General features: G+C 39.1%; 16 protein-coding genes and 1 pseudogene across 25 annotated transcripts in view; 9 read left to right on the forward strand and 8 right to left on the reverse strand.

Annotated features, from left to right (window-relative positions):
* The window catches only part of LOC135646129 (tubulin-folding cofactor E-like), a 16,849-nt gene extending 9,936 nt beyond the window's left edge, over positions 1-6,913 (forward strand). For 2 of the 3 annotated variants that reach the window (XM_065165314.1, XM_065165315.1), the window contains exons 11-16: positions 3,738-3,806; positions 4,832-4,923; positions 5,003-5,079; positions 5,835-5,912; positions 6,444-6,550; positions 6,656-6,913. In XM_065165314.1, the coding sequence (XP_065021386.1) occupies positions 3,738-3,806; positions 4,832-4,923; positions 5,003-5,079; positions 5,835-5,912; positions 6,444-6,542 (415 nt within the window). In that variant the 3' untranslated portion in view covers positions 6,543-6,550; positions 6,656-6,913. The remainder of the gene's footprint in view (positions 1-3,737; positions 3,807-4,831; positions 4,924-5,002; positions 5,080-5,834; positions 5,913-6,443; positions 6,551-6,655) is intronic. The other variant, XR_010498962.1, reaches the window with a different exon arrangement.
* A 5,475-nt stretch (positions 6,914-12,388) lies between these two features.
* On the forward strand, positions 12,389-15,423 carry LOC103993191 (probable protein phosphatase 2C 74). 2 transcript variants are annotated; one of them, XM_009413160.3, is made up of 5 exons: positions 12,389-13,167; positions 13,658-13,831; positions 14,203-14,373; positions 14,629-14,808; positions 14,912-15,423. In XM_009413160.3, exons 1-5 carry the CDS (start codon positions 12,607-12,609, stop codon positions 15,068-15,070), a joined length of 1,245 nt encoding a protein of 414 aa, XP_009411435.3. In that variant the 5' UTR covers positions 12,389-12,606; the 3' UTR covers positions 15,071-15,423. The 2 variants fall into 2 exon arrangements, with proteins under 2 accessions (XP_009411435.3, XP_065017981.1); XM_065161909.1 differs by having other exon boundaries at positions 12,393-13,167; positions 14,629-14,767; positions 14,912-15,084.
* A 2,749-nt stretch (positions 15,424-18,172) lies between these two features.
* LOC103994236 (endoglucanase 3-like) lies at positions 18,173-20,441 on the forward strand. Its single transcript, XM_009414570.3, has 6 exons — positions 18,173-18,347; positions 18,478-18,687; positions 18,768-19,061; positions 19,125-19,274; positions 19,748-20,023; positions 20,096-20,441. Exons 2-6 carry the CDS (start codon positions 18,535-18,537, stop codon positions 20,423-20,425), a joined length of 1,203 nt encoding a protein of 400 aa, XP_009412845.2. The 5' UTR covers positions 18,173-18,347; positions 18,478-18,534; the 3' UTR covers positions 20,426-20,441.
* Positions 20,442-22,229: 1,788 nt separating this feature from the next.
* LOC135644337 (heavy metal-associated isoprenylated plant protein 39-like) lies at positions 22,230-23,417 on the reverse strand. 4 transcript variants are annotated; one of them, XM_065161819.1, is made up of 3 exons: positions 23,285-23,417; positions 22,901-22,976; positions 22,230-22,796 (listed from the first exon to the last, which is right to left on the reverse strand). In XM_065161819.1, the coding sequence occupies exons 1-3, from the start codon at positions 23,288-23,290 to the stop codon at positions 22,429-22,431; spliced, it is 450 nt and encodes a 149-aa protein (XP_065017891.1). In that variant the 5' UTR covers positions 23,291-23,417; the 3' UTR covers positions 22,230-22,428. The 4 variants fall into 4 exon arrangements, with proteins under 4 accessions (XP_065017891.1, XP_065017890.1, XP_065017892.1 ...); XM_065161818.1 differs by having other exon boundaries at positions 22,901-23,029; positions 23,285-23,406; XM_065161820.1 differs by lacking the exon at positions 23,285-23,417 and adding an exon at positions 23,040-23,278.
* Positions 23,418-32,016: 8,599 nt separating this feature from the next.
* LOC135645099 (transcription repressor OFP7-like) lies at positions 32,017-33,325 on the forward strand. The gene is made up of 2 exons (XM_065163175.1): positions 32,017-32,371; positions 32,455-33,325. The coding sequence occupies exon 2, from the start codon at positions 32,491-32,493 to the stop codon at positions 33,226-33,228; it is 738 nt and encodes a 245-aa protein (XP_065019247.1). The 5' UTR covers positions 32,017-32,371; positions 32,455-32,490; the 3' UTR covers positions 33,229-33,325.
* A 663-nt stretch (positions 33,326-33,988) lies between these two features.
* LOC135645100 (uncharacterized) lies at positions 33,989-35,465 on the reverse strand. The gene is made up of 2 exons (XM_065163176.1): positions 34,470-35,465; positions 33,989-34,354 (listed from the first exon to the last, which is right to left on the reverse strand). The coding sequence occupies exons 1-2, from the start codon at positions 34,916-34,918 to the stop codon at positions 34,264-34,266; spliced, it is 540 nt and encodes a 179-aa protein (XP_065019248.1). The 5' UTR covers positions 34,919-35,465; the 3' UTR covers positions 33,989-34,263.
* A 983-nt stretch (positions 35,466-36,448) lies between these two features.
* On the forward strand, positions 36,449-40,436 carry LOC135645201 (probable serine/threonine-protein kinase At1g01540). The gene is made up of 7 exons (XM_065163360.1): positions 36,449-37,325; positions 37,674-37,778; positions 37,895-38,017; positions 38,953-39,123; positions 39,208-39,337; positions 39,458-39,667; positions 39,762-40,436. Exons 1-7 carry the CDS (start codon positions 36,706-36,708, stop codon positions 39,867-39,869), a joined length of 1,467 nt encoding a protein of 488 aa, XP_065019432.1. The 5' UTR covers positions 36,449-36,705; the 3' UTR covers positions 39,870-40,436.
* Positions 40,437-43,562: 3,126 nt separating this feature from the next.
* Positions 43,563-45,473, forward strand: LOC103993184 (beta-carotene 3-hydroxylase 2, chloroplastic). Of its 2 annotated transcripts, none has more exons than XM_009413153.3 (6): positions 43,563-44,179; positions 44,275-44,334; positions 44,482-44,688; positions 44,776-44,901; positions 45,033-45,089; positions 45,168-45,473. In XM_009413153.3, exons 1-6 carry the CDS (start codon positions 43,748-43,750, stop codon positions 45,252-45,254), a joined length of 969 nt encoding a protein of 322 aa, XP_009411428.2. In that variant the 5' UTR covers positions 43,563-43,747; the 3' UTR covers positions 45,255-45,473. The 2 variants fall into 2 exon arrangements, with proteins under 2 accessions (XP_009411428.2, XP_018685365.2); XM_018829820.2 differs by having other exon boundaries at positions 43,596-44,179; positions 44,254-44,334.
* An 8,502-nt stretch (positions 45,474-53,975) lies between these two features.
* Positions 53,976-58,226, forward strand: LOC135645705 (uncharacterized). Its single transcript, XM_065164344.1, has 4 exons — positions 53,976-54,236; positions 56,399-56,660; positions 57,294-57,361; positions 57,768-58,226. The coding sequence occupies exons 1-4, from the start codon at positions 54,102-54,104 to the stop codon at positions 58,041-58,043; spliced, it is 741 nt and encodes a 246-aa protein (XP_065020416.1). The 5' UTR covers positions 53,976-54,101; the 3' UTR covers positions 58,044-58,226.
* Positions 58,227-58,695: 469 nt separating this feature from the next.
* LOC135645702 (probable receptor-like protein kinase At5g24010) lies at positions 58,696-61,366 on the reverse strand. The gene has a single exon (XM_065164342.1). It carries the CDS (start codon positions 61,309-61,311, stop codon positions 58,888-58,890), a length of 2,424 nt encoding a protein of 807 aa, XP_065020414.1. The 5' UTR covers positions 61,312-61,366; the 3' UTR covers positions 58,696-58,887.
* Positions 61,367-61,949: 583 nt separating this feature from the next.
* On the reverse strand, positions 61,950-65,252 carry LOC135645703 (ferric reduction oxidase 2-like). The gene is made up of 8 exons (XM_065164343.1): positions 65,024-65,252; positions 64,811-64,907; positions 64,536-64,715; positions 64,029-64,263; positions 63,458-63,785; positions 63,130-63,373; positions 62,341-63,047; positions 61,950-62,258 (listed from the first exon to the last, which is right to left on the reverse strand). The coding sequence occupies exons 1-8, from the start codon at positions 65,220-65,222 to the stop codon at positions 62,119-62,121; spliced, it is 2,130 nt and encodes a 709-aa protein (XP_065020415.1). The 5' UTR covers positions 65,223-65,252; the 3' UTR covers positions 61,950-62,118.
* An 8,039-nt stretch (positions 65,253-73,291) lies between these two features.
* On the reverse strand, positions 73,292-76,707 carry LOC103993181 (ferric reduction oxidase 2-like). Its single transcript, XM_009413150.3, has 8 exons — positions 76,496-76,707; positions 76,297-76,393; positions 76,015-76,215; positions 75,682-75,916; positions 74,770-75,097; positions 74,445-74,688; positions 73,656-74,362; positions 73,292-73,577 (listed from the first exon to the last, which is right to left on the reverse strand). Exons 1-8 carry the CDS (start codon positions 76,689-76,691, stop codon positions 73,438-73,440), a joined length of 2,148 nt encoding a protein of 715 aa, XP_009411425.3. The 5' UTR covers positions 76,692-76,707; the 3' UTR covers positions 73,292-73,437.
* A 1,522-nt stretch (positions 76,708-78,229) lies between these two features.
* Positions 78,230-81,012, reverse strand: LOC135645223 (ferric reduction oxidase 2-like). The gene is made up of 8 exons (XM_065163397.1): positions 80,880-81,012; positions 80,698-80,794; positions 80,371-80,559; positions 80,031-80,265; positions 79,533-79,860; positions 79,205-79,445; positions 78,461-79,119; positions 78,230-78,369 (listed from the first exon to the last, which is right to left on the reverse strand). Exons 1-8 carry the CDS (start codon positions 81,010-81,012, stop codon positions 78,230-78,232), a joined length of 2,022 nt encoding a protein of 673 aa, XP_065019469.1.
* A 6,220-nt stretch (positions 81,013-87,232) lies between these two features.
* Positions 87,233-94,379, forward strand: LOC103993178 (MADS-box transcription factor 50). Of its 3 annotated transcripts, none has more exons than XM_009413144.2 (8): positions 87,233-87,457; positions 87,540-87,750; positions 92,940-93,018; positions 93,329-93,390; positions 93,476-93,575; positions 93,671-93,712; positions 93,790-93,831; positions 94,042-94,379. In XM_009413144.2, the coding sequence occupies exons 2-8, from the start codon at positions 87,569-87,571 to the stop codon at positions 94,165-94,167; spliced, it is 633 nt and encodes a 210-aa protein (XP_009411419.2). In that variant the 5' UTR covers positions 87,233-87,457; positions 87,540-87,568; the 3' UTR covers positions 94,168-94,379. The 3 variants fall into 3 exon arrangements, with proteins under 3 accessions (XP_009411419.2, XP_009411422.2, XP_065019049.1); XM_009413147.2 differs by having other exon boundaries at positions 93,332-93,390; XM_065162977.1 differs by having other exon boundaries at positions 87,320-87,457; positions 87,548-87,750.
* Positions 94,380-95,527: 1,148 nt separating this feature from the next.
* Positions 95,528-95,965, reverse strand: LOC103994235 (brassinosteroid-responsive RING protein 1-like). The gene has a single exon (XM_009414569.3). The coding sequence runs from the start codon at positions 95,963-95,965 to the stop codon at positions 95,528-95,530; it is 438 nt and encodes a 145-aa protein (XP_009412844.2).
* A 21-nt stretch (positions 95,966-95,986) lies between these two features.
* Positions 95,987-98,241, forward strand: LOC103994234 (ferric reduction oxidase 2-like; annotated as a pseudogene).
* Positions 98,242-110,147: 11,906 nt separating this feature from the next.
* On the reverse strand, positions 110,148-110,576 carry LOC135645742 (brassinosteroid-responsive RING protein 1-like). The gene has a single exon (XM_065164402.1). It carries the CDS (start codon positions 110,574-110,576, stop codon positions 110,148-110,150), a length of 429 nt encoding a protein of 142 aa, XP_065020474.1.
* Between the last annotated feature and the right edge of the window lie 31,114 nt (positions 110,577-141,690).

Below are 141,690 nucleotides of genomic sequence, written 5' to 3' on the forward strand. Positions count from 1 at the left end.
GATGTCTTGTATGAGTGCTCCACTCTTTGATACCAAACTTATAGGTTTGGTTGTCCCAGATCTAGTACAGCTGGTTATTGGGAATGGTAGTCGACTTTACGAGGGCTATTGAGTGTCGATAGAGGATCATCCACTCTCGGCGTCATGAGAGGAATATCCCATGTGTTCTTGCTCAGACAAATCCTTGGCCAGGGTCATTCGGGTTGAGAGAAAAAGAGTTCTCCGGGAGAATCCGATTAGAGCGAGACTGAGTAGAAACCGTATGGGTTTGACAGCACCATACTCGATATACGGTCTTTGGGATATTAGATGAATGAGGGACTATAGGTACACGGTAACTGAGGACAGACAGGTCCAATGGATTGGATTCTCCTGTATCGTCTGGAGACTACGGCGTAGTGGCCTAGTACGTTCGTAGTCGATAAGTCGAGTGAATTATTACAGAGATAATAATTCACTGAGTTAGAAGGAGTTCTGATAGGTATGACTCACGGCCAGCTCAATATTGGGCCTAGAGGGTCACACACATATGGTAGGCATTGCGATGAGTAGAGGTTTGGATATGAGATATCCGACGGAGCCCTTGTCTTATTGGATATCCAATAAGCCCCTGAATTATTGGATCCTATGGACGAGATCCAATAAGAGCCCATGAGAGATTATTTGATAAAGATCCACTAATTTAAAAGGCTTGGGTTATTGGATGCAGATCCAATACCTACTATGGGAGGATCCATTAGGGTTTGATAGGGGACCTCTATAAATAGGAGGGATTCAGAGCCTCATAGGCTAGAGCCTTTGCTTGCCTCTCTTATTCTCCTTCCCCTCTCCACCTCAGAGCAGGCTTTGAGTTTTGAGGAGCGTCGTCGCAACCCTGCTGTGTGGATCACCGCTAGAGAGGAGGACGCTTGGCCTCCTTCACCCTCTCCTAAAGATCTGCAAGGAAACAGGGATATACGATCTCCCTAGGTAACACAATCTACTCTATACGTAGTTTTTCAGTTTCGCGGATTTTGCGCACCAATCTTCGCATGACGACGAACATCTCTTTAGGAATCGGGGATTTTGTTTTCTTGTTCTTCCGTTGCGCATTTGATGTCGCCCTCAAGATTCCCAACACTGCTGCCACTGTTGTCGCTGTCGCTGCCGCTACTCGCTTTTACCACTGCCACTGTCGCCGCTTTCGTTGCTCGCTGCTGTCGCTGCCACTGTCGCCGCTCCCGCTCCCGCTGCTCATTGCTACCGCTGCCATTGTCGTTGCTCGTTGTTGCCGCTACCACTACCGCTCCCGCTTTTCTCAGTCAGCACCCTCGATCTTCCCCGACACTCTTCTCTTCTCTTTTGCTTCTCTTATCTTTCGATTCTCTTCTCTTTCGAAAGTATACTGTTAACTGTATATTAGTAACAGTATTTGTATTTATTAGATTAATAATATATTATTTTAATTTTAATACTGTTAATTTTTATTTATTTGAAATTATTGTTAGGTTTCAGGATAAATGACAAGTGTACAGAGCAACTCAATAGAGTCTCCAATGCCATCAAGAAGACGCAAAAGAATGAATCTTACGGGAATTTACTAGAAGACAATGTTGAACATCTCAGGGATGAAGAAGAAGATTATTCTATGAGTATTAACCCAAGTGGGAAAAAAGTATTCGACAAAAAAGGAAAAGAAGTTATGAGTACTAAGAAGGGTAAAAAAGGACCGATGGATCTATATATGATTCAATGATCACAGAAGCAATAAGGGCAAGCAGGAGGCTCAAAATTTAGACAAACAAATATAAGTGATGCTTATAATAAAGAAACAAGAGGAAAAACAATTCAGTACATTGCTCGCTTATTCTATCAGGTTGGTCTTCCCCTTAGTACAACTCGTTTAGACAGTTTTAAGGAAATGATTGAAGCTATTGGAAGATATGGTGTGGGATTAAAACCTCCAAGTTATTATGAGATGCGAGTTCCATTGTTGCAAAAAGAGTTGAATTATACAAATAACTTACTAAAGGGTCATAAAAAATCATGGGCAACACATAGTTGCTCCATTATGTCAGATGTTTGGACTGACAGGAGGCGTAGGAATATAATAAATTTTATGATTAACTATTCTTTAGGACTATGTTTGTGAAGTCAATAGATGCTTCATCTTTTGTAAAAATCTAAAGATAAAATATATGATTTACTTGACAACTTCGTGGAAGAAATTGGAGAACAAAATATCGTTCAAATCATAACCGACAATGGAAGCAACTATGTATTAGCTAGTAATATTCATCTTTTGAATTTTTTAATTATTTTATCTTCAATTAAATGTGTTAAAACTCTTAAGTCTTATCATTTTTGTTATTTTTTGTCTCAGGTAAATTGCTTGAAACAAAAAGACAACACTTATATTGGACTCCATGTACGACATATTAATTAATTTTTATTTTAATTAATTAATTTATTTAGATAGATGTATTAATATATTTTTAAATTATATGACATGACAGATTCACTTAAAGAGAAGAAATCGGTTGGAACATCAACGATTACACGATCTTGTTTACATAAAGTATAATCAAGCTTTGAAGGCTCGTCATGATTTACAAAATAGAATTGATACAATCTCATTGCAAGATATTGATGATTCAAATGAGTGGTTGGTGGGAGAAATGAGTGCTAACTTGCAAGATGCCGAAGACGAGTTTGTATTTGAAGATGATAGATTGACATGGGGAGATATGGCAAGAGCTTCAGGTGCTGGGGAATTACAAACATATACAAGACAAATGACAAATAGAAAAATGAATACAAAAGCATCAAGCTCGGCTCCTACTATTATTGAAGACAGAGAATGAAACATATTTTGATAAAGAGGAAGGACAAGAGGAAGAGGACGAATTCAATAAAGATGATTTGTGTGAAAATGACGATAATATTGATTATGATGAATGACTTTGATGTAAAATTTTATTGTTTTGAATTTTGAAACTTTTTGTTAATGTGACATTGTGATTTTGTACCTTAGATTTTCTTAATTTAATGGCATATTTTTATTTAAAATTTTAAATAATTATATTTATTAATTATATTTTATATTTTTATATTTTAACGCCTCACTTCGCTCGAGTGAGCGCCTAGCGTTTTGGGCGTTTTTGGACCTTGGCGCCTTTTGGCGTCTAGTGTTTTTTAAATCACTGACATCACATAGGAGTTCAAAGTTAGGGGAGGAGAGGAGGCAGAGGAAAATGAGTGAGAATAGAAAGAGGAAAAAAAGGACTCTACCATTACTGTCTGTACAGCTTGGTGCCCCGTGATTTGGTATGGTGATCTTACAAGAGGTAAGCTCAGTTTCAAACTGGATCAGGAAAAATTGCCTGGTCCAGATACTGATTGACTGTCAGATTTGTAAATACCAGTTTCTACTGATAGGTATGGCTGAAACTTAAGTCCATGCAGGGTATACACCTTTGCAAAAGATCCAAATACTGCAAGCACAAAGCTTGGAATCCAAAATGCAGGCAAAAAGTTTGCTTCATATATTTCTCGTAGTTTATAAGATTCTAAAGGTTAAAATTTTATTTGTTATCGGAATCTGAATGTAACTTTTAAAATCATTTTCTGGACAAACTTTCACTCCTATAACCATCGTAATTGTTGTAAAACTTGAGGATATCAGCATGTTTGAATTAATTTTGTGGTGAAGATGGATGTTTCAGATTTCTTGGTGCTTATTCTAGTGACCCATGCAGGTATGTCCGCCTTGTCATGGCCAAGATGCAATCAGATGATTTGGAAGACTTGAGACATTTGCATCCAAGGTAATCCGTTATATTCTTGTCCAATTTTGTCAATTCAGATATTTTTTGCTGTGTATATGTGTGTGTGTGATAGAGAGAGATGCCAATTTTAGAAATTCTGATACTGTATTTTGATAGATTAACTGTTCATGGCAGAATCACCTAATGAAACCAAATTAAGTTGTGAACACATATTATATTAAGATGGATTTTTTGTATGGATACAAATTAGATTAGTTCATGTGAAGTTGTGAACCAAATATTATTTTGGAGAAATATACTAATGGAATTTGCTGCGATTGTGTTGTTCCCTTCCATTAAGGTTGCATGTTTATTCCAATTAATTCTATATCATGATAGATATAGCATGATTTATCAAAAAGTATCTCAACCCTTAACTACCAAAGCGTTATAAATATTAGGCATCTTGCCCAGAGGAAAAGCAATGTCCAGTATTGGGCCAATAATTTGAGTGATGCATCCTAGGTTTTATTCTTAAGTGTGGAAACCGTAGGACTAGAAGGGGTAGGATTGATTCTCATAATTATAATTTAAGTGAAATATGTTGAAAGTTTTTTTTAATAGTGCCATGCAAAGTCGAAAGTAAATGTCCAATAGCAAGTTGATCGGTTAATTCAATAAGAAATAAAGGGGAGTTAGCACTTGATTTAGTTGGTATCAGCCAACTGAATACGATTCAATCGTTTAGTCATACAATGAGTCAATTTTCAAGTTTGGCCAATCTTTTTTTTTCCAAACGAAATATTAAGTACATGAAATCACGAGTAAGTACATAAATGGCAAATGTGCAAATGTCGTGTCAGGAGCGGGGTAAAAAAAAAAAGAATTCTGCTTCAAGATATCAGCACTTTACCATGTGATAGGTTTTACGGCAATAGCAAAAAGCTTGATGCACAAACTTTTGGCATTATAGAGATGCACATTTCTTAGATCATAGATTAAATAAATACCTCATGGTCTTACCAAATGAATCTAGGAGATAGAAAATTACAATTCAACATTTTTTCTAAGTGGTCATAATACAGGTTTGCGGAGCTGAAGGCACTGCATGGTATCGAATATGAGAGGCCATCATCTGGAATTGCAGGACCCCAAAAAATGTCTTCTGGACTTATTAGTACGAATATAAATGAATACTTGGAAGTATATAATCAGTGGCTGTAGTATTATGCTAAAGTTTCCCTTTGGCTGTGCAGGTGTTACATTGAAGTGTATTGGAGCTTCCATGGGGGAGAAGCAGCCTTTGACCAAAAAGCTGCCGCCTACTACTACTGTAAATATACCTCTTGATCCTCAATACAGTCAATAGCATTCAAAATTTATAGCACTCATTTTTGTTGAGCAAGTGTTCACGAGTTAGAGAATCATCACTCTACATAAGGTAACAAGAGCTTAGAATCTTAACCTGAATATGTTAAAACAAGATAGGTAGTATGTTTATGCTTACACATGGGTCAGTTAAAATTTAGGGTCAATTGCATATATATCATTGTTAATTTTGGAAATTCATACTTGTCTCTATAAATTTAAAGTTACACATATATCCAGAAAATATTAGGTTCTTCCATATATAAATAAATAAACCAGTCATGGTGATAAATAAATAAATAAAAAATAAACCAAGCTAACCAGTCATGGTGATAAATAAATAAAAAATGATAAGTAAAAGACCAAAATGTTCTTATCTGTTTTGGAGATATCTGACACCCACCCTACAGGGCTGCCCCTGTACATTTTGTTTCTATATAAATTTATGATTGATTATATCTTGATACATTTGATTTTTGGACATTTTTTATTCCTCTTCTATCAGTACTGGATATGTGTCTGTCATCATCAAATGCTAATAAAAAAGCATAATTTTGCTGATCTAACCTGCCTTTCACTTTTTATTGTTGGAAAACATCGCGTAAAGAATCATTTTATTTTCTCTTATAGTATAATGATATGTCTACTTAGTGACATCATCAACAATCTCTCTTCTGTTTTGAGTGGGTTTGCAACTCAATTTCATTTGTCTACCTGCAGGTTGGCAAGTTAAAGGTCCTCTGTGAAAGCTTCTTTAAACTGAAAGATATCAGGTTGAGATTGCATATTCAGGAAGAGGTACTTTTCCTTTTTTAGCTTCTTTCGAATATTCTTTTCTACCATGTGGCATGTCGGTGCAACATGGCAACTATGCTTACAGCCTAGAATTATTGGTGCATGTGTATTGGTGGTAACTTTTTCATGATTGATGATTATGCTTCATCAAAATATGCAGTCTTTTCTTTTTATGGGTGTCAATTGATGTGCAAAATGTCCCAATTTGTAAGGACTGGATGATTTTGAGATGAATTGGGGTCTTGATTGATCTGAGTTGAATTGCGGCTCAGCTGATAGTTATAAAGAAACTGAAAGATGTATTTACTTTTTTTTTTAAATTTTCCTGATAATGTTTCATTAGGTGAATAGCACAAACCCATGTTTCATACTTAGGTAATTTGTGGGCCTTCGACCATAATCCAGGAATTGATGTTTGAGGTTGGAGGATAACTGCATATTAGAGTTCTTTTTGACTGCATATATCTAATAAAATGAGGGTAACTCTTCTAAGTTTTAGATACATGATTGACCTAATTTTTTGCTTTGCAATAGGGATTGCCACTGCCTCTATTGCTCGAGGATGATATGACTGCCATTGTGGATCTTGGAGTAGGTACCGGGACAACTGTTTTAGTGGATGAAGAAGGTTAGAACCTAAGGTACGGCGATTTTGCTCATTCTTGTGTAAAAACTAACAGAACTATGATTGCTCTTATGAAGCTTGAAAGACTGATCTGTTATGTTGTTCATGGGTTCTTGTATAGACCGGTATCAAGATACCCCGCCGTCGGTTTTGGATAACACGCATTGGACATTGGTTTTGGAACTCCTGCATTGGATCGATCTTAGTTCAGCTTCATGCATGGCCAGGTTAAAGAATATTAAATCTCTTTGAATTGGATAAGGCACCTCTTACTGATGTTGACTATTGCCAGTATCAACAATTAAATCTGTTTTGTTAAGGAATTGGGCTTAATAAGAATACAAGCGATGCACCATCCCAGGAGGATGATGTTTCTTGGCGTCTGGTGTGAATACCTTTATTTCTAGCCATCTTCGGCGGATGAGTTGGGGCAAGACTTGACTACCTCTATGTAATTTGGCCCCGTCATGAATTATCACATTTCTTTATCATTGGTGATTACGAAAAATCTTTAAACATTTTTGATAGGAAATATTTCAGCACTAATCATGGATTGACAATTGGACGCCATCAAGGAGCCGATGTGGAACGACCTGACACATGTTTGTGCGAAGATTAGCCAACCCGGTGAATGGTGCATCACCACGTTTGCATCGCTTGGGATTGTATGGGCAATGTCGCATAGTGAGGATTCAATTGAGTTGACTCGTGTCATCGGGAACTTACAGGTCGGTTGCTCGTACAAGCACGTCGAATAAGGCATCGATAACCATTAATTACTTACTAATTGACCTCGGGAGGAAGATTGAATTTTTTACACCACAAAAATTACTTACTAATTGAAACATTAAAGAGGTCGAGTGAGTTCCCCCTTCCGACGTTGAGTTGTCATGTAGGAATGTGATGTAGGTGAGACGATTCAAGTCCTGCCTTAGATTGGCTCGAGAGTTAACCCCTTAACCTGACCTCGCCTGTCTAGCCTCCTCACGTTAAGAAGCCACATTGATGACCTTGTGCTTGTAGAATAGGATCAAGTTGTATCGATCCCGAGGCCACGACATAAAGGTACATAACATTTTTTACGCTAGAAGGAGGGTTGAATATCACAAGAGCATCCACTAGTGAACTCTCTCAATGAGCACTTCAGCAATGAGGCTCCCTCACCCTTTCACAATGCTTTTGGCCAAGGGGGGCAATTGCCCATCCTCCCACAAGTGGATGCATCCACCTCGGCCCAGACTCTGGGGCACTACTAACACCTATTAAACAATCATGGGTTCTCCCCTCCTGGAACCAACACAGGGCAATTGGTGGTCCCTGTCGAGGCTTTCGTCAATCTCACCCACTAGATGCAGGCACTTGCCGGGACGATGCAAGCCATCACCCTCGTCCTCCCCTAATTGGCCCAACAAGTGTCACCCATTCCACAGCCACAACTAGCAAACCAACTTACACTCCCACACCCCTCAAGGCTACCCTAATCGAACTACCCTCGATGCGCCGAGACCATCCTCAACTAGCTAAGGGATAGCTCGAGGGCCCATGCTCCTCGACGGTGTAGTACAATGCTTTTCCTCATTATCTCTCCCCCTCAACGTTCACCGAGTTGAACACTCAGACGACAAGCTCGATGAACGACTCACTCAGAGCGCAATTGCGGCTGGTCAACCAACACCTTGATAAGGTACAATAGGAGTTTTAACAGTTGAAGGAAGGGGCTGGCGACCACATCTCAGGTAGCTCCCCTTTGCTAAAGATATTCAGGACGAGTCGCTCCCGACTAACTTCCGCCTCCCAACACTAGAAGCTTTTGATGGCAGCTCTAACCTAAGGGAGCACACTATCGCCTTTCGAGCCCATATGGCGTTGTACAACACGTTGGACTCTCTGATGTATCAGGTATTCCACACCACCCTTAGGGGCTCAGCTCAAGAGTGATACAATCGATTGAAGCCATGTTCGACCTCATCCTTCGCCTAGCTCACGAAGGAGCTTGAGTTGCACTTCCTAGCCAACATACGACTGAGGCCCTCCACGACAATGCTCATTGGGTTGAGGCAAAGGGAGGACGAGTCCCTTTCCCTCTTCGTTGCACGCTTTGTCGTCAAAATCCAAGGGGTTCCCGATGCCCACCCCTCACTGGCCATATATACTAGTTATAGGTGCCCTGCAAACCAATCACGTGAATGATGATACGTGTGACATGATACACATTCTTTTTGCTTATTATTATTATGATATTTTCTCACTTTATATTGTTTGATGCATAAATATATTGTGATATTCATGGATATTTGCAATGGGAATCAGATCATGATGAGATCACGATAATGAGATCGATTTACCTTTAAACACAGACCCTAAATAATCTCGGTCATAGGTTACTCGAGAGAGACATCGAGATAACCAGGCAGACTAGTGTGTTGTATACCCGTCCATATAATAGAGACGACTAGTCTTATAACGCTCGTGTGGGGACACTAGGGTTACAGTTCATGTACTCATTGGAGAATTAGTTAATTGATTGATCCGCTCATAAAATACTAAAAGATTGATGATACATCAGTGCCAGATAGTAATTTTGTCATCCTAGTGGTGTATCTGATCCTTAAACTTGAGATACTAAGGATGTCCTGTATGAGTACTTCACTCTTTAATATTGGACTTATAAGTTTGGAAGTTTCAAATCTAGCACAATCAATTAATCGGGAGTGGCAGCCAACCTTACGACGGCTACTGAGTGTCGATAAAGGATCATTCGCTCTCGGTATCATGAGAGGAATATCTCATATGTTCTTGCTTAGACAAATCCCTAGCTAGGGTCATTCAGATTGAGAGAGAAAGAGTTTTCTTGAAGAATCTGATTAGAACGAGACTCGAGTAGAAATCATTTAATTCTGACAACACCATGCCCGATATATATCTCTGGGGTATTAGATGAATGAGAGACTATATGTACATGGTAACTGAGGATAGATAGGTCCGATGGATTAGATTCCCTTGTATCGTTTGTGGACTGTAGTGTAGTGGCCTAGTACGTTCGTAATCGATAAGTCGAGTGAATTATTATGGAGATAATAATTCACTGAGCTAGAAGGAGTTCTGACATGTATGACTCATGGTTAGCTCGATATTGGGCATAGAGGGTCATACACATATGGTAAGTGTTGCGACGAGTAGAGGTTCGGATATAAGCCATTGAATTATTGGATATCCAATAAACCCTTGAATTATTGGATCTTATGGATGTGATCCAATAAGAGCCAATGAGAGATTATTGGATAGAGATCTTCTAATTTAAGAGGCTTGGATAGTTGGATGAAGATCCAATATCAAATATGGTATGATCCAGTATGGTTAAGTTGATATGGACTTTTATAAATAGGAGAGAACCAAAGGGCCATAGGCTAGACCTTTTTTATTGCCACCTCCTATTCTCCTCTCCCCTTCTCCTCCTTAGCCAGCAAGTGTGGAGATTTGGATAGCGATTCGAGGAGCATCTTCGCAGCCCTTGTTGTGTGGTTCACCACCAGAGAGGAGGACACTTGACCTCCTTTATCCTCTTACATAAATATGTAGGATCACAAGGATATACGATCTCCCTAGATAACATAATTATCTCACAAGTGGTTTTCAGTTTTACGGATTTTTGTGCACGAATCTTCGTACGACAACGAACACCTTTTTGAAAAATCTGAGATTTTTGTTTTCCATTCTTCTATTGTGCATGTGATGTCACCCATAGATTTTTCTACAATAATATTAGAGCTAGGTTGTTCGTGTAAAAGATTAGTTTTGAACTATATGTGTTATGTTTTAGAAAACCCTAACCCTCCCCTTTGCTGCGTTGCACACGCAACCACCCTACTAGCGATTGAAGAGGGGGGGAGCACGATTAATTGGGATAGAGATTTAGTACCCAAGGCAAGATCAATTAATGTTAAGTTGATATGAGACCTCTATAAATAGGAGATAACCAAAATGTCATAGGTTGTGCCTTCTTGGTTGTCACCTCTTATTCTCCTCTCCTCTTCTCCTCCTCAGCCAACAAGTATGGAGATTTGAATAGTGATTCGAGGACCGTCTTCGCAGTCCCTATCGTGTGGATCATCGCTAGAGAGGAGGACACTTGACCTCTTTTATCCTCTCCCACAAATTTGTAGGATCACATGGATATACGATCTCCTTAGGTAATATAATTATCTCACATGTGATTTTCAGTTTTGTGGGTTTTTACACATCAATCTTCGCACGATGATGAATATTTTTTTTGAAAATATGAGATTTTTATTTTCTATTCTTCTGCTGCGCATGTGATGTCGCCCTTAGATTTCCCTATAACATAGGCTTTCATGATGGGTTTGAGAACCACAGGGTTCTTCTAGTCGCTAGTTGAGAGGCCACCAACGATTATTCTTGACATGCTCCAATGGGCCAACCAATACACTGCGGCCGATATACTAATTGAGGGGCGATATGAGGAATCACATAAAAGACCCTGCCAAGAGCAATCCCGAGGCCAAACCTCAAGATTACTTAGAAGAAAGCATGGTCGACCCAAGCTGTCGCTCCTTGTCCTCCCCCACCTCCCATAAACATAACAAGAATGGAGATCTTCCTCTAAATAAGGAAGAAGGGTTCCTGAAGGAACCCATACCATGGAGAGGCTCACCTGAGCTGAGAGATCAGTTGAAATACTATCAGTTCCATCGAGACCATGGCTACGACAGTGAAGAGTACCAGGATCTAAAATATTATATCGAAGAGCTCATCCGCTACGGGCACCGCTAGCAGTATCTCCATAAACCTCGGGAGCCCTCCCCGCGCCGTCATGACCTCATCAAGAAACATAAAGTTGTAATCGTTAGTGGGCCAACTTCGGAGGGAGACAACACATCTAACACAAAACCTACACCCACTCTGCAATGGAGTCAACCCCCTGAGTCGACTTCATCCCTTCAGCCTCCTCGTCCCAAGAATCCATGTGGATGATCTTACTCTTTCGAAATATGACTAAGTCGTATCGATCCTTAAGCCACAATATAAAGATATATAATATTTTTGACGTTAGAAAGAGAGCTCAAATCCCTTAGCTCCCCTACAGGAGGGAGCAATGATAAAAATATTTAGTTCCACATTAGTTAAGGGGTAAAAGAACCAAGGAGTCGTAAGTCTATCCAGTTATTTTTACCCTCAAAAGTTTTTTTTTTTTTTTAGTTTATAAGCTCTGAAAAGAGAAATTATGCGGGTACGCAAAAAAACGTGGCGTCGACCGAGTCGCCGAAGCGGGCTCCACAGACACGCCGGCTCGGGGCAACGGTCATACCGCTCCTCCTCCATGTCGGCATGCACCGCGTCGGCAGGCGATCAGCCAATTCCTCGGCGTATTCCTCGGTTTCTCTCACGCGGTGGAAACGTTCCGCCGCCGCAATCTGGCTTGACACAGGACTGCCGTAGTTGAAGTAGGTCATGTCCGCGGTGGGAAATGTAAGTGGCCGCATAACGCAACCTGTTCGAATTGATTATAGTTGAGCCTAATAAATTTATGGAATGTTTATGTTTCACATGTTGGATCCATATTCATGTTTAATATGATAATTCTCATCCATTAAAAAAGACTTCTTTTGTGTTTTTTCTCGAGTGCAGCAGATATAGTCACAGTCACCAAAACTGGACTTCAAAGAATCGCCGATCCTGTGAATTCCCTAGTGCGACCGGTTCCCTTGCCTTGTTGCCTACCACTTCCTTAGCCTCGAAGCGTTCCTCCTCATCAATTACAAGCAAATTGTTCACAGCAGTACCAAATCCTCGGCTTTAACGATACCGCCCCGTTGACGGGTCAAACATCATCACCCAATCATATCAACAAGAAGACTACTCCTCCCCCACCACACCACACACATTTATAATTAGATGCGTTCCTTCTCCCTCCATGCCTCCCTCCAAGCCTAGAGCGCAGTATGCTTAAGAATAGAAAGCCTTTGACCTCATACCTTGGAATAGAAAGTATGATACCCCAATCCAAAAGCAAAATCCCATATCGAGGAGCAGAGGGAGAGGAAGCAAGCAACAATGGTTGATCCGCCTGAGTTCTTATGCTCCTTGTTGTGTTTCCTTGCGCACCTGCAGAAGGTGGTTAGGAAGTACTTTCTCGCCATGGCTCTCTGCTCCAAGTCTCCCGGCCGTGCCTCCCCTGCCCCCGCTTTGTCGTGGAATCGGCTCGCCGAGCTGCCCGCCGTGGCCAGCAAGAGGTCCAAGGACTCTTCCGACCGCAGGGTGCGCCCCGTTGTCGACGTGGTTCCCGGAGGAAGCAAACCGGCAGGGACTTTCGTCGAAAAGGTTTCGTCCCTTCCGAAGCAAGAGAATGTGGAGTGTGAGGAAAACTCCGGTCACCCGATGGTAAAAGTTACGGCGAATAAGATACCAAGGACGAGAAGAAGACCGGCGAGGATAGCCATACCAAAGCCTTCAGCTGATGCAACTTTTGGTGTTGCGGATAGGGAGGAGGATGGGGTTGAAAGGGACTTGGAAGTCGAGGGTGGTGAGTATTGTGTTGTCAGCAGGAAAGGACACAGGCATATGATGGAAGATGGCTATGCGGTCATATCCACCGTCCATGGAGACTCCAAACAGGTAATATATAATATATGAATGCATATATGTGTATATCTTTTGAGAACATTTTGAAGCTCGTTGATTGTCATATGAACCACGAGATCCTTTGTCATCTATAACACCTTATGTCCTATGAAAGAAAAGCTTCAAGCTACTTGATTCTATTTTCTCATAAGAATTTACTGTCTTTATCTACAAGTTTAATGACATTATTACTCCCAGTTGCTAGAGGAACAATTGCCTTTTTGTGTTTTTATGATGGAGGAAGCATATACAGATAGAATTTCTCATGATGTCTTAGTCTTGCTGATCTGATAGTGTTGATGCAAATTAAATGGCTTGGACTGATTCAAACATAACTTTACAAGTTGCAGAAGGACCAAGACATGGCCTTTTTATCTTGTGAAACAGAAGATCCAAATTGTCCATTTCCTTCTCTTGCACTATTATTTGTTGCACAAGTTTGACATGTTCTCCATGTTAAGCTGCTGGTGTTACTCATCTGCAGGCCTTTTTTGGAGTGTTTGATGGGCATGGGGGGCGTGCAGCTGTGGATTTCGTCTCTGAGACGCTTGGGAAGAACATTGTGGCAGCTCTAGATGAGCCGGAGAAGGAAGACAATCAAGCAGACACGGCAATAAAAGCAGGCTATCTGACCACGGACAGAGACTTCCTAAGTCAGGTGTGTGGCTCCCAACTGGGAGATACAAAGCACTTTGAAGCATTCGAACTTGCATCAAATGGATAACCTCATTTGCGTTGACAATCTCTTTTAGTTTGAATTCCAACAAGACCTCCTTTATTGCGTTGACCATAAATCAAATGATCAGGATCAAATCAATTTAACATCATAGAAATTAGATCCTTTCATGATGTTAAATTTTCATGGTATTATTTTATTCTTACAATACTATAAAAACACAATTCAACATTTATCCACTGTCCTTAAATCTACAACAAACATTTTACTTGCATGAGATCTGTGTCATTGCTGTGAAGACAACCATTACCAAACTATCATAGTTGACGATGGATGTTTCCTTTCATTTGCAGGGTGTTAGTAGTGGAGTTTGTGCAGCCACTGTGTTGCTAAAAGATGGAGAACTACATGTGGCTAATGTGGGCGACTGCAGGGTGGTTATGAGCAGGAAGGGAGTAGCAGATGCTCTTACTGATGACCACCGAGCTGGTAGAGAAGATGAGCGCATTCGCATTGAGAACTCTGTAAGTTCTTCTTCTTCCTCTCTCTCTCTCTCTCTCTCTCTCTCTCTCTCTCTCTCTCTCTCTCTGATCTCGTAGCTCAGTGAGCTTACAATATTCTGAACTCTTTCTGTCTCTCCCTGAAAATTAGGGTCTTGATCTTGTAGCTTACTAAGCTTACAATATTCTGAACTTAACATGGGGTTCTCTCTTTCTCATCAATTTAGGGGTCTTCATCTTGTAGCTTAGTGAGCTGACAATATTCTGAACTCCACACAGGGGGGCTATGTGACATGTCACAATGGAATATGGAGGGTGCAGGACTCTCTAGCTGTGTCAAGAGCAATCGGCGACCTGAACATGAAGGAATGGATCGTTTCTGAGCCCGAAACAAAGAGTCTTCAGCTAACTCCAGAGTGTGAGTTCTTAATACTGGCCTCGGATGGGTTGTGGGATAAGGTATATATATGACCACGACTGATCTGCTGCACTCATAATTCACATTTACCACCTAAACCTTCAGTGGTGCAACTCTTAACACATTGTGGTACCATTCCATTAGGTCGAAAACCAGGAGGCAGTTGATGTCGTCTCAAGGCAAAGCAACGCCATGAAGTCATGCAGAGACCTCATAGAAATCTCCTGCAGGAGGGGCAACCGAGATGACATTACAGTCATGGTGATAGACCTTCAGAAATTTATACAGCTACCTGGCTCGTGAAACTTCTTCTCGGTACTCCCCGTGAATAAACAACACTTTCGTGGATTCGATCTTGAGGTCGCAGATGACGTGCAGATGATGATCAGCGATACGCTCACTCCAAAGAATGCATCGCATCTTCGTAAATACTGAGATCAAGATGCCATGCTCGATGGAGGCCAATTAATCTTTAGGTTTAGGAGGATGAGGGAATGAGGAGAAGAAAAAGTGGAGATAAAAATGCAGAAGATATGGAGAAAGGGAATACCTGTAAATACACACACTTTGGTTCATTAAATTTGTCTCGATTTCTAGCCATGTCAAGTTCTTGTGAGCATAGTGACCGGTGGATGAATGATTAAGTACCTCAACAAATGTTCTGGTATGGTTTAATTAAGTTATTGATATGGGTTAATTACATATTATCCCTGATAGTTAGACTATCTCAGTCTCTAGACTTGAAAATTTTATAATAAACTCTCTATAATTATGAAAGTGAAACATCTAACTTCATTTATCGGTTTTATCGATCGAAGTATAAAAACGATAAGTAAAAAGATAATTTTAATATCCTAGTTATATTTTCAGTGGTGGCAAATGACGATGTCATAGGAGCCCATGAGTGCCTATTGTAGATGAGGGAGAGCGACAACAATAGATGAGGCAAAGAGAAAGAAGGAAGAGAACGATATAGTTGCCGAATGGCCCTTTTGTCGACGCCACTCCCTAACCCCATCTTCTGGCTCTAGCCTAGCATAACAGTCTTCGCCCTCTCCTCAACCACCTCGTGTCGGCGCTTCATGGCCATCCATTGAGGATCTGTGGGCTTCTTCGCTTAACGCGTTGTTGTTGACTCAAAAATGGAGAGGCAAGAGATAAAGGACGAGGCTACGGAGTGCGAAGGAGAGGTAGTAGGATCAAAATCACAGGAAGTGCAAAGTGAGCAGACCCACAATGGACCTGCATCGAAGATGCAATAGCAAGTATCAAGGGAGTGGTAAGCAACACAAGTGACCTAGCGAACATGGCAAGCCATAAAGAATTGGCACCGTGGACAAATGCATCATAGACCCAACAAAGGAAGGCCGGGTCTAGCTCGTAGAAGATTGTTGCCCTTTCTTCGCTCTGCATCTGTGTTAGTGTTGCTCGGTAATTGTGTCGACGCAAATGCAGAGCGGCAAAAGTGCAACTTGACATTTGTGTTGTTCTCTTCCTCCTCTCGTTTTACCTCATTTCTCATCATCATTCTCTCTTCTCATGCACAACAACATCTCGCAGCTCCTAGTAGCGGTTGTCTACCATTACTGAAACGTAACTGGGATGTTGAAATCATCTTTTTGCCCATTATTTTTGTGCTTTCATCGATGAAACTAACGACGCTAAGGTGAATGGAAATAGATATTATAATTTTATAATTATAGGGATTCCAATATAAATTTTTTAAATCTAGATATTGTAATATTAAAAAGGTCTAACTATAGGGGGGTAATATGTAAATAGTCATATTTAGTTAATTTATTATTAATAAATTTAAATAATTTAGAAATATTTTAGATATGTAATAAGTTGTCATGTACCAAAATCAATAGGAGATAAAAAAAACAAATTAAAAAATCAAATTTGATCTTAATTAAAGATTTTAAAATATTAACTATTCATTTCTATGAAATATCTTGATTAGGAATATCATCAAGAAGGAAAATATTTTCTTCAAGTAAGCCAATAATATTATTTTTAGAGGATAGAACCGATCATTTATTTAATTTGATATAATTATATTTTTTATTTCTATGTTTTACTTTTTTTTTCTTGTGCTTATGCTTATAAAAAGACTCTAACATCCAAGAATGAATTAGTTAATTAAGTTTTTTCTTCATATAACATATAAAAAAGACAAAAACATTATAATGCATCTTCAAAGAATAATTTAATAAATTAAATTCGTTCCCATCAAGTGATAGGAGGCTAAATTCTTCTCCTATTAGGAGTTGGAAGGACTTGGAGCGACTCCAAGGTCTATCCCCTATCTTTCATTCCCCTTGTTGATGGAAACAATTTTTGAGCCGTGGCCTTGGGGCCGACGCGGCTCGATTCAAGTCCGGATGACGGGGGATCTTCCCGAGACGGCCTTTGAATCCGCCGAGGTGGTTTGATGCGGTGGTCGGGACGGGATCGTTGTTTCCTCCGGGTAGGAACTCCTCACCTTCACATCTGGCGGGGCGGTTTCTGCTTCGCACCTGCACAAAGGTCGGGTCGGGGTGCTCGGCCCGACCCCTCCGACGATCAAGTCAGATGATAGTGATTCCCGAATGCCCCTCTCCCCGATGAACGAGAGGGTATTTATAGGGAAGCTTACTACTTCCTGAGCTGCCCGCTTGCAGGGGGCAGGCTGGTAGCGTCTGACACTGGTGTTGACGTGGCGTGAAGGATTGAGCTTGAGCAGGGTGTTAATGTGCCTCGATCGGCGTTCCGGTCAGCATTGACCAGGTGCTGTGAGGCGTTATTTGAGACAGCTGACGTCAAGCGAGTCTTATCGCAGTTATTATCCTCATCATTACCCCTCATCTTCTCTTCCAAATTCATCATCAATAACCCTGTTGAAGCTCAATCAATCTCAAGCTAACTTGTAAGAAGACTCGCAGTTCGATTTGTCAACAACGTGACCCACAAGAATGATCACTTGAGTGAGCTTTGACTCCATACTTTAATATTTTTATCGCTTAAGTCAAGATGTATACGACTCAGATTTTTCTCATCTCCAATTTTTGATTTGGCATTTTATAATAATAATAATAATAATAATAATAATAATATTGGTGTGTAGGTAGTTCAAAGTATAACAAAATTTTCTCCTTGTTTATGGTCATTGATCCATTGGCTTCAAAACTTCGAACTGCTCTCCACATTTGGTCACTCCATAAATAACCCATCAATTGGGACCTCTTCTACTTCTTCTCCTTTCTCTAGTTTTTTTTTAGCTTTTCCTTCCCTCAAATAGCTGACCTTCACACACAAGTAACTGCCTCTAACATCTCCTCCCATGTCTAACTCCTAAAAGGCACAGTACCATCCCCAATCTCACCACCATAGCAGAGCAAAGATGGAGGTGGAGAAGATCGTGGCTCTTGCCATTCTCATCGCGTTAGCTTCCGGCGGAGTCTCCGGCGATCCCGACTACCACGACGCGCTGTCCAAGTCGCTTCTCTTCTTCCAGGGCCAGCGGTCCGGTAAGCTCCCACCGGACCAGTCCTTGACTTGGCGAGCAAACTCCGGCCTCACCGACGGCTCTGCAGAAAACGTAGGATTTGGCCTTCACCAGTCACCACGGCACTGCACGGATGTCGTCATACTTATCACCTCCTCGTTTCAGTGAATTAACCTCTCTCTCTCTCTATATATATATATATATTTTTTTTTTTTTTTCTCAGGTGGACTTGACAGGGGGCTACTATGACGCCGGAGACAACGTCAAGTTTGGCCTCCCCATGGCCTTCACCACCACCATGCTTGCATGGAGCGTGCTGGAATTTGGGAGGTGGATGCCCAAGGAACTAAATCGTGCTCGAGAAGCAGTCCGCTGGGGCACCGACTACCTCCTCAAGGCCTCCGCCCCCCTTCCTTCCGCTCTCTACGTTCAAGTCTGCACCTCCAACCTGTCACGCATCTTAAACTCGTTCTGTACCACCAGACTCAATCCGGCGCAATGAATCCATGGCAGGTCGGTGACCCAAAAGCCGACCATGACTGCTGGGAGCGGCCGGAGGACATGAGCACCCCGCGGTCGGTGTTCAAGGTGACTCCTTCCACCCCTGGCTCCGAAGTTGCAGCCGAGACAGCAGCGGCGCTAGCGGCCGCCTCCCTCGTCTTCAAGCACGTCGACGTGGGGTACTCGAAGAAGCTGCTACAGACTGCGAAGAAGGCCTTCGCGTTCGCTGATCAGTACCGAGGAAACTACAGCGACTCCCTCTCGTCCGTCGTCTGCCCCTTCTACTGCTCCTACTCTGGGTTTCAAGTAAGCTTTTACTTCTCATCAGATTTAGGTGGAAGAGACACTGATGGAATAGTAAATGTTTAGGATGAGCTTCTCTGGGGAGCTGCATGGCTGTACAAGGCCACCCGCAACTCTTCCTACCTGAGATTCGCTCAGTCTCTCGGCATCAACTACAATTCAGAGACGTTCAGCTGGGACAGCAAGATTCCTGGTGCAGCAGTGCTTCTTGCTCGAGTACATCACTCATCTGCTAAACCTTTTGAGCTTTGTCAAGATAGGAAAACAATAGTAGCAGAGATTTCTTTGTTGATAATAAAGAAATAGAAAGAGAATAAAATATATATTATCATTATCCATTACAATTTATTGATTCATTAGCTCTCAGGAATAAAGAACTCAATTTATTAATTCATTATCTATTACAATCTTTTTTTAGTAAACCCAAATATAAGAATTAAAAAAATTATAAAAATAAATAAACATGATCGTATCAAATAAAAAATATGATAAATCATTTCGAAAAAGATAATAATTCTGAAAAAATAATATTAATATTTTTGATAAATTATCATATTTATAGAGATGAATATTCAATCATGATTTTCAATCTGCTTTTTTTATTATAAAATGACAACTTATTACATATGAAAAATATATCTGAACTAATCAGATTTTTTTTAAAATAAAATATAAATTAAACTCTGCAGGAATCCGTGGTGGACGAGAACGAAGCAGCGTCGGGGTTCCGCGAGCAAGCAGAGAGGTTCGTGTGCAATGTGCTACCGAAATCCCCGTCGGTGATTGTCAACTACACACCGGGCGGGCTTCTGTACATGTTGAACGGAAGCAACATGCAGTACGTGACATCCACCACCTTCTTGCTTTCCACCTACGCCAAGTACCTCAAGACCTCCAGCCAAACCATGAAGTGCGGTGATGCGGTCGTCACCTCTTTGAGACTAAGGAAACTGGTGAAGAGACAGGTATCGAGTGCACGCCTTGAGCTGATGAACGTACTCCACGCCTGAGGAGCTGAGTTCTGCTGCTTGCATCAGGTGGATTACATCTTGGGAGATAACCCGAGCAGGATGTCGTACATGGTCGGGTACGGCGACGAGTTCCCGCAGCGGATCCACCACCGCGGCTCATCGATCCCCAGTTTCCGGTTGAACGCAGAAGCCATCGGCTGCGACGAGGGCTTCCAGTTCTACTACGATGATAAACCTAACCCTAACGAATTGACGGGCGCCGTGGTCGGAGGGCCAGACGAGAACGACAAGTTCGCCGACGACCGGGAAGACTATTCGCAGTCGGAGCCGACGACCTACATCAATGCTCCGCTGGTGGGAACCTTGTCCTACTTGGCTGCGAGCTTTCGACCCTGAGAGGGGTGCTTACCTTTGGTCCATCACGTAGGAGACAGATCACATCACATATAAAACTTGTTGAGCAAGGAAGCGATAGAGCTATCACACATAGGACAAGATAAATTTTTTTATATTTTACTCAAAAAAATTTTATAACTTTAAAAATTTTATATGTCATTACTCAGGTTTACGTACTTTTTTTTTCATAAGATTTTTTCAAGAATCAATAATTAATTTAATTTATTCTTTTATAGACATTTTAGGATGATTCTTTTATATATATATATATATATATATATATATATATATATATATATATATATATATATATATATATATATATATATATATATATATATATATTTATATTTATATTTATATATATATATATATATTAATTAATTTAATAAGTAAGGGACTCCCATTTGCTTTCAGGAGAACTCTCTAACATTTTTATTGTCCTGTCGAATCATCTGAATCCAATAGCGACTTTACCATCGGATGAGTCTACATTGAAAGTGGACCTCGATAGATTCTAAATTTATCCCACATATGTACCATGATAGAAGATAAGATTTTCCTAACTATATAAGTAAATATCTCTATTCTGTTAAGAAAAATCCTCTATATTCTGTTGAGGGAAATCCTTCCTCCTATATAAATAGGAGAGGGACATGTTAATGTATTTAAGCTTTTTCACTTCTTCAGAGTAGTGAGAAAAGTGAAAAGTGAAACTTCGTTCTTGCCTTTATTATTTTCATGGTATCAGAGTAGTGAGAAAAGTGAAACTTCGTTCTTGCCTTCGGTCAGCGACCAACGCCGTTAAGAAAAGCAACAACTTGATGTATCCTTCGATTGAATTGGCTACAGAGCGATCATGAGCCAACCAGGGATCGATTTCACGACTCCTTATGGCAGGGGGGAAATAGCTTAGTTCCATGGCGCGCCTGCAAAGCTACAACTCCATCTTGCAGTAATGTGTCATCGTTACAGTCATTAGCGTAGACCAGAAGGTCAAGCTTGTTGGAATGATCCATGGAGTTACGCCAAGTTCGAGAAACTAGCTAGCTTTGCACCTTCGGAATCCAAGTCGGGGTCCTGACGATGAGGCTGCTTGATGAAGACAGTGTGGCTGGGCACCACGTGATACCGCTCAGTGGAGCTGTCCAACTGGTCCGATGATCTTGAGATTCACGTTAGATCCAACACTGCGTACGTGACTTTTCAGTGCTGGGTTTATGGTTTCCATGATTTCTAGCTAGCAGAATTCCTCTGATCCAACGATCCAAACTTATGCTACGCTTACACGACAAAATCTGAAGGTTTTCAGTGCCCGAGACGAGGTTGGAGTTCCTTGTCGTTGTCTCCGAGCTGCGCACATGAGATGGCTCAGTCGAGGTACAGCTTCCGAGTCATCTCCCCAAATAGGAGATGACAGCGACCTGTTGCTGCGGGGAGCTCATTTACCAGTGCCCAAGTGAATCATTTTTTACCACCACCTCAGGACAACAGACAGTAAGAAGGAAGAGACCACATGCGTGCCTGTAGGTCTTCGGCAAAACAGAGGAAACCTTTGCAAGCCCAACGTATGACATGTCGAGGTGTTACTGTCAGATGATGATGATGATGATGATGATGATAATGCTTAGTGTTATTAATGCTTACGATGATGATTGCTATCAGCCTGGGCTTCAATCCAAGATCTGATTCATGTTCATCTCTCGAAGTCAATCCCCACCCTGCCATGCGCTAAGATATGAAACGAAGGCATGCCATTGAGATCAGTAAATGAAGTCTTAGAACCTCTTCAGACACATAAATAGGAGAAACAATGTCAAAATTTTATGAGAGATCCGAACACGAAATGCCAAGGAGCTCAAAACCGATCACTTGTCTGCACATCATCGCCACATAGCTCCACATGTACAGGGCCAAATCTTTAATTATCTTACACCCTTGCTGTAAGCCAGCTGCTTACCAGACTCAACCAACGATTCCACGGACTCGTCGAGGGAAATCCATCACAGGATGCTGCAAGAATTTGGATTCTCTTCTGCGCTCTGCGAGTAATAATAGTGTGTGGTCGTGTGAGGATTGTAGTTCTTGTATGCATTGACTTGGTCCGCTATCATTTGCTCATGGGGCTCCTTCTTCTCCTCCTTCTTGGCCTCCTCTTTCTTCTCCTCCTTCTTGGCTTCTTCCTTCTTGGGCTCCTCCTTCTTCGCTTGCTCCTTCTTGGGCTCTTCCTTCTTCTCCTCCTTTGCAGGCCCGACCGAGACGATACCGGTATGCCAGAATTTTCTCAGTTTGCTCACCACATCCACGGGATCGACGGATCCGACCACCGTCATTTTCCTCTCTTTCATATCCATGGCTATGGAATCGATCCCTGCTCAGCACAGTATAGAGGAAAGCAGTCAATCTAAGCATCAATGCACCCTGACCTGATGGGGATCGAGCTACAAAAACCAAAAGAAGAGGAAGATAGCATACCTTGAAGGGAAGAGACGGTCTTCATGGCCTTCCGTTTCTCTTTGTCATCATGTAAATCCAATTTCAAAACAATTTTCTGCAAGCGATACACGAATGATAAAAAACCAGAGAGTGACAGAGACATAAATCCTGCACTTACGAGAGAAATAACCAATCAGGCTACGGTGGTCAGATTAAAGATCTCTAGCGACAAAGAAAAAGAACAAGATCTTTTCGATCAGAATCTTTCTACAAGAATAGAAGGGATGATTCTTGCGCACAACTCCAGAGAATCTACAAGAGGCCAACGGGAATAGCATGGCAGAATGCAACGAAACCAGAGAGCCGTTTAGGAGGAAGGAACGAAGAATGCACTGAAAACGGAAAAGAAAAAAAAGAAAACACCTTCATCTCTTCGAGCAGCCACAGCCCAAACGAACGACGAAGAGAAGGAGAGGCTGCGAGGGGTGGAAGTATTCGGCGATGCGGATCCAAGAAGTCTGGTCTTCTACGGAAAAGAGAGCAGCAACATGACCGAGGGAACTACAAAGGGGAAAGCGGCTGCACGCTGTCACCTTATTTGTCATCTTATTCTTCAACGATGGTGACAATTTTTCTTTCTTTTCGTATCTTTTATTTTAAGAGTCGAAGAAGAAGAAGAATCCCACTTGGAAAAATCTTGTTTATTCTATAAATCTATTTGTTTTTGTTGTTTTGTTCTTCGTCATGCACCCAATTAGCTTCGACGACCACTCGTTCACCCTTGTGTATTGCAGGCGATCTTTATATTGGAGGTAATGAATAGGTATAATTAATTGTACATTGGGTATCACTAGAAGGCTTTAATGGCTTACAAAAACACCCATAAATGCTCGGTAATATGCTCGATTGTGGTAATATTAAGATTTCCCCTTTGTCCAAAGTGAGATGGTCTCGCACGTCTCACTCGATATCGTTGAACATTGTGTGAATGGAGTTGGTTGTATAGGTCAGAGAGAGAGAGAGAGAGAGAGAGAGAGACGACTTCATATTCTCTATAAAAAAAAGAACGAGAAACATTTCTTCTATAACGTGTTCAAAAAAATAAAAATTTTAATAAATTTGTAGAGTTATACGTGAGAAAAGATTGAAAAGGAAACAGAATAAAATAGGAATTGAAATAGAGAATCGGATGACATATATTAGATTGATCCATAATTGAACAAAATTAAATTTCTTTTATAGAATCTATGTATATATGTTAATCTTGATCGATTTATTGATTTTTAATAAATATAATATTATTTATATTTATACATATATTATACCTCAAAGATTATATAATTTATAAGATTTCTTTCAAAATCTCACCTGATTGTAATGAGCTAAGCATAAAATATTATCACTAGTAACCATGGATCCAGCAACGAATTGATATAAGAAGTATTAATTATCATACTCCTTTAAATTTGTCATAACTCCTTCGATTAAAAGTTGAGATTAAGATTGTACCTGGATAGAGACTATCAATGTCGTTGAGTCTTGCTCTTTCCTCATAATATTCAAATTAAAATTTTTTTTCCAATAACTTTCATTGTTCTACCATCATTAGATCAGGCTCATCGTTAAAATTGGGAGAACTAAGCTCGTTAAATTATCTCGTTTCTAGTACATTCTAATTTGATGTCACCGATCAATACTTTCATATCACTCAATTACTCAAAAGAAGATAAAGCAAGAGGATCAGACGTCATCGACATCATATATTCCTAAAAAATCTCAAAGTAATTTTTCACCGATCACTATAGTTTACTAGACCTTAATATATTTTACTCATCAAACATATCAAATATCTCAGAGATCCTCAAATACCACTCAGATACATCGATATATATTGTATTGATGATCAATCGATATATCGATAAAGATCGATAAAACAAATCATGCAAATAACAACTCTCTCTCTCTCTCTCTCTCGAGAAAATTAAATGAGTTGAAGTCAATATAGGGGTGTTATATTTAAACTTACACCACCACAACATTGGTAACCTTTTCAGGTGGTCTCTGCCAATCTTGACCGCTAAAAAGGCACAAGCCGTTTTGGACATCAAAAAGTATTCCGAGGTGGAATCCAACTTCGTAACGAGTGTTTGATGACCACTAGTATCATACTTTTTTGCTTGGGGAACACGTAATTGATTCGGAACGAAGAGTTCCTTCCACACTGATAAAAATGGATATACACTAATCCATTATCACATGCGAACGAGCACTGTTATCAAGATTTGGTGTGGGGTATCCCAAGAAACAACAAGTTCGATAGGTAGTACGGTAGGATTGGCCAAATGGAGACCCTTCATTCAATTCCATCCGTCCGTGTGGTATGGTAGGAAGAGGCTTGTAGTGTTCATCAAGGAGTATACATACACCTCTTATTACTTGATTCCACGATGAGCATAGGCGTTTGGGTGCTATTATATTATTGAGTGAATTAATTCGACCATACTAGATTTGTTAGAATAATACTGTGGATTTAAATAAAAATAACAAAATAATATAATAAATTGAAAGATAAAATTGATAAGAGAATCTAAAAGTGCATTACACACTCTCCTAAGATTGTTTTTCATACTTGAAGTCGAGAAATCAACCTCAAGATATGATCTGGTAAGAATACTCCTACACAAATGTGGAATATCGTCGAAGGCGTTTCACACTAGTAAAATCAAGTAAGAATAAAAAAAATAGCTAATAGAAAAAAATAGTAAGTATAAGATAAAGAAGCATCATGCACCAAAACATCTTAGGAAATTTGATTTTTTTAACTTATTTCGATGAATAACCAACGAAATATTATCATGTTACCTCTCGAATTAGTCCATGTTCATGTTACCTCAACGATGAAAGGTAATTCTCCGCTATATACAAAAGTATAATACTGTTATACATAAACTCTTAACAAATAAAAATAGAATAATGAATTCTAAAAAATTAAATAAAAATCAAGAAAAAAAAAATTAAAATTCTGTTTTCCTTAAATATTCCATATCGAGTTTTATGACAAAAGGTCGTCTCCTGCGATGGCTACTTTAGTTTAGCGGATGTCCATATCGGGAGCTGTGGCCTCTGCGATCTCACCATCGCGTAGTTCCCCTCCCACACGCAACAGCGCACTGTAACGAGAGGCCGAGAGGAGAGAGAGGGAGTGGCCTATTCCATGGCTAAGAGGTACGCACGGTTTGAAGGACTCGATCTTTTGTTTAGTTGAGTAAACCGAGCCACACGAGGATTGGAAACCTTTGGAGTTTCTCTCTCGTCAAGACAGCAATCGATGTAGACTCCACATTTAAATTATCATTGTCAAAGTTCACCGATTCTGTCAGATTGCATTTAATAATTCGAGACAAAATTCAACAAATTTTTCCTTCAATTTGCTCTTTTCAATACAAAAGCTGCCATCAAAGAAAATAATTAATTGAAGTGACAACTATAAAGATTAGTGGAAAGAATGTTGAGTACTAATTAAACATCGATGCATGTCCACTTCGATTTGCTAACTTCGATATCATTATCTTGGTAATATAACTCTTATGGATACAAGCAAATTGATAATTAAATTAAGATTAATTATATTTTTTTTAATAATTAATTATCTTTAGTATTTCGATCGTAAAATATATAGATTAATTTATCCTAACATCATTGATTTTACTAATAGAAATATAAAAATAAATATTAAAAAGATAATTTTAAAATTTTAGTTGATAATGACGAATGACGTCGATGGTGACAAACAACGAAGCTGCTGAAAGCCACGAGTAACTATTATGGATGAGAAAAATGACGACAAGATACGAAGATCATTCTGTATCTGCATCGATGTCGATGCAGTTATCGAGCGACCAAAGGATTGCTCAGCATATTATCGATGTCGACAAATGCAGAACGATCATCATCTTTTATCATCACATTTCTTATCTACAATAACCTCCCGCGGCCTCCAATATCATTATCGTTCGCTACCATCAAATTAGGAGTAATTCTCAGAGGAGATAAAATGAGAAAAATATTTTATAATTATTTTACTAAGAATCTTTCTTCATTTTTCCTTTTATCCCGAGCTCATAAAGCTCGAACAACCATATGAATCAATACCTTTCGATTAAAACATTAGAGGGGATTGTTGATTAATATACGAGGATTCGAGTACGAAAACAAGACGACGGAACATGATTAACTAATCTTTCGAACGTTGCTAATAGATCGATGGAATCATAGACTATCGAGACAAGTCTAGTCGAATCTATCCTCGACATATATACCAAGTAAACTCTAGCATCCCTCGAGCATACAATCTTTTGCATTGGATTAGGGATGCCTTCGGTCTTATGTGAGACGAGGTAAAGAAAAGTGCTATTGACACAACCTTTTGCATCCACTTCATTACTCGGGATGGTACATAGAAGGATTTGTTTGAAGCAACAACTCCACCTTGACATTGAGACGAAAGGAGGCGTTGCATTACGACCCATCCCGTTCGCTGCAGCAAAAAGGGGCTCCGTCTATACGCCGGTATTGGGCTGCGCAGCGTTTTGGAGAAGGTACACCCCAACGTACCACCATATAATTCTGTTCGATTCAAACCAAAATTAAATCGATCAAAATTGGAATCGAATTACATCAATTCCAACCAAAACCGACTAGGAATGATTCAATTCTGATTCCTAGGTTTGAGAAATCAAAATTATCGATTCTAAAACTGACGATTATAAACTAGAACTTAAGATTTTACGTATAATTCAATAATTTTAAAAGAAAATAGAAAAAAAAGAAACAATCAAATAAGACTTAACCACCCATTGGGTAGCCCAAATGATTGAACACTCCACACTTAGCCCGACGGTCGATAACAATTATTTTCAAGAGAATTGAAATCGTCGATTCTAGAATCACGATCACGGTACCACCATAGTCATGCCCTTTTGATCTACCACCATCGTTGTTCTTTTTAGCCATAGGATGCATTGAATAAGATTTAGAGTAAATATAATGATTCATAGTTTTTAATAATTCGAATAAGCCAATCATATCAATTAAAATTATGTCAGATTTGTATTATAGTTATGTTTACTTAAGTACCCTTCAAATAGATTTATATTAACTTAAAATCAAGGATGATCATCCTATTGTCCCCTCCTCTTCGTCCCTCTACTGTTTTTTTTTTTTTTTTGTTCTTTTTAAACTCTCTCTCTCTCTCTCTCTCTCTCTCTCTCTCTCTCTCTCTCTCCCTCTCTCTTTCCTGTGTTCCTCTTTCTCCATTACCACTCTTTCTAACATTTCTTCTCATCTCGATTCTTGTTTTTCCTCTATTCCTTTAGCTCGCTTCGATCACCTTTCTGAACCGATAACTCCTCTTCCTCGGATAAGCTTTTCCTCTAGCCCACTCATTTTCCTTTAATTGGTTTTCTTTTTCTTGACCAACCTTTTTATATTTAATATTACTTCAAATTTATTTATTTATATATTTTAATTTATTTAATACATTATAAAATACTTATTAAACCGATTTTTTAATTGGTTGATATATCGATTTGACTAGTGACCAAGTGATTCGAGGTTCTATGGAATCGGATTGTTTTTTAATTTAATTTGAGTAATTATGATGTACATATACAACCTATGTTATTTATCCATCTTTTTGGAGTGAACAAAATATAGTCTCTCATCTAAAATAAAAAGTATTTTATATCTTATTTATTATCCTTTCAAGATATTTTTTTGATGAGATATTGAGTCCATTGATGTATAACCATCGATGGGTGATCTATAGATAACCCCTCGAACATTTATATTTACTTATATATCCTTCAATGTATATTCGGATAAGAGAACTCTTTGTGATTAAATATATCTGGATTAGTAAAGAGTTTATCAACAAAATGATAAATAAAGATGACATATGAATAACCCGATGGTATGATACGTTACATCCAATTAAATATCTCATGGATCTAATGGGACAACCATGACAATCTCATTGTGACATCGATTTAGTGTCAATATATATGTTCCCTCATCTTAATGTATCATTATATGATAATCATAATATTCAAGGGTTCGATGCACTTCTTCAAAATTGAATAATGATCGATGACATAACTATCTTGTAGAATAACTCCCTATTTCATAACGATTCAATCTTAATCATTAGAATCGGGACGAAAAATGTAAATAATTCCTTGTGCTGAGAGGGGCATCAACAAAGCTCTTCATCATTATACAATCCACAGCATGCCACATTATGTCACACATCATATGACCCCAAAGAGACATCTTATTGATTTGGTGAAATAATTACACAGAATATTAGCTGAATGCTTCCACATCTTGTGAGGAGGCGCGGGAACAAAATCTTCGGGATGATACTATACAGAATATTAGATGAACTGACGAAACATGGGAGGTTCGGTTGGTCATCATCATACGTTCCCTCATCTTTTCCAATAACTAATAATACCAACAGCAATATGTCCACATTTTACTTCTTTATGTGTATTAACTTGGATGGATGATTTTTCAAAAAAAATATTTTTTTTGGTTTTTTTTTTATTCCGCAAGAGGTAGCCTTTTCAAATTTTCCAAAGGTGTTCCTATCTTTTCATAATCATCAAAATACTTCTGATATGGCTTAGCACAGTTTCTTCATCCCAACGCTATTAGTTACAATATTTTTGAATAGGCTTATAGTGTTTTTGTCACCTCAATCAATTAAACATTATAAATATATTAAAAAATAATTTAGAACTAACAGAAACCAATTTATATTAAAAAATAAAGTTTCAAATAATTACCTTTATTAGTTTAGGAATAAGAATAACTAACTTATAGTATTTTTGACCCCTTTATCAAAATAATGTAAGTCTATTAAAAAAATATTATAAGTAAAACTATTAAACTCAAAACCTAATAGAAACCAACTCATATAAAATAATAAAATTTTAAATATTCTTATTGATTTAGAAATAAGAATAAATAAATAGGAAGGCTTCTTCTATGTGAATCCCAATGTTATGAAAATCTTTATAAGTTCTATAATTATTAGAGAAAAATATCATTGATGATATGGTCTAGACTTTTACGCATAGAATTGTTTGAAGTGTCTCCTACGCTAAGTTAGTAGCCGGTAAATATGGACAAGAATAGTAAAAAAAAAAATATCATCTTTCTCTATATTAAAAGTGAGCATTTATACTTGATCATAGGGTATGAAGAAAGTTTACGATTGTTTTTCTCGTCATAAATGATGAGAAGGAACCTTGCGACTAGGAAAATGATAAGAAAATATTTTTGACTAATCACATGTCTAACACCAAAAGAGGAAAAGAAGGCTAAGCTTCTTTCTCACCATTTATGATGAGAAAGATAATTATAAAATTAAATGAGAAAAAAAATCGCAAGCTTCCATTACACTATTTACGATCATATATAAAAACTCATTTTTAATATAAAGAAAAAGATGATTTCTTTTAGCTATTCTCGTTCACGTTTACGGGCTATCAAATTAAGCATCAAAGGGATTGGGCTGAGAAACATCTTTCAACCTTGGTTTTTCATGTAAATGACACTCAACTATACTTTTTCCTAATAATAATAAGAAAAATTAAATTGATCAATCCTATTATGGATTGATCCAAATTCGATATGAGTGTCTTATGAAAAAGACGAGGATATTCTATAAAAAAAGAAAAAGAAAAGGACACCTAAAATAAACAGTGAAAAATGAGGACAAAAGGGATTGCATAAAGCTAAGTAATACTGCTGGCCCACAAGTCTTCGGTAACCCCGACCAAATCATATGTTGGATGTCTAACTCTAGTCTCGTCTGTTCCTATTAATTTAGCTTGGAAACTCGAAACAAGAGGGAGGCCTTCGCCCACGAAGGTCGCGACTACCCTTTTGCCCCTCGCGTGCCCGCTGCGGGCCCGACCGCTGCGGTATGTATTAAGACCCGCACATGGTTTTGAATCGTGGTGGGCCCCCGTCCTGAGAACCAAACCCACAACATTTTTGTTTACCCCATTATATTTCAATCTTATTATTATCATCACATTTAAGCTTCAGGAAAAACAGATGTAAAACGTGCGTGAAAACAGTGTTAGATGGGAGGGATCTCACTGCGCTTGTTGTTTGCGAGAGGACTGAGAAGACAGGAGGGAATGAATGCAAGAGCAACATCGATAAGAAGTTAAGCTTTTGGATCACCAAATACTCGATCTGTGTTTGTTTGTGCCACAACAATCAAAAGGGGATGGCTTTTCAACGAGTAGGTGCTATCTTTGAATGAAATGATATATAACGTAGATTCTTATGACCAGAGGAGGCCATGCAATAATTGTATCTCTGGAAGAGAGTTGCTATGATGGCATTAGTCATGCTAGAGTTTAGGGTGCTGTTATTTATTTACACGGTTCTTACAAAACACTAAGGAAGATACTTCATTTAATGATGGCCCATAACTAAGGGCTCGAGGTTAACTCGCCTTACGCGCTTCGGTTCGAGTTAGATCGGGACGAGTTGTCTCCAACTTTTCGAGTTCTTATAAGGGAAAGTAGGGATCAAAGGCTTTATATTGTTGGGAGGAAGAGTAGATTTTCATAACTTTAAAAATAAATCATAGAGATCATTAATTAGTAACATATAAAAAAATAGATGTGATTCGATTATTTGAGTGAGATGAAATAATATTTTCATCATACGAGATTAATTATAAAATTTTTAGATTATCTTCACTTCGACATAAATTTTTTTATATATTCTTTCAAATAAATCATAAAAATTATCTATATTTTATTATTCCTAAAAATATTCTTTATACACATCATATGGAGAAACTCTAATTGTCTGAATTTTTTTCTCCACGAGACTCTTTCCTATATCAAGACTTTTTATCCTCATAAAACATTAACTTTAGGAATCATAAATACTTATCGATCCTAATATATTATTTAAAAATATATATTAGCATTATGTGAGAAGTCTTCATTTCTAACAGTTACGTAAGAGAGAGAGAGAGAGAGAGAGAGAGCAAGTGAGGCTACTAATGTTGCTTGCGGATGGACACAGCATACTCGACTATATAGACATCCTTGTCTATGACTCTTTCCGTGGGCTCATTAATGACAAGCCACCTGAGTCAATACTTCCACCATTGGCGTCGGATCTCATCACTGCAAGCAAAACTTAAAATAGGGAAGACCTTCTGGTTCTTCGTTCTTCTAATCCCCGAAGCAGGCATCTTCTTCATCTTCGGGCGTTGCTACATGCCCATCACCTTGATCATGCCCTAGCTGTCAGAGGCTAAAATATTCCTCTACGGTCGTTCTTTTGTCTGCACTCAATGCTGACTTTGATCCCTTCCACAGTAGTCTCTCAGCATGCAAGTGTACTAAATTCTCGAGCCTGAAATGGTGGCTGAATCGATCTCCGAGGCAGAAGAATTATATATAGCTGCAGGTAACCATCGTCTCCCACCAACTTGACCTAATTCCAGCATGTACATGTGCTGCGTAAGCCAAATCTAACCCCTCGATTGCCAGTCCATGTCGGGCGAGGGACCATAAGAGGTGGATGCGATGCGAGATAATTTAGTCCACAAGGCAGCTGGGCAGATACCAGCTTTGATAGAGGGCTTGAAGAGGAAGAGGGGCAGGATGAGCACCGGTGCGCGGAAGAGGAGAAGCAGCTCATTTTTGTCCCTTGGCTGTGGCTGTACCGACTCCAAATCGGTCTCGGTGTCAGGCAGCTTCGGCAGCAAGTCTACGTCGACTCTGCCACCGGCGCGCAGGGTCGCGGAATTCTCTTCTGCGGATACCATCACCCTCACCTCCGGATCCTCCTCTTTCTACGAGGAGGAGGATGTGGAGGTGAAGATGGAGAGATCCACGAGCACGCCGAGCTTTTCGGAGCTTCTACGCCAACTCAACGAATTGGAGCAGAGCGTGATCGCTTGCGGGAGCCACGCTCCCCTGTCCATCGATGGCAAAAGAGATGAGAAGAAGGGGAATCGGTGGAGCAGCGGCCAAGGAAGGCAAGGACTGGAGGACAGCATCGTGGTGGTGAAGGAGACGGAGGACCCGCTCGGGGAGTTTCGGCGGTCGATGCTGCATATGATCGTCGAGAAGGAAATCGTGGATGGTGCGGAGTTGAGGGAGCTGCTCCGCCGTTTTCTTGCGCTCAATTCCCAGCGGCACCATCGCACCATCCTCCGTGCGTTCGCCGAGATATGGGACGACGTGTTCTCCGGGTACGAGCAGACCCCCGATCTTCTCCGCCATGGCTACTCCGGGCTTCCACCTCGCCGGCATTTCTGAGATGCAGAAGCAGAGCCACAACCAAAAGCTACATCCATCCATCTGTACAACTCCTCTTCCCTTATCTTTATGCGTTATATGACGTCTTTAAACTCGATTTCCAGTCCCCATTACCTCTCGAGTTACCTAAAATCTCATTCGATCTTTGGTTTTGCTCATAAAATTCAGAGATTAGTTTACATAAAATAGAAGACACAACTCCTTAGCAGACAGGACAAACGAATTCAACATCTTGGTCTCCATAGAACGACACTAGTTTCAATCGACCCTTCAACACGCCAATGCTCTGGTGGCGACGCTTATCTGCACGACGTAGGTTTAATTGACTTTTAGGTGCTGTCTTGTGATTTCACGCTTCCCGATGGACTTTTAGAGTGCAAATGCGAGCTGGAAGCATGGAGCTGTGGAAGGGATGCTAAGCTTCGCTAAGGTTTGCTCCCTCGGCCAAATGTAAGTGAGCTCTCGCGATCAGTTCACCTAGCACACATCAATGCAACCGGTTTCCAGTGGAAGCATCGAAAGGTTCCTTCATTAATGGGCCAATGGGTCTTTCCTGCGACGTACGTCTCATGAACGTGATGGGTCTGAACTCGGTGCTGACAACTCTTCCTCCGTCGATGCATCGACTACCTTTCTTGCATCAACGGCGGAATCAAATACGATCATAAATCTGGTCAGTAGAATGTTATTTTCAGCTTTTGCAGCCGATTGTATGGATAATCATCTACCCTTCCCTGGAAAATTACTGTAGTCCACATGACACACGACAAGACAACAGATGCTTATTGCTTCTTCCATCATTAATACATTGAAACATACGAAATTACCCACAAGATGAGAAAACAAAATTGATAATTAAATAAATGAATGAGCAGCAGAGGGATGAGTTGATGGCCCAACTAAGAGGCAGGTTGGGCTGTGGAACTATTTATGTACATTCGTTATTACACGTTAATCGAGTATAGCGTCTTAATATCTAATCCATAAATTTATAAGGCGAAGCATTGACATTATTCCATCAGCACCGACTCGTGTTCAGTTCATTCTTTCCAGCGCCTTCCTGCTCGACTTCCCCCTCCTATTCCATAAAGCCGACCAACATCCGAATGGGATTACTTCTCCATCTCTGCAACAATCAGAACAAACACTTCATTGAGTTACTCAAAAGATTGATATCTTTCACTTCCTATTAACTTCGTTTAAGGATCCAAAATTACTAGATTTCATTATGATTAGATTACCTCTCGTTGCTTTCCTTTGTGGATTTGCACCGACGTCCGCGGCTCGTCCGTGGCGTGGTAAGGCTTCGCGTCAAGGAAGCCGGCACGTAAAACCTCAAAAGCACACCATCGCTATGGCTGCGAAAACTACGCTTGTTGCTCCTGTTCATGTCCTGCTTCCTCTTCTTCGCCAATGATGCCTGATCCGATTTGCCTTCCTCCAAGGACGGGCTACTCTCTGTAGTGGTTGAATCAGCAGCGACCGGTCCTTTATCGATGAGATCGGTGAGGGAGAGCTCGTACTCGCACTCCGGGAGATCATGCAAGAGCCGGAGGAGCTCTTCCCGGCTCTTGGCTATCTCTGCCGTTCTCTTAGATGGAGGAACCACTGCAAAGCCTTCCATTCTGGTGCCTGGAAACCAGAGGGGATTGGAGGCTGGGGGTGCAGCCACTGAACTGACCTTTAACATGGCTTACAGGAGAGTTGGCAGAACAAAGCGAGGAGAAGATCTGCGTTCAACTGCTCTTTCTTTCCTTGAGGTGCGTCTATGGTGCCTGCCCTTTTATTCATGAAGCAGAGGTTGAATAGGTTACATGGTCCTCCAGGTGGAGTCCAATTGGTGGCTGACGCAAATGGATACTAGAACATTTGCCTACTGGTTAATGGAGCGTGATTCGAGAAGCCTTTGATCGGTCGTCGTCGTCGTCCTTGACGTGTTTTGATGACCCAGACTCTGTTGCTTCCCATTAGTGACGAATAAAAGAATGGCACCGGTGGTTCCAATTCCAAGCCAAAGCATAATCTTCACAACCATCGAGTTGATTGAAGGAGAAATAAAGAGACGAATCATTCATGTCTTCAGCTTTCTCTTCTTTGAATGTGGAGAAACAGGGGAGGTTAGAGTGTGCAGTGCTGCCTTCCAGATCGTTGCTATGGCGTGCATCGCACTCTTGGCAGCTCCGTGAATTCCATCGGTGACGAACCTACTTTTGAAGTCACATGGTGGTCTTGCGGAAGACGTCTTTGAAACGGGACGCAGAACGCCAAGGATTTCAAATGGTGCAGTGACCCGAAACACGCGTGACAACTGTTTGCAGGACTGACCGAGTCCATGCATCTATGGTGTGGAATTTCCAATGACTATTTTATATATCTAAAATACTTATTAGATCCAAATCCCAAACTCTCAAAATATAAATATGAAATTATACTTTATAACTATAATTTCATATTTATATTTTATATCTAATATATATATATATATATATATATATTATATGATATTATAACATACAAATCCCAAAGTCACAAAATAAGCAATCTAAAAAGAGAGAACTTCCACGACAAAGTAACAGAGAAGTCAGCAGCAGGAGAGGCAGCGACAGTATCCAGTTAGCTTGACCAGATTCTTCCTTCTCAATACTCTTTAACTACAAAGATGGACAGGAGTATCTTTTCTTTGATACTTCCCTTCCTCCTGCAGCATCAAACCAACTGGTGGGAGAGCACTTTATTCTGGTAATCAGTCAAGAACAGCAAGAGCACTGGTAATCTCGTAAGAAAGGAGAATCCTCGATCCATCCTCTCATTCCAGATTTCGCAGATCTGCAGCAATTTTCCCCTTCGATGAGCAGATGCCTGAGTATAGTTTATAACATGAATACACTCGTACATACACATTTTTCTAATTGTTTATATTTGGAAGCATTAATGTCAGCACCAGAATTTTGTACATCTACTGTTGTTGATCACACTCAATATGCAATCGAAAGCGTTACATAATCTAAGTTTTAGGGCAATTCGTTTAATATCGTATGTTATACTTGAAAACAGTATCTCTCGTTAGAAACACATCGATTCCAAAAACGTTTTCTGGTAGCCGTTACATAAAACACCGATATAGTCGTAAACCTTTTTTGACACACGTCATTCGCTCTCTTACTGCGCTTCCGCCGTCACGTGTGCCACATCCTCTTCTCGGTGGCAATGGCCGGCCGCGCTGCTTCTCTATCTCTCCGCTCTCACAAGACTCGATTACCCCCTTCATCAACCCACTAATTAATAGTCTTCTGTACTGTAATAACATCAATCACCTCTCTCCCCCTCTCTCTCTCTCTCTATTCGCACTCATTTCCTGCTCGTCCGCTTCTCTTCCTCAATTCGTTCTGATTCTTTTACCGAGAGACGGACATTCTATACATATATATATTAGATTGTAGCGAGTTGTTCGAGGAAGAGAGAGAGAGAGAGAGAGAGATGTCGTTTTGGCGTGGGGGATTCTTCAACAGCGAGTTGTCGAAGAAGACGTCCATCTTCGGACTCAGGTTGTGGGTGGTGATTGGAATCTGCGTCGGCGCCGCTTTCGTCCTCGTCCTATTCCTCCTATCCCTCTGCCTCGCCTGCCGCCGCCGCCGCACCCTTTCCTCCTCCCTGAGCAAGAAGCCGCAGAAGTCCCTCAAGATCCACCTCCAGGACCCCTCCCCACCGGTTTCCAAGGACATCCCCGAGATCCGCCATCACCAATCGGCCACCGCTGACACCGCCGCCGCCGATGATGTGCGGATCCACATCGGCAGTGCCGACCACCACAAGCACAACAGCCACCCGCGTTACCCGTTGGCACCGCCGTCCTCGTCCACGACGGGGACCGCCAGCGGGGAGACCAGTGGCACGCCCTCGTCCAATGTGGGCGGCGGTGGCCCGCCAGAGGTGTCGCATCTGGGGTGGGGGCATTGGTACACGCTGCGGGAGCTGGAGGAGGCCACGGGTGGGCTGGCCGAGGAGAACGTGATCGGGGAGGGTGGGTACGGTATCGTGTACCGCGGAGTTTTGGCGGACAACACCACGGTCGCCGTGAAGAACTTGCTCAACAATAGGTGCGTGCTCGATTCCCAAATGATAGATCGGTCAATTGCTCGAGTCATTGATTGCATCATGATGAAATTTGCACTTCTTTTACTTTCATGTTGTAATGTTGTTTCGATTCCATCCTAAAATTGTTTGTGTTTTATATGCTTAATCTACTTTCTTGGTCGGCACTCAGTAGAAGATCGGAGTGTGCTTCCAATTCACTTGCGGATTTGATTCTTCTTGAAAAAATGTTGCTCAGACTGTAGCTTCACCTGTGAGCCGAGAGCATTTGATCATGATCTGTATTGTAAGTATATTACAATAATTACAAGAAAACTCTATTCATTTTTTCTCCTTTAATCTTTTTTAATCAGGGGCCAAGCAGAGAGGGAATTTAAAGTCGAAGTTGAGGCAATTGGGCGTGCCCGGCACAAGAATCTAGTTAGATTGCTTGGTTACTGCGCTGAGGGGGCATATAGGTACTCCAGTCAGTGTGTTGATTGACTGTGAAGTTTCTTGCTGCGATTCAGCTAAATGCATAGGGTAGGATGCGTAAGGAATGATATGCTAATCTACATACTTTTGTTTTGGCTAGGATGCTTGTTTATGAGTATGTAGACAATGGTAATCTGGAACAGTGGCTTCATGGAGATGTTGGAGAAGTCAGTCCTCTGACTTGGGATATCAGGATGAAAATAATTCTTGGAACTGCAAAAGGGTATGTTTTCCCATCCACTCTCTCTCTCTCTCTCTCTCTCATATATGGAGTAGGTGGTTAGCAACTTCTTGTCTTGTTTCATTGGATTCTTTACAGGAAGTATACAATTTGTATCATGGAAAATGTATTGATCTTGCTACTCTGTGAAAGGAGCTTTTATTGAAGTGTTTAAGAAATAATATCTTGTTGATGTAAGCATAAGAATCACCCAAGTGAAGAATCAATCTCACAATCTGATCATGACATTGTCAGATCTGAAGGCATTTATGGAATTCAGCCCTAGAAATAGTTTTTGGAATATTCTATTTACACTCCTGTTTGTAGCTTACCACTCAAATGAGCATCAAACTGGCAATCTGATCATGACATTGTCAGATCTGAAGGCATTTATGGAATTCAGCTCTGGAAATAGCTTTTGTAATTTTCTGACTGAAGGCATTTCCGGAATTCAGATCTGATAATTCAATTTTAGTTTAACTGCACTTAAAACATTTATAGAGTAACATGGCAACCATCTAGGCCTATTCAATTAGTGGTGAAGATCCTTGATTTTTAGACATCTGACTTGTTGAACATGTTCAAGTTCTTGCAAGCTATTTTATCTGATTTCTTATTCTTAGTCCAAATCTATTAGGATTATGTTGTTATAATCCATTTATTCAGGTGTCCTGCCCTTTTCTGGGTCCTATTTCCAGCAAAACAAAGATAGAAGGAACCAGTCGATACCAAGCATAACCCCTACCCTAACAAAAATTATTGATGGCCATAAACAAGTTCGGTAGAAAAAATGGCTGCAGTTTTTTTTTTCGCATTATAAAATGCACTGATTTCTTACAAATGCTAATTTTCTTCGATGCTATTAGGAACATAACATATCTACTTTTATCGATGAGATGGTACAACTAAAGATCTAAATTTGGTAATGATTGTCACAGCTTGGCCTATCTTCATGAGGGGCTTGAACCAAAGGTTGTTCACCGTGATGTCAAAGCTAGTAACATTCTACTTGATCAACACTGGAATCCTAAAGTCTCAGATTTTGGGCTTGCGAAACTCCTATGCTCTGAAAGGAGTTATGTGACGACCCGTGTTATGGGGACTTTTGGGTGAGTTTGAGCATTTTTCTATACTGAAGCCTGTTGTCTTGCATAGAAGATCATTGTGACTCTTAAGTTAGTTGTTAATTGCAGATATGTGGCACCAGAATATGCTAGCACTGGCATGCTGAATGAGAGGAGTGATATCTATAGCTTTGGGGTCCTTATCATGGAAATTATATCAGGAAGGGCACCCGTCGATTACACAAGACGTCCTGGAGAGGTTGCCTTTCTCCCACAGAACATGATTTCTCAATGAAATTTTCTTATGTTGATAGAAAAAGAAGTTCAACATCTTTGAAATAACTATGCTATATATAATGAATAATGTCATCTTTTTCAGGTGAATTTGGTTGACTGGTTAAAGACCATGATTGGGGATAGAAAGTCCGAGGAAGTGGTGGATCCTAGGATGCCCAAGAAGCCATCTCCAAAAGCATTCAAAAGGGCTCTTCTGGTGGCCATCCGATGTGTCGACCCTGACGCGCATAAACGGCCTAAAATGGGGCATGTGATCCATATGCTCGAAATGGATGACTTGCTAGTCCGTGAAGTACGTCAATCTTATCCATACTCAAAGGCTAATGCATACGGTCATTATGTGTATACTTGTTGCACCAGCTGACCCTTTCTCATCACTTGCTCAGGAATGCAAACTAGACCGGGATTCATCTGCCAGTCAGTCATCAGGCAGATACAACCCAATGGAAGAAGGAAGCTTGAGCAGGCGTGACCACAGGACCAGGTGGTATTGACTTGTACAAGAAGGTCTGTGCTATTCCCAAATCCAACACTTTCACTATCGCGTCTCTCATCTTCGGAAGAGCAACATGGGAGAGCAGTCGATCTTTTAACGAACCGTACCATGATGACTATCTATAAATTTACATGCAGAGTTTCAAAAGGGAGCATCAGCATTCACCATCCCTGCTAACTGCTACTAGTTGGTGGTGCACATCAGTCGAATTCCAAGATCGATGTTTTCTTCAGGTGGTCTCTTCACCATTGGTTTCCGCTGTTTCTGACCTATATATCTGACTCATTCATGTTTTAGTACACCTTGATGCATAAATGTGTACATGTATGCTCACATGAGATTGAGCTGTCCCGGTCCACTATTTATCGTTCCCCTTTTAAGATAGTTGGTTCCGACAATCTTAATTCATTGTCGAGATCATATTGTTCATTAGCAACTGTGATTGGTAAATTGACCTGCCTAGACTTCCACCGGGTTTCTCAGTGTCTCAATGCTGTCCTTCAATCTGGAAACAGAGAGTTTTAATCTATGCACCTATATAAATATTTCTTCTTTTATGCTTCCATTCTGTGACCACAGTATAATGTTCTATCTATGCAGCTGATTACCGTGAGAATCTTTCTCATTAGTCATTACACTTTCTGGGCATTTGGGAGTTTTGTGAATGTGAATCTGCGTAATCTCCAGTGTTTGATCTGTCGTTTCAAATTTTGTTTGTCCGTCAAAGCTTTTTGAAACATAGACGAGTGAAATCACTATTATGTGCTTATTGACGCTCGAGTATTCAAACTAAACAAGATGGTCGATGTTAATAATTATGCGATAAATACAATAAAGAATCTCCAAGTCATAAATCAAACCCATTTTAATCTATGATTTTGAGAGCATTTTAAGATTAAAGTTTATAAAAGCTCTTAGTTTTGAGAAATTATATTCATTATTTCCTAAAAGATGATTTTATCCATTGCCTCCGCCTCATCGATTATCACCATTGACCCCAGTTGACTTCGTGTGGGGTCCTTGATTGTCTCCATGCATGACCCCCTCATCCGTCACTCTCATCCGCCTCTTATTGCCTCTACTCCTGCTGCACCATTATCCTCGCTAACGATCCCCTTTGCCAAATTAACAATGGGGATGATGGAGGTGACGAGCGGAGGGTGAGGTTAGGATGACAAGTGGTGGGTGTGGGAATAGTGAGGTGGAGGCAACTACGGACCTACATACAGAAGCAACCAAAGATGAAGGTAGAGGCGATGATCGATAGGGCATAGGTAGGGGTAAAATCATCTATTATGAAAGAATGATAGAGTTGGATTTTTTGAAAACTAAAAGCTTTTTTCAAAAATCTGCCCAAATTATATTATAGTTTTTTTAATCATTATAAAATAAACAGTATAAAAAAAACATTAGGCTAATTAATCATAAAAAACTACTTTACGATGTGAATGTTACCAGATAAAATACATACAAATATACAACCTCGGAACTTATCTCAATCAACCATTAGTCCAACCTTGATTTGAGTTGGGCAAAACCCAACTCGAAGTTGGGTTTGGGTTAAAAGCTTAACTCAACTCACCTAAGTTGTAGTGCTAATTTAATTTAGTGGCACCATACAAAACTATATATATATATATATATATATATATATATATATATATATATATATATATATAAGCTTATACAATGATACAAGTTAATAACTATTTGGTCCATGGTCCATGCATGTACCATGGCTACAGAGATGCCACTCCTCATAGCTTTCGTGTGTGGGGAAACTGTGGTACAGCCTCACACGTTGAGCTGCCCCTAACCTAACGATCCAGACTCATCCGTCTTCACCCAGAGATCGACGTGGTACAGTTCCGTCCACCTTGTGGTGCAAATGGCTTCCACTATCACTTCTTATCGCTCCGGCCAAGACAACAAAAAGTTTCTCCTGAATAGAATCAGAGCATAAGGGTAAAAATGATGACGTGACACACCATGACGTCAGCCACGCCAGGTGGATGTGCTGCCCGAGGAAGCAAGCATTAATGCCAACTTGATGTGCGCCAACGTCACCAGCTCTCAGCCAACAACCTCATTTGACTCCGTGCGCTCGACCGAGGCAAAGGAGCACGTCGACCGAGGCGTGCCCATACCCTACGATAGCTCGGTTCTCCACGCAATCCCAGTGGCAATGTCAGACGCCACGAGAGATACTGTCCTGCCCCTGCAAGCAGCCACATCAGGTAACATCAAACTCATCTATAAATACCCCAGAGTTCTAAACGAACAAGGGGGAGGGGAGATGAACTCACTCATACACAAAACACTCAGAGGCTCTTCTTCTGCCTCATCCACAATCCCCTCCACATCGCTGACTTGATCGTCGGAGGGGTCGGGCCGAGCTCCCGGCCTGACCTGTGTGCAGGTGCGAAGGATGGGATCACCCCTTCCCAACGCTGCGACGAAGCTTCCTCTCGACCCGACCTCCCGACCCGAACCACCGTGCTCGGCCGTCGGGAGACCCCAAGGGACGCCGCCCGAGATCCCCCACATTCGGACCCCCGAACCGAGCCGCGTCGGCCCCAAGGCCACGGCTTAAACAGTTGCACACCGCAACAAGAGCCATCCAATAGGGCCTTCTACGAGCAACACAATACTCGCGACCTCATTGGCTACGTGCCAACACGACCCGTTTGAAGGCAATAGCGAATCGATCGAGCAACTGTGGCGCTGTCAATTTGAACCCGACCGTTCCTGCGACGACGAGAGAAGACTTCGAGCTGAGGGGATCGAGTGGAGGGGTGCAGGAGAAGAGGAGGGGAGGCGTTAACGTGTGGCGTTCCCTCACCAAGTAAAGCCCACAATTGACCGAAGCATGAGAACGGGATTCAAAGCACGAAGGCGGAAGTCCGTTTCTCCTGCTGTCACGAACACCTCTCTGCTGCATTCTCCTCGGTCGTCCTCGGCCTCTTCCTCGTCCTCGTTGGATCCACATCAACTGCCTGTGGCTCACTAGACTCTTACCACTCACCCCTTCCCTGTCTATTTCTGAGGTCAATTCATAGGTTACGTGGAAAGGACGCTGGCATACGATCCTACTATTGGCTGGTCGGTGATCGGTGAGCCTAACCCAACCTTATACCAATATAATACGACCGGACTTTTTGATTAGACTAACTGTAGTTAGTGGCTGTAGCCTTTGGGTTAGGCTCACCGATCACTGACCAGCCACTAACTACAGTTAGTCTCGTTGGCACTAAAGATACGTGTTAGGCACTCATTGCTTGGAATGGCACCACATTTATTTATGGACGCCTAATCATCATCATGGTCATCAGTTAGGAGCGAGTCACGGTCGCATTCCCGCAAACAGAAAACAGGCGCCATAAGGTGACGAGACCCGACTTGCAGAGGTGCGTCTCCGTCCATCCCACCGCACGCCAGTGAGCATGACTGTGGATCACGTAAACGATCTCCCGCAGACTACTCTTTGCAAGAATGACGAGATGATAAGAAAGGGATACGTGTTAGGCATTCATTGCTTGCAGTGGGCAGTAGCTCCACGTTTTATCATCATCACCATCAACACTGGAAAACGACGGCAACGGTGGCATTCCCGCAAATAGGGAACAGGCGCTGTGGCATTTTGGTGAGGAGGTTCAATTTAAACGCTGGAGAGCGCAGAGGTGCGTCTCCGTCCGCTCCACCGGAAACTGCACACACGCGTTCGTTGACCCCCTCTCACGCGTCGCCGTGACAACTCGTTGGAGAGAGACCGCACGACCTGCCTCCCTCTGCTTCTTTCCGTCGAGGGGCCTTTTAATCATCAGCAGGAATTAACAGAAGAGGAGGGCATCCTCCATTCGCTGGAGTTAGGAGCCCATGGCGGCAGCCGCGACGACGCTAACATCGTGCCGTTTCGCCCGGGACCTGTCCCTGCCTCCAAGAGCCGCGGGCGACTGCTCTCTCCACTTCCGCCCGCTCCCTGTTCGCCCCCCGTTCGGTAGGGCTTCAGCGCTGCAGCCGTGGCTGCGGCGACCGACTGCTGTCTGCTTCGTGCTGAAGGAGGTAAGTAAGGAGCAGAAGAAGAACGCGGGGTATACTTGGATGGAAGATGCCAGCGAGGGCGAGGAGGAGGGGGAGATGGAGGGAACGGAGGAGATCCGGATCTCGTGGAATCGTCGCACGGAGGAGAAGGCGGCAAGGAAGCAGGAGGAGAGACGGACGTACCTGATAGCGGCGGTGATGTCCAGCCTCGGCATCACATTTATGACCGTCGCCGCCGTCTATTACCGTTTCTCGTGGCAAATGGAGGTCGGTGGCCGGCCCATATCTCTGTTATTTAATCCGGCAAAATGGTCCGTCTTATTTACTTAAATCAATGATAGCCATATCAATCTGCGCCGCAGGGAGGAGAGATTCCGCTGACGGAGATGTTCGGGACGTTCGCTCTCTCTGTGGGCGCGGCGGTACGTCTTATCCTCTCTGTTCTTCTTCTCCTATTCTTGGTCGGAGTAATGCGGATGAATCATATAAACAACAGAGTCGTCTACACTGGATTGTTGAACACTATATTCATCGAGCAACGAGATTTGATTTCGTTGCGTGGGTTGCAGGTGGGGATGGAGTTCTGGGCGCGGTGGGCGCACCGGGCGCTGTGGCACGCTTCGCTCTGGCACATGCACGAGTCACACCACCGTCCGCGCGACGGCCCCTTCGAGCTCAACGACGTCTTCGCCATCATCAACGCCGTCCCCGCCATCTCCCTCATGGCCTACGGCTTCTTCAACCGCGGCCTCCTCCCCGGCCTCTGTTTCGGCGCCGTAACCTCCACCCCCCCCCCCCCTCCTCCCTCTCTCTGTCACGTTTATCCTCGGTTGATACGAACTCCACGTGGCGGAATCCTACAGGGCTTGGGGATTACGCTCTTCGGCATGGCCTACATGTTCGTCCACGACGGGCTGGTCCATCGAAGGTTCCCCGTGGGACCCATCGCCAACGTCCCCTACTTCCGCCGGGTAGCCGCCGCCCATCAGGTACCACCGACCGCCGGCGCCGTCGAGAGCCTGGCCCCAAGACGGCTGAGCCTCTTATATTAATAGCAACCATGTGGACCAATGTCGTATATATCACATCTTGTATGTGTGTGTGTGGTTACTTCGTACAGATCCACCACATGGACAAATTCGAGGGGGTGCCGTATGGGCTGTTCCTGGGACCCAAGGTGATGCCGACAAATACTGAGTTGGGACCGCGCTGCCGATTCCAGAGACGTAACCCCATTTCTTTTTGGTGATTGCAGGAGTTGGAGGAGGTCGGAGGCACGGAGGAGTTGGAGAAGGAGATCAGCCGGAGGATTAAGCTCTACAACAGGTCCGACAGCAGCTGAAGCTTTCGCCTTCTCCAACATGGATTCACTTCGTGCACTTTATAGTATAGCTTTAGTCGTCACTTCCGAGGAACAGTTGAATGGGGTGGTGAAGAATGTATGTGAGAAAATGTTCATAGCGGAGAAGAGGAGATTCTTTTACTGTGAAATCAGACGATCGAGTTTTATTTATTTATTCCGCTGTAAGATTAGATTGAAGGGATTTCGGTACTTCGTTTAGCATCACATGTGCAGCTTGTGAGGCATAACAGAAATAAGATTAAGCTTATGAGAACGAGGAGAATCCGGTCGTCCACGAAAAATCCGCGCATCCATGTGAAGTTAACTACTCTAGATATGATCCAAAACCGTATCTGTGATACTGTCAGACCATTCATGTGTTGGTTGACATGGCGTCTTGTTTATTAGGTCACCAAAGATGGTGCCGGTTAAATATGAATAACTAACGACATGAGACTGCTACCTCCGATCTAAATGATTAAGAGTTTTTGATAATCAAACATGTGGCATGCATGTGATAATCAAGTAGACAGGAGAGATAAGTCTTGCCTTCTTCTTGGTTTGCTCGCGTGGATATAAGTTCAATACAAATGATTACGAGTTGTCTCCTCCCTTTTAATTGGGCAGTTCAATATAAATGATTATGAGTTGTCTTCTTCCTTTTAATTAGGTATTTCGTAACCTTCCTTGCTAATATGTCATTATATATCATAAAATATAATATAACAAATATTCTAATATATCATATTTTTTATCATATTACAAAACCCCACTCTCAAAAGAGTTTGAACAACATCAAGCTGACCTGGGTGTCAATAATATTTTTTCTTAACAAGTTTAATGGTCAATTATTGTTCATGATGAGTGCTTCCGTCGAGTGGCATTTACTAGGGTCGATGGGACACGACAATGTGCACGAGCAACCCCAACCATCAAATGCAGGGTATTTTAACAACCTTCTTTCTAGTGCAAACGATGATGTCGCAATCGCTTTGCCTCCTCACAACTCATTACCGTGATTGCTCCTACCAATGATTTGTCACGGACTTTGCTGGAATTGCCTAAGTCGTGAGGTACCCTTGCGGTAAAGATTTGAACTTAGCTTGCATTGCCTAAGTCGCGTCTCGCCTTTACGTTATGCGTCCGCAAAGATCAGCCCACTTGCAACCTCTTGCAGGTCCCGAAGGACCTGTAAAAGAGAATGTTGATTAGTTCGAAGAATGAGCGACGGACAAGTCCCGACATCTCGCAAAAAGGGGAAGCTTTACAGGTAATTTAGCGAGCACCTTGCGTGCACAAGAGAAAAGAGGGAGAGAAAGAAAACAAGGACTTTAGAAGATTGAACGAATAGCTGCAAGTCCACAAACAGTTGCTCACCGAGTGCCGGGCGCGATAACAAGTTCCTGTCAAGGTAACGTGCAAACTTGCGAAAGATTATTCAATGCCCGACACTATACCAAATCTCCATCCCCTATGGTGCCACCTGGATAGTTCTAGGGTGATGAGATAGTTGACGTTTCGCGTGCAGCAGCGCTGGTACAGAAAACAACCCATGGCATACGAAAATGGAGCTGTTTTGGATTGTTTTGCTCGATTCGATGAGCGGTCGCACTGTAGTGCTGCAACTTATTTGAACTTATATTTTTACAAGCAAAAGGACATAAAACTAAGCCAAAACATGCTGCCAAATAGCTATACATATAAACAAAAGCGACGAACGATTCGTTGAACGGAGTTGTTGCGAGTGCATGACGACCGCTCGTGACATTCTCCCCCTTTTAAACTGTTGACACCCTCGTCGACGCTTATTAGTAGTTGTTGATGATTGCTTCTTCATGTTGTAGGGTGTCTTCGGGCTCTCAACTGGCTTCAGTTTAAGGAAGTTTTCGCCACTTCACCAAGTATTCGGTCTGCTCAGCTCCAATGGGTAGCTTTATCTTGCGATTCGCTAAAATGGTTTCAACTCGCTTCTCGTATAAGACTCTGGTGGGGGGTAGCCGAGTTGGAACACTTCAGGAAGCATCTTGCGGATCCGAGTGGTAGGCTTTCAAGTTGTTGGCAGAAAAAACATTATGAATTTTGAACCACGCCGGTAGTTGTAACTTGTAGGAGACATTGCCCACCCTACTGATAATTAGGAAGGGCCCTTCATACTTGTGCACTAATCCTTTGTATGCTTTGTTCCTAAAGAATTGGAGTGATGTTGGTTGGAACTTTACTAAAACCAAATCGTCGACCTTGAACTCTTGCGGTCGCCTTCCCAAGTCCGCCCACTTCTTCATCATTTTGGCCTCCTTCTCCAAGTAAGCTCACGCAATATCTGCATTTTGGTGCTACTTCTTTGCGAAGTGGTAGGCTGACGGAATATTCCCAGTATACCAAATTGTCATGTTGTGAGGAGTTGATGGTTGTTGTCCTGTAATGATCTCAAAGGGGCTCTTGTTGGATGTAGAGCTCCGCTGTAAGTTGTAGGAGAATTGGGCAATGTCCAATAGCTTCACCTAATCTCGTTGGTTGGCACTCACGTAGTACCGAAGATATTGCTCTAGGAGCGAGTTTATCCTTTCGGTTTGGCCATCCGTCTGGGGATGGATGCTTGTGGAAAGGTATAATTTCAACCCTAATATTTTGAATAGCTAAGTCTAGAATCATCCCAGGAACCGAGCGTCTCGATCATTGATGATATTGTGCGGGACTCCCCAATACTTCACCACATCCTTCATCATCAGCTTGGCGGCCTACTCTGCTAAATAGTGTAGGGGAGCAGCAATGAAAGTTGCATATTTTGAAAATCGATTGACTACTATGAGTATCGATCCGAGTCTCTCTACTACAAGCAAGCGTGATATAAAGTCCAAGGAAATGCTCTCCCATGACCTTTCTAGTACGGGCAACGACTCTAAAAGTCTCACCGACTTTCGTTGCTCTACCTTGTCTTATTGGCAAGTGAGGCACATTCGTACATATTCCTCCACATCAGTCTCCATCTTCGGCCAATGGAAGGCCCTCTCCACGAGAGCCAAAGTTCAGTGAATGCTTAGGTGTCCAGCCCAAAGGGAATCGTGACACTCTCTTAAGAGTTCATGCCACAAATTGTCCACTCGAGGAATATAAACCCTATTCCCTTTTATGTAAATGAGTCCCTCCTAGACCCAAAACTGTCGTGCCTTGCCTTCTTTAATGAGCCGCATCAGGGCTACTGCCTGGGGATCACTGTACAGTCCATCCCTGATCCTGGAAAGGAAGTTGGAGTGCAACTGACTTGCTTGGCCTCTGCCCTCCAATTGTATGGCATTCATATGCTCCACTTTTCGACTCAATGCATCAGCCACAACATTTGCCTTTCTGGGCTTGTACTCCATTGCCATATCAAATTTAGCAAGGAAGTCCTGCCATCGTGCTTGCTTTGGGGAGAGTTTCTTTTGAGTTTAGAAATAGCTCAAAGCGATGTTGTCTGTCCTCAGTACAAATCGCGATCCAAGAAGGTAGTGTTGCCAAACTCGTATACAGTGGATCATTGTTGTCATCTCCTTCTTGTGCACCGGATACCGTCGCTCGATCTTGTTGAGTTTTCGGCTCTCGTAAGCCACTAGATGACCCTCCTACATGAGTACTTCTCCAATAACAAAGTCTGAAGCATATGTATGGACTTCGAATAGCTCCCCATAGTCCGAAAATTTAAGCACTGGTTCTTCCAACATAGCAGCCTTCAGATCTTAGAATACAATTTCACATTTATCAGACTACCTCCAAGGCTGCTCCTTTAGCAACTCCATCAGTAGAGCTGCACGCTTCAAATACCCTGCTATGAAGCGTCGATAGTAGTTGACGAAACCAAGGATCTCAACTCTGGCACCTTCTTTGGAATTCATCATTCCGCAACTGCTTGCACCTTCGATTTATCCATCCGAATGGAGCCATCACCGATTCGATGCCCTAAGAATAAGATCTCCATTTAAGCAAAGTAGCATTTCTCTCTTTTCAGGAACAAAATATTCTCCCTGATAACCTTGAAAATTGTCCTAAGGTGCTTGACATACTCCTCGAGCATTTGACTATAGATGACGATATCGTCCAAGCAGATGACCACAAACTTATCCAAATACTCTTTAAATAGCTGGTTCATGAGAGTACAGAATGTGGCCGGAGCATTGGTTAAGCCGAAAGGTATCACCAAGAACTTAATTGCTCCATATCTGGTCATACAAGTAGTCTTCGCTTCGTCGCCTTCAGTAATGCGCACCTGCTAATACCCCGACCGAAGGTCGAGTTTTGAGAAATACTTGGCTTTGCCCAATTGGTTGAATAAGTCTGCGATGAGCGAGATAAGATACTTGTTCTTCACCGTCACTTTGTTGAGGGCTCGGTAATCGATGCATAGACAGAGGCTTCCATTTTATTTCTTCTAGAAGAGAACTAGAGCTCCAAATGGTGCTTTAGAACTGCTAATGAGACCACCGCTTAGTAGTTCACCTAACTGCTTTTTGAGTTCTACCAACTTTGGCGGGGGCATGCGGTAGGGTGGTCTCGCTGGAGGTTTCACTTCTGGCTCCATCTCGATGTTGTGATCCACGCCTCTACGTGGCATAAGAGTTTTCGGCAACTCGGGTGGCATAACGTCAGTGAACTTTTTCAGGACGTTCACCACCGCACCAGGTTCATGAATGGCCTTCTTGTCGAGTGGCTCTAGCTTCATAGCAGCCACGAATGTTAATTCACCTTTTCGCACGCCCTTCTTCAGTTGTAACACCGATATCTATTAGGGGTCCTTGGTTCCTCTTTGAGAGACAGGAACTACATAGGGGTCATCACCCCCCATCATGCATATGGAGTTTAGGAATGACATTAACACCAACTTCACTGCGTGCATAAACTCTATTCCAAGGATCACTTGGAAGTTGTCCAATGGCACCACTATCATGTTCGTGCTCCCGCTCCATGTTCTGATCTTGATGGGGACTCCCTTTGCCACCCTGGAGATTTGCTTGGCCTCCGAGTTCACTGCCTTCATTCGGCTTGGGCTCTTCTCTAAGATCAGCCTAAGTCGCTTTGCTTCTCGATCGGCAATAAAGTTGTGGGTAGCGCTTGTGTCCACCATTGCATTAGTCATTTGGCCATTGAGCTTAATGTCTATGTATATCAGCTCACTACTTCCTGCTTTTTGTAGCCTTGTCTTCGTGTTCTCCCTCACTTGACCTCGTATGGTGTTTAACAAATGCATTGCTCCTATATGAGGTCCTTGCGACTCCTTCCCGTCGCTGTTGGATTCAGAACTACTCGAACTAATAGTGATAGCCTTGCCCTTATCTGATCCGGGGGGATAGATGGAAGCTGTTAAAGCATTGAATGCCTGTTTTTGTGGGTACTCCCTCACCATGTGCGGCCCTCCTCACAAGAAGCATCTGCTAGGTTTTGGGGCCTTATGTTTCGGGCTTGGCCCTTTGTGGGAACTCTTCTTCCTTTGTTCGCCCCCGAGCTCATTCCCTCAAGAATATTTTGGAGAGTGATTGCCTGACGATTATTTCCTTCTTTCCAGGTCTTCAGAGGAAATAAAGTCGGTAAGCCTTTCTGCGGTAGCAATTACCCCAATCACATCGGCAAAATTCCTTCGATGTAGTTCTTGTTGAGCCTATGGCTTCAAACCATCGAGAAAGCTGAATAGCTTATCCTTCTTGGACAAGTCATGTATGTCCAGCATTAGTACAGAAAATTGCTTCACGTAGTCTCGAATAGAAGTATTTTGACGGAGTTGTCTTAAGTTCCTTCTTACGACGAACTCTGTGTTCTCCGGTAGGAACTAAGTTCTCAACTCCCGCTTCAAGTCCTCCTATATGTCAACTCGACACCGACTTTGTTGGATCTCCACTCAATAGGTTCGCCACCAAAGTTTTGCATCTCTATTCAGATATATGGTTGCTATAGATACTTTAATTTCTTCACAATCAAGCATCGTAGCATGAAAGTATTATTCCATGTCGAATAAGAAATTCTCGAGCTCTTTGACATCTCTGGCCCCTCCATAACTATGAGGCTCGGGTGCCCTCAAGTTTTGTAGTGGTGCAACGCGGGTGTTGCTTCCTCCCACATTTAGTGCTCTTGTGAGCATGGTCACCCTTGAAGTGAATTCTACCACAACTTCCTACATGTGTTGCACGGAGTCTTTGGTGTCATCTGACAATCGGTCGACTAGGACCTCAATCTTGTCGATCTTGGACTCTGCTTCATCTTGCGAGCTCTCTACCCCAACAAGCCTTCATTGGCCATGGTAGAGTTCCTCCAAGCTCGCTTCAAGAACATCCAAGCAGGTTTCTACCGTTGTGAGTCTCTCCTTATGACTCTTTTTCCGGGTTGGCGCTCTAAATTGTGCCTCCTCCACTCGTAGAGAGTAGCCAACTTCTCGCTCATCGTGTTCCCTGTCGCGCTCCTCTTGAGCGGTTCCAACAATATGAGGGCGAGTGTGCACTTGCAGCCCACCTACGATTGCTTGGGGCAAGGGTTCGACTTAGCCCGTCTTGCTTGATTCGCTACGATGCTTTGCTATGGTGAAGTTGTGAAGTTGTGAAGTTCCTTTGCTGTTTGCTCGAAGTGCTTGCCCGCTCTGATACCATAATATCACGAACTTAGCTGGAATTGCCCAAGTCGTGAGGCACCCTTGCGGTAAATATACGAACTTAGCTTGCATTGCCTAAGTTACGCCCCGCTCTTGCGATATGCGTCCGCAAAGATCAGCCCACTTACAATCTCTCACAGGTCCTAAAGGACCTGTAAAAGAGAAAATTGATTAGTTCGAAGAACGAGCAACAGACAAGTCCCGATGTCTCACGAAAAGGGGAAGCTTTACAAGTAAATCAGCGAGCACCTTGGGTGCATAAGAGAAAAGAGGGAGAGAAGGAAAACAAGGACTTTAGAAGGTTGAACAAATAGCTGCAAGTCCACAAGCAGCTACTCACCGGGTGTCGGGCGTGACAACAAGTTCCCGTCAAGGTAATGTGCGAACTTGCAAAAGATTGTTCAACGCCTAACACTATATCAAATCCCCATCCCCCATGGTGCCACCTGGGTGGTCCCAGGGTGCCGAGATGGCTGACGTTTCGCGTGCAGTAGCGGGCTACAGAAAACAACTCGTGACACACAAAAACAGAGCTGTTTTGCTTGGTTTGGTGAGCGGTCGCATTGTAACACTACAACTTATTCGAACTTACATTTTTACAAGCAAAAAGACATAAAACCAAGCCAAAACATACTGCAAAGTAGCTGTATATGTAAACAAAAGCAACGAACGGTTCATTGAACGGAGTTGTTGTGGGTGCGCAACGACCGTTCATGATAGATTGCTAAGGACCATCGATGTGCAATTTGACGTGATATCTCCCATTATATATATATATATATATGTATGTATATATATATATGTATGTATGTATATATATACATACATATATATATATATATACATACATATATATATATATACATACATATATATATATATATATATATATATGTATGTATATATATATATATGTATGTATATATATATATATATGTATGTATATATATACATACATACATATATATACATGTATATATATGTATGTATATATACATACATATATATATATATATATATATATACATACATATATATACATATATATGTATATATATATATATACATACATATATATATATATATACATATATATGTATATATGTATATATACATATATATGTATATATATATATGTATATATATATATAAAGCTAATCGAGATATTATTGTGCATATATCAGTGTTGGATGACATTTAAGCTTAAGTTAGCTCTTGAATTAATGGTTTTAATTAAATGTCGAGTCTATAAAAGTTAAATATACTAAAGAATCAACCTCCTAGCGAACATATGCTAGGAGCTTTTTTTTTAATGTGGTTTTTTTATCGTTACTATTAAGATCATGATTTAATGTTAAGAATAATTATATATCTCGTCCAATGTTTGTGTAATCATATTATACATAATCCAAAAAATATGATATGATCGTAAGTATGATTGTAATGCTTCGAGGAAGAAGTCGTATCATATATGTGATGGTCAAAGTATCAATTATATGATTATGAGGTGTTAGATATAAGACACTAAGATGCGAGTCATTAATATTTAGGTGTTAACAATGAAGTATAGGGCATATAGTATTGATATTTCATTGGCCCTTCTTGCATCACTATTCTCATACCCATCTCACCAAGACCATCAATAAGCAAGCATAATTAGGTCATCAAGATTGCTAGGGCTTGAATCTAAAAATTGACTACAGTTTTCCTCCTTTAGATGGGACAATTAGGTAGACACCATAAAGATAAAAACCGAAAACATGACAATGTGACATCTAGAATCCGATAACACAAGCGTCGCATATCTTCATTAATTGCATCAGAATTCCCATAGAACTCAATTACGGTACTTTTTTTTATATCAAATTCATATTCGATTAATCAATATTCAAATACAATTTAATTGAATTAGAGGATCCCCAATACTTAAAAAAAAGGTTAAAAAAATCTATTGTCATTTTACCCATATTCGAAAGGACAATTCCCTAATTATTTCAGTATTTGAATTTAAATTTGATTTAATTTACTTAAATAATTAAATTTAAATTTAAAATTCAATTAAATATTTAAGTATCTGAATCCGTATGATCGAAAATTCTCCACCCATTGCCATCCCTGCACGGTGTATAGCGGAGAACTTTTTAGACTATCATTGACCTCTATTCAAAATCCAACCCTCCTTTTTGCCCTTCCCGGTGTAGATCGTAGAGAGAGAGAGAGAGAGAGAATTGGGGAGGATGAAGGAGGTGGTGCTGCACATCTACGACGTAACAAACAGCGGATCGGAGAAGACGAACAACACCATCCTCCAGATCAACCGCATCTTCAAGGATCGGATCGGCCTCGGTGGCATCTTCCACAGCGCCATTCAGGTTCATCCTCATCTTCCCCCAATCCTTCCCTTCCTCTTCCTCCTCCTTTTTCTTCTTTCAAGTTCCTTTTCTTTTTCTGTCCAGAAACCCTTTTCTTTATGTGCGTCAAGGAACTGATTGAGATCTGAAAGGGTTTTAGATCCGTCAAGAAATCACATGATTAGTCGTTCGTTGCAATTCTTTTTACTTATTTCTGTTTATTTTCTCCCTAATTTTCTTTTCTTTGGCTGCTTGCCAAGAACCCTAATTAGGTCACCCAAGAAATCACATGCTTAGTCGCCCTTTGCAATTCTTTTCTCTTTATTTTGGTCTATTTCCTCCCCGGTCTTTGTTTTCTTTGGCTTTTTGGAAGAACCCTAGCCTGTGAGCAGACGGGATCTGAGTAACCGTGTCGGATGCCATTTTTGATCGAACTAGAAGTAATATTGGCTGCTTTTTTGCGCTTTCCTTATGCGCACGCTCGCAGTGGAAACCTGAAATAATTGATCGATTGCTTCATCTAGCAATTTTTTTAATGATTTTCTAGATGCGATTAGGGTCAGATAAATTTGAACTTCTGAATAGATTTGGTTGCTGCGTCGCAAATTAGTTAAATGAATATTCCATTAGTTTTGTTGGCAATCACTATACCTTTATCCTGTGTGCATTTCCATTATGATAGAGTGGATCGCTACCATTTGTTGTAATTCATAAATAGGATGAACATATAGGCGTTCATCAAACATCTTCAATGCTCCTGCTTGATCTGGCAGGCAAGCCTCCGGCATGTGTGGATAATTTTTATTCTATATTATTCTTAACGTGCTATTGCTACTTTCATTTGAAACTTTTTAAATTGTTGTTTCTACTGTTACAATAACTTTGCAGAATAAATACATCTAGTTATTGCCTCTCTCTATAAAAAATGTCTCTTGAGCTTAGTTTCAGACTTCGCTTCTTCATTGCCATAATGTTTATATTAGTGATTTGGTATTTCACATAGGCTTACACCTAGCTATCCTACATTTATTCCAATTAGAGATTATATGCTATGCCAAAGCTCTCATTGTTGTCAATTTAAACTCTTAATTGGCTGTTAACACTCATCTCTTTGCAGTCCATCTTATTTTTGACAAAATTGTTTGCTACATTTCATTTCATTTTTCATGAAGCCTCCTACTTTTTATTGGCTATTAGTAACACTTCACAGAATTTTTATGATTGTCATGTAAACTGAGATAAGCAAATCTTCTTTCTCCCACGTTATGTAATCATGCATTGGGATAGCATTGGATGGTTTGGTTTACTGGAAATTGATATCAGAGCATTCATTAAATTTATTTATAGTCCATGGAGATGGTGTATTGTGGACTACAGACAGATTACTATGTTTCAGTGATCAGATTTTACTTGGTTACCAAATAGGTGTCTTATTTTTGCATTTGGTGAATTTTAAGGTAGACTCGATTTTTTTTTTTTGACTGCTTGAAATTTAGGTGAGCATGCAGGTCTTCTTTTCTTTAGTTTTTGTTATCTTCATGATGATGGGTTTCCAAATATTGAGAAGAAAAGTTTGAGATCACTTAAAGCTTTGCCTACAATCAGTAAGGGACTTGTTAATTTAATCTACTTTTGAAATCATCTCCCCTGGACCTTATGATGGTCTGATTAGGTAAGCTTGTTCATTTTATGTCTTCCACACACTATGCATGCATGACATTAGGAAGGGGGAAGATATGAGGCAAGAATATACTTGTTTGGAGGGAACAAAAAAGTTGATGGCTTCTTAAGATTCATTTGCATTTTTATTCAATGACACACTCATTCTGATTTGGAGCATTTCTCATACAGTAGTATTTTATGGCCCTTCACACATTGTTCTGTTATCGAAATGGAAGAATTCTTATTTTGTCTTTGGTTTTTTTTCCCTTGTAGTTTCTTTGATCATATGCATGGATCCATTCAGTTGAGTTGTTGTTTTTCTGATCATATGCATGGATCCGTTCTGTTGAGTTATCGTATGTCAGCAGTATGATAAGATAATTTTAGCTATCACTAGCATTTTCTTATATTCTTGCTGTTATTTTTTGTTCTTAGACTCTTTTGTTATTTCTAGAATATGCTACATTGATACAATGGTTTTTTTGCTTGATTTCTGTATCATGATGTTTATATTTTGGCAGGTTTATGGAGATGAAGAATGGTCATTTGGGTTTTGTGAACAAGGTTCTGGGGTTTTTAGTTGTCCACCGGGAAAAAATCCTATGTATACCTATCGTGAGCATATTATTCTGGGAGAAACAAACTGCTCCATTTTGAAAGTAAATCAAATTCTGAGAGAGCTTAGCCAAGCTTGGCCAGGACATTCATATGATCTTTTAGCCAAGAACTGCAATCATTTTTGTGATGCTTTCTGTGAAAGGCTAGGTGTTCAAAAGCTTCCAGGTAACACAGTTATCTTTATTGTGATTTTTATAACCAATAGATTTAGTGGAATCTTCTGTCTGTTTACCATTTTCAAGTTGAAACTTGTTCATTATCTACCCAGACATTAAAAGTTTTTTAGTTTTCTTTTTGATGGCTAGATGTTTTCCCCAGAATTAAAAGATAAGAGAAAAACATAAAAGAACTTCTTTCATTTTTATATTCATTATGTCAACTTGAAGAACTGATAGCCTTTTTGCCTATTCATGAGACTTGATTAAAATTTGGTAAGCTTAAAGTGACCCTTTAAAGGGTAATAAAATCCCATGACAATTATTTACCCTTAAAAAGGTAACAACTAACACTTCATGCTCCAATTTTGAGTTCAATTCCACACTTCTATTAGAATCTAGAATGAGATGATGAGCTTTCTTGTTGGTTGTATTAATGGGTTTCTTAATCATTTGTTCTTTTCTTTTTGTTATCATATCCATAACAGCATGACTATTTGAAAGTCTGGCTTTCTTTTGTTGCAAATACTGATTGAAGATAAATTGTTTTAAAGGCACATGGATATCATCGAAAATTTATTTACTCATCTATACATGCTGAAAAATTATTTGTGATGCATTCTCATACTTCAGACATTTGCAGGTTGGGTCAATCGCTTTGCCAATGCTGGTGATACTGCTATAGTAGTTGCAGAAAATGCAGCACTCCATGTACGAAAATAATCCTGATCCAATGCTCATTGTTGCACGATTTTTATCATGTTGTTAGACGTATAGATTCTTTAGGCAATTTAAATGTTTTATGAAATCACATCTTTTTTTTTTTTGAGGTGAATGCAGACCGCTACATCCTGAGTTCAATGAAAAAATGATATTGAATCTCCGCCTTTTAAATTCAGGCAAAACAAGGGCGTGGTTATAGAGTGAAATAGCATTACATAAAGAATTGGGGTTAATTTACTATGGCTAAAGTTATAACTGTCACAGAGATTTCTGATTCTGATCTTCCAAAGTATTCAAGTTTAAGAAGATTGTCTCCCCACATTGTGTCCGTTTTACCTGCATTGCTTTTGTTTCTTTAATTTCGTTTTCAATGCTAATGTTGTTATTTTTGCAGCTGAGGCAAGCAAAAGACGAGATTGTTACTGCTAGCAAAGTGGCATACAGGTTCATGGCTGGTCTAGCCTCTAATTCCCGGGCCACTCCAGAGTCCCCGAGCTATTCAAACAGAGGTAGCCCTCGATTTCAGGGTGCATGGTTCAAGAACTTGATGTCCATTGGTGCCAAGCCATCGGCTGGCACTTCGGAGATTCCAGATGAAACTGATGACAGTCCATTGTACCGCCAGAAGCCTTCGGAGCTATCGCAGCACAACTCGAGGCAAAATAGTTGATATTACTGTACAAGTATTGGTACCGTGCATTAGACAAAAATTATTTACAACTAGACATGTTATCAACGTATCAAACTGTAAATCTCGGGTTCCTCCTTGTTATTCAGAGTGTCTTTGCAGCAAAAACAGATAGTTTGATCATTGTTTTATAACAAAGTATTTGGAAGTTGATCTCCCCCTTAATTTAATGCGTATTTGTTGATGGGATTTGGCTGCAGTTGATGGCGCACTCGTCTGAGCCACAAGGATAAGAAGTGGACAGGGGCATACATACGGGTGCCATCTTTTTCTTGTTCGTTTGGTTGCATCCCTTTCCATACGAGCAATTTGGTCTCATCCTCTCCCACCTCTCTGCCGGGCGACAGAATGGTGCTGGGCTTAACGTATGATGGGCCAACATCACGAATTGCTCCATATTCTCTGGTACTTAATTCGATCGCTATATGTGATGATTTTGGAATCAGAACTCAGCTTTACAAACTCATCAGGTTAGGAACCTTACATCCAAGACGAGATCTTTTGATGCCGACATGACCTCGATGATGTTTACAATGGCAAAGTCGTATCTATCCGCCGGAGCATTCCCTTCGTCCAGGTTGATGAGGTACTCCTTAGACAAAGGGCTTGAGGTTGGCGAAATCGTACGAGAGGGTGAACAATAGCTATTCCAATCTTAATCAAATAATTCCCAACATATTTTGATTTGATAATAATGACAAGTGTGGGGGAAGAAAACTAATAGTTCGTGCTTTGATTTCGCCGATTGACTCGCAGAACATAGTCCAGAATTGCCAAGCCGCCATACAATTACCGGCACATATATGAGAATGCATCGGCGTCGAAATCATCTTCCTTCACCGGTGATCAATTGGGAGAATACGGTGCTCTCCGTGGAGTCCGATTGCCCCATGCCCATTCCGGCCATGTCGTCTTCCTGTTTCACGTTTAAGCTGGTCGATTCCACTCCCCTCGTCGCCGCCACTGGAATCAGCAACTCCACAATGCCACTATCCTCGTGTGGTTCTCTCTTCAGCTCTGTTACATGAAGCTGGAGAGCATACTCCAGGTTCCACAGCACATCAGCAAAAGTAGGCCTATCGACGCCGTAGTCTGCGACACACTTCTCTGCTGTCTCACCGAACTTCCTCAGCGAATTCCTATTGATGTTGCCGACAAGCCTATGATCGATGATCTTTTCGAGCTGGCCTTTCCTCTGCCACTGAAGCGCCCACTCCGCCAAGTTCACCTGCTCCATCGAAAGGCTCCTATCGATCACCGCCCTCGCACATAGCACCTCGAAAAGCATCACGCCGAAGGAGTACACGTCGGACTTGTCGGTGAGCTTCTGCGTCTTGAAGTACTCGGGGTCGAAGTATCCGAAGGTGCCCTTGACTCCCGTGGTGACGTGGGTCTCACCGCAAGAAGGTCTCAGCTTCGAAAGGCCGAAGTCGGAGACCTTGGCCAAGTAGTTGTCGTCGAGCAAAATGTTGGTGGACTTGATGTCACGGTGGATGATGGTGTGCGAGTGGCTGGCGTGGAGGTAGTGAAGGCCCCTGGCGGCCCCGATGCAGATCTCCAGCCTCTGCTTCCAAGAAAGACACGGCTTATCGGAGCCGTACAAGTAAGTCCTGAGCGGTCCCTTCCCCATGTACTCGTAGACTAATATTTTTTCCGATTGCTCCTCGCAGTACCCGATCAGTGAGACCAGATGCCGGTGGCGGATCTTGGACAGGATGAGGATCTCAGTCTGGAATTCCGGGTATCCTTGTTTTGATCCCGGCATGGCTCGTTTCACCGCGACCTTGGTGCCGTCGGCTAGGACACCCTTATAGACCTTCCCGAACCCACCGCTTCCGACCACAAGGCTCTCGTCGAAGCCATTAGTAGAGGCCTTGATGTCGATCAGGGGGATGTGAAGGTCAAGATTATATCTGGGTAGCAGAGGCAGGGGCAGAGACTTCGACCTGCACCTCTTACGTATGAAGACCAAGACAAGGGACAGGAGGCTTGTAAGAACAAGGCCACCAACAACGGCGAGGACCACCATTGCAACAGCCACGCCGCTCTTCTTGGTACGGCTGGAATTCAACGAATGGTTGGGAATTCCGTCGAGGCTGCCGAACGTGTCGTTCACTTTGAAGATTTCCAGCCCATTGAGGATGGCGTTAGCATCCCACGGCGAACTATCTAATGACCGGCCAATGCTGATATTAATCATTCCCGAGCTTGGGCCTTCCGCGTCGAAGTCGATATAGAAAGCTTCCGAAGGAGAATCAGTGTGAATGCTGGAATGTATCTCAGTTTTCAGGTTCCCCACGTAGAGGACGAAGATGATTGAATTGTTGTCTATGAAGTCGCAGAAATGTGTTCGAACCAAGTACGTGTAGCCGGCGACCACAGGGAAGCTCCATGTGACATTGAAGTTAAAATCGGGGTTGCTGGCCGGCATCCAGCTCGGGATGTTCATGGTTCTGGCCGTACTGTAGACTGTCGGCGGCGCAACCTCTGCAGTGTCGTCAACCTTGTACTTGATCCGGTCGGGGTCCGTGCTGTTCACCTGGGAGGTATTCTTGTATGGGAGGTAGTCATCGTCGGGGATCCACGTCCTCCAGAGGGTGTCGTTGGCCGGAGTCACTTTCGGGCCCCCGACGTTGATCCTGTGGACAGTCTCGAGCGCTTGATGGGTCACTTGGCCAATATCTTTAAGTGTATCTTCGTCCTTGATGAGATAGGCCGGCGCAGTGAAGACCTCGATGGCGTTGACGAAGGCCAACGGCGAACTCGAACTGGGAACGAAGGTGACATCGAACTCACCAGAGTCGACCCAGAGGAAGTACTCCTTGATGGTTGGGACCGTGGAGGTCGGGGCGGAGAAGTCATCGAGGAGGACGAAGCGTTTTAGAGCGATAACGTCAAAGCGGGCGGCGGAGAGGTCGTAGCGACGGTTGGAGAACGGAAGGAAGTGGAGGCGGAGGATGTGGGTTCCCGAGGAGTTAATAGTGAAGCGGTACGAGGCAGAACCGGTGAAAATACGGGCGGTGAAGTAGAGGGGGGAGGAGGGGGCTGCGGAGGTGTTGGTAACGGAGCTAGACTTGGCGGAGTCGGAGAGGAAGGGGGAGTCGGGGACGAAATCGCGAGAGGGGGTGTCGGTGGCGATTGTGTCGCGGTGTGCGGAGCCGCAGCTGAGGAAGTAGGAGGTGTTGGGGGTGAAGGCGGTGGTGGAGGTGAGAAAGAGGGGGAGGAGGAAGCTCAGAGTGCGGAGATCCATTTTGGCCTTGCGGAGAATTGTGAGGGCTTCGAAGATTGCAGGGGGTTAGTGGACTTGGAATAGGACCTTTGCGACCACCTTATCCTGTAGAACTAATAAGACTCATCTTATTCACTCATGGCAGCTCGACTGCAGCAGTTGCCTGCACGAGGAGATGCAGCAGCTTAGACGAAACTTGGGAGGAATAGTCATTGCACGACTTGTCTTGTTGACCCAAGTCAACCAAGAAAGATGGAAAGGAAATACTCGCCACACACTCTCAGAGGTCGCCGATCCGGTGCAGGCGATGCGGCAGCTTACACGAAACTTGGGAGGAATAGTCATCGCACGACTTGTCTTGTTGACCCAAGTCAACCAAGAAAGATGGAATGGAAAGACTCGCCACACACTCGCTGAGGTCGCCGATCGACTCTGTTTGGTCGTTGACGCAGGTCATATTAGTTTGCCGACCACACCTTAATGAGCTCTGAGAGCCATGCATCTCAGACACAAACTAAAGTGGTGAACTGTGTAAAGTTTGAAGAAGATCTGGTTCATGCCTACATCGAGCAATTGCCACAAGCTTGCAATTAGCCGTGGCTGCAGTCTTTTTCGTTCTTCGTTGCCAGTGATCATATGGATACCAGTGGATCAACTCGTCCTATCACAATTTCCCTTTCTTCCTATTTAGCATCACAACACCACTCACAAAATACAAGGTATGCAAATTATCGATATATTACAGCATAATTTTTCTTCTCATCTGGCACTGTGGCATTGCCTTGTGCTTATTTTTGTTCACAAGCAAACAACACAGCAGTACAAGCATCACCAACTGAAGCTAATGGATTCAAAATGTAGATTGTCTGCCAGGCCTGATGAGCAAATGGCAGCTACCTCATGCCGCAAACCACCAGGACCACTGGCCATCACCCCAACATTAGAACCATCGAACTCCAGTAGCATCTCTGCAAGCACCAGTTGATGGTACCAATTAATTAGAATATATACATCTCAACACAAAATTCGAAAGGAGCGCAGGTTTCTTACTCTTGAGAGGTGGTCTTCCACCAAAATGCACCTTGGTGGCTTTAACAAGGGACTCTTGCGGAACGCTTTCAAGCTCTCTATCCGCATTGTAGAACCAGGAACTGGGCGACGTTGTCGGTGTCGGCGCATCTATATTCTGGATCTGTCTCGCTTCCTTTGAGTTCCCTTTCTTGTTCCACAGAACCGCTGCACTTGCCGCCGCCATTATGCAGATACATATGAAAAGTAAATTTAGAACAGATCTCGAAGCATACGAGAAGATTTGGTTGGTGTTGTGGTCGATTGGGTATATGTAGTAACGCTGGAGGATGCCGATAAGTACGAGGAATGCAACAAAAGAGGATGATACTATCGCAGCCAACCAAAGCCAGCCATTGGGACCGAGCACCGGAGCGATGGGAACGTCAGAGGGAAGGGGCTTGAACCATATGGTTCGGATGTTGGTTTGCGCCTCATCCGTGGCAGATTTCTCTCTGGTCACAAAGGCTTCGATTCGCAGTTCCAAGCCAGAAAGGTCCGAGACATTTCCAGATATAGGAAGGAGGAGATCGAGCATCGTAAGGTCGGCGGCTGTCTTGAAGGCACATACGAGGAGGACGGCAGGGGTTGGACGATTCAGAGTTGTCCTCTGGTGGATGAGTTCCCGAATTATGGAGATGAAGGGTGTGATTCCACTGCCACCGCTCACTAGTATCAAGGAATCATACCTGTGAGGATCAAAATTTTCGCACGTTAACGTCAACAACGGACGACAACAATATTATTGCTTCAAATCATGTTCTTAAGGACCTTAGGAAGTTCTTGGACACCGGACCATAAGGGCCTTCGACCGAAACATCGAGGCGATCTTGTGGAACCGGCGAAGATAATGTTCTGTAGAGCTTCTGAGTCCAGCTTCCTTCTTTCTTGATGATTACGGACAACCGCTCAGGTTCCAAGTTGCTGCTGGAGCTCACAGTGAAGGGGTGCCATTGAATTGATGAAACTCCCGGAACGTTGATGAAGATGATGCTGAGAGGCTCAAAGGTCAGTCCTAACACAAAAAGAGTCAACGTGAGACAACCATGAAGTAATTGTGTGTAGGTTTTCTGCTAGCGAGAATCGAGCAACTACTGACCTGGGCTCTTTGCGAAGTTTAGCTCAATGGATTCAGATGGCAAAAGGCGTGCGGAGACCAACCTAACCTTGGTTCTTGATTGCAGGAACCGCAGGTAGCGATCGACCATGAAAAGGTAAACACCGGGAAGAATCATGCAGAAATGAGAGATTCCCACATGCATCAGGTAGAAGAAGAGGAAGACGATGTAGAGTTGATGCGTGTAGAAGAAGAGCTCGAACATCTTGCGCCTGATGCGAGGAAGCGTCATCGCCCACATAGTCAATCCCGCAAGCAGAGCTATCTCTCCAGCCACATAGGCTGTCCCCGTGTTGTCCCATTTCACCATCTTCCACCATAAGAAGCCATTAACTTAAAGGGTTTTTAATCATAAGGATTATGCACAATACAACATATTTGTAACCTCTATTTGTTTTTCCCATGAATACTTCATTCTAAATTGTATTAAGCTGTTTTTTTGTCGTTCTACTTATTGTTAAAATTGATGCTTATGATATGTCCCTTTCACCTGTGAACAAATCTACTTGACGAGTTTTTGGAATGTCAAGTGAGAGAAGACAAAAAGTAGTACCATATCAATTTGGTCGGTGACTGCCCAGTAAACTATATAACATATGCCATGCGACGAGAAGACAGCCATGGTGATGTGGCCAAGCCAAACGTGATATCTGATGCTGGACTCGGAGGTGAGCCCGAGGAGTGGCAAGAGTGACGACCCGCGAGCAACCGGGAAGAAGAGGAAGGCGCAGCAGAGGTCTCCAACAAACCCCAACCATACGGCCGCCATGTCCAGCCTAGCTTGCCATCTGCCCCATATATATATATACATATGCACCACAATCTCGTTAGAGAAGAGAACGCAGAGGATATATATATATATATATATATATATATATATATATATATATATATATATATATATATATATATATATATATATATATATATATATATATATATATATATATATATATATATATATATATATATATATATATATATATATATATATATATATATATATATATATATATATATATATATATATATATGTGGTGTTCTTCATGCTTTGACTTACAACTTCACTCCATCATCGGTTTGATGCAGCTGGGAGAAGTTGGCGACCAGGAACGTGGAGTAGAACCAGACGAGAAGCACCAGAAACATCAAGCAGAAGGTTAACTCTACGCCGGAAACTATTCCAAGCGGCCAATTCACAGCCACAGGCCTCTTCCATGCTGCCAGACGATGAATTGAGCTGCCAATACACAAATAATATAAGTCGCATGAGAAAAAAAAGGAATTCCACCATTTCTTGGGAATCCCACTTGTGGTGCTACATGTATTGTATACCTCTGGGAGGTGTCACTTTTCTTCACCAGGTGGAGATAAAGACAGCCAAGAACTGAGATGAATAAGATCGGGAATGTGTTGATCAAGATGTTGGAACCTGCGCCATAAAGTGCACACAGTATCAGTATATAGAAAGCAGTAGTGGGAGTAATGGAAACCTTGCAGAGAGAAGAATTTATTGCTAGCTTCTCAATATCAAAGACAGCACCACACCTTGCCGTCCAAAATACGTTGAGTCGGTCTCCGCGCGGATCCGTAGCGACCAGCCATTTCGGTATGTGTTTGTAGGCATAACAATCCATATCATCAGCCACCCAGCAAACACAGCTGCAGCAAGCAGCTGCAGTGCCTTCAGGACCAACCCCTTGCTCCCGTTACGAAGAGAGAATCCTCCGGCGACAGCCGTGTCCATCTCGTCCTCTCAAAGCTCAAATTCGGGTGATGCTTTCGTCGATATGACACCGGCAGGGTGAAGATGCCTGTTTTATAGGGTAACTTGGAGGACGAATGGATTACGGCGCACCCTACCGGGAAAGAAAGGCATGATTCACGTCCTCCGTTCATCCGCATGCGTCCGTTAACAGGCCGCCATGTGTAGGTCAACTCCAATGTGCGTCGGTTATCGGTTGAATTCAGATTAATGTTCAGAGGTCTACTTGCAGTGCCTCCACCAGTGCCGTCACATTCCTTTCAATGACGCCACGTTACATTCCCTTCTTTGGCCGGATGTGGGAAACGGTCCTTCGGAGGAACGCAAGATGCATGAGGACGGTGATGTCAAGCTACACATGTTGCCATGAAACATCCATGATTGACAGTTGACACGGCTTTGTGGAGGCTGCTCATTGGTTGGCATGGCAATGAAATGTAGGGGATTGGGAGCGCCCGTAACAGCTCGGACAGGCTCGTGCTGCGAGTTCGGGGCGCAGGTGCCCCGCGCGCGGCGGGCGCGTGCGCTAGTGGGTACAGTGGCACGCGGGGGCAGGCGAGCACACGCTCGCTATCGCGGCCGGGCCACACGGGCTGGCTTATGTGGGTAAAGACATCGACCCATTGCTGCTCACGTGTCATGTTTTAGAATTGCTCCCTACTTCTAACAGAATCTAAGCGTGGCAGCCTGACCCACAAAATTCGGCAGCTAGATGGAAATTTTGTCTCACTAGATTTCTGATGAGGTGGGTTAACCCCATATCTACCTTCTATTATGTCTCGATTATATATATATATATATATATATATATATATATATATATATATATATATATATATATATATATATATATATATATATATATATATATATATATATATATATATATATATATATATATGATCAATTTGATTTAGAGTTATAATTTTAAGATCTAGATATGATATTAACATCAATATTTACAAAATAGTATGTTATAATTAAAAAGAAAATAGGTTAAAATATAATTTGATCTCCAAACAAAGGAAAAGACAATCAATCTGCATATGATTAGAAGTATGAATATGATATCGAAATCAACGTTCACAAAAGAGTGAGTCTAAGTTGGAAAGAAAATATGTTGAATTACAATTTGACATTTAAAGAAAGAAAATAAGGGAAAAGACAATGTAAATAATTTACATGTGAATAGAGATACAGGAATTCAAGTCTTGGGAACACTATTATTATTCAATCCTGAGTCTTATTTAACTATATTTTTAGTTCATCTTCTTTTATCTCAAACTAATTGTATATGATATAGGTTGTTTCAATTCTAGTAATATAAGAGTATTCTTTTGAATTATTCTTTTGTTTTATACATATGAATATTTATACAAACTTTATATAACATCCCTAGCTCCATGGAAAGTTGCGGGTGAATATAATGTTATAATTCTATTGATTTACTTATAAGAATATAACACTAAAATCAGAACACATAACTTCTATATAGTAATAATTAGACTAATTATATTTTATCTCATGTAATTAGTTACATTTAGTACCCCGATTCTTATAGTTTTAAAAGTTACATTGAAATCTCTATACTTATGAAAGTAAAATATTTAACCTAGTTGCTCTAACAAAATTTATCTCTTAATTTTTAATCCTATAAAATTATCTTTTTAACTCTACATTAGATCTCAATGTTTAACTTTCGTAAATATAGAGATCATTGTAACTTTCAAAAATGTAGAAATCAAGATGCTAAAAATAGCTAATTACAATAGGTAATATATAAATAACCAAATAATAATTATATATTTTAGTCTATAATCAATTTACTCATAAGATAGTTCATAATATGATTAATTAATTAATTATATAATTTAAACAATAATCAATTCATCAGGTTTCTATCATGTAACTTTAAAAAATTAAAAGATAATCATATAAATAAACCATGACTTAATAAGCGCAGTGACTCACATGCAAATCAAAACTTATCATAAATAGATATTTTCTTAAAAACATATAAATTTTATATGTGTTCAACATATGCTTTCGAAATATACATAGATATCAAATATTTTCTTTATGCTTATATAATTTATAAAATTTTAAACTTTACATACATTTTAAAATCATGACTTGTTAACATATAATGCTTGAATATCAAATCCTTCATTATTATATCATTCTTATATAGTTTATAAAATATTAGTTTCATATGCATTTCAAATCATAACCATTTAACTATATTTTTTAAAATAATATATGTTTAAATATATTTTTATGATAAAAATATAAATATAGCTAATGTCACATATCAGATAATAAAAATGCAAAACTATCATTTATATAAACATAGCTAAGAGTTCATAACTTAAATATAGTTAAGGTATATATGTTAGAATATAAGTTGTAGTAGTATCAATGGCTATGATAATGTTAGATTCTCATGACTTATAATCATGCTTAACCCTAATGGTATAGATAACACATATTTTTCTAGTTTTTGAAAAATTATAGGGACTAAATTACAAAAAGTTATAAAAAAAAAGGTTTCACCCGTCGCCTCTGAGGGGGTTTCGGGGAAGGGCAGAAAAAAGACCAGAAGAAAAACAAGAGAGAGAGAGAAGAAGGGAATAATTATAGGGAGGCGGCTGTGAGAAGAAAGAAAAGAACAGAAAGGAGAAGAGGAGAGTGAAGGAATAGATAGATGATAGGGGGGCGGCTGTGAGAAGAAGGAAAAGAAGACGAAGAAGCGAGAAAGGAAGAGAAGAAAAAGAAGAAGAAGAGAAAGAAAAGAAAGAAAAGAAAAGAAAAAGAGATGAGAAAATAATAATAAAAAAATAGAAGGAAAAAAAGTATCGAGGAGGACTTGTTTTGATATAAAATGAATTCAGTTTAGAAAAATTGTATTATGCACTGTTTTGAATTTTCTTGTTCTTCTATAATTGATTGATTTTGATGTTCTTAGATGATTTGATATTTATGTTGTGGAAAGTGTTAGGATCGGAGCGGCACTAAGAGGGGGTGTGAATTAGTGCAGCGGTAAAGTACGATAAATTTTTGACGATTTAAACACTTTCGAAAACTTCGTACGATAAAAGCAACGTTTCGTTTGAAACCGTTTCGATTGTGTTTTAACTTGAAGGGATACGTAAGAAGGAGACAAAGAAGTAGAGCATCAAAGTGAAAATGGTTTGCAGTAATATAAATGACAATAAGATAAATGCAAACCGATTTATAGAGGTTCGGTCATGTGACCTACATCCACTTGCGAAGCCTTCTTCGATGAGGCTCCCAACTTCCACTAGCAAATCACTTTGAAGGGGAAGGACAAATACCCCTCTTACAACCTTTTACAAGTGGTTCACTCTCTTACAAATTTTCAAAGAGAAAGAAGGAGATGAACACTCAAGCAATTGAAAACAAAAACTTGCTAAAGACTTTGCTAAGACTTTTATCTCAATCTCTTGCTTCTCAAATATTTTATTCTCAGCTGAGAATTGAGAGGTATTTATAGGCCCCAAGAGGATTCAAATTTGGGCTCCAAATTTTGAATTCTCTTGGGTTCCCGAGGCTGGCGATGCCACCGCCTGTCAGTGTCTGACACTAACAGTGTACTGGCGGTGCCACCGCCCAGTCCGACGGTGCCACCATCAGACCTCTCCAGTGCTGGGCGGTGCCACCGCTCAGTCCAACGATGCCACCGCTTGGTTCTCGGGTTTTAGGCGGTGCCACCGCCTAATCTGGTGGTGCCACCGCCTACACTATTTTAGCTCACTGGTTGGGCTCCAAACTTGGCCCAAACTAGTCCGAACTCGGGCCCAATTGGCCCCTACTTGGGTTATAAGATTAACACCTAATCCTAACCCTAATTAACGTGCTAAATACGAATTTAAAGACATTTCCTAAGCTATTACAAAGTCCACAAGTCAAGACTTCTTCCGGCGAACTTCCGATAAACTCTTGGAAACCATTCTACGGACTCCCGGCAAGCTCCTAGACTTCACGATTTGATCTTGGCGAGTTCCAACGAGCTTCTTCAGCAAGCTCCGATCTTTCTCGGTGAGCTCCGCGAACTTCCAACGAACCTTCCGGCGAGCTTCCGAAAAACCCTTCGGCAAGCTCTCTACTCATTCTCGGCTAGTTCCGGCAACATTCCCAATGAACCTTCGGACTTCCGTCGAACTCTCGAACTCGCAACAAATCCTTTGCGCTGGACTCCGACACTTTGTTTCGCTTTATGTCTTCATCGTTATCGTAGTTAATCCTGCACACACAAGTCAAAACTCTACTCCGATCTAGACAATTATTACAACACGAATTGACATTCTATTGCCCGGCACGTCATTGGTTGGCGCTTCGTCCGATTCTTCAGCGCATCATCCTCTCTTGCGGCTTGTTGCCCAATCGGCGGTTGACCTCCGCAACCTCGATATCCTTGGCGCAATTCCGCTCTTGGCCCGATGCCCGACGTCCGATGCCTTCTGCCATCCAATATCCTAACGTGATATCCTCCGGTGCAACGTCAATTCCTCTTGCGTTAACTATCTAATCCTGATCGAGTAGACCTACATCACTCAAAATGCAGTTAAACATCTAAACACAATCAATTAGTTTCATCATCAAAATCCGAGATTCAACAGAAAGAATAAAAAAATATTATTTTAAAAATAAAAAGAAAACAAAATGAAAAATATATAGAGGATTATATATAATCAGGGTAACATGATAACTCCATTTGATCTATTTTCTAAAATATTAATATGAATGTTTAAAATTTATAAATACATATGATTTACCTGAATTATGAATTTATTTATTATTTAAAAGCATTACATAAAGAATTATATGTTAACGATTTGGAAAAGCATATGATTTGAATAGTTATTTATTGTGTTACAAGTGTTTACTTATTTATATTATTTATTTATTCATATGAAAATATCAATTCAATAATATATTTAAAAACGATTAAAAAATATGTGAATATTATCAGTTTTAAATGATGTATGATCGTATCAATTTTGAAACAATATATAAAAAGATTTGTTAAAATAAAAAAATTATTGATATAATATTTTTAGTAACATGAAAGTTGTTTGTTTAATATATTTATGATCTGGACCCTATCAATACTGATTATACATTCCAATATATTTCAAAACCTAGTTTGAATTCAAGATATAATACGAAAGGTGACACATTTCACCAATAGTGTTAAATCATCGCTCTTTATTTACAATTACTTTTGAAAATGACTTATAAATTTTATTATGACAATCTCTTATTCGTTGTATATGGATCTGATTTGTATCAAGTGTATCAACAATCTTGTATATCAATTTCTCTCGATATATTATTAATTATTTTAGTGTAAAACTTTTTATTGCTAATAGATTAGTAAAAATATTTATTTGATAGATAATTTATCGATACATAATTTTACTTGGAAAAGAAAATATCTTATATTAACATATTTAGGTTCATAACCATAAATTTCAACACATGAGATCATATAAACTTTGAAGTCAACTAGTACTATAAAAAAAATTAATTATAAAAAACTAACATAATTAAATCAACTCTTCGTTTATAGCGTTCACAAATGGTAAAGTTGATAGTTTTCTATATATATATATATATATATATATATATATATAGAGAGAGAGAGAGAGAGAGAGAGAGAGAGAATCATATGAGAGTTAGCTAATCATAAGTAGTTTTGGAAATGGGTTTAGTGAATCGTGCGATCGCTATATTAAACCATGTCTAATTTGTTTACAAGGATGATTGAGCTCATGATATTAGGTCTACTGCATATGCGTTAGTTAGAGTTAATTATAAATTATCCTTGTAGTTAGTTATGTTTAGCATCTTATATTTACGTAAGTAAAATATTTAATCTCGTTTCTCTTCATGTCATCGATTTTATTAATGATAGATACTGTACATAAAAACTTAACTATCATTTTTCTTCTTCTTCGGCATAAATATAAAGATCCAAATATAACTTTTTAAAATATATAGATCAAGATATTAAATATAATTAACTATATAGGATAATATAATATTTAATTAGTCCGTAACTATCAATAGTTTGACTACAACAACTTTAGACGAAGCCTAACAGACTGACTCGCGTTTGATTGTTGACCAAGTCAAAGTGAAAAAAGATGAAAGTGTAAAATCGCTACTACACACTCGGTGAGGTCTTCGATTGACTCAGGTTTGACCATTGAGGAAGGTCATCTTACTTCGCAGGCCATATTTTAATGCTCTTTAAGAATCTTCAAAGGGAGATTTGGTTCATACACACATCAAATGATCGACATACTGTGAAAGGGATACGGAAAAAGAGAAGAGGGAAGATAGGGAGGAGAAAAAAAAAAAAAAAGGAAACAAAAGAAGAGGAAGAAAGCAAAGCAGAGAGGAGAAAGAAAACGAAAGAGGGAAGAAAGGGGAAGGAGGGAAGGAAGAGAGAAGAGAAGGAAGAGGAAGAGAAAGGGTTGTTTTGATATCAAATAGATACAAAAAAAAAGAGAAAAAAAAAGGAAAGAAGAGAAAAAAAGAAAAGAAAAGTAAATAAAGGGTTCGTGCAATTGATCTTTTCTAGAGGAAAGAAAGAAAATCAAAAAAATAAATAAAAAGAAATAAAATAGGAGAAAAAATAAGAACGAAAATTGTGGAGGACTTATTTTGATATCAAATATATTCAGATCAAGCTCAGAAAAATTATATTAGGTATTGTTTTGAATTTTTTTATATTGTTATTAAGTAGATTTATATTCTGGATTATAGGCTGATTAATTTTGATTTTTTTACTTAATTGGATATTTATTTTAGAAAGAAAATAAAAAGAGGAAAATGGTGATATTGGAAAATTAAGGAAAGTAAAGATCAAAATATGTTGTATTGAGGCTATGTGATCAGGGTAAATATCCGATGACTCAATCTAGTTTATTTTTAAAAGTATTAATGCATGTATTTGATATTTATAAATATTTTTTATTTACATAAATTACAAGTCATTTTATTATCTAAAAGTATTGCAAAAGGATTTATATGTTCACGATTTGGAAAAGCACATGACTTGAACTGTTATTTGTTATGTTACAAGCATCTATTGATTTATATTATTTGAGTCCTATGAAAATATCGATTCAATGATTATATTTGAAAAGTATTAATATATATATATATATATATATATATATATATTAGTTTTAAAATGATACATCAATTTTAGAATAACATGTTAAAGCATGTAGTCTAGTTTTATATGAAAGTAATTGATATACTATTTTTTAGTAACACTATAACTATCTAGTTTGTATAGTTATGATCTGAACCCTACCAATAGAGGTTATATGTTGATATTTGTTCGGAAATTGATTTCTTTTATGTGATGACATAGGAAGATACTATGAGAGTTAAACATGGTTCTAGGCCTTGTCACAGGAACGAATATATTGTGACTATAACCATTGAGTTATAATTTGCTCATTATCTCTAAATTTTTATTAAGATTGATTGAATTATATAATTATTTTATTAAGATTGTTGTTCATTGAGATTATTTTGTATATATGTTATTTGGATTGATAAGTTATGACTTTTAAAGGAGTTGTTGAATCTGTCGAATATGCTATAGGTAGATGATTAGTTATGGATTGACTGATTATGAATTGAATTATGTAATAATAATTATTCCGTAAAAATTATTTGTTCTGGTTCTGACCTTGCATTCTTACAAGGAAACCTTAAGATTGAGATACTACTCGATTGAGATGGAGAGGATTTAAGCTCGCAACCAACTATGGTTGTGATCTTCTTTACTTGGTTGCCGATGATGTCATGCCGATCAATTCTTTTTCGATCTTTGTTCTACAAAACACACCGAGTTTGGATATCTGAGATGAATTTAGAGAACGTTGCTACTGCTGGTCTAAGTGAGACACTATTACTTGTTGGCTCGTTCTTTCATGATTTTAAAGAGAGTATTTCCTTTCACAGCATTACTTTACTCACAATATACAAGATGCAAACTCTCCACACATTGCAGCATAATCTACAGACGTCACACGACAGAACTTCACGAACAAGACAATGCCAAATGCTTTCATTTGACACTGACATTGCGTTGGGCTTATTTTGTTCACACGCAAACAACACTTACGTACGAGCAGAGGCGCTTCATGAATCACCAACTGAAGCTAATGGATTCAAAGTGTAGATTGTCTGCCAGGCCTGACGAGCAAATGGTTGCTACTTCATGACGCATACCGCGAGGGCCGCTGGCCATCACCCCAACGTTAGAACCATCAAACTCCAGTAGCATCTCTGCAAACACCAGTTGGTACCAAGTAATTAGAATATGTACATCTCAAAGCAAAACTCGAAAGCAGCGCAAGTTCTTACTCTTGAGTGGTGGTCTTCCGTCAAAATGAACCTTGGTGGCTTTAACAAGAGAATCTTGGGGAACGCTTTCGAGCTCTCTATCTGCGTTGTAGAACCGGGAACCGGGCGAAGTTGTCGGCGTCGGCGCATCTATATTCTGGATCTGTTTCTCTTGTTTTGAGTTCTCTCTCTTGTTCCACAGAACCGCTGCACTTGCCGCCGCCATTATGCAGATACATACAAAAAGCACATTTAAAACAGATCTCGAAGAATAGGAGAAGACTTTGTTGGTGTTGTGGTCGATTGGGTATATGTAGTAACGCTGGAGAATGCTAATAAGTAGGAGGAATGCGACGAAAGAGGACGATACTATCGCAGCCAACCAAAGCCAGCCATTGGGACCGAGCACCGGAGAGATGGGAACGTCAGAGGGAAGGGGCTTAAACCATATGGTTTGGATGTTGTTTTGCGCGTCATCCGTGGCAGATTTCTCTCTGGTCACAAAGGCTTCGATTCGTAGATCCAAGCCAGAAAGGTCCGAGATATTTCCAGATACCGGAAGGAGGAGATCGAGCATGGTGAGGTCCGCTGAGGTCTTGAAGGCACAAATGAGGAGGACGGCAGGAGTTGGACGATTCAGAGTCGTCCTCTGGTGGATGAGTTCCCGAATTATGGAGATGAAGGGTGTGATTCCACTGCCACCGCTCACTAGTATCAAGGAATCATACCTGTGAGGATCAAAATTTTCGCACGTTAACGTCAACAACGGACAACAACAATATTACTGCTTCAAATCATGTTCGTAAGGACCTTAGGAAGTTCTTGGACACCGGACCATAAGGGCCTTCGACCGAAACATCGAGGCGATCTTGTGGAACCGGTGATGACAATGTTCTGTAGAGCTTCTGAGTCCATCTTCCTTCTTTCTTGATGATTACAGACAGCCGCTCAGGTTCCAAGTTGCTGCTGGAGCTCACAGTGAAGGGATGCCACTGGAGGGATGACACTCCCGGAACGTTAATGAAAACGACGCTCAGAGGCTCAAAGGCCAGTCCTACACAAAGAGAGTCAACGTGAGACAACCATGAAGTAATTGTGTGTAGGATTTCTGCTACCGAATCGAGGAACTACTAACCTGGGCTCTTTGCGAAGTTTAGCTCAATGGATTCAGATGGCAAAAGGCGTGCGGAAACCAACCTGACCTTGGCTCTTGATTGCAGGAACCGCAGGTAGCGGTCGACCATGAAAAGATACACGCCAGGAAGGATGACACAGAAATGGGAGATGCCCACATGCAACATGTAGAAGAAGAGGAAGGCAATGTAGAGTTGATGCGTGTAGAAGAAGAGCTCGAACATCTTGCGCCTGATGCGAGGAAATGTGGTTGCCCACATAGTTAATCCTGCGAGAATAGCTATTTCGCCAGGCACATTGGCTATCCCGGTGTTATCCCATTTTAGCATCTTCATCCATAATAAACCATTAAATTAATTAGAATTTGTCCGACTACCAACAGTCATCGTAATGATTTGTTGACGTGACTACTTCGAACCACGATATTTCATTAATAGCAAGCCTTTTTTTATCTGCAGTAATGATATGTGATGCACTACCTATAAAAATTGGATATATTGGCTGTTTATTGCCTAAATTAATAACATGAATTTTTGAAAAAGAATTCTTTTTGGCTTCTTCAAAGATGCCTTCCTTTGGTATTTTCCTCATAATATTTGTATATTATCATAATTCTTGAATTATCTTTAATCAAGAAAACTTAGATTATATACTATGGATCGGTTCAGAGAATATGAAAAAGAGGTACATCTGTAAAAATATAAAATGAGGAGTTTTTCTTAAAAATTATATTTTTTTGGAAACTGATATATATATATATATATATATATATATATATATATATATATATATATATATATATATATATATATATATCTTAATGCATTTGACCTAGACTTGTTATTCCCAAACTTGGCAAACCGTACTACATATAGTACATCTAATGGAAAGTACGAGAATGTACTAGTAGTACCTCATCAATCTTGTTGGTGGATGCCCAGTACACTATGTAACATACGCTGTGCGCCGAGAACACAGCCAGAGTGATGTGGCCAAGCCAAACGTGATATCTGATGCTGGACTCGGAGGTAAGCCCGACGAGTGGCAACAGCGACGACCCACGAATGACCGGGAAGAAGAGAAAGGCGCAGCAGAGGTCCCCAAGTAATGCCAATCGGATTCCCGCACCGTCCAGCCTTGTTTGCCATCTGTCCATTTATATGCACCACAACCTCGTCAGCTAAGAGAAAATATATACTAAACCCACAAATCAACGCAGATAAAAATGTTTCATTCTTTGTCTTACAATTTCAACATCTCTCCGGTATCCTGAGAATGAGACTGGTGCGAGTTGGAGAAGTTAACGACAAGGTACATGGTATAGAACCAGATGAGGAGCACCAGAAACAACACACAGAAGGTCAACTCTATGCCGGAAACTATTCCAAGCGGCCAGTTCACAACCACAGGTCTCTTCCATGCAGCCAGACTATGAGTTGAGCTGCCACTGAATAAACAATAACAGTTGCATGAGAAGGGTACTGTTTACTGCGATACATGAGATTCCACCACATCTTGTAATGTATACCTCTGGGAGTTGTCCGTTCTCTTCACCAGGTGGAGATAAATACAGCCAAGAACTGAAATAAACAAGATGGGAAACGTGTAGATCAAGATGTTGGTACCTGTGGTGCACACACAATGTGAGTATAGAGATAAAAGCTGTACGAGAAGAAAAGGAAGAACAAGTTATCGCCAGGTTATCAATGTCAAAGACGGCAGCACACCCTGCCGTCCAAAATATGTTGAGTCAGTCTCTGAGAGGAGCTGCGGCAACCATTGGTTTTGGTATGTTTTTGTAGGCCTGACGATCCATATCATCAGCCACCCGGCAAACACAATTGCAGCAAGTAGCTGCGTTGCCTTTAGGATCATCCGCTTGCTACCAGTTTGACGAAGGACACCTCGGACAGCCTTGTCCATCTCTTCCTCTCAAGAATCGACTGTGGCTAATGCTTGTAATGTACCACCACCGGGGTGGCGATGCCTGTTATATAGGGTCCTAAAGGGAAGGGAAGGCATGATTCACGTCCTCCATCCATACACACGCGTCATTTAACAGGCCGCCCCATCTGAGTCAACTCGACTGCGGGTAAACAACCCGTTGACATACAACCCGTTGACATCTACTTAACGCTAATATTGTGTGGTCCACTTGCAGTGCCACCACAAGTGCTGTCACATCTTCTAGTGTCAGGCTTCAGTTATCTTATCGAACCACATGTTCCGTCAAAATACGTAAATCACTTAATACAGGCAAGTATACAAAGGAGAAAACCTTATAAGAACAATGAGATAATATCGAGGTAACACTCAAGTCTCGCAGATATCGATATGGGTGTGCTTAAGCACTTCGACGATGACTTGCACGAAGATTAAAGTTAGGAGTAGATTTTTTGACTTAGATCCCTTCGATACATAAGATAGCCTTGAGATGAGTTGAAAGTGATAAGACTTGATTCATGTTTTAAAAATAATTTTTTATACAAAAGAAAACAGGAGTAGAACATTCGCAAATGGACAACTCCTAATCGTTTCTCTTAGACTCTTTATCCACATAGACGAAAAAATTTTATTTATTATAGACTTACGTCCACGAGTAGACCATGGAAATAAATCTTCTCTCCCTTATGCCAACTTTGCTGTCAAATTTAAGCCACAAGTCGAACAATAATTGATCAACAACATTTTATATAGAATTAAAAATTTTAAATATTTAATATATTAAACAATATATAAAAAATAAGACTGTTATTATGAATTAACCCAACATAATTCCAAACTTCTTTTTGTATCCTCTCATATAAATTTCCCAATCCCTCTTAATGTATTAAACAAAAGCCAATAGCTCTCTCGCAAGCCCGTGTATGTGACCGAATAATATACGAATACAACTCTACAAAACTATTTTTATTGTGGGTGAGGATACTGAGAACATATAAATTTAAAATGAGGACAAAAAGAATACCGATAAAAACTTAGCTAAATTTACGATGAGTTTCCTTAAAATAAATAAAGGGTTTCGAAATAGATACACTCAATAGCGTAATTACAAAAGCTTAAATTTGGCCCATACACTTTCTGAACAAATATTTTTTTTAGTTCTTGCAAAATATTTAAAAATAAGCTAATGATTATAAATACATCTCACCTTTAGACTAACGTAGTTTAAATATGCACGTAAAGCCTAATAAAAATAATAGTAAACCTATCCAGCCTCGTCTATGGATAAACTTAACATGTCTAAAACAAAATTAATAATTATAGATTTACCTATTTGTGCAAAATTAACCCAATTCTCAATACATATAAAATGCGATAAAAAATTAATATATATAGCCAAAAGCTTGAGCTGTTTTAAGCACACCCTTAGGGGCAATTTCACGTGGTTGCGGCACGTGATAACGCACATTTTAAGCGCTTCCAACTCGTCGAGTCCGGCTGGTCAATAAAACCTAGCGTCACCAGCTGAAGCTTATCGACTCGAAGTGCAACCTTTTGCCCGGACCTGATGAACAGATGCTTGCAACAGCACGACGCAAGGAACTCGGCCCACTGGCCATGACTCCTACGTTGGAGCCCTCGCTCTCCAATAGCATCTCTACCAGCACAAAAGTACACCACTGTCAGCTCACAGCACAAATTTCACAAGCATGGAAAAGTAAGGATAGCAGATTATGAATGGCCCTTACTCTTGAAATCAGGCCTCTCTCCGAAATGTACCGTGGTTGCTCCGACGATGAACTGATGAGGAACACTCTCCAATTCACGATCAGTAAGGGCCTCTGTGTTCTGGATCTTTGCTTTCATGGTGCTTCTCTTGTTCCACAGGACCGCTGCGGTAGATGTCACGACTATGCAGATGCATATGAACAGAAGATTTAGGAGGGATTTCCATGAGGAGAAGAAGCCATTGGTGCCATTTTCGATTGGGTATAAGTAGTAGCGTGTTACGATGCCAACGAGCACGAGGAAAGCGACGAAGGAGGACGAGATTATTGCGCCTAGCCAGAGCCAGCTGTCGCGTCCGAGGACTGGTGCGAGAGGCAGGTCTGACGGATCAGAGATGAACCAAGCTGTCCGGATGAGCTTGCTAGGTTCGTTGGGAGGAACACTTTCTCTTGTGACAAAGGCTTCGATTCGTAGCCGCAAGCGAGAGAGGTCGGAGACGGTGCTAGAAACTGGGAGGAGGAGATCGAGCATGGTGAGGTCGGCGGAGGTCTGGAAGGCGCAAATCAAGAGGACACTTGGGGTAGGACTGCCAGTTGTGCTACGGAAGATGAGCTCCCGAATTATGGACATGAAAGGGGTGATTCCACTCCCACCACTCACCATTACGATAGAATCATACCTGTCAGCAGGATGGTTAGTGCCTTGTGGTTCATGAGCAAGAAATTAAGTCATGGCGAGATTTCTGTATGAATTCGTGGACACACCTTAGAAAGGCCATTGCGTTAGGGCCATAAGGGCCTTCCACTGAAACTTCGAGACGATTGAGGGAAGAAGAAGAGACTTTATGGCACAGTTTCTCTGTCCAGCTTCCTTCTTTCTTGATGACGATGCTAAGTCTGTCCGACTCCAAATTGCTGTTGGAGCTCACAGTGAAGGGGTGCCACTGAAGCGATGAGATGCTTGGCACGTTGATGAACAATATGCTCAATGGGTTGTAATGCAAACCTTCAAGACAAGGTTAGAATCGAAACTGGCTACAGATTCCAAAGTCAGTGCAGTAGTGAACAAGAAGGTAGGTAGTGGAATCCTTACTTGGATCCTTGGAGAAGTTCAACTCGACTGTTTCGGATGGCAAAAGGCGAGCAGAGACCAACCTGACCTTATTCCTTGACTGCAAGAATCGCAGGAACCTATCTACCATGAAGAGGTAGACCCCGGGAAGAACTAAGCAGATAAAGGATATCCCCACATGAAGCAGGTAGAAGATAAGGAAGAGAATGTACAACTGATGGGAATAGAAGAAGAGCTCAAACATCCTGCGCCGTATGCGGGAGAACGTGGTCGCCCACATGAGCAGCCCCGAGAGAAGAGCTATTTCTCCTGCCACATTCGATACTCCTACTCGCGCCCAACTCAACATCTGCGAGTGAAGGTCGAGCATCAACTATAAGAACAGAACATACATACAGCAATCTTCATGCTTATCCAGCATAGGTAAGTAATCAATCATAGAGAGTAAAAGAGATAGATGGGTCCATAACAGAGAATAAGAATGCAGCTCTCTCTCTCTCTCTCTCTCTCTAGGCTTACCTCAGATAACCGGTTGGTGGCTGCCCAAACGATGATGTAGCAAACCCCATGAGCGGTGAATACAAGCATGACGATGTGGCCAAGCCATACGTGGTACTTGATGCTGCACTCCGAGGTAAGCCCAACGAGTGGCAAAAGGGAGGATGCCCGAGTGACCGGAAAGAAGAGGAAAGCAAAACAGAGGCTTCCAAGCAATCCCAGTCGTAGAGCCGCTATTTCTAACTTAGCTAACCACCTGCGAGTATCAAGTCAGTCCTCCCTGGTCAGAATAAACAATGTCTTCGCCGGATCAAGTTGATGAAATGCTAGAGACAGTGAGAAACAGGGTTAGTTCTCTTACAGCCCGTTACTCTCCTTCTCCCCACCTTCTCCTTTGAAGTTGGCCAGGGCATTACTTAGATAACATGAGAAGAACCACACAATAAACGCTAGAAACGTCAAACAGAATGCTAGTTCTGTGCCTGAGACGATTCCCAGTGGCTGCTTTATAAGCAGTGGTCTCCTCCACGCTTTAAGAGCGCCGCTTGAACTGTGATGGACAATCGAATAGACAGCGACACGGAACACATTAGCCATTATTACCCAAAGCATCGTGCTGTAGATTAAGTTTGCACTTCTGACGGAGTATTAGTTGAGTGCAAACGTAGCAAATGTCAAACAAGTTTACCTCTTGTTGCGGTCACTTTTCTGAACAATGTGCAGATACACGCATCCAACAACAGCAATGAATAAGATCGGGAACGTAAAGATCAGGACGTTGGTCCCTGCAACACCATCAACATATTGATAACAGGTTTCATGTCAGATCAAATAGACAAACTAAATGTCAATGGAATAGTGTCACAAGACCTAGTCTTCCGAAGTATGTAGTCTTCGTCTTCGACAGGAGCATCGGCAACCAGCGCTCCCCGAAAGTGTGTGTCGGCAACATACCCCAGATCATTAGCCATCCAAGGAAGACCACTCCAAGAAGCAGCTTCATAGCCGTCAGTGCCATCTTGTTCGCTCTATGTTCTACCCCATTAGCCATCGCTAGCGTCAAAATCTTCTTCTTCTTCTTCTCCGCCACCTCCTTTGTGATTCTAAGCACAGGTTTTCCAACATCGGGTGCTCAATTTACACGTCAAGAAAAAAGAGATCTCGACGAAGATGGAAAGTAGCATAAAGAAGGCATGATTGCTGTCTGTCATCAGAACACGTCTGAGAATAGGCTAGCTGCACTTTAAGGAGGTCAACTCCAATCTCGGCAATCCTTGGGAAGGCCACGACACATTCCTTGTACAATTGGTGCAGTGGGCGACGACCAGGGGAAAAGGATCCTTATTTGGTAGCTCGCGAGCCATTGCTTCCAGCGGTGGTGCGCGGGAAGGGAGGGCGACGGGACCGCAGGGCCAAGTGCGAGGGCGGCACTCGTGGGCGAGTGTGCACGACGGGGCCTCTGCAGACGGCAAACACGCGGCCGCAGGGCGCCGGGAACAATCTTTTTACACGTTTGGTAAGAAATAAAATCTTAAAGAAATAAAATCATAAAAATTTAATTTGATCATATCAGGTTTCTCGGATTGAAAGATGCATATAGAATATTTGGTGTTAGGAGGGACTGTTAGATCTAATCGTTGATTATAATTATGTTAATGACATAAATGACGATATGTCTCAAATAATGCTTATCATTGGTGATTTCTCCTTTTGTACATTGTTTTTTGGCCAGCATGTGACTGTTCTAATTTGGAATAAGACTCGGGGATGCTTCAAATATGAATTACATGACAGTTGATGGAAATTTTTATTTTTTATTTTCTGATAAGCATTCTTAATTACTAGCAAATACTGACTGTGGAGGATTAAATTAGGATAATGGTCTCAGTGAATTAGATTAACTTATGAGAGTTTGGCATATGTGTTATTATTAATATATATCTAAGTATTTTAGATTAATAATTTAGTTTCAATAAAACTAATATATTATTATGTATCTTTCATTTATTATGTGCCTTTTATTTTAAAGGTAAAAGCATGGCAAATAAATTTACGTGGTCATAATAATCACTAAAATTATGATCACCACAATAAGAAAAATATTATCGATAGAAGCAACAAGATTTTTTTTGTTTTACTTCCAAAAGTTTCAGAAATGTGGGACCATAAGTTGTTAAAACAACATTATGATAAAGATTTGATTGGTAATCAATTAACTCTAAAAAAATAAGTTTTTTTTTAAAAAAATCATATATATATATATATTACATTTTAATATAATATAAGACAAAAAAGGTATACAATTAATTAATCATCATTCAACAAGTAATTATCATGTGGTGTCTAATAGTTTATGAAAATTATTATGATATTTTATTATGAAGGAAAGGTTATTGAAGATTATTAGAGATTATCTTCCTATAAAATATTTTATGAAATATTATGATATTTTATAATGAAATATAAAAGCTCATATTCAACATAATAAAAAGAGGGTTTTATCTTTTTTGATCAGTTATATTCATACTCATATACATTGGTTTTCTAACTTGAGCGTTGAAGGGATTGAGTCGAGAAACTTCTTGTGACTTAGTTTCTAGTACAAGTGACACATTTGAAGTTTAGTATTTTCGAATAACCATATATATATATATGGGTTCAGAACATGTCGAGTTCATCATGACGTTAATATTTTTTTTCTCAATAATATAATTTTTAAATTAATCATGAAAGGATACGATCATCAATAAGAAAACTAAAATTAAAAAGGAAAAGAGATATTGACAGTATGCTCAAATAGACCACTAATTAATTTCCTACTTATTCCTTGATAAAGCCGCGTTGCAAGTTGCATACACACTAGCGGACCTACTCGAACCGAGTCTCTTATCACGCCACCTTCACCGCTTTCACGTTTGGATGCAAGATCGTAAACCTCGGAGTATATAGCTTCCCAGTAATATATCTTCTTACCCTCACATGCAATCCTATGAAATCTCATCCTTGGACAATGGTGACATGTCTGCCATCCACTGTTTAGTACTCTTAGCTCAGGAGGGACTTCCAAGACAAATTCACAATCATGATGCAACTTGGAATGCTGCAGCCTCTGACAGCTGACAGATGCTTTGGTCCCGGAACCGGTGACAGGAGAAAAAGGAGGCCCAAGCATCTGAAATCACCATCACACACCCACGCACAGAATACAAGAGAAAAAGGTTTCACCGTGAGGCCATGAGAGAGAGAGAGAGAGAGAGAGAGAGGGTGCCTTGTAAACCTGTGGGCGTGGGCAGGAAAGAAGAGGAATGGGGAGGCAGAAAAAGCACATGAGAGGCGTTCCTACGGGCACGCGCGACCACGATCAGCCTCCTCCGAGGCTTAGGTGTCCGCGAACAGTGTACGGATGCCGATGGAGGTCGTACGAAAGGCGAGCCCTGTGCCCGACCGATGAACCCATCTATGACAACGAACATGACAGGCTCGGTCGATGCTCGGGAACCGATGTGCATGGCCTGCGCACCTGAAAGATACGAACCACTCCTTCCCATGTCCTTACCCCTTCCCCCACAGCACCAACAGCAACTTGGGTTGCAAATGGATGGATCGTCCTGATTCCAGGCCTTTACTACTATACCCAGAATGGAATCGCTTGTAAAATACTTTTGTGCATCTGCATGATCAGTGACTACAATCCAAGAGTCATCGTTTCTATTGAAGCAATGGAAACACGAAGCAGCATCGATGTCAAAGAAGATCGAACATCTTGAAATCACCAAACACTGAGCTTTAGCGTAATACTTTGAAGAACACTGCAACGAGTAGAAATTTTTCTGTGCATAAAAGGTTAACACATGAAGATGCATGCAGGAGACTCCTGGGTCAAAATCTTGAAGAACCGCATTAGTTCGAGGGCGAGCTAAAACAAAGCTTCTGCGGAATAAGAGAAGGAAGGCAAGTCACAATAGAGGTTACTTCGCTTTTGTTAGGTTGTCCGATTAAACACTGCACATTTACATGCTTCCCTTTTACAAATTTCAGTATTACTTGCTGGAAGAGCAGATAGCGCAGCTCAGAGAGAAGGTAGATCACATGAGCGCTGCTTACGACCATCATATTTAGGAGAGAACGACCCATTACAGGTGTTGACTAGCAATTCTGTGTTTATCTGATGATCACAGGTTTTGTACTCGGATTATTGACTTACATAATAGCCAGCCCAATAAAATCTTGTCCTCTATATTGCGATGAGAGTTCTATAGAAGGAGACCAAAGATAAAATGCTCAGATCGGACAATGCTATACTGCACAAGGTGGCGCGTGTAGCACCGGCAGCCACGGGATCAAGTCTGGCTCTTCCCCCACCACAACAGCGATTGTATTTGCGAAACCTTTGGCCACTGTGTATGTCGCGGTCATGTTGTTTTCCAGCAGGGGTTCTCACCCAGACCACTACGGCACCATGCTGAGGCTGCCCGCGACCAAGACAACCGAGTCCTGTCAACTTCTTCCTCCTTCTGCTCCTCTAGAGAACATAGATATGGGGAGTCCATTCGCCCTAAAATGAGGACAACTATCTCGCAAGATATGGCTGGCAAAATGGAACACCGAGACATGGTTGTAGGCAGAGTTGTATCGCCTGGCCTTTGTCCGCTCTGTCACGGGAGTGAAAGCACAGGAATTCTAGTACGAGCTACTGTTCACGGCGAGGATTTTGCTAGCTAACAACTGTTTCTCCATATTGCTAGTTAACACATGCAAATTATCTGTGTCTTGTGGTGAGAAACCTCAGATCATCTTTTAATCTTTCTTCTTTCAATCACGAAAGTTTAAGCAAAGATTTTAAGTAGGATAAGTCTGAATCAAACTAGTTATGATAACATACATGATATTGAATATCAATGCAATCCAAAATTTTAGATGATTAACTTGTAGATGAAATCGAATACATGTCATCTATTTTTTTCAATCCTTATTAAACTAGTCGGGACAACATATATAATATTGAACACTAACATAACTAAAAAAAAAATTAAGTTCGATATATCATATTCGATTCTCTCCATCCTTAACAACCTAATATTATTTTTTATTTTCTAAAATATCATATTGAGATTTTAATTTAAGCAAGCTTTACTCAAACTAATCAAAGTAATATACATTTGACCAAACACAACATAAGCACCTGACTTTTTTAACCCTTAACAATACCAAACTATTATTTGCTCCTCTTTGATCTTCACCTTACACATTAATATTATATATATATATATATATATATATATATATATATATATATATATATATATATATATATATATATATATAAAGTGTGTTGAAAGATGATATTACTTGACTTGATTTTTTAAGAAGATTTTTATTGGTAACCCTTTTTTTTATTCAGAATCTAATTTGAAGCTTACTGTTTACAACTCATTTTTAATGCTGGCAATCTCTTTAAAAAATAATATAATATTATTTACTATTTACAGCCTAGTATTATCGATTTTATCAATTTTTTCTTTCCCACAACTCATTTTCATCCTCGTCGTCGACACCACTCCATGCTGATGTCATTGCTACCCCCTCTAATGCCTCTTTGGTTATTTTTGACATCGTTAACATTAAGCAATGACCCACTTGATCCTCACCATGTGTAGTTGAAAGCCTCGTTACTTGTTACCAATATTACTTGATGCTGATATCACTCGCCATCATTGTTAACACCGCTCAATATCATCGGACCTTGTTTATTATCCCCTCCATGCCATCCTCTAAGGAGGAAGAATAATAGTTAGAGGAAAAAAAAAGGAGAAGAAGAAGAGGAAGAAAAATAAGAGGGTATTTACATTAGTTTATAAATGAATAATTTAAAAATATTAAAAATTCTAAAAATATGAATGTAAATAGTAGAAAAAAAGATTACAAATAATAATCTCCATCTCATTTTGAGACTTTTAAATATTGCTAAGGTACCTCTCTACAAATAAATGTAAATATTCTCAACTTATTAATTAATTATAATAAACTCTTCCAACTCCTTCTATACCTTTTTTTTTTCTTCCTCTTGTCATCATGATGTAAAATGATGAAAGAAATACTGATGATCAATGCGATGCTCCAAAAGATTAAACGTTTTTTTTACAATGGTCTAAATGAGGTAAGCTTTTAGATCAACAAAATAATTGATAATGGGGGGAACATTATGAGCCTACGATTGATAATTAAGGAAATATGAAAAATATGGATATGATTGGCAATTGATAATTGTAGTTACTAAAATTATTTTTCAAAATAATTGTACGAAGTAAGAAAATTATCAATAAAGAAAAAGGTTTGCTAATAATAATTCTTTTAAGGACTGAAATGTACCAGATGAAATATAAAGTTAGATGATAAAATAACGTGTGAGGTGAGTAGTCACGTGACAGCGATTGATAGAGGGCTCTGCCACGCCAATAATCTCTTCCCCGATTCCTTCAACAAAAGCCTGGCTGTGAGTTCGCCACCCACTAAAAGATCCGAACGCACCACCCCACTAAACACCTACCGGAGTAATTCCCTGTCGCTCTAATTCTTCTCTACCGCCGCCTGCTCGTGGAAATCCGAGGTCTGCAACTGAGATATTTACTTCCCAAGAAGAAACGACGAGGTGTCGTCCTCATGACCTTATCGTCTCATCATCGGACATTAGACGTCGTCTAATGATCCGCCAGCAACGGGCAAAAGGCGCAAAGCATGTTTGTGGAAATTAAAGTGGAATGATGGGAACTGACACCAGCTTTGGTCCCCGAGACCGACGGAGAAGCAGCGATAGGGAAAGACGAACAACCTGAAATCACCACCTAAATGGCAAAAGTCGATGACTTTGTATAGAAGACAAGCGATGACGAGCGGAGGAGACTGGGGAGGGCGGCGAAGGTGCCATGTGACGGGCCTCCCTCTTCCTGCGTCCCATTGGTCGGGCGACGATCGCGATAAGCTACCGTACGCGCGCCCACTTCGTGGCCGCTGTCCCGTCTGGGACAGGGAACAGGATTCTGAGCTCGCGACCATGATGGGGCCCGCGGAGGCGAAGACCCAACCGACGACCTGAAGGCTTAGGCATCTTTCGGGAATAAATCAGGGGAGTGGTGGGCTAAAATGATCCATGTGTTTTCCTTATTTTGGCATGCCTTTTTCCCCACTGCTTTTGCTTTTTTAACCGAGCGGAGCGGTAACGGGGAAGAGGCGGTTGCTCTTTTTCTGGTCCACCTTCCGTCCCCACTACTGCCTTTATTTCTTTCTACCGGTGTTGGTCTGAGAATAGGGAAAGGGGAGAGTGGTTCCTACTCTTTTCGCCGTTCTTTTCCTCCTGAGCAAACAAATACGAGCTGCTCTCCTTCTCTTTGCTTTTACTTCTCCTTCTCGCGAGGGCACCGCCGGCCTCGCTCTTGCTCTCGCTAATTCTTGTGAGATATTCCTCTCTTCTTTTCTGGTCTCGCATGATCCCCTTTTTCTGCCCTTTTCTGGATCATTTGCTCATCTGATCAGGTGGGAAGAGAGGCGGAGGGCAGATCGCGATGGTGAGGGGGAAGACGGAGATGAAGCGGATAGAGAACGCGACGAGCCGGCAGGTGACCTTCTCGAAGCGCCGGAGCGGGCTGCTGAAGAAGGCCTACGAACTGTCCGTGCTTTGTGACGTCGAGGTCGCGCTCATCATCTTCTCTTCCCGGGGGAAGCTGTACGAGTTCTCCAGCTCCAGGTTCCATTCACCTGCCCTCCCTCCTTCCTTCATTATTGTTTATGCTTTCTTTCCTCCGGAGGGTTTCTTGATGATTACTAACCCAAAACAAAGAAATTAGAACTCGAACAAAAACCTTACCTCTCTACCATGATTCTTCTCCGGCAGACATCTCAGATTTTGTGGGTTGCTCTATCTTTGTGATCAGCTTTCTCCTCTCGCTTTGGTCATCTTCTAAATCTACCTAGGGTCTCATTTTCCTATTTCCTAGCTAGTGGTGCAGTTGTTCCCTGGAGAGAGAGAGAGAGAGAGAGTTGTCTATCTGCTGTTGCCTTCATGGTTAACCAGCCAAATTCCCAGATTTTTTTCCTGGTCTCTTCTTCCACCATCTGCTTTGCAATGGTGGAAAGAGGCCTATTCATATCTTGCTTCAAGAAAACATGGCAAAGTCCTTTTACTTGACTAACGTACATATATATCAGTACTATATCTATAGTGTGGCGAGCAACATCTTGGTTGGTTCACAGTCTCTCCTCCTGTACGTACAAATGGAATGCCAAATTAATATCAGCTACATGTATTTACGGAAATCCATTATTACCTCGAGAAAAAGTTCCTCGTTGAGGGTTTACAGAAGGCCAATAGTATATGAACTGAGTAGTTTGGTATGGCTACCTCGTGGCTGAGGATTTCCAATACAACTCTTGACATAGTAATTTATGAGGATACTTCGTTACTGTTCTTTCAACCGGAGATCAACTTGAATAGTTCCCTTCCTGCACTGTTTTGATCTCTTTTCCTATTGACAAGCACGCACTTCATGTTTGTGGAAATGTCTACTCTACGGGTATCAAGTTTCCTGGTATTTGCAGTTAATGTGTTACGTCGTCCACATTTATATCTCTTGTGACATGTTGCAACATGGTGCTTATGGAAATCACAATTCTCATGATTATAATATGAAGCTTTACATGTTCCTTTAGTTTCTTTCATATGAGAGCTCTCATCTCCTTGTATTCACATATATATATATGCACAGACAGACATACTAACATGAACAAAGACTTGCATGTATTCGTACACATACTATTTTCAGTGAGATACTTATTGGTCGCTTAAAGAACTTAAAATATAACTTCTGTTGGTATTTTTAGCAATCATGGAATAAATTCGATATTGGAAATAGATAATGACACTTGGTAAAATCCTAATCTAAAGAAGATGCATGTGATATATGTTATTCGTATGAATGATTTTGGCTTATGTTGTCTAAATTGTCTAAGAAGCACAAATGTCCATATGTTTACAGGGTTACCAGATCATGCATGTAACTTCCATTGATTATATGATGTTTCTTTCTTTACGAGTGAAATATACAACCATAAGTGCATAAAGGCATCTTAAGCTCTTTTTCCTTGATGGCATAGATTGATCAATATGCATATGCTACAAAGAAATGAAAAGCATTTGTTGTCTAGTGAAACTTGCAGTCCTATGGTTCAAAGTTGTCCAGTCCATGTCTATACTCAAGGAAACAAATTAATGTAGCTGAATGCGAAGCAGTAAGAAACGAGTATTTGTCTTTGTATTGTGAAAATGAGGTGCAAATCAATGAAGCATGTGGCACAAAAAACCTAGTTCTTTAAACAACTATTATACTTGGTTTATATTATTTTTCTCTGAGTAAACTGATATGATGTGTTAAGTTTAGAACTAACTTGTGCTAAGTCTATGGTTAGCTCAATTACACACAAGACAAATAAAATGTTTGTAACAATGACAATTTGTTGCCATAGTCGGTTCACTCTCTGAGCATGACATACCAAACCCAAAGCTAATACAAATTTCTAGTCTCTTTTGTATGTTTATGCATAAGCTTGAACAATTGAGACAAGTAAACTGTGAGATCTGCTTCCCTGCAAAATTCAATTTAGCAAGATATAAAAAGGTTTATGCTTGAATTTTGACTTCCATAGTAAATTCTAGAAACATAAAGGAACAATGACTTGTTTTCATTAGTGTTTTGATAACCTGACCTTTTCACCTGATCCTCAACTTAAGAACCATAAACTGAATCTTAGTTTACTCAGAAAAATATTATTCCTCGTTACTTCAAATCTTAATTGGAGAATTTAGAATGCTTAAGCCACAACCACTACACAACTTTTATTGCATAGCCCCTTATTTTTACATCTACGTGTTCTTTGTACAAGTAAATCATGATTCTTAATTTGTTCTTGGAATCTATGTATTGTTGAAATTAAACTGCGTATCATAAATATGTTCACTGTATCAAGAGGTGAAATATATTAAAGACCTATAGAAGGATAAATTAATTCTTGAAAGAGTCTCTTAAAAAAGAGTGATTCATATTAAATATAATAAATATAATGTATATATGGAGACTAGATAAACCCCATGTGTTGGCCATGAAATATATAGAGTTTTTGAGTGAAACATAGAATATTTTGTCTTGTCCTTGCTCTTTCTTTGTCTTGACTTCTAAATGAGATATCTTATAAGCTTTCATATATCTTTATGATTAAAGATTTTAAATACTATATAAAGAAGGAGCGTGAGATGATCGACTTGAGCCTAATGATTTATTTCCTTGGTATCGAAGTTATACAAGATAATGAAGGAATTTTTATCTCATAAGAAAATTATTGAAAGGAGATTCTAAAAAAGTTCTCTATGGAAGATTGTCACCCTATTAATACAACTATGAGATATGAGAGTAAGTTGATAAGGAAAGATGAGGGTAAACTAATTAATCCAATTTATTATAAAAGTCTAGTTGTATGTTTAAGATATTTGACATACACTCGACCTAATATACTATTTGGATTTGGTTTAATAAGTAGATATATGGAAACTCCTAAGACATCTAATACTAAAGGAATTTTATATTATATTAAAGGAACAATTGAGTATGAAATATTCTATTCATCATCTAAAAGGTTGGAGCTCATTAGATATAGTAATAGTGATTTGGCCGGAAGCTACGATGATCGGAAGAGTACAATCGAATTTATATTTTATTTTTGTGAAGCTACAATCACATGGTCTTAAAAAAATAACATATCATTACTCTATCAAATTGTGAAGCAGAATATATAATAGTATCATAATGTGTTTGTCATGCAATGTGGCTAAGAAAACTACTCCAAGAGCTTCATATGCCGTAGAAGAAATCAATCAAGATTTATGTTGATAATGAATTAGTTATTGTCTTGGCCAAGAATCTAGTCTATTATGAAAGATCAAAGCATTTCGACATAATATTTTATTTTATAAGAGATCACATCAAAAGCAAAGAAGTGGAGTTACTTCATGTCAAGACAAGTAAACAAGTGACTGATATACTTATAGAAACTCTCAAATTTAAAATATTTCAATAACTTCGAAAGAAACTTGACATGTTAGATTGAACAAGTTTAAGAGGGAAGAATGTTGGAATTAAACTTATCAAGGTATCATAAAGATGTTTGTTGTACAACAGGTGAAATATATTAAAGGCCTATAGAAGAATAAATCAAATTAACTATTGATTCTTGAAAGAGTCTCTTGAAAAAGAGTGATTCATATTAAATATAATGATTGTAATATATTTTTGGAAACTATATAAATTTCATATGTTAGATCATTAAATATATAGAGTTTATGAGTGAAACATAGAATATTTTGTTTTGTTCTTAATATAATGGTTTTATCTCTTCTTCTTACTATCTAGTTCTAACATGTCATTTTTATCTTTACCATGTTCTTCAGCTAGAAATCCGTTCTTTGTGATTTCAGCTTGTAAGAACAAAATATATAGAGGCTGTATAAAGGTAAAGGAGAGGAGAGCTTGAAGGAGAGAGAGAAACAACAAAGAAATAGAGAGAGAAGCATATTATAAGGATAAGCGTGTGTAAGCGTGGGCATGAAACTGAAAAAATTATTGCTCAAGTGATATCTCCTCCATAGGAAATAACACACATTTATAAATATTAGGTATTATAAACATGTAATAATAAGACTAAAAACTAATGATTAAGAATTGTTAAATTTGGGTTTACTCAGAACATTCTTCCCAATAACCAAACTTCAAAATCATTTGAAAATCTGAAGACCATAATATAAGTAGATAAAACCTATATTGATCTCCAAAGATATAGATATGACATCTTATTCATTATAGTCATTCATGCTCACAACCCTTTTGTCTTGCTTAGTTAATTGCAAAGTCTTAATATGACATATGTTGTGTGTACTGAACATATCAATTCTTGAGAAAACATGCAATAAGTTTGTGAAATCTTAGTATGAGGATTGCAAACGCTGTTGAATGTCTACACACAATAGATATTAGGTTATGCCTATCACCGTTCAGTATAAACATATCAGAATGTCCACCACATGCAATAAAGTTTGTGAAATCTTAACATGAGGATTAGCAAATTTTGATCTTGTCATTATGATTCTCCTTCATCGGCAGGTCATTAGGTAGATTGTTTCCTCTCCAATATTCTAAAGCATAAGATATTCTCACATCCATATTGTCGGCCAATATTGTGATTCATAAATAATATCCATTCATATAACTGTTATTTTTATGTAAAAGATTACGAGGAAGACATACTCTTAATGCTTAACTCAACTCTGAATATCTCATTTATACACGAATGATATCTTTGGTAAAAGTTTCAAATATTAAAGAAGAGATTCAAAATATATGTTGCTCAACTAACTTAGGTGATAAAGACTTTGATAGCTTGTGGCACGTTCTTAGGCTCGAATCCTGTCTTCATTACTTATCCTTTTTTGAAAAAATAAATAAATAAATTGCTTCCAGACAATCTCCTAACCCACCTTTTGCTTTTTAGGATGTTTAATACCTTTAATCTAATTGGCAAAGGTCCATACTCATGATCTGTCAAAGTTCCAACTTAGCTATTTGCCTGATGCAACCTCCCTTCTTGCTTCGGGCTTAAGACCAGAATAGTGAAAATTTCACGATTAAGATGCATATGTAGAATCGATAAGTACGAACAAAACAATTTTTTCCCATTTATTGGCATCGAATAAGTTATTGCATGCACATAATCTGGTGTAATATTTCTACAATTCTGGTTCTCATCTTTTCTCCTTGGATTTCTTTCTGTTAAGCCATCAATTTTATACTATTAGAAGCTGACATGCCTTGAATTTGTTCTTTATTTCTCTAGCATGCAAAGCACCCTTGAGCGTTATAGAGAATACTCCAGAGAAGATACCAGCAGCACTATAATGGAAGAAGATACTGAGGTATTGTTTTCCTATCTTTTGTAACTTGGGTTCCATAATTGTACTTTGCTTCAGAGTGGAACTTCTTAAACTATATGGGTTACCTCCCAGAAGCTGGCTTATACTGTGTTCAAGTAAGAATCAACTTCAAGAAGTTAAAAAGACCTGGTTAAATAAGCGACAAACAAATGATTTAGACATCTTATTTTCTAGGATTGGATTGGATTTCTTTATAGATCTTTTCCTCTCATGCATGATCAGGAAATATACTTAAAATGACTGTATAATTAGCATGTACCATAATATTTATAGTTAGTTTTGTCAAGTGTAGCAGTGGAAGCATGAAGCAGCATGCATGTCAAAGAAGATTGAGCATCTTGAAGCCTCTAAGCAGTGAGTTCTACTCTGATAGTTTGCTCGTCTGATATTATTGCAATCAGAAAACAAAACTTTATAGGCATCAACTTCATTGCTGCAGGAAGCTTTTGGGTGAAAAATTAGAGTCATGTTCATTTGATGAGCTAAATGAATTAGAAGGTAAGATAGAACAGAGCTTGCGTAACATCAGAGGAAGAAAGGCAAGTCTTCAACCCAAGTTTCTACTATAACTTGCTGTTAAATTATTAATAGAAACCCACTGTAGCTTACATCCTTTATTTTATATTGATTTCAGTATCATTTGCTGAAGGAGCAGATTTCACAGCTTAAAGAAAAGGTGAATTGATCAAAGCTATGCTATAGACAAAGTTTTGTATCGGATCGGTAACTGATATTGTTGTTCACTTGATTCAGGAGAGTTCCTTGGTGAAGGAAAACGCATTACTACGTGAAAAGGTACGTTTAATTGGATTTACCAAACTAATCATCACAAACTGTGTGGCTGAGGGATAGGATGTTTGAGAATGATAGATAACATTTTGAAGAAAACTAAGAAATTATCATTCAACGAGACAAATCTAAGAAAAAATATCTTCCGTGAAAAGGAAGACCGAACTCCACATCGTATATGCAACTAACTGATCTGACAATTTATAATGTTTGAAGTGCAAGCGACTGCCTCAGCTGCCATCTGCTGCTCCCAAGGGAGTTCCGCCATTTGGCACACTCGGCCAACATACTGAGGTGGAGACAGAGCTGCGCATTGGATTTCCAGGAAGAGGGACGCACTGAGGCGTGTGGCTAGCGAGGTTAACCGATCATTCTCTATCTCGGATCTCCATGTCTCGCTCACAATTTAGGAGCACTTGTATACATATCAGTAGCATATGATGATAGGCACATTCAGAGCGAAGTATCTATGTGCTGAAAAAAAAAAGAATCCCTTACTGTTATTTTTATCAGAGTGCAATCGAGAAAAAAAAAGATTTATCGGTCGTGTCAAAGTAACTTGGGAACTAAATTTGGATTGTTTTTTTTTTTTTTTGGGCTGATACTCTAAGATATTAAATGATAAGCAGCTATTTCACTTAAGAAACACAGTTGATGCTATTTGCGAAGTCAAACGTATCAGCAAGATGGCGGTGGGAATGGTCCGAACCAACGTAACTGCCCCTGCCGTGATATGACCCAGGAAATCTGTTCTGATAATATGTTAGAAATCTTATAACGATGATGAGTCATAAGTTAAACTGATCGATTAGGTTATGCACAAATTGATGTATATCATTTTGGTAAATCTTATATTAGTATACCGATATGAGATTATATTAGTATCCAACAAACATTGAAATGTTAATGTTACCCTGAGACAGTATTAGCCTTTGAGCATTTCCAACGTAGCATCCAGATTTGAAAGAAAAATTATCAAGCATCAATGTCAAATGTACATTTGATCCTCAACTCACATTTGAAAGGTATTCTCAAACTCACTTATTATGATCCTCTCAGCCTGTTTTGTCTTGGTGTTTTGTTCTTGGTTCATATGTCATTTATGCCATTTCATTAGAAATGCTTGTCCAGAAGACATGGATCACAGTAAGCTTCAAATACTCCGGCACTAAAGGTGGTTGTAGAAATCTCTCTCTCTCTCTCTCCTATTATGCAGCAATTTTGTTTGGGTAAGCTGCAAGTTTAAGCCAGGGGAAAAGATATGGTACATAGTTTAGTTTTACCTTAACATACAGGTAGCAATTCAACCCAGTTAGGTCCAACTAGTTTCTATTTAGCCCAATGTTCTAATTTGATTCGACCAAAGTTTGTGTGATTTCAATCTGCCATTGCCATTTGCTACTGTATGTCCTCAAGCCAAAACTCATTTCTGTCGTGGCAGTATATAGGAAGATCGAAGTGTTATTAGGTCGGAGTACGCAACCACATGCACCTAAATGTGGACGAGGCTTTGTTTGCCGAAGCAGAATAGATCTGAATACAGAACAACCGCCACCTCAATGGCTGTAGTGCGCGCAGTGCATCTCACGTCTGTAGATGGAGTGCGCTTCATCGTTGACCTACGGAACGTATCGATGCAGCTTCAGTGGAAACCATAGTAAGCTTCAAAATCTCTACGATCCTACTACACATCTACGCACCCCTAAGACGACGACAGGTACGATCGACACAAAGGGCACGTCCATCGGCCCTCATCCATCCATGAGTCGAGACACGCCGTGTGGAAGGCATGAGCGCAGTTGCTGAGCTCCCTCACCTCATGGCTTCCCTCGAAGCTTCGCATGCAAATAACACAAACATGCTTTCCCTCTTCCTCCCGCGTCGCCCACCTCTCGACGAGGCTCTCGAACTTCACCACCGGTAGCCTCGCTTTCAGCGACGTCGGCGACAACAGCGGCCTCGTTTCCGTGTGCGGAACTGGCCGAGTGATGCCCCCGGTGGGAGATTCTGCATCTGAACGCCTGAAGAGAAAGCCAAGATGCTTGGAGACGACGAAGATGGCGTACCTCACCAGGCCCAAGAGGTCGAGGAGGAGGACGTATAGCGTGGGGTATGAGAAGTAACAGAACCCCGAGGCCATGGTATTGTGAGGAAGGAAGAGATGGGATTTGAGGGAAGCAACTTTACGAAGAAGGGTTCGGCTTTGGAGCTAAGGCTGCAGGAGCATATGATGACTTTTCGCTGCTACCAATTTGTTCTGTCCGTGCAACAGGCGCTGTAATTTATTCGTTGGCATTGTGACTTTAACGACACGCCAACGTGACCAGCGGCTAGCCTCTGGACATGAGTTGGTAAAGGATTGAGGATCCCCGTTCTATCGTTTTGCTTTTCGGATAAAATATTTCTAAGACTTGTTTTGGATTGATTTTCAATTGTTTATTGGGTCCTATCATCCCACTACTGTTTATACTGTCATGTATTGATTATGAATGAATATTTTATATATGAGTTGATTAAATACTTCAATATTTTAAGATGATTTCGAATGTTACACCATGATTCACGTTTTGCCCACATGTCCATAATGAGTCGAGTGTTTGAAATGAGGTATGAGAAAAACAAGTTGACCTCAATAGTTTATGGATTTATCTTGCACATCGCTCGGGAAGCTTATACTATCTCGACTCTCATTTAAAGTTTGCATTGTGGTATGTCAGTATAGGACTAATTACATATTTCCTCATATAGTTAATTATATTATAAAAAATTATACTTACAAAAGTAAAATATTTAATCTTAATTCTTATCATGTTATCAACTTTATTGACATAAAAAATTAGAGAAGTTTTTCTGAAAGCCTTTTTACCGAAGAAGTTTACGTGAAATTAATATTTTGAAATGGATGAGAAAGTAAAATTATTCTTTTTACTTCTTTCATTATTGCTCATTTAACATATTACAATAAGTGCGATTTTTTTCGTCGATAAAGTTGATGACATAAGAAGAATTAGGATTAAATGTTTTACTTTCGTAAATATAATAATTTCAATATAATTTTTTAAAATATAAAAATTAAAATACTAAATGTAAACTACCTACGGCTAATTTATACTTAGCCCCCGTTTATGTGCCAATCCTTCCTGGCGTGTATGTTTTCATGGTCGACTGCCACCTGCGGTTCCTGCAAACAAGAGCCAAAGGTTAGGTTGGTTTCCGCACGCCTTTTGTCATCTGAATCCCCTGAGCTAAACTTCGCAAAGAGCCCAGGTTAGTAGTTCCTCGATTCGGCAGCAGAAAACCTACACACAATTTCTTTATGGTTGTCCCACGTTGACTCTCTTTGTGTAGGACTTGCCTTTGAGCCTCTGAGAGTCGTCTTCATTAACGTTCCGGGAGTGTCGTCACTCCAGTAGCATCCCTTCACTGTGAGCTCCAGCAGCAACTTGGAACCTGAGCGGCTGTCTCTAATCATTAAGAAAGAAGGAAGATGGACTCGGAAGCTCTACAGAACATTGTCATCACCGGTTCCACAATATCGCCTCTATGTTTCGGTCGAAGGCCGTTATGGTCCGATGTCCAAGAACTTCCTAAGGTCCTTACGAACATGATTTGAAGCAGTAATATTGTTGTTGTCCATTGTTGACGTTAACGTGCGAAAAAATTGATCCTCACAGGTATGATTCCTTGATACTAGTGAGCGGTGGCAGTGGAATCACACCCTTCATCTCCATAATTCGGGAACTCATCCACCAGAGGACAACTCTGAATCGTCCAACCCCTGCCGTCCTCCTCATTTGTGCCTTCAAGACCTCGGCGGACCTCACCATGCTCGATCTCCTCCTTCCGGTATCTGGAAATATCGCGGACCTTTCTGGCTTGGATCTTCGAATTGAATCCTTTGTTACCAGAGAGAAATCTACCACGGATGACGCGCAAAACAACATCCAAACCATATGGTTTAAGCCCCTTCCCTCTGACGTTCCCATCGCTCCGGTGCTCGGTCCCAATGGCTGGCTTTGGTTGGCTGCGATAGTATCGTCCTCTTTTGTCGCATTCCTCGTACTTATTAGCATTCTCCAGCGTTACTACATATACCCGATCGACCACAACACCAACAAAGTCTTCTCCTATTGTTCGAGATCTGTTTTAAATGGGCTTTCTGTATGCATCTGAATAATGACGGCGGCAAGTGCAGCGGTTCTGTGGAATAAGAGAGAGAACTCAAAGGAAGCGAAACAGATTCAGAATATAGATGCGCCGACGCCGACAACTTCGCCCGGTTTCTGGTTCCACAACGCAGATAGAGAGCTCGACAGCGTTCCTCAAGATTCTCTTGTGTAAGCCACCAAGGCTCATTTTGGTGGAAGACCACCACTCAAGAGTAAGAACCTGCGCTACTTTCGAGTTTTGCGTTGAGATGTACACATTCTAATAACTTGGTGTTAAGATTAATTCAAAAAGTAGATAAAATAAAAGATAAAAATTTAGATTTAAATAAATAATTTTTTTTGTTGAGAGTAAAAGATTTATTGAGATATGATAGATTTTTTTTATTATTTTAAAAATTTTATATTTTATCTTTTGATCAATATAGATAGGTGCTCTTCGATCAATCCAAAGTACCGTAGATTGAAAATACTCTTAGTTCCTTCTAATGATCCATAAACACAAACAAAAAGATGACAAGCATTAGAGTAAGTGTTCTCAATCAACTTCTCCTTATCTTCAAAGGTGATAATTATCAATTTTGGGATGTTAAGATGAAATTTTTATTTATTTTATAAGGATTATAAAATTTGATAGAAAATAATTTTGTTAAGTATGATCTATAGGATCATAATATTACTAAAGATAAAAAAAAATTAGATGAATGAGAATATACAAAAAGATGCAAAAGCTCTAAAACAAACAATAGATAATTCCTTATTTATGTAAATCATGATGACACCAACATCAACATAAGCTCGGAAAATATTAAAAATTATGTTTGGAGACACAAGGTGAATTCGAAAATCTTATGATGAAAATTATGAATCTATCACTGATTTTTCTCAAAAGTATCTTCTATGATGAATCAAATGAGTTTTTGTGATAAAAATATAAAAGATTAAATTATAATGGAAAAAATTTACGAAGTTTATTTTCAAATTTTGATATGATTCTATTGCTATAGAAGAAACTAAAATACAAATATATTGTCTATTGATGAATTAATGGGTTTCCTTTTAGTTCATAAACAAAACGTAAACAGGTCTTCAGATGAAACTTGAGAATATATTTTTTAAATAAAAAAATATCAAAAGAAGGATCAAAATAAAAATTCAAAAGCTAGATCTCAAGGGAGAGATCAAAATAGTATAGGTCATGATCGCTCAAATGAGGGTCAGAGGAACTCAAACAATAGTAACAAAAAAATCTTTCGATGTTTTTGTTGTAAAAAAAATGGATATATTGAAACAGATTGCTAGTAAAAAAAATAAATCTAAATATTACTCTCTATGTTTATTATAAAAAATATGGTCATTTTGAAAAAGATTATTGGAACAAAAATCAAACAAATTATTATGAGAAAAATAATGATGAAAGAAGGGATGAAGAAAATATTTTCTTTATAGCATATGGTAAAGAATATTTTAGATCTATTTGGTTTTTGAATAGTGAATGCAGTAATAATATGACAAGGGATAAAAGTTTATTCCAAAGGCTTAATGATTTAATCGGATCTATTGTACAAATGGGAAATGGTAGCAATGTTCAAGTAGAAGGAAAATAAATAGTTATCGTGAATATCAAATCTAGTAAAAAAATTATTGATGATGTGATATTTATTCCTGGTTTAAAATAAAATCTCATTAATATAGAGCAACTAAGAGAAAAGGATATTATACTATTTTTGATGATGAAAAAAGCTTGATTTATGATAAAAAAAATTAGAAAATTGATAGCAACTTTGAGGATGATAAAAAATAAAGTGTCTCCCTTATTATATTATTTTTAAATTTCTCCTTAATGCTACTGAATTGACTTTATTACATAAAAGCTATGTTCATTTGAATTTTTGTGGATCTATACAAACTATCTTACATGACAAATCCTATAAAATTTAAATTGATAATAAGATACCTCAAAATAAGACTAAAGTTAATAAAAGTTTTGATAAGAATGATGAGTCACAATTCAAGAAGCAAAAAGTTTCAGATTCTATTCCATCTACCGCTAGTAAACTGGTTATAAATGTTGAATCTCATATTTTAATGATAAAATTATGACCTAATGTGCGTTTGAGTGACATAGGACTAACCTCGATCAAGGAAAGATAATTCGATTAAAACATGAAGAATCAGATGTTAAGCTGGAGTGGAACATGTCAGAAGATTGGACATCGGGTCGGAAGGACTTCATGTCATGAGTTCGAGCATCGGGTCGAAAGGATTAGACATTACGCTAAGAAGATTAGAAGTTGTAGGAGTCAATATGCTGATTGAGCAATAAGCCGAAAGAGAGGATGATGCGTCGAAGGATCGAATGAAGCGCCAAACGAACCAATGACATGTCAGACAACATAAGATTCATACTTGTAATCGTATGTCTAGATTGAGCTAGTTAGTTCTAATTGAGTTGGTTTTGGGTGTAACTATGCCAACTTAATTAGGGGTTAATTGGACCTGAATCAAGGCTAAATTGAGCATACTGTTTATCTCATTCAGTGACTTGTAGCAAGGTTTGATGGTGGTACCGTCCAGATTGGGTTATGGTACTACCTAGACACAATCTCCTAGACTATGTCAGGCGATGGTACCGCCCAATATTAGTATCAGACTAGACAGTAGTATCGCCAAGTGTCAGATCGACGGGCGATGGTACCGCCAATTGTCAGTTTGGCAACCGGTGGTACCGCCTAGTATTGGCGATGGTAACTCTAGTATCTCGAAAACCCGGGATAAAATTGTTTTGGCTCCAAATTTGAATCCATTTGGGGCCTATAAATACCACAATCTTTCATGCTTGAAAAAAGTAAGAAAAGAGAACAAAAACTTGGGGTTTAGAGTATGAAAACTATGTGAGAAAGTCAAGTCCCTCCTCCTTGAGCTTAGAGGTTATTCTAAGGGAGGTGTGTGAGGGATACCTTATAAAAGAGGGGGGTAAAAGTTATTTCCCGAGCTTGTGAAAAGGAGAAAGAGTTATAAAGGTAGTTAATTTTTGCCCATTGGAAAGAAGATCAGTAGTGGAAGCCGATGACCTCGAGTGAAGAGGAATTAGGAGTGGACATAGGTCATAACGATCGAACCACTATAAATATGATGTGTTATTTTCCTTTGTTGTTTACCTTTATTGCAAACTACTTTACTTGCTCATTATATTCTTATGAATATTTTTAAATTAAATATCTTTTCGATATGAGCTTTATCAAATGAGTTTTCAAATCGTCGAAGTTTTATAAAAGTACTAATTCACCCCCTTACCCCCCTCCCCTCTTAGTGCCGATATGGTCCTAACAATTAGTATTAGAGCCAAGTTTTTCTCAATTGGTTTAACACTTAAGATAATGACTTTTACCGATAATCTAGAGGGTCACTTTATCATTCGTCCTCCTATGTTCAATAGGATGGAGTACATGTATTGAAAAACTCGAATGAGAGTTTTCTTGCTTTCTTTGAACTTGATTTATGAAATATTATCGAACATGATTTTCAACAACTCTCTAAACCTATGAATGGAATGATTTTGAGAAAATAATATTTTAATTAAATACAAAAGCTATGAATGTTTTGTTTTGTGCTTTGGATAAAAATAAGTTTAATCATATTTTGACTTGTGAAACTGCACATGACATTTGACACACTCTTGAAATTACACATGAAGGCACAAGTAGAATTAAAGAATCAAAAATTAATCTTTTGATATATAGTTTTGAATTGTTTCAAATGAAACCAAGCGAAACCATTAGAGACATGTGCACCTGTTTTACGGATGTCATCAATGGTTTGAAAGTACTTGATAAAATTTTTTCGAATCTTGAACTTGTTAATAAAATTTTACATTCTCTTCTAAAAAAATTAGGATAAAAAAATAATGACAATACAAGAAGAAAAAGACTTGATTAATTTTTCGCTTGAAGAACTTATCGAGTCTTTAATGACCTATGAAATGACATGTATTACACACGATAAACATGAGAACAACCTTTCAAAGAACATGAAGGATTTGACACTTAGAACAAAAAAAGACAACTCAAGCGAAAACTCAAGTGATAATGACATCGAGCTTTTGACAAGAAAATTTAAAAAAATTACAAAACATGAAACTAAGAACAAAAACAAACTTAAAAAGTAGAAGCTGCCAAGGAAGAAGAAAGTGCTTAAGGTGACTTAGGACGAATCAAGTATATCCAAAGATGATGAGCAAACCAACAAGGGGGTAGGGAATTATGCCTTAATGGCTCTCAACAACGAGGTAAGTGATTTAAACAATACTCCTTTACTTTACAATGAATTACTTGATGCTTTTAATGATTTATTTGATGAATGTAAATTAGTTGGTAAAAATTATAAAATGCTAAAAAAGGATCATACCTCTCTCTCTAGTAATTTCAAAAAATTAAAAAATGAGCAAGATAATTGCATGTTAACTCATTGCACTAAATGTGAAGATTTAGACTTAGTTAAGAATGAAAATGTATTACTAAAACAAACACTAGAAAAATTTAAAATTGGTAGTAAATCATTAAACATGATTCTTACCAATAAGGTTTATGTATATATAAAAGTAGGAAGCGATAATGTGAGTAGCAATACTCAACAAAAATTGACTTTATTTATTAAAGGACCCACATTGCATGTTACCCATAAGGTTAAGTATAATTTTTGTGATAGATATAGTCATTTTGCATATAAATGTACATTAAAAAAGTATGACTCACATAAATTAGTTTGAGTTCCTAAAGGAACCATGAATGACTTAATGCTAAAAGAAAAGATAGGTAGATCTAATTATGAGAGATCTAAAGTTAAATGAAAACCTAGAACAAACCCACATTTCTTGTAAATATATTTAAAATTGAAAGATAGGAGCAAAATATGATATTTTGATTATGGATACTCAAGGCATATGACCAGAGATCCAACATATTTTTCATAGCTCACTTGTTGAAACAACAAAGGATAGATAATTAGAATTAAAATTATATATAACTAATCAAACCTTTAATTGGAGATGTTTTGTTAGTAGACATAACTCATTAAGCATTTGTGTAATAAGAGATATAAAATTAAATTTGAATCTAATACTTGCATACCAAATAAGAATAATTTTATGAATGCCTAAATGTTTATCTTGATGATTGCCGTGATCTATTTTTTTTATTTTTAAGCAATAATGTATGATTTTGACATAAAAAAACTTGGGCATACTTGTATGAAATCACTCGCTTAAATTGAAACAAAAAGAAGAGAATATATTTTTCTTGAAAATATCTCTAAAGTTTTTCGATTTTTCAACAAGTAGTTCTTAGTGATGAATCTATTTTATAAATCTCTTGAACTAAGAAAGTGACTTTGATGATTTGATAAATTAAATTTGAATGAGTTCTATCCAAATCATGAACTTGATATTTGAGATTTTTTATGAATCAAGATCTTTGATCTCCCAAGATTTTTTTTTGTTATTTACTAAAAAAGAGACTTGTAAAAATGAATCATATCTTTTGGTATTCATTACTTGATCTTTCATGATCTTTCGTATTAACATCTTTTATATCATAATTTTTATATGATTAATTTGTATTTATATTTATATATCTTATGTTATGATTCAAACATTGATGTAATAGAAAAAAATTATATTATTATATTTTTTTCCTTTTTTTTTAATGATAAAAGGGGGAGAGAAAATATATTAGTTTACACATTGCAAAAGTGAAACAAAAAGTGCTAGCTTTAATTTTAAACTTAAAAGCATATTATATCTCTCAAATGCATAAATTTTTTTAATATATTTTCCTATCATCAGTGGAATTAGAAACTCGAGGCCATATGGCGGTGGGGAATGAGAAGTAACAGAAGATATATAAGGCCATCGTATTGTGAAAAAGGAAGAGATAGGAGTTGAGGGAACCAAACTTTAAGGAAAGGGGAGGGGGTGGTTCGACTTTGGAGGTAAGGCTGCAAATGTAATGGTAAATGTACAAGATATAAATGACTTGCGCTGCTACCAATTTGTTCGGTAGCAATGTGACTTTAACGACGTGGGTACCAATCGGCAAAGCGTCTCATGTGCTTCATAGACTTAGACAGTCGAGAGGACGCGTGTTTTAACACCAACCTGACTGGCGGCTAGCCTCTGGATATGAGCTGCTAAAGGATCTGATGTTTGCAGCTGAAATTAATATTAAATTATTAAGGGTCAGTACGATTAGAGCAACAATATTATAATCTTTTTGTAAAAGAGTAGATATTTTAATGATGGTATCATCGGTGATGTCTACTCGATTTGGGTCCATGTGTATAAGAGGTTAGATAAATATCTTGATGTGATTACCTGATAATTAAGTTAGTGATCGAATAATCAGAAGAAAAAATCGATGATACCTACTCGATTTAGGTTTACGTTCTTTAGAGGTCGGATAATTTTCTCCATATAATCCTCATATAATTAAGTTAGTGATCAAATAACTAGGAAAGATGATTAATGATGTCTACTCGATTTAGATCCATGTGCATAAGAGGTCGGATAAGTTTCTCGATGTGATCACAGACAATTAAGTTAGTAATCGAATAACTAAAAAAAATGATTGATGATACCTGTGCGTAAGGGATGAGATAAGTTTCTTTATGTGGTTCCTAGATAATTAATTTAGTGACCGTGCGTCAGATTAGTTTCTTTTATGTGGTTCCTAGATAATTAAGTTAGTGAGCGAATAACTAGGAAAGATATCGGTGATGACTTGTTGTTGGGTCGACATGCACATGAGGTCAGGTGTCTCAGGGAACAGATTTCACAGCTTAAAGAAAAGGTGACTATGCTATAGACGAAGTTTTGCGGACATGCATCGGATATACCGTTGTTCACTTGATTCAGGAGAGTTGCTTGGTGAAGGAAAACGCATTACTATGTGAAAAGGCACGTTTAATTGGATTTACCAAACTAATCGTCACAAACTGTGTGTGTGAGGGATAGAAAATTTGAGAATGATAGACAACATTTCGAAGAAAACTAAGACTTTTCTTTCGTGAAAAAGGAAGACCGAACTCCACATCGTATATGTTACTGATCTGACAATTTATAATGTTTGAAGTGCAAGCGACTGCCTCAGCTGCCATCTGCTGCCTCCAAGGGAGTTCCGCCATTTGGCACACGGCCAACGTACTGAGGTGGAGCTCTGAGCTGCGAATTGGATTTCCAGGAAGAGGCGTGTGGCTAGCGAGGTTAACCGATCATTCTCTATCACGGATCTCCATGTCTCGCTCACAATTTAGGAGCACTTGTATTCATATCATTGGCATATGTTGGAAAAGATCACAAGAACCTTATAAATAATAAACAATACAATAAAAACCAACTATAAATAATAAACATAAGATCAAGAACCTTATTAAAAATATATTTAGGCTTGAAACGCATGTAAATATTTTTCTAAAAATAATATCTGTACTTTCTTCTCGATTGCTATAAGTTTGAAACAAATAGTTTTAATGGATATGACAAGTTTTAGAAGATCTATATTAAATAAACAATAAAGAATCTTTAAGAGTTTTTTTTTTTTGAAGTCAAGAAAAAAGAAGAATGAAATATTGTATATAATTTACTCTCAAATATCTATTTATAGATATTTTCACAAAAGACATCCTTTGAAAAATAATTACCAAAATAGGAAATCACATTTTCAAATAATTCTTTTGATTTTTTTTAATTTGAATAATTTACAACAATCCCTCACTTGTTCAAATTTAAAAATTTTCTCCAAGTGATTAAATAGTATTTATGAATAAAATAATATATCTTTTGATTTGAATAGTACCTTAGTGTAAGCATCACAAAGTGAAGTCGAAATTTCAAATAGTATAAAAGTTCTAAATTCGTTATTCCTAATGACAACACTGGTAATACCATATATATAAATACAATATCTTTGTATTCCTCATAAACTCTTTCTCAACCCTAATGTGGCCTTGGACTCATCAAAGTTTATGAACTTTTATAAGAGAAACTCCAACTCTCAATTGAAGTGGCACCACTTCTAAGTTTATAGAGGTGAAGCTCTTATAATACTTTTATCACTCTTTGAGATACTTATTCTAATTGAACTTCATTAAGAGTATAATTAACTCAACCCTTATTCGGTGATAATCAATACTTTAACATCTTTAGATGGGACTAGTAAAATATTTCTAAATGCTGAACCACTCCACTAGTCAATGATTTGTTCTTATCTTTTGAACTCTTCATTACTCATTTCATAGTGTTGAGTAGATTGCTATCATTAGTAGATCTTTTATTCAAGGAGTTTTAACCCCATCCATTTTGTTGTTGATCTTACAACTTCTCTCGTAAGAGGTTTGGTGAACGGATCAGTTAAATTCTCACTTGTTTTCACAAATGTGAGTGAAATAATCTCACTCTTGATTAATTTCCTCAAATAATTATGTCTAAGATTAATGTGTTTTGACTTTTTATTGTATATTTCACTATATATATTAGCTAAAGTGGCTTGACTATCACAAAGTATAGAAATTGAATTCACACTCTTATAAGTCGGAATTTTCAATAGAAAGTTCCTCAACCATTCAACCTATTTTCTTGCTTCCGCTAAAGCAACAAATTTTGATTCCATAGTTGAGTAAATTACACATTTGTTTCTTGCTCTTTGAAAAAATAGCATCACCTCCCAAGGTAAACACTCAACCAATGGTGGATTTGCTATCTCTTAACTCGATATCTAACTTGCGTCGATATATCCTTTTAAAATAGCAAAAAAAATTTAGTATTGTAAGCCATAATCTTTCGTCTGTTTAAGGTACGCAAGAACACTTTTAATAGCCTTCCAATACTTTACACTTTGATTACTAGTAATCTACTCAATTTACTAATTACAAATGCTATATATGGTCTTGTGTCCTGCGTTGCATATATAAGAATTCCTAAAGTACCTAAATACTCTAATTGAGCTATTGTTCTTCCAACATTTTTGACTAATTTGATACTTGAGTCAAAGCATATCTCCCACTATTTCTTTTTACCTTAATACCTAGTAAGATATCAATTTGTCCAAGATCTTTCATATGGAATGTTAAAGATTGAAACCTCTTTGTTTCTAAACCACCTTTCATATCATTGCTCACTATTAGCATATTGTCAACATAAAGGCAAACTATCATCGTATAGTCATCACAAGTTTTCAGATAAACATATTTATCCACAACATTATGAACAAATCCATTAGAAAGAATTGTTGCATCAAATTTCTCATGCCATTATTTTGGAGGCTGCTTTTGTATTGTCAAAAGAGTTCTTACTCTTATCTCTCATCCTCGATTCCTCCTCGATTCGAAGATGTTTTTGAATTTGCTCCAAAATGATGTCCTTGAAGTTATGCAAAATATTCTTCCTATACCCTTTCCAAGATAAAGGTAACTTGACTATTATAGCCCCTACTTGAAATTATTTATGAAGTTTAATTTTTTTAGCCCTTAATTTATTAATAATGATCTACAACTTATGCACTTGTGCCAAGATTGGCTTGTCATCTATAAACTTATAATCAAAATATTTTAAATTTTAAATTTTCTTTGTACATTTCTCCTCGGTTTGATACTTGAATTCTAAAGCATTCCAAATTATTTTTGCAAATGGTTCCACCTTATAAAGATTATAAAGTTAGTCTGAAAGAGCATTAATAATATGTCATGTACACATAATTTCATCTTCGTTTCTCTTCTTTAAATCAGCCTTGACTTTATCGGTCTCATTGTCGGTTGGATCAGGAATTAGTAGAAGATTTGAATTAAGCATATAGAAAATCTTCAAAGCAATCAATATGAACTTCATCTTATCTTGCCCGGATGAAATTTGTTTCATTAAAACGATCTAAACGAATAAAATCTTGATTCAATAATTTGATGGTATTTGTGGTCTCCACGGTGAATTTGTATAAACTCACAAATATCATTTTTATATTATTGAAAAAGATAACAATGAAGATGATGAATAACATAATGAAAATTAACTATAAATAATAAACACAAGATTAAGAATACTATAGAAAATATATTTAAGCTTGAAATGTATATAAATAGTTTCTTAGAAAAGATATTTGCATCACCTTCTCAATAAGATTACTATGAGTTTGATGTAAATAAATATGGCAAACCTTTAAAAATTTTGTATTATAAAGAATCTTCACAAAGGAACTAGAGAATATCTAATTCAATCACTTGAAGAGTTTTTTTTATTTAAGTAAAAAAAAAGAATGAGATGTTCTATATAATTTACTCTTAAATATCTATTTATAGATATTTTCACAAAAAGACATAATTTTTGAAAAATAACAATAAAGGAAACCATCTTTTCAAATAACTCTTTTTAAAAAAAATATATATTTTTTTTTAATTTGAACAATTTATAACAGCATATGATGATAGGCACATTTAAAGTGAAGTATGTATGTGCTGAAAAAAAAAATCCATTATTGTTATTTTTATCAGAGTGCAATGGAGAAAACAAGATTTATTGGTCATGTCAACGACCGTGGGAACTAAATTGGGCGCCGGAGGGCCGAGGGGAAGGGGGCATGCAGTGTTGATGCTATTTGTGAAGTCAAACGTATCAGCAAGATGGCGCATCATCGTTCTCCATGGTGGGGCAGGCGGAACCAAAGTAATCGCCGCTGCCCTGAAATGTCCAGCAAATCTGTACCGATATTATGTTAGAAATCTTGATTGAGTCTGAGTCAAACTGATCAAGGTGAACATATATCAGATCAGGCATAAATTGACATAGATCAGTTTAATAATCTTATAATTTTAGATAATATCATAGATATTTTAAAAATTATATTAATATCCGACAAATATTAAAGTATTAATGTTGTCATCAGACAGCATTAGCGTATGAGTATTTCATCATAACATCCAAGTCAACACATCTTCAATTCACATTTGAAAGGTATTCTCAAACTCACTCATTATCATCCTCTCAGCCTGTTTGTCTTGGTGTTTTGTGCTTAGGTCATATGTCATTTATGCCACCTCATTAGAAATGCTTGTCCATAAGTCATGGATCAGAGTAAGCTTCAAATACTCCGGCACTAAAGGTGGTCGTGGAAATATATGTATCTCTCTCTCTCTCTCATTATGCAGCAATTTTGTTTGGCTAAGATGCAAGTTTAAGCCAGGGGAAAAGATATGGTACATAGTTTAGTTTCACCTGAACATACAGGTAGCAATTCAACCCAGTTAGGCCCAACTAGTTTCTATTTAGCCCAATGTTCTAATTTGGTTCGACCAAAGTTTGTGTGATTTCAATCTGCCATTGCCATTTGCTACTGTATGTCCTCGAGCCAAAACTCATTTCTGTCGTGGCGGTCCATACGTAGATCGAAGTTTTATTAGATCGGAATACGCAGCAAACTACCTGCACTGCACGTACTCCTTTCCAAATAAACTATAAGACTTTGGATGAGGCTTTGTCTGCTGATGCAGAATAGAATAGATCTGAACACATGGCTGTAGTGCGCACAGTGCATCCTTACGCCTACCGATGCAGCTTCATAAGATTTTCCAACGAGGAAATCTTTCCTTGTCCAATGATTTAAAATTTTTTCAATAAAACTTCTTTAATAATTATTTTTATCTTCTATTATTTTTATCCTGGTATCAGAGCAATGAGAAAAACGAAGCTTCGCTTTTGCTTTCGGCCAGTGATCAACGTCGTTGAGAAAAGCAAAGCTTCGCTCTTGCCTTCGACCAACACCGTTGTAGTAAAATTCCTAAAAGGCTCCGCGGCCAATCCTCATCTTCCTCACCGCGATAGTCTTTGTTGATCTACCAATAGTCGATAGACTCAGGGAGAACAAAAGAAACGTCTGTACCCTCGCAGCAACAGCAATCGCAGCAACAACAACGATCTGCTCTTGCTCTACTCACGAAACCTCTCGCTGGTTTACTCGTAAACCATTCTCCATCTTACGGGGGCACGATAGAAGATAAGATTTCTCCAACTATACGAGAAAATATCTCTATTAGAAAAATCCTCTATTCTAACGAAGCTTCTGTTCTTATCTCCTATTATTTTCATTAGAAATCGTAAGCTTCAAAATCTCTACAATGCTACAGGTACGATCGACACAAAGGGCACGTCCGTCGGCCCTCATCCATCCATGAGTCGAGGCACGCCATGTGGAAAGCATGAGCGCAGTTGCTGAGCTCCCTCACCTCATGGCTTCCCTCGAAGCTTCGCATGCAAATAACACAAACATGCTTTCCCTCTTCCTCCCGCGTCGCCCACCTCTCGACGAGGCGCTCGAACTTCACCACCGGTAGCCTCGCTTTCAGCGACGTCGGCGACAACGGCGGCCTCGTATCCATGTGCGGAACCAGATGATTGATGTCCCCGGTGGGAGATTCTGCATCTGAGCGCCTGAAGAGGAAACCAAGATGCATGGAGACGACGAAGATGGCGTACCTCACCAGGCCGAAGAGGTCGAGGAGGAGGACATATGGAGTAGGGAATGAGAAGTAGCAGAACCCCGAGGCCATGGTATTGTGAGAAAGGAAGAGATAGGAGGAGTTGAGGGAAGCAACTTTCCGAAGAAGGGTTCGACTTTGGGGATAAGGCTGCAAGAGTTTCTGAGGAAATAGATGACTTGAGCTGCTACCAATTCGTTCGGCCCTCCGTGGAACTGGCGCTGTACGTATATTAGCTGGCAATGTGACTACAACGACGTGGGAACCAATCAGCAAAGCGTCTCATGTGCTTCAGAGGCTTGACAGTCGACAGGATGCTTTTAACACGCCAACTCGTCCGACGACTAGCCTCCGGATATGATTTGAAAGGATTCTATAATGATTCAAAATTACAAAGTCACTCATGGTTATTCTGATGCTTGCATCTGAAATTATGATTATTTAATATTAAATTGTTCAAAGTTTTCTATTTTAAGGGTAAGTACGATCAGAGCAACCATATTACTTTCTCTCTCCGAGAAGAATAGATATGTTAGATGATGATACCATTGTTGATGCGCATCTGTCAAGGAGCTCAAATAGGTTTTCCTATCAGATCGCTTGTAATTTAGTGATGAAAGAATTAGAAAAGATATAGATGATAATATTAGAATGAAGAATGAAATCGTAAAGGTAAAGAAAGTACACTTCAATTAGTGTCATATGGTGTCTATTTATATATTATGAAGAAAAAGATTTTTCTCAATTGAACAGTGAGATTTCTTCGATGAAAGAATTGGAAAAGATATAGATGATAATATTAGAATGAAGAATGAAATCGTAAAGGTAAAGAAAGTACACTTTAATTAGTATCATATGGTGTCTATTTATACATTGTGAAGGAAAGGATTTTTCTCAATTGAGCAACGAGATTTCCTCCTGTAGTTGAAGAAATCTCATCTGCTATGTAGTTAGGAAAATCTCTCTGTTATCATGCCCTCGCAAGATTGAGCTCCTGTCAAGGATGTCAATCTTAGACCGATGCAACAAAAATAATTTGCAGGTTAGAGGCTTTGTGAGTAAGTCTACTAGTTGATCAGTCGTATGTACACGAGAGACACGAAGTTGATATCTGACAACTTGATCTCGCACGAAGTGAAAGTCAATGGCAATATGTTTTATGCATGAGTAGAACACTGGATTGACACATAAGTTAGGTAGCTCCAATATTATCACAATAGATTGTAGGAGTAAGGGTAGAGCTGACGTTGAGTTTCTTGAGGAGATTTATAACCCAATTGAGTTCAGTAGTAGCGGTAGCGATGACACGATATTCAACTTCAGTTGTAGATCATGCGATTGTCTTTTGCTTCTTAGAACTCTAACTGATTAGATTAGACCCAAGAAAGATAACATACCCTGACATGAAGATTCTATCATCAAAGTTTCCCACCCAATCAGCATCACCAAAGTCATGGAGATGAAGTGGGGTGTGTTTGCGGAAAAAGAGGCCATGATTGAGGGTCCCTTTAAGACACCGCAAAATTCGTTTAACCACAGACCAATGCACAACAGAAGGCTGGTGCATGTATGGGGATAATTTATTGACTTCAAATGAGATATCTATATGGGTGAGAGCCAAGTACTATAAGGAGCCAAGTACTTACCGGTATTGAGTTGAGTCCGTAGTAGGACTGTCATCACATAATTTGAGTGATTTACTAGTAGAGAGAGGAGTTGCAATATCTTTTGCATCCTGCTTATTTATCTTTGATAATAAGTCTTGAATGTACTTTCTTTGTGAAAGGAGGAGACCTAAGGATGTAAATATTGCTTCCACTCCCAAAAAGTAACTCAAGAATCCTAAATCTTTGAGGGAGAATCAATCAGTCAATTGCTTTAGAAATGTCTGAATCTCTAAGGGATCATTGCCTATGATAATAATATCATCTATATACACTAGAAAATATATTATATGTTCATTTTATTGTCGTAGGAATAAAGAAGTATCAGACTTGGAGTCGATGAAGCCACTTGATATAAAAAACGATCCAAGTTCAGTATACCAAACTCTTGGAGCTTGACGGAGTTCATAAATGACTTTTTGTAGTTTGCAGACATGTCTCGGATACTGGTGATGAACGAAGCCAAGGGGTTGCTATATAAAGACATCTTCAGTCAAAGTCCCTTGTAAAAAGACATTATTAACATCCAGTTGTCATAAGTATGGTGCCTTTGGAGATGGTCAAATTTAGAATAAGTTGAATTATTGTGGGTTTAACTACGGGACTAGAAGTCTCTGTGAAGTCAACTCCAAGTCGTTGATGAAACCCTTGGGCTATTAAACGTGCTTTATATTTAGCAACGGACCCGTTTGGGTTCCGCTTAATTCGAAAGACCCATTTACACCCGACGATGTTTTGTGCAGGATGAAAAGGTACAAGAGTCCATGTAGAGTTATTGTCACATCCTAGATTTTTTTTTTAAATATCTTTCCACACATTCAGGCCAAGTAGATAAACATCACTTTATTCATTATTTATAAATATTTATACAATTTATTTATTCATCAAATCATAAATAGAAAAATAAACATGGTGATGTTAACTTCAAAAATCATCCAAGTGGCTCTACCTAATGGTAGAGGAAGATCTGCTCTCTATTAGAATCTGATTTAGTACTAGAGGGAGATTGCTTTGAAAATCAAAAACAAAGAAAATTCAACAACGTTGAGTAGGAACCCCAAAAGTCAATTCAAAATAAATACATGATCAAAATGCAATCATCCCATTGGCATATGTCGAATAACCAAAGGAGCACTCCCCCAATAGCGGAAGGAGAGGCTTTATCCTACAGGATCAGTTTGTGTTCTCCTAATAGCAGATGGAGGCAAACTCATATTATACTCCCAACAGCGGATGGAGTGGTGTCCCTCACTCGCTAAAGTGGGGGACACATTCCTTCCAATAGCGGATGGAGGAACCATCCAACCGCCACATCTTACGGCCCGCTCATCCCCGAAGGGAATCGCCCTACCTGCTCTCGGTAGGGAATATAACATAATCTCGCACTAGTCATATCCATATTGAGATAAAATAACACATTTAAAACATCTCTTTCAAATACCATCAATATCAAATAATATAAATTAGCCCTTAATTAATTTGAACACTAGTTCAATCGATCCAATTGAACTCAAATTTACTAGAACCTAACTGAACCGATCTCTAATCCTCATTTAACTAGTCTGAAACCACCATAGACTAGTATAATTTGGACTAGATTAGGTTCAATTTAGGTTAAACTAATTTGAATAAGCAATCAATTCGGAATCACCTTAAATCGATCTAGACTAATCAAGCCTAGTTTAATTCAATCAATATTTAAGCTCAAATTTAACATCAATATTGGGCTAGATTGGGCCAGCCCATCTACTGGTCATGTGCATTACACAGGGCATGCATCACACAAAGCTGGCCCAGCCCTGGCCCATGAATTGGTTGGGTTGGGTTAGCGTATGGGCCAAGGCCTAACCCATGGGTTAGGCTTGGCTTACGGGCTAGGCCTGGCTAATGGGCTATGGCTTGACCTATGAGTTGGGCTTGGTCTGTGAGCAATTTCAATCAAATTAATATCCAATTTCATACCACAACATATATTCACTAATAATTATATAAATAAAAATATAATATCATATTAAAAGATAGATTAAATGATAAGTTTTAATGCAAGAAAATAATATTCTAAATTCAAATAGAAATCATACTTTTAACGCATGTATAATTTTAATATATTCTAGTCAAATAAATTTTAAGTCATTCAGAATAGCACATTTTAAATTTCAAATCAAAGAATATCAAAAAAAATTTAGATAACATATATTAATCTAATAAATTTTTTTAATCCAGATAATATTAAAGATAAGTTGTAATGGTAGGAAATATCATATATTTAATACATAAAATATGTAAATTTTTAATATATTTAAATCTAAAAATAATAACCTTAAGCAAGGGTCAAACAATATTATAAAAACTTTAACTGAATGACTTTAATGTAATAATAAAAATTTTGATATTTAAAGAATTGATAAATATTTTTCAAACTACAAAACTTTTAACATTTAAATAATTAAAATAAAAACTAAAATTTTTATTTTAAAAAAAGGTAGGGAAACCTACCTCTAGCTCCTCGTTCTTCCCACTACTAGGCTTGGATAGGTGAGGAAATCCCTCCCCTTAAATAGGAGGAGGTGAGTCTTCATTAAAGAAAATTTATTTTTATTTTTGTATTTATTTTGATATAAATTATTTCTATTTAATATACTAACAAATATGATATCACCCTATTTGGAATGCTTAATAGTTATTTCCTAATTCGTATTAACAAACAATGAAATAGATTAAGATTTCCTAAATTACAATGGCAAGTAAGGAAAAAAATTAATTCCTAATTTAATTATTTGATTTGATTATTATTATGTAGTAGGACATCATATTCTTCACACATAGCTTTACGCTATTATGGAGATTTTTGGGCTTGAGTAATTGTGGTAGGTTCACTAGTCTTAGTAGAGGATTTTATGATAGCAAGTAGGTCGAGAACCTGACGTGGTTTAAACATACCACTTTTTGAGCGTGTTGTCATTGGATATCTAGGAGCTGTAGGTTGTGTTATTATTATGGGTGGTGGAGAGGCATTGACATGAGTCGGGGTAGATTGAGATACATCAATGACACTAGGTTTAAAAGAGGGTAAAGAAGGTTATTGTGTTTTTGAGGATATTAGTTCAGTAGTAGGTAAGGCTTGTGAAGAAGGAATGGGAGAAGTAATGGGGAGAGTGAGGAGCTATCGAACCGAGAGAACCAAAAGAGTGTAAATCTTTAGGAAAAGGACTGGATGGTGTGATGAGAGACTCGTTTGAGGGGATCGATAGCATACTCCAGTGATGTATATTTGTTGGAGTAGCTTGCATGGTAGGAGTCTCATGGTTTTGAAATGGAAAGGTAGACTCCACAAAAATAACTTGACGTAAAATAAAGATTTTTTGAGTTTTGGATTCGTAGCATTGAAAGACATTATGTTCAAGAGAGTATCCTATGAAAATGCAAGGCTTAGATCTTGGTGTTATCTTGTGTGAGGCATAAAGACGTAGCCATGGATAACATAAACAATCAAATATTCTAAGTTTTTGAAGGTTTAGAGATTTAAAAAATAGTTTTTCAAATGATGACTGGTATTGGAGGACTAGAGTGAGCATACGATTAATAAGGTAAACGACAGTTTGAAAGGCTATAGACTAAAAGGTTGCTGCATGAAGGCTTGGTGTAGAAATGTGAGACTAGTTTCTATGATATATCGATGTTTGCATTCAACAGAGCCAACTAATTGAGGAGTATGTGAGGGTGACTTAAGTGTTAAATACCATAGGTTGAGAGGTAGGTTGTAAGGGCTTGATATTCATCTCTGCCATTAGAGTAAATTATTTTAATTATATACTGAAAGAAGTTTTCGACCAACTTTTTAAAGTTGGTGAATATTGTTGAAACTTCTTATTTATGACGAAGAGAGTATATCCATGTGTATTTAGTAAAATAATCTATAAAAATGACATAAAATCTAAACATGTTAAAAGAAGTGATGGGAGTAGGGCCCCAAACATCAGTATAAATAATTTCAAATGGTTTATAATATGATATAGAGGAAATGACAAAAGGGAGTTTATGATTTTTATTACTGAGACAAGTATCATAATGAGTGATAATGCTATTATTTTTTAAGAATAGGAAGAGAATAATGAGAAAGTAATTTATTTTAGATAGTGATTGAGGGATGACCGAGACGGCAATGTCACACATCAATTGAAGCTGCAACTGAAGAATAAACAGTTAGTTGTTTTATTTGTGGAACTGATGGCCATTCATAAACATTGTCCTTACTCTGGTTTCAGACCAAGGATGCTCCTGTGCTTAAATCCTTGACAAGAAATGAGTTAGGATAGAATTCAATGGAGGTATTATTTTGTTTGTAAAATTGAGAAACGAAATTGAGATTTCATTTAATGTGAAATGCACACAAAACATCATCGAGTGTAACAGTTATGGTAGGTGAATTAAGCATTGTGGAACCAGTATGAGTAATAGAAATTCCTTTACCGTCACCAATGATAATGTCGTCGTTTCCACTATAGTTGTTATGAAAGGACAAGTTCTGGAGATCATAGGTGATATAGTGGGATGCGCTAGAGTTCATGATCCAATTATGATCACTAGTGTTTGGAGTAGTCGTGAGATTTACTTGAGGCCAATGTGATTAAGTAGGAAGTTTGGGTCAAGATCGATAGACCTTTGTAGAGTGACCAACTTTGTCATATAATTGGCAAACAACTCTTTGTTGGTTTGTGTGGTGAGGGCACCAGGACTGTTGATGATTGAAGTAGCCACATTGGTTATTATGATTGGAATGTTGATGATGTGGAGGAGGGATGGTTTGTTCGGAGCTCATAGGTTTAGGAGGCATCTTGGTCAAACCTTTGTTGACAGTCTTGTTATACTGATTGCTCCTCCTCGTAGATTTTTAACTGACTTGAGCTATGATAGATGGTCCTGGCAATTTGTCATCGCGCTTTAGATATATCTCAAAGTTAGTCAGCTTATCGTAGTGTTTTTCGAATGACACTAGTGATTCACGTGCCTGCATTGCTACTGCCAATTCCTTATACTTGTCTTCTTGGTCATTGAGGATATGAACAGTGACTTCTTCATGGGAATGACCTATCAAGGCCAAGTTATCGATGATAATCTTTATGTTGTATAGATAATCGGTGACAATACTTTCCTCTTGTTTCGTTTTCATGAGACTGGATATGAGACTAGGCATGCGAGTGCGTAAATAATTTGTCAAGGTGGTTTGCACCTTGCACCAGGCTTCAGAAGTAGTGTCACACAAAGATATGAGTGGGGCGAGGGATCCAGCGACCGAGGCTTGAATTGCTTGGAGGATGAGACGATTCTGGTATAACCATAGTTTATGGTCCGGATTTGGTACTATACTAGGTGCTCCTGGGAGTTGAGCATCGCTGGTGGACAACGAAGAGAGCCATCGACATAGCCTAAAAGATCATAGCCAAATAGGAGATTAGAGAATTCAGCACGCTAGGATGCGTAGTTGCCATATTTGAATAATTTAAAGAGAATAAGAGTTGCTACATTAATGGAGATAAGGCCTCTATGTGGGTAAGTAATATGGTTCATAATAGTAACCGGAGCATAAGAGGTAGATGATGAGGATATATGGAAGATATGTATCAATATATGGGACCAAAGTAGAAGTCTATAATGACGATAATGATCCGGGAGGAAGAAGTGTTTGCATATCAGTGTCGCCTGAAATGGATTGTTGGCAAATGAGGTCTTCGTTGAAGGAGTTTAGCTCTATACAATATTATGTAAATCTCTGGACAGTAGTTTTGCAATTGGGAATCTAGTCGGTGAAGTGCGTGCTTCATCACCGAAGATCACTATTGTACTTTGCGTAGCAGCGATGCATGATGGGCAGCAAGTGGCATGGAAATGGTTCCGGATGCTGCTCGTCGAGGCGAAGAAGGTGGAGCAGGACGCAGTGGAGCTGCACTCACCTTAGTGCTATTGCGATGAAGAGGCTACCCCTAGCAGCGTGGCAGTGATGCTGTTGCGGTGTAGATGCTGCCCCTGGCAGCATGGCAATGATAGGAATCTGCAACAATGAGGAAGAAGAAGAGAGCGTGGGGAAGAGGTTCTATTCACCACCGAAGTGTGGGCAGCGGCTCCTCAGACGAACGCGTACGCTGGATCAAGGGTGAAGTCGGGGATGAGGCGTGCTCGGAAGTGGGAAGCTGGTGTCGCTGGGGACATTCTTGCCGAACCTGGAGCCCCCGTCGAAGTTCGAGATGCCGTGAAACTTCGATGGAACAGTCGGCGGTAGAAACAGAGGCTGCGACTGTGCTCTACAAGTGTGGGCTTTGTTTAAATGGTTCTCTAGTTGAATGAAGTTGCAATGTATCGAGAAGGGGTGGCCAATAGCGAATCATTGGTGGAGTACTCCTACGGCAAGTTCTAGCACCAGTTTCGGTTGCCGAACAACGCCGATCTTGACTCTGTGAGCGTCAAGCTGGAGGACGGTGTGCTGACAGTGGCGCTTCCGAAGCTGGCACCAGAAAAGATCAAAGGCCCTCGAGTGGTGAGTATCGCCGGTGGCAACAAGGAGAAGCTTCAAGGGAGCTGTAGGGAGAGGCTAAGAAGGTGGATCTCTGAAGGACCGTTGTGTTGTGTTCTGTAGGGTTGAAGAAGGAGGAGTTGAAGATAGAGGTGGAGGAGAACAGGATCCCGTGGGTGAGCGGCGAGCGATTGAAGCAGATGGTAGAGTTGCCGGCGATGTATCAGGTGTTGGTGTTCTTGGAAGTGATCTAAGTTGGCAGAGTTGCTGGTGTAGGATTGACTAAAGTAGAGGAGGATGCTTATGGTTCCGGAGATAGCTATGACGTTAATGGTTTTCTACGGCGGGATGAGACGCTGGCAGCGGTGGAAGGTGGGCGAAGCTTAGCTTGGGAATGTGGCTACAGCGGCTGTGGTGTCTATGATATTTCATCATGAAGAATAAAATCTTGAAGGTAAAGAAATTACACTTCAATTAGTGTCATATGATGTCTATTTATACATGGTGAAAGAGAAAATTTTTCTGAGCAATGAGATTTCCTCGTGCAATTAGGGAAATATCATCTGCTATGCAATCGGAGAAATCTCTCTGTTATCAAATAATACATATTTTTAAATAATTAAGTTTAGGAATCACTCCTAAATAATTAAGTCAAATAATTATGAAAGATGATCAATAATGCCTACTCGATTTAAGTCAAATAAGTTTTTAGATGTGATCTCCAAATAATTAAGTTAGTGATCGACTAGCTAAAAAAAATAATGAATGATGATTATTTGATTTAGGTCCGCATGCATATGAGGTCAGCTAGATTTGTCGATGTGGTCCTCCAATAATAAAATTAGCGATCGAATAATTAGGAAATTAATTTTAATAAACAGTAATTAATCTCAATTATCGTACATCATTTAGTCTTTTAAAGAGATTTGACGGATGGAAAATATTTTATGATACTGACGAAATATTTACCGTTCTAATATTTTCGAGGTACAAAATATTTCTTGCACTCACTTTGGACTGATGTGTAATTGTACAATAGGTCTTATCCTGTTATGATGTCACATGTTGATTATGAATGAATATTTTCTTTATAAATTGTTTAAACTTAAATCAATTTCCGAGCATTGCGTCATAATTCATGTTGTGCTCACGGACCTATCCAAAGGCCGGTCCACCGGCCCATAATGGGTCCATCATACGAACGAGGCTCAGAGAAAGAGATAGCCTTGGTAATTTATGAGCGTGTCCTGCACATCGCTTGAGAGGCTTATACTATCTCGGCCCTGGTTTGGATTCTGCGTTGTGGTCCGCCAGCATATGGTCTTTTATGTACCTATATAGACACGAAATATTATTCCACCCCACCGTCGCGTACTATAATGTCCAAAGTTTCTCTCTTCTTTCGTCTCCATCTCTCACCAATCACTACGATCAGGACGTGCCATAACTTAACGAGGCACCCATCGTTCTCCAAACCAACAGCTCAGCATCTCGTGCGAGCGACTTCTTCTTTGTTTGTGGATCCGATTACAGTCTTATGCCACAAGAGAGAGATCCAAAGTTGGCCATCGCATCACATATCGGATTTCGTTGGACTAATGATCGATTCCCTAATTGCATCCACACTCGTCCTCCAAATGCTAGTCTCCGCTTGGCTCGGCGGTGTAGTCAACACAGACGCCAAAAAAAACAAGCACGTCGACAAATTCCGACGCACCAAACGTCAACCGAGCCGAATCAGGGCGTCGGCAGCACACACTGACAAATCGTGACGTACATTACTAAGACCCCCACTCAACTCAGGCATGCCGACATCACTAACACTCCCAATATAATAGATGATCATACGCCACTCTCATTGAATTAGCATGCATCAGCCGCTCTGTTTCATCGAACTTGTAGGAACATTGCTGGTGGAGAAACACCGAATCACCACGCTATGATAATCGAACACTTAATCCAATCGTTTTAATTTCTTGATCATGCGAAAGTAGTCTTCTCTCACATGCTCTCGTTTAGTTTGCTTTAAAGACATCACAAGTGTTCGGTCTCTTAATCCGTGAGCAAACCTAACTCGGATTCTTTCAATCGATACTCCGGCCCAGCTGTATTAGTCGACGAGTAGAGGTTATCCTCGCACTGATGACGACGACGACGACGACGACGACTTGATCCGAAAAATCTATTTTCTAACCCATTCTTTGGAGCATATGGAAAGGAACGTAATCTCTGACTCGTGTTTCACACGGCCGACTGCACTAAATCGGCCTCCGGTCACCTCGTGATGGGTCCGGAATTCTTCCGCGTTATATCACCAACGAGAGGGAGTGAATGTGGTAGTCGGTTCATCCTCACCTACCACCAACTCATGCCGACAATGGAGAAGAAACTTCTTTACTGGTCTTCCAATTCCACATAACGATAGTGCAGATTTATCTCATGTTCGTATGGAGTGCACCTTCTTTTTGTTTCTTTTTAGTATTCAGTGTACTTCGAAAGAAAAAGAAATGAATTGAATCCTCCATGTCATAATGGCCGAAGAGAGTGACGTTTCGTCTCCAACACAAACCCCAGTGAGACTGCAAAAAATGCGACGCTTGAGTGACGCCATGCTTCGCCTTTCTCCCGTGAAGAAGATGAAGAAAGAAACTATTGACATCATCTATGTGCGATATGATGTGCATAAATAGAGAGATCCATGTCACTTGGACATGTAGGTTTTAATCAACACATTGCTTTCCTCATGTGACAAAGAACTCAAAACAGCAGATCCAGGGTGATACATCATGGATGTTTTTTACTCGTCAAGGGGTCATATTCCTTAGCAACTCAGCAGAACCATGGTGGCCAATGTCATGCGCGAAGTCGTGATAGAAGCATCGTGGATGAGCCGGCACAGCCAACTACCGCTGTTTCAGGTTGCAACCGAGCTCAGTTTGCTGTCTCTAATCCCCCAATATAATGCCGACTGCAACCAAACTCTGGTACGTCTGTGCGACTAAATTTATCAGTCCTTTCCCAATGCCTCCCTCACTAAAGTCCGATGAATGGACCACCACGGGGCTTCGACCACCAACACTGCAGAGTTTGGCCGGGAGTCTATTGAGGTGGGACGTGCACTGCCGGCCAAAACATCGGTGGTGCTGTTTCCTGTGCCGACACAGTCTTCAACCCTTTGCTTAACAGTCATACATCTCTGTCCGATGTCGGCCGCGCGCCTGCCCACACGGAGTGTATGTCGCGTTCACAAGAGCTCCGGCGACTACAGTCCCAACACCGCATTCATACCTCCTGTCGATCTAACCGACGTTTGAGACGAAGCCTTCATGTGCAGCTAAAGCTTGATATATGACACCAAGAGATCGGTGGATGCAAACACCGGGGTCTTCCGTAGTTATTGGGCGGTTCCCGTACTAATTAAGGTTGTATAGATTCATAATGAGGAATGGTCCCATCCCTTGAATCCACCAGCGAAGCATGGAATGTTCCAACTTACCTACATATGAATCCAATCCTCTTCCGAATCTTTACTATATAAATCGTTATTGATTAAATTAAATTTATAGTGTAATCATAAATTCTGATTGTCCGATACGATTTGAAGCCAATCGAGATTGTCACAAGTTTAATGCCATAAAAATTTGATAAAAAAAAAAATTATTTTAATATAGTTTTTGAAATTATAAGAAATGAAAGATGATTACAACATATACTTCTGATTTTAATATGTCATGTCATGGCGGTGGAATGGATATATTTCTGATTGGGTAAAGCAACGTGTTATCGATGTCTAAATCACTCGGATAACAGCTAAAATCCCATGGCGCGCGGATTGTGCTAAACTTTGCGGCAATGTTCAACAAAAGTCGTAAGTCAAGCAGAAATTTATGCACCCATTTAAGAACGCGTGAAGGCCACTCACGTGGACTGATGGGTGCAACTCAATCATGAATCGCCATGTTTCTCCATGAGTGGGGCCTGCAGCTCTGGACCAAAATTGCGGACCCTTTTGTTCTTATTGTTCGCCTCTTATACGTATTTTTAACTCACATTTTCATTATATGTATATGTGATTTACGATGATGCTTTTATTTATATTGTGGTCTAGCCTTACTAAGTACTGCATCTCTATAAAAATTAAATGCTTCATATAATTCAACCAAGTAAAATAACTAATATGAAGTCTCTGTTTTCCTATCATCATTAAAGTACCACGAGAGGTTAGTAGGTCATATGTTTCATTAAAATCCATCATAAATTCGTTGTACATGCAACAAAGATCTTCTTATCTTGGTTTTCTTGATGAGATGATACGCTGTAAAATATTTAAAACTTAAGTAATCTAAATTTTTAGAATTTAATATTTAAAAAATCATGGGTATATATGTGCCCATGATTTTTTTAAAATACTAAATTTTATGAATTTAGATTCATTGGCTTTTTAATATTTTATAGTATATTATTGTACAAATAATAAATCCCAAGTTCAAGTCCTATTATGATAACAAAATTTGGTTTTCAAATTAAAAAAATAGTATTGCATCTTCTATCTAACATGAATATAAATTCTGAAGTAGAATTTATGTTATTGAGATATTTTTTAAATTTAATATTTAAATATCTCATCACTTTAAGTTGATATGATATCTTGTATATAAGTATATAGTCTTTCATCTCCTATAGATATCTTATTATTTTCTTTATATTTTTTTAATATTTCATTCTGAGTTCTTATGATATTTATCCAACATTCTAATTATAAAATTTATATCTAGTACATATTTGATTCCTTTCTAAATTTCTTAGGATGCTATCTTTGATCGAATTTTTTAACTTTCCTAATATATGTATCGTTAGTTGTATACTAAACCTTTTTAATATTTTTTTTTACCTCATGTAAAATGTGTATCATTAGTTGTATAAAATTATATACTAAATCTCTTTAATACTCAATTAATATATTCTTTCTAAGACAGTTCTAGTAATTCTTAATATATATCCTTGAATATCTCAATACCAATAACATAGCATATCTTATTTATATCAATCATATTAAAATTTTAACTAAGAAATATCTTAATTTTGTATAATAAATCAAGATCATTCTTTGTAAGTAAAATATTATCTACATATAAAACTAATATAATAACCTTGCTCCCATTAACTTTCGGATATCGTATAATATTTTCATTATTTTTCATGGCTTGTGAAACTGATAAGTCATCCCTTTTGATTTTTATATCATAATATAATTCTTATAGATATGTCAAATAATCATAAGAATATGTCTCATTTCCTTTAGGGATCCTTTCAAAACTGTTGATTATGATTATTCTACAAGATCATTAATAGTGACATCATATTGGAGTTCTTGAATAATAATCTTTCGAATAGGAAATGTTAAAAGTGTTAGGACTGTAACGACACTAAGAGGGGTGGGTGAATTAGTGTTGTCGTAAAATTATGATTTTATAAATTTCATTCGATAAAAACCGATATCGAAAGTGTGCTTGACTTAAAGTAAATGTAATAAGCAATTAACTCAGAAAGCAATAGCAATAAAGAGCATAAAGAAAATGCACACCAAATTTATAGTAGTTCGGTCATCGCGACATATGTCCACTCTCGATTCCTCTTCCGTCGAGACCACTAACATTCACTAATGATCTTCTTTCAACGGACGAAGATCAACTACTTTCTTTACAACTCTTTCTACTTTTCACAAGCTTATGAGAGAACATTTACACCTCTCTTTTACAAAAAAACCTCACTCTTTCTTTTAGAAGACTTTTAACTCTTGGAGGAAGAGACTTTATACTTCAAGAGAGTTTATAATACTTTTTCCTCAAGAATTCTTTCCCCTTTCTACTCTATTTCTTGCTAACATAAGCAAGAATAACTGGGGTATTTATAGACCCCAAATGACTTAAAAATGGAGCAAAAAATTTAAATCCCCGATTTTTTGGGGTACTGGTATTACCACCGCTTGCATTGCGTGCTACCATCGCCTACCACCCTATGCACTAGTGGTACCATTGCCCAATCTAGGTGGTAGCACCGCTTGATAGTTTGTGAGATCGTGTCTAGACAGTACCACTATCTGATACTAGCGGTACCATCGTCGGGTCTTTCAGAAAACGTACACTTCGTACGTTCCAACTCATAGGCGATTTCACCGCCTAACCTAACTGCAGGTCACTGAATGAGCCTTCTGATCGGCCCAAATCAGTCCTGATTTAGGCCCAATGGGCCTCTAATTGAATTAGCATGGTTACGCCCAAAACTAACTCAATTAAGACCTAAACTACTCCGATCTAGACATAACTGATTATAAAACAAGAATCTTATATTGTCCATCATGTCATTGGTTCATCCAGCGCTTCGTTCGAACCTTTAACGTTTCGTCCTATCGATTGGTGTATTGCCCAATCGATTGATGTATTGTCCAATTTATTGGCATGTTGACCTCCCGCAACATCCGATCTTCTTGGCACAATGTCCAATCCTTCTGATCTGATGCCCGAACTCATGGCATGAAGTCCTTCTAGCACGTCGACCAGTCCTTCGTCTTGACATCCAATCTTCTGACATAATACTCTCCAACTCAATGTCTGATTCTCCTGCTTCAATTGATTTGTCTTTCTATGATTGAAGTTAGTCATGCGTCACTCAAACGTTAATTAAATCATATTTTTATCAATTGATTTCATCATCAAAATCTAAGATTCAATAATCTCTCCCTTTCTGATGATAGCAACTAATTGTGTAGAGTTTTAACTAAACTCCTCCTATCCATATGTCATATTGAAATAAACTTGAATTCACAAAATGATAATTTTAGAATTCAAGTCAAAATAATTTTAATTATAAATTATAATGATCATATGCAACACATCACATCAACATAATCATTACTTGTATCACCAATATAAGTTGAAGTATTGCATGCATAATACCAAATCATTATGCATATTTTTGAAATATAAAATTGTTATTACTTTGGGTCTAACATGCATGATACCAAAACATTAATATTTTTTAATCATCATTACTTCTCCCCCTTTATCATCAATAAAAAAGAGAAAAATTACAATTGGTATGTTTTTGAAACATACAAGCTAGTAAGTTAGCAAATTTTACTTAACTTTAGAACATGCAAGCTAGCAAGTTTTTGAGATGTGTAAGTTAGCAATTTTGATTTTATTAAGATGTGCAAGCTAGCACTTTTGCTTCTCTTAAGATGTGCAAGTTTGTAAGTTTTTGTTTTTCTTGAAATGTGTAAACTAGCAAGTTTGGTTTTCCTTTGAAATGTGCAAGCTAGCAATTCTTCCTCCCCCTTTGTCATTGTAAAAAATAATGGAATAATATAATGGTATAATTTTTTTCCCTTTACATCAATATTCAAATTATCACATGAAATATATCAAACAAAAATCAATAAGGTATACAATTCATGAATACAAGAGAGTCATATGAAATAAATAAATCATGACATGAAAGATATTAATATCAAATATTATGAAAGATCAAGTCGTGAATACCAAAAGATCATAATTCATTTTGACAAAGTATCCATTTTAGTAAAATACGAGAACAAATAATAAAATATCTTCATTCATAAAAAAAATCTCAAGTTATAAATATCAAGAAATCAAGATCATGATTTGGATAAAACTCCTCTATAGTAAATAGCAAAAGGAGGCATAGTAAAACAAATAATAAATCTCAATTATCAAGTGAAAGATTTGGATAAAACTCATTCAAATTTAATTTGTCAAATTATCAAAGTCACTTTCATAATTCAAGAGATTCATAAAAAATAACATAAATAGATTCATCATTCTCTTATTGAAAACTCGATAAGCTTTAGAGATAGAAAAATTTTCAAGAAAAAAATATATTCCTCTTTTAGTCTCAATTTATGTGATTGATTTCATACTTGTATACCCTAGTCTTGTATGCCAAAGTCATGCATCATCGTTTAAAACTAAAAAATAAGTTTCGTCATGATAAAGATCAATAATATAACACATTAAACAATAAAATATCTTCAATCAAAAGATTTGATTTATTACTAATAATTCTAATTCCAATGATCTTTCCTTTATTATTATTATTTCGGTTAGTGAGCTTTATGAAGTGTGTCAGATCTTCGGTCATATGCCTTAAGCATCCATTATCAAGATATTATTTTTGCTCATAGCTTTCAATTTTAGATATATTTATAAGAAAGATAGGTTTGTTCTGGGTACTCATTTAACTTTCGGTCCCTTATGGTTAGATCTATCTATCTTGATTTGTGGCATTAAGTTATTCATGATTCCTTTGGGAACTCAAACAAATTTATACGAGCCATACTTTTTAAATGAATATTTATAAGCATAATGACCATATCTACCATAAAAATTATAACTAACCTTAGGGGGAACATATAATGTTGATCTTTTAACAAATGTGGTTAGCTTTTGTTGAGTGTTACTCATAAAGTCGATTCATTCCTTTCTATGTACATAACCTTTATTTGCAAGAATCATGTTTAATGATTTACTACCAAATTTAAAATTTTCTAATGTTTGTTATAATAATAAATTTTCCTTTTTGTATGAATCTAACTCTTCACATTTAGTGTTAGAAGTTAATATACAATTATCATATTCAATTTATCAAATTTACTAGACAGAGAAATATGTTCTTTTTTTAGCAATTTATATTTCTTACCAACTAATTTAAAATCATCATATAAGTCATAAAAAATATTAAGATAAATGGGTTTCGGTTGAGTCACATATCTCATCGTTGAGAGCCATCAAAGCATAGTTCGTCATCTCATCTTCATTCGTTTGCTCCTCGTTTTTTGATACTTTCATCTTGAATGTTTTCATCTTCTTTTGTGTCAACATTTTCTTCTTTAGTTGTAGACACATACTTTTGAAGTGACCCAGCCTTTTGCATTCATAGCAGGGGGTGAATTAGTGCTATCATAAAATTATGATTTTAAAAATTTTGTTCGATAAAAACTAATATCAAAAGTATGCTTGACTTAGAGTAAGTGCAATAAGTAATTAACTCAAAAATAAATAACAATGAAGAGTAGAAAGAAAATGCATATCAAATTTATAGTGGTTTGGTTGTTGTGACCTACGTCCACTCCTGATTCCTCTTCCGTTAAGGCCACCGGTATTCACTAATGATCTTCTTTCAATGAGCAAATATCAACTACCATCTTTACAACTCTTTCTTCTTTTCATAGGCTCAAGAGAGAACCTTTACACCTCTCTTTTACAAAAAAACTTCACTCATCCCTTTAGAAGACTTCTAACTCTAAGAGGAAGAGACTCTATACTTCAAGAGAGTTTACAATACTTTTTCCTTAAGAATTTTTTCCCCTTTCTACTCTATTTCTTGCTAGCCTAAGCAAGAATAACTGGGGTATTTATAGACCACAAATGACTTCATAAATGAAGTCAAAAATTTAAATCTCTGATTTTTTGGGGTATTGGTGGTACCATCGCCTGCATTGTGTGGCATCATCGCCTACCACCTTATGCACTGGCGGTACCACTGCTCAATCTAGGCAATACTACTGCTTGATAGTCTAGGAGATTGTGTTTGGGTGGTACCATCACTTAACATTGGCGGTACCATTACCGGATCTTCCGAAAAATGTACACTTCGTACGTTCCGGCTCATAGGCGATTTCATCGCATGACCTAATTGCATGTCATTGAATGGGCCTCAAATCGACCTAAATTAGTCTTGATTTAGGCCCAATGGGCCCGCCTCTAATTGAGTTAGCATGGTTATACCCAAAACTAACTCAATTAAGACCTAAACTACTTCGATCTAAATATAATCGATTACAAAACAAGAATCCTATATTGTCCGGCATGTCATTGGTTCATCCGACGTTTTGTCCAAACCTTCGACGCATCATCATTGTTGAATCTTGTATTTTGATAATTAAATCAATTGATGAGTTTGTGATCTAATCTGTGTTTTGAGTGATACAGGACTAACTTCGATCAAGGAGAGGCAAATTGATTGAAGCAAGAGGAATCAGATGTTGGGTTGGAAGTTGAATATGTTAGGAGATTGGACGTTGGGCCGGAGGATCGATCGGCATGCCGGTAGAAGGATTTCGTATCATGAGTTCGAACATTGGAGTGAAGGATTAGATATTACGCTAAGGAGATTGGAAGTTGCGGGAGTCAATATGTCAATTGCGCAATACATCGAAGGAGAGGACGATGCGCCGAAGGATCGAACGAAGCATCGAAAGAACCAATGATATGCCAGATGACATATGATTCATTCTTTGTAATAATTTGTTTAGATTAAGTTAGTTTAGGTATAATTGAGTCTATATTTAGAAGAAACAATGCCAACTCAATTAGGGGCCAATTAGGCCTACTGTTTGGCTCATTTAGTATCATATAGCAAGGTCTAGTGGTGGTACCGCCCAGACTAGGCAGTGGTACTACCCAAACACAATCTTTCAGATTATGTCAGACGGTGGTATTGCCCAGACACAATCTTCTAAACTAGGTCAGGCGATAGTACCGCTAGACTAGGCAGTGGTACCGCCTAGTGTTTGTGTCAGATTGAGCAGTGGTACCACCCAGTGTCAAACTGATAAACTGTCATGGACTTAACTGGTTTTGCCTAAGTCATGCGACACCCTTGCATGTTCGTTCGCAAAGGTCAACATTCCTGAAACCTCCCATGGTCCCTTAGGACCTACAAAAGATAAAATGGGTTAGAGAAAGCGCCTCACTTGGGATCCACAAGCAAATATTTCAGAAAATACTTCACAGCCAATGTAAATTACAAACAAACTTTACAAGCTCTGAATGGTTGCACAACAAAGGATCAAAATGGTCCACTACAAACCGAATATCTCTTACAAGTGTTCACATGACACAACCTTTATTTATAAGCCTAAAATGGCCACCAAACTCAACTAAAATTGGGCTATTAAGCCTTCAACCATCCCTCTACATATTGTGCAAGGCATGATTATACCAAAAGATACGGACATACATAAGCATTATATCAAACATCCTGTTTAGAATTTTATCCGTGACATTCTCCCCCACTCATTTCTTTGACGTTCTCGTTGAAGCATTTGCTGACACTGCAACTCATCGCCTTTGCTAAGTCTTTAATCTTCTACTCTAACTGTAATACGACTCTTGGCTCCCAATTGCTCTTCACTACTGTTATTGAGTAGTTAAACTTTTGATCTGCCATGTTGCTTCAACTCGCCAATGACTTTAACTCTAGTATGGGGTTGGATGAGTTGTGTTGATCCCTATTGGTTCCTGCAGATCCTTTAGATGAAGGAAAAGACCATCCTTGCTATGCGCTAGTCTCTTAAATGACTCATGCTGCTTGAACTGGGTGGATGCTTGTTGAAGCTTTAACAAGCATTGCTTCGTAAACTTTTTGAAGTTTTTGGGTCCTTCCTCCACAAAATTTATACATCGACTCTTCTTTCACTTAGTTGTCACTTCCATGTAGGTTCGCATCACTTTCACTTTCAATTGGCATTGTCTTGAGAAATAAAGCAGGTAATCTACTCTCAGTAGCATTGATCGTTATTGGTGAGGATTTGACAACTATTGTCTTCCATTTGGTTTCTTCGAATGATCTTTGAACATTTACATAGCCCCACTGCTAGATAGATAAGAGAATTGGGGTACTCGGTTTCACTCATTCTCTTAAGGGTTAAGAAGACAAATGTTACTTGACTTTACCTACCTCCTCGAAAGTTCTACTCCATACATCAAGCTGGTTACTGGCCTTCGCCTGCTCTTTATTCACACTTCTGAAGTACTTGAAGTGTTTGCACTCCTTGCATTGAGTTAGTTACTTTGATTCACCTTCTCAATGCCATCGAACTTCTAGAATGCAGAAAGTTTTTACCCCAACTTGGAGCAAGTCTCTTATAGTTTTGGTCACTTCTAGGATTGCACTGTCTTCTCCATCAACCCTGTTGCCTACTCGACTGAGTAGCAAAGGTACAATACCATGTACTGCCTGCTTCTTTCCTTGGTCGTGCACTCTTGCATGACTTGAAGTCATTCACTTTTGGCTATCTTGATGAGAAGCTCATTGACACTGGTCTTGCAAAGTTTCTTGGCCTCTGCCCTTTAGTCTTGTCTCGATACTTAGAGTTTACCTTTGCATGCTCCACCTCCTCGGCCCTTTTCATGACCAAGCGATCTCCCTCCATGAGACCAAGGGATCAATGACTTCACGGAAGTCCCACCTCTACGATACCATGGCACTGCCATGCCCATGGCCCTACTATCCATCGCCTCATATCTACATCCATTTTCTTCACGATCGGTAGATCTGCCTCTGTGGAACTCCTTCAAGTCCACCTTCATTCTAACTATTGCTTAGTTTTGGGTAGCTAATCCATTTGGACTCGTTGTCGCTTCCGCGCCCCCTTCGACCCCCTGCTTCAACACCTCTATGTTCTCCAAGCAGTTCCCCTTGGTCGATGGAAAGACAGACTGTAACTCTCATGCATAGCCTCTGCCATCATGTTGTAGGGTTTGCACCGATTCTATTCTCTTAGCTTCCTTGGTAGCAACGTTCACTTGCTCGACCTTGTCTTCTGACTTGCCGGACTCCCTTAGCAAATATGGGCTATAGAGTAGTCCAACTCTCCAACTGCTTCGATTATACCTTTACATAATCAAGTCCCTCCCATGGGACTCACTAGTACTTGCATTCGAACTTTTTCCTTAGTGGTACACAACCCTCATATGTTGATTACCAAGGCTTTCATTCGATGCAAAATTTGATGCATGTACGGAAGACCCACCTCTATGGTACCATATCTTTCACTCCTTTAATCCATAGTCCTTCTTGTTGTCGTGTTGAAGTGGAGCTCCTAGTAGCTCCCGAGCATACATTCGTATGATATAATCCCTCACGGGATGAGATTCGTGTATATCGCATTGCCACGAACTATTCCACCATGATCCGCTACACCATGTTGCCTTCTAGTGACTTCTCCATTGCATTCTGATCCTCGTGGGATGAACTTGGATTGTGATCCCTTTATGTGTGGCCTCTGCCAACATATCGTATGGCCTCTTCCATCTTCGATTGTGTTCGCTCCTTTAGCAATCGACCTTCGCCCACCCGCTCTCGGGTCACACATAGATGAAACACGGGTCTACGATAGTTTGTCGCCTAGTAGCTCCCAAAGTCCACCGACTTTGCTGAAATTAGTGTATCATTGTCCGGATCCTGGGTCTTTGCCCCTACTAGTATAATCTCCACTGTGCACCGCTTCCTTCATAGTAACTTGAATGGCAGCACTATGGCATATTTTTCAAGAGTACCCACCTATGCGTCCTCTTGTCTTGTGCTAAGGCCTTCTGAACCTAACTTTGCCTCCGCAAGTTGAGTCGCCTTAGTTCCTCCATCAAATGCTTCTCCAAGATAAGGTGCGTGTGTCCATAAGCTCCCTTCGTCTTTAACACCGTGTAAGATAAGTCTGCTCCATCAGAATGAAGGACCCATGGAACGACATGATCCCGCTCTTGCCTCTACAAGAGTTCATGTCCTTGACCTTTGTCTAAGGAAAGCTTTGTGCCTCCGCTCCATGTACCATCTTCTATGCTAGCTTCCTTCATACGGCTTGGGTACCTCGCCAAGTTACACCCAAGTTGCTCCACTCCTCGATTTGCATTGAGTTGATGATGGTCCTCATGCCCACCATTCCACGGGTCAACCCTCCATTGAGTCTAATCTCCATATCGACTCCAAGTGTGCCTTCATTTATGTTGCCTTAGGTCGCTCCCCCGCTTGGTCTCATAATGCATCTACCCATGCATTCTCTCAAGCACGATCATGCGATGACTCCTCGCCGCTCGATCGGTCCATTGAGCTTCGTAGAGTTATTTTTGAGGTACTCCTTATCAACATATGCGGTCTGTTGCACATGATTCTCCCTCTAGAGAGTAGGATTTATCCCTCCTGGATATTTATCCCATTGGAGCAATATCTCTCTTCGTTTCCTTCCCTCTGAAAGTTTCAGAGACCACCATCCCTTTGGACTACTCTGACTTACTAAACAAATTGTGCATTGTTCTGCCTCCTACAAATGCACTTGCTAGATTATGACTCCACATCAATACAGCCCCCACTGCACTACTCAAGGCCTAGCAACATGCTGAACTCGCTGCACACTTCAGCCTCCTACGGACGTATCCTTTTCATGCTGAAGGAAAAGTTTCAATGCTCTATGGCGTCGAGTTTCGGTCACCTTGGGATGACCACAAATATTCTATAATCCGCATACAAGCCCTTACATGAATACCGAATTCTTTGAGTTAGCAATTCCCTTCACCTCTGTAAGCTTTGCATAACTCTTTCGGTCGTTGAGCAATCCATTCCACCTTGTATGGTCTCATCCTTTACCAAGCGCCTCGCTTGCCTTGAGCACCATCAAGTATAGTTGCCAACATTAAGCCGTAGCTCAAACTCAGTCATCCCAACCTTTGTGCATTATGCATTCTTCCCAACTTGCTTGTCCTCATGATGCCTCTTATGTGAAGGGTTGGTTATTCCTCTGAATGTCAATCTCAAATACCCACTCCTCTGAGCGACTTATTTTCCCTACATTTCCATGCTCGCTTTCCCCTAAATGGTCGCGTATGTTGGCTACCCTCAATGCAGCCCCACTAGGTCCCCCACGTTTACATGCCAAGTGTTTCTATGAGTGCTTGTCCTGCTCTAATACCATTTGTCATAGACATAACTAGTTTTGCCTAAGTCGTGCGACACCCTTGTGTGTCCATCCACAAAGATCAACCTTCCTAAAACCTCCCATGGTCCCTTAGGACCTACAAAGGAGAAAATGAGTTAAAGAAAGCGCCTCACTCGAGATCCACAAGCAAACATTTCAGAAAATACTTCATAGCCAATGCAAATTACAAACAGACTTTACAAGCTCTGGATGGTTGCACAACAAAGGGTCAAAATGGTCCACTACAGACCGAATATCTCTCACAAGTGTCCACATAATACAACATTTATTTATAAGCCTAAAACGACTACCAAACCCAACTAAAATGAGGTTATTAAGCCTTCGACCGTCTCTTTATATGTTGTGGAAAGCATGATCATATCAAAAGACACGGACATATATAAGTATTACATCAAACATCCTATTTAGAATTTTATCCGTGACAAGACAGTGGTACCACTAGTTGTCAGTCTATCAAGTAGTGGTACCGCTAGTACCCCCAAAAACCCAAGATAAGATCATTTTGGCTCCATATTTTAATTCATTTGGGGCCTATAAAAACCCCACTCATCCTTGCTCAATAAACACACAAATTAAGAACAAAAATTGGAGAAAACACTATTATAATCTTGTGAAAATTCCCCTCCTCCAACTCTAAGTGTTGATTTCAATTTAAGAGCGGAGTGAGTGAGTTGTAAAGGTTATCTACTAAATTTGTGAAAAGGAGAAAAGAGTAGTAAGAGGGTAGTTGGTCTTCGCCCATTGAAGGAAGACCATTAGTGGATGTCGGTGGCTTCAATGGAGGAGGAATCGAGAGTAGACGTAGGTCACGACGACCGAACCATTATAAAACTCGGTTTGTATTTTTGTTTTGCTTTTCATTATCATTAATATTACTTTAATTGATTATTGCATTTATTCAAAGTCAAGCACACCTTTAATATTTCCGACATGATTTTTTTCATTGAACGAAAGTTTTTGAATTGTTATGGTTGTTATCGAAGTACTAATTCACCCCTCCTCTTAGTGCTGATTTCGATCCTAATAGTCCTCTTCTTCGACATATTAACTAATCTATCGGTATGTTAACCTCCCACAACATTTGATCTTCTTGGCGTAATGTCTGATCCTTCTGGTCCAATGCCCAAACTTATGGCACGAAGTCCTGTCAGTTTGGCAAGTCCCACATAGTCCCACATCGGAAAAATCAAGCTTGTTATCTCCTATTGCAACTATAAATAAGGGCATGGACTTTGAAATTAGATGCACCATAAGAAAATCTAATTATTTACTTTGGGCTTTTCTTGTTTAGTAATTTCAGGTATTTTATGGCCTAGGAACATTTTCTTAAGGCATTTATAATTGTCCCTTTTATAGTAGTGATTTGCTCCTCCTTCGTCCATGGATGTAGGTCAATTGACCGAACCACGTAAATATGGTGTTCTTGTCTTTTTTATTTTTTTCTACTTTATTATTTTTATTGGGTTGCCAAATTATCCTTTGGTAAATTTCTTGGGGCCAGCTCTAACAAATTGGTATCAGAGCCTGGTTTCGAGATTTTTTGGCAACGATGACAATAACAAAGATCGTTGTCGAGAAATTCGACAGAAATGTCAACTTCGGCATGTGGCAGCTCAAGATGGAGGCCATTCTGGTTCAAGACATAGTTGATTTAGCACTATAGGGAGCTGAGAACATTCCAGATGATACGTCAAAAGAAGATCTTACGGTTATGGATAAGAAAGCCCGATCAAGCATTATTCTAAATCTCTCTAACGAGGTTTTACGGGAGGTAACTACGGAGACTACGGTTAAGAGCATGTGGATAAGTTTAAAGCCTTGTATATGAAGAGGACAGTGGAGAATCGTCTTTACTTGAAGCAGAGTTTGTATATGTTTCGGATGACTGAAGGTACATCTATACTTTCACATATTGATAAATTTGATTCCTTAGTTATGGATTTGAAGAATATAGATGCAAAAATTGATGACTAGGATAAGGCCCTATTACTTTTGTATTCTCTTCCCCAATCCTTGAAGTATTTCCGTGATACTATGATTTATGGAAAAGAAACAATTTTATATCAGGAAATTAAATCTACACTAAAATCTAAGGAGCAAATAGACAGGGATATCACTGGGGAAAGTAGAGGTAATCAAGCTAAGGGTCTGGTTGTCAGGGGTAGAACGGATAAAAGAGAATTTGACAGTAGTAGATCTAAATCCAGACATAAGAATTTGGAGTGCAGATATTGTCATAAAATGGAGTACTTTAAGGCTGATTGCTTTAAATTAAAAAATAAATTAAAGAAAAATAAAAAAATTGTTGAGAAAATTACTAAGTCCGCTGAAGCTAGTGTAGCAGCTAATGAGAATGTTGGAAATATTTTCCTTGCTACTAATGATAGGACGAGGTCTAAAAATGAATGAATTTTAGATTCGGGTTGTTCTTATCACATGTGTCCCAATAGAGATTTGTTTTCCACATATGAATCTTATAATAGTGGAATTATTTTGATGGGCAATAATGTCGTGTGTGATGTTGTTGGTAGAGGCATAATCGAAATTAAAATGTATGATGGTATTATGAGGACGCTTACTAATGTTAGACATATTCCTGATTTAAAAAAGAATCTCATCTTTTTGGACACCCTAGAGGCTCTTGGGTGTAAATACACAGCTGAAGGTGGAGTTATGAAAGATTTTAGAAGTGCCCTTATTGTTATGAAAGCTTGTAGGTCTGGTAGCTTATATATTTTGTAGGGAACTATTGTCATAGGCTCGGTTATAGTCTCATCATCATTATTATCTGATTTTGACATCACCAAATTATGGCATATACATTTGGGTCATATGAGCGAAAAATGCTTGAGCATATTGAGCAAAATGGGTATTCTTTATGGATAGAGTACTGGGCCACTAGATTTCTGTGAACACTACATTTTTGGAAAGCAGAAAAGAGTCAACTTCAATTCTCCGGCAGTTCACAAAATGAAAGGTACTCTTGACTATATTCATTCAGACCTTTGGGGTTCAGCTCATGTTCAATCTAAGGGTGGTGCCAGATATATATTGACTTTCATTGACGATTATTCCAGAAAAATTTGGGTTTATTTTCTAAAGCATAAAAATGATGTTTTTCTAACCTTTAAACAATGGAACGCTTTAATTGAGAAGCAAATAGGTAAACAGATTAAGTGACTTCGAACAGATAATGGTATAGAATTTTGTGAATGTGACTTTGATGAATTCTGCAAAAATAAAGGAATTGTTCGGCATCACACTGTTAGGATAACACCTCAGCAAAATGGTGTGGCCGAATGTATGAACAGAACACTCTTGGAGAGAGCAAGGTGTATGATCTCAAATACAGGATTGACAATGCACTTTTGGGCAAAAGCAATTAATATGACCTGTTACGTTGTCAACTACGCTCCTTCTGCAGCACTTAATTTTAAAACTCCGGAGGAAGTTTGGTAAGGTACTCCTGCTAATTACTTTAATTTAAAATTTTTTGGGTGTCCAGCATACATGCATGTAAATGAAGGAAAATTAGAGCCTCAAACTAAAAAGTGCATTTTCCTTGGGTATGCTTTTAGGGTAAAAGGATACAGATTATGGTGTTCTAATCCCAAATCCCCAAAATTTGTAATCAGTAGAGATGTTACTTTTGATGAATTGTCTATGTTATCTTCCAAAGAGGAATCTACTAGTTGTACAAATGATAGTACATAGAAGCAGGTGGAGCTTAAGATTGGTAGTTCTGATTCTTTTCAGTCGAACTCTTCTACTCAAAGAATGCCAGTAGATGATCCCGAGTTTACTGACGAAAATGATCCAGAAGAAGAGCAATATTCCATAACCAAGGATGGACCACGGAGAGATATTCGACCACTATAAAGATATGCAAATTTGGTTGCATATACTTTGTCTGTTGCAAAACAAACAAGTGAAGTTGGTGAGCCTACTACCTACTCAGATGTAGTTTCTTGTGATAATTCCGCTAAGTGGTTGATTTAGATGAATGAAGAAATTGAATCTCTCCATCAGGATAGAACTTGGGATCTTGTGAAGCCGCCTTCGGGTTAGAAAATTGTTGGTGATTGCCCGTTGGGGTTTTTGTGAAGAAGCTAGAGCAAGTTTTGTTGGGACATGCCAAGGTGGAGATTTGTTAGTTTGACAAGTCCCACATAGTCCCGCATTGGGAAAATCAAGCTTGTTATCTCCTATTACAACTATAAATAAGGGCATAGGCTTTGAAGTCAAATGAACCACAAGAAAACCTAATTGTTTGCTTTAAGCTTTTCTTGTTTAGTAGTTTTAGGTGTTTTATGGCCTAGGAATATTTTCCTAAGGCATTTGTAATTGTCCCTTTTATAGTAGTGATTTGCTCATCCTTCGTCCGTGGATGTATGTCAATTGATCGAACCACATAAATCTGGTGTTTTTATCTCTTTTATTTTTTTCTACTTTATTATCTTTATTGGGTTGCCAAATTATCCTTTGGTAAATTTTCTGGGGCCAGCTCTAATAAGTCCTTCCAGCATGTCGACCAGTCCTCCGGCTCGACGTCTAATCTTCTGACATGATGCTCTCCAACCCAACGTTTGATTCTTTTACTTCAATCGATTTCTCTTTCCATGATCGAAGTTAGTCCTGCGTCACTCAAATGCTAATTAGATCATAACTTCATCAATTGATTTCCTCATCAAAATTTGAGATTCAACAAAAAAAAAGCATCAACCTATATCACCTTTATATCAAAATTAATCTTTCAAAAATTTTCACTTCTACTGATCTTATCATTTTCTATGAATATTACATTATCAGATTCTACTATTATTATACTATAATTAAAACAATAAGATCTATATCCTTTAGATAATTTTGAATAGTTAATAAAATATCCAAACAAATAGTTATTGGATCTAATTTCTCTTTATATGGACTGAAGACTTTTATTTCTTTAGAACAACCTCAAATATGTGAATGTCCTAAGCTAAGTTTTCTACCGGTCCATAAGTCAAATGTAGTTTATAAAACTATCTTATTCAGAACCTTATTTAATATATACATAGTTTTTCTAATAGCTTCATCTCATATTAACTCAGATATAGAGGAATAACTCATTATGCTCTTAATCATGTTCATAAAAAGTATAATTTTATCTTTCAATAATATTATTCTACCATGACACACATGATAAGACATATTAAGTATAAATATCTCACTTTTATAGGAATATAAGAAAAGGGCTAGAATTCTGATCAGACTCATCATATCTACTATAGAATTCATTACCCTAATCAAATCTTATAATTCTAATTTTTCTATCTAACTATCTCTCAACTTCATTTATGTATATTTTAAAAGCCCCAGCAACCTAAAACTTTTCATGTATTAGATAAACAGTCATTTCTTCAGAGATCACTTATAAATATGATAAAATATCTCTCTACTAAGATAGGAAATATGTGAAACAAATATCAGTATGAGTAATCTTAAGGAGCTTTGTCTTGTGATATTTTTCTTTATGTATTTAGTTTATTTTCTTTTAATGTAATCTATGCAAATATTAAAATAAGTGAAATCTAAATCTTTTAAAATATTATTCTTTACTAATCTTTTGATTATTTCCTTAGAGATATATCCTAAACATCTACTTCACATGAGATTTCTCATTATTAAAATTATGTTTCAATCCAACATAGTTTATTATAGGGTCATCAATATCTTTTCAAATTTAAGATTTAAATTAATTATATATAAATCATCATACAAAATTTTAGAATCTAACTTTTATTGAATCATAGAATATACTAAGTTTATCATCATAAAAAAAAGATAATATCCTAACTTATCAATTCTCTAAAAAAATAGAAATATAATATATATCTACAAGATCAATCAAAAAATCCATCTCTAGACGTAGGCGATAAGTTCTCACTGTTACTACTTTCGCTTTTAGATTATTTCCCAAAACAATGAATATTTCCTATTATCTTGATTCTCGGGTTGAAAGAAATGTCTCCATATTCTTAATAACATTAGTTGAAGCATCAGAATCAATCCAACAAGTATTAGAAGAAACCTCTATAATGTTTTCAAAATATACAAAGGCCAAATTTATATATTTCTTTTTGAACAAAGCTTTGTGTTTAACATAATCATTTTTTATATATCCTTTCTTGTTATAAAAGAAGTGATTTACTATGAAGACTTTATTTTTATTAGTCTGTTTAGCATTTCTAATCTCGACAAATTTATTTGGTAGATAAAACATCAATCTTATTTTTTGTTGCTAGCTCATTGAGTAATAGTCAATTGCCATGGTGTGCGGAGTCGACGGTTGTTGTCCTGTGATGATCTCGAAGGGGCTCTTGTTGGATGCAGAGCTCCGCTGCAAGTTGTAGGAGAATTGAGCAATGTCCAACAGCTTCACCCAATCTCGTTGATTGGCACTCATGTAGTGCCGGAGATATTGCTCAAAGAGCAAGTTTATCCTTTCAGTCTGGCCATCCGTCTGGTGGTGGAGGCTTGTAGATAAGTATAACTTTGACCCCAACAATTTGAATAGCTCGGTCCAGAATCGTCCCAGGAACCGAGCGTCTCGATCGCTAATGATATTGTGCGGGACTCCCCAATACTTCACTACATCCTTCATCATCAGCTTGGTCGCCTCCTCTGCTGAACAGTGTAGGGGAGTAGCAATGAAAGTTACATACTTTGAAAACCGATCGACTATCACGAGTATCGATCCGAGTCCCCCTACAAGTGACAAGCTAGATATGAAATCCAAGGAAATGCTCTCCCACGGTCTTTCGGGCACGGGCAACGACTCTAAAAGTCCCACCGGCTTCCGCTGCTCCACCTTATCTTGTTGGCAAGTAAGGCATGTTTGAACATATTCTTCCACATCAGTCCCCATCTTCGGCTAGTAGAAGGCCCTCTCCACGAGAGCCAACATTCTGTGAATGCTTGGGTGTCCAACCCAAAGGGAATCATGACACTCTTTTAAGAGCTCACGCCTTAAATTGTCCACTCGGGGAACATAAACCCTATTCCCTTTTGTGTAAACAAGTCCCTCCTGGACCCAAAATTGTCGTGCCTTGCCTTCTTTGATGAGCTGCATCAGGATAACTGCCTGGGGATCACTATACAGTCCATCCCTGATTCGGGAAAGGAAGTTGGAGTGCAACTGACTTGCTTGGCCTCTGCCCTCTAGTTGTACGGCATTCACGCATTCCACTTTCCGACTCAGCGCATCAGCCACGACATTCGCCTTCCCGGGCTTGTACTCCATTGCCATATCAAATTCAGCCAGGAAGTCCTGCCATCGCGCCTGCTTTGGGGAGAGCTTCTTCTGAGTTTGGAAATAGCTCAGGGTGATGTTGTCCATCCTCAGCACAAATCGCGACCCGAGGAGGTAGTGTCGCCAAACTCGTAGGCAGTGGATCACTGCTGTCATCTCCTTCTCATGCACTTGATACCGCCGCTCGGTCTCGTTGAGTTTGCGGCTCTCGTAGGCCACCGGATGACCTTCCTGCATGAGTACCCCCCTAATAACGAAGTCTGAAGCATCTGTATGGACTTCAAAGGGCTCTCCATAGTCCGGCAATTTGAGCACTGATTCATCTAGAACAGCAGCCTTCAGATCTTGGAATGCTATCTCATATTTGTCAGACCACTTCCAAGGCTGCTCCTTCTTCAGCAACTCCGTCAGTGGGGTTTCCCGCTTCGAATATCCCGCTATGAAGTGTCGATAGTAATTGACGAAACCAAGGAAGGATCTCAACTCTGGCACCTTCTTTGGAGTTCGCCATTCCGCAACTGCTTGCACCTTCGACTTATCCATCCGAATGGAGCCATCACCGATTCGATGCCCCAAGAATAAGATCTCAGTTTGAGCAAAGTAGTATTTCTCCCTTTTCACGAACAAAGTGTTCTCCCTGAGAACCTTGAAAATCGTCCAAAGGTGCTTGACGTGCTCCTCGAGCGTTTGACTGTAGACGACGATATCGTCCAGGTAGACGACCACGAACTTATCCAAATACTCCTTTAATAGCTGGTTCATGAGAGTGCAGAATGTGGCCGGAGCATTGGTTAAGCCGTAAGGCATCACCAAGAACTCAAACGCTCCATACCTGGTCACACAGGTAGTCTTTGCTTCGTCGTCTTCAGCAATGCGCACCTACCAATACCTCGACCGAAGGTCAAGTTTTGAGAAATACTTAGCTTTGCCCA

This window comes from Musa acuminata, chromosome BXJ3-8 (genome assembly GCF_036884655.1).
Source record: "Musa acuminata AAA Group cultivar baxijiao chromosome BXJ3-8, Cavendish_Baxijiao_AAA, whole genome shotgun sequence".
NCBI lineage: Eukaryota > Viridiplantae > Streptophyta > Magnoliopsida > Zingiberales > Musaceae > Musa > Musa acuminata.

Bases quoted from the DNA above. Each gene is read 5' to 3' on its own strand.
- LOC135645100 (XM_065163176.1), bottom strand. From the start codon at position 34,918: ATGTTAAAGGTCAGTTCAGTGGCTGCACCCCCAGCCTCCAATCCCCTC. The intron at 34,355-34,469 runs GTAATCTAATCA...TGATTGTTGCAG, and splicing joins ACAAAGGAAAGCAACGAGAG to AGATGGAGAAGTAATCCCAT.
- LOC135645201 (XM_065163360.1), top strand. From the start codon at position 36,706: ATGTCGTTTTGGCGTGGGGGATTCTTCAACAGCGAGTTGTCGAAGAAG. The intron at 37,779-37,894 runs GTACTCCAGTCA...TGTTTTGGCTAG, and splicing joins TGCGCTGAGGGGGCATATAG to GATGCTTGTTTATGAGTATG. The intron at 39,338-39,457 runs GTTGCCTTTCTC...CATCTTTTTCAG, and splicing joins ACACAAGACGTCCTGGAGAG to GTGAATTTGGTTGACTGGTT.
- LOC135645099 (XM_065163175.1), top strand. From the start codon at position 32,491: ATGCGAGATAATTTAGTCCACAAGGCAGCTGGGCAGATACCAGCTTTG.
- LOC135645703 (XM_065164343.1), bottom strand. From the start codon at position 65,222: ATGGACACGGCTGTCGCCGGAGGATTCTCTCTTCGTAACGGGAGCAAG. The intron at 64,716-64,810 runs GTATACAATACA...GTGTATTGGCAG, and splicing joins AAAAGTGACACCTCCCAGAG to CTCAATTCATCGTCTGGCAG. The intron at 62,259-62,340 runs GTAAGAAACCTG...TGGTGCTTGCAG, and splicing joins TGGAAGACCACCTCTCAAGA to AGATGCTACTGGAGTTCGAT.
- LOC103993181 (XM_009413150.3), bottom strand. From the start codon at position 76,691: ATGGACAAGGCTGTCCGAGGTGTCCTTCGTCAAACTGGTAGCAAGCGG. The intron at 76,216-76,296 runs GTATACATTACA...TTGTTTATTCAG, and splicing joins AGAACGGACAACTCCCAGAG to TGGCAGCTCAACTCATAGTC. The intron at 74,689-74,769 runs GTTAGTAGTTCC...CTCTTTGTGTAG, and splicing joins AAACTTCGCAAAGAGCCCAG to GACTGGCCTTTGAGCCTCTG.
- LOC103993191 (XM_009413160.3), top strand. From the start codon at position 12,607: ATGGTTGATCCGCCTGAGTTCTTATGCTCCTTGTTGTGTTTCCTTGCG. The intron at 14,374-14,628 runs GTAAGTTCTTCT...AACTCCACACAG, and splicing joins GCATTCGCATTGAGAACTCT to GGGGGCTATGTGACATGTCA. The intron at 14,809-14,911 runs GTATATATATGA...CCATTCCATTAG, and splicing joins CGGATGGGTTGTGGGATAAG to GTCGAAAACCAGGAGGCAGT.
- LOC135645223 (XM_065163397.1), bottom strand. From the start codon at position 81,012: ATGAAGCTGCTTCTTGGAGTGGTCTTCCTTGGATGGCTAATGATCTGG. The intron at 80,795-80,879 runs GTCTTGTGACAC...ATGGTGTTGCAG, and splicing joins TACATACTTCGGAAGACTAG to GGACCAACGTCCTGATCTTT. The intron at 79,120-79,204 runs GTGTGTCCACGA...TCCTGCTGACAG, and splicing joins AACGCAATGGCCTTTCTAAG to GTATGATTCTATCGTAATGG.
- LOC103994236 (XM_009414570.3), top strand. From the start codon at position 18,535: ATGGCCTTCACCACCACCATGCTTGCATGGAGCGTGCTGGAATTTGGG. The intron at 18,688-18,767 runs GTCTGCACCTCC...AATCCATGGCAG, and splicing joins CTTCCGCTCTCTACGTTCAA to GTCGGTGACCCAAAAGCCGA. The intron at 19,275-19,747 runs GTACATCACTCA...TAAACTCTGCAG, and splicing joins CAGCAGTGCTTCTTGCTCGA to GAATCCGTGGTGGACGAGAA.
- LOC135645702 (XM_065164342.1), bottom strand. From the start codon at position 61,311: ATGGATCTCCGCACTCTGAGCTTCCTCCTCCCCCTCTTTCTCACCTCC.
- LOC135645742 (XM_065164402.1), bottom strand. From the start codon at position 110,576: ATGGCCTCGGGGTTCTGCTACTTCTCATTCCCTACTCCATATGTCCTC.
- LOC103994235 (XM_009414569.3), bottom strand. From the start codon at position 95,965: ATGGCCTCGGGGTTCTGTTACTTCTCATACCCCACGCTATACGTCCTC.
- LOC103993184 (XM_018829820.2), top strand. From the start codon at position 43,748: ATGGCGGCAGCCGCGACGACGCTAACATCGTGCCGTTTCGCCCGGGAC. The intron at 44,902-45,032 runs GTACCACCGACC...TACTTCGTACAG, and splicing joins GGGTAGCCGCCGCCCATCAG to ATCCACCACATGGACAAATT. The intron at 45,090-45,167 runs GTGATGCCGACA...TGGTGATTGCAG, and splicing joins GGCTGTTCCTGGGACCCAAG to GAGTTGGAGGAGGTCGGAGG.
- LOC135645705 (XM_065164344.1), top strand. From the start codon at position 54,102: ATGAAGGAGGTGGTGCTGCACATCTACGACGTAACAAACAGCGGATCG. The intron at 56,661-57,293 runs GTAACACAGTTA...AGACATTTGCAG, and splicing joins AGGTGTTCAAAAGCTTCCAG to GTTGGGTCAATCGCTTTGCC. The intron at 57,362-57,767 runs GTACGAAAATAA...TTATTTTTGCAG, and splicing joins CAGAAAATGCAGCACTCCAT to CTGAGGCAAGCAAAAGACGA.
- LOC103993178 (XM_009413144.2), top strand. From the start codon at position 87,569: ATGGTGAGGGGGAAGACGGAGATGAAGCGGATAGAGAACGCGACGAGC. The intron at 87,751-92,939 runs GTTCCATTCACC...TTATTTCTCTAG, and splicing joins TACGAGTTCTCCAGCTCCAG to CATGCAAAGCACCCTTGAGC. The intron at 93,019-93,328 runs GTATTGTTTTCC...TGTCAAGTGTAG, and splicing joins TAATGGAAGAAGATACTGAG to CAGTGGAAGCATGAAGCAGC.
- LOC135644337 (XM_065161818.1), bottom strand. From the start codon at position 23,024: ATGTCTCTGTCACTCTCTGGTTTTTTATCATTCGTGTATCGCTTGCAG. The intron at 22,797-22,900 runs GTATGCTATCTT...TGTGCTGAGCAG, and splicing joins GACCGTCTCTTCCCTTCAAG to GGATCGATTCCATAGCCATG.